At 50.2% G+C, this 139,430-nt stretch overlaps 1 protein-coding gene across 1 annotated transcript; it reads right to left on the reverse strand.

Moving 5' to 3' along the window:
* Positions 1-10,141: 10,141 nt before the first annotated feature.
* oprl1 (opiate receptor-like 1) lies at positions 10,142-106,877 on the reverse strand. Its single transcript, XM_070895073.1, has 4 exons — positions 106,860-106,877; positions 106,469-106,693; positions 18,883-19,238; positions 10,142-10,662 (listed from the first exon to the last, which is right to left on the reverse strand). Exons 2-4 carry the CDS (start codon positions 106,678-106,680, stop codon positions 10,142-10,144), a joined length of 1,089 nt encoding a protein of 362 aa, XP_070751174.1. The 5' UTR covers positions 106,681-106,693; positions 106,860-106,877.
* Between the last annotated feature and the right edge of the window lie 32,553 nt (positions 106,878-139,430).

The raw sequence follows: 139,430 nt of genomic DNA on the forward strand, positions 1-139,430 counted from the left end.
TCAACTGGTTCTCCCTTGTCCACTCTACTGGAAACATCCTCAAAAAATTCCAGAAGATTTGTCAAGCATGATTTCCCTTTCACAAATCCATGCTGACTTGGACCTATCATGTCACCTCTTTCCAAATGCGCTGCTATGACATCCTTAATAATTGATTCCATCATTTTACCCACTACTGAGGTCAGGCTGACCGGTCTATAATTCCCTGTTTTCTCTCTCCCTCCTTTTTTAAAAAGTGGGGTTACATTGGCTACCCTCCACTTGATAGGAACTGATCCAGAGTCAATGGAATGTTGGAAAATGACTGTCAATGCATCCGCCATTTCCAAGGCCACCTCCTTAAGAACTCTGGGATGCAGTCCATCAGGCCCTGGGGATTTATCGGCCTTCAATCCCATCAATTTCCCCAACACAATTTCCCGACTAATAAGGATTTCCCTCAGTTCCTCCTCCTTACTAGACCCTCTGACCCCTTTTATATCCGGAAGGTTGTTTGTGTCCTCCTTAGTGAATACCGAACCAAAGTACTTGTTCAATTGATCTGCCATTTCTTTGTTCCCCGTTATGACTTCCCCTGATTCTGACTGCAGGGGACCTACGTTTGTCTTTACTAACCTTTTTCTCTTTACATATCTATAGAAACTTTTGCAATCCATCTTAATGTTCCCTGCAAGCTTCTTCTCGTACTCCATTTTCCCTGCCCTAATCAAACCTTTGTCCTCCTCTGCTGAGTTCTAAATTTCTCCCAGTCCCCGGGTTCGCTGCTATTTCTGGCCAATTTATATGCCACTTCCTTGGCTTTAATACTATCCCTGATTTCCCTTGATAGCCACGGTTGAGCCACCTTCCCTTTTTTATTTTTACGCCAGACAGGGATGTACAATTGTTGTAGTTCATCCATGCGGTCTCTAAATGTCTGCCATTGCCCATCCACAGTCAACCCCTTAAGTATCATTCGCCAAAATATAGTAATGAATAGTCAGCATGGATTTCAAAATGGAAAGTCTTTCTTGATCAACCTCATTGAATTTTTTGAAGAGGTAACAGAGAGATTAGACAATGGTAATGCAGTAGATGTAATTTCTCTAGATTTTCAAAAGGCCTTCGATGAGGTACCCCATAATGGACTGATGAACAAGGTCAGATAATGTGAAGTCAGGGGATAAGTCGCAGAATGGATAGTTAGCTGGCTTCAAGACAGAAAGCAGAGAGTAAGGGTAAAAAGTAACTATTCACAATGGCAGAAGGTGGGCAGTGGTGTTCCACAAGGATCAGTGTTTGGACCACTGTTATTCACTATTTATATTAATGATTTAGACATTGGAATCAAAAACACAATTTCTAAATTTGCAGATGACACCAAATTGGCGGGGGGGGGGGGGGATAGTCAATACTGAGGAGGGCTGTAACAAATTACAGGAGGACATTAATAAACTTACAGAATGGGCATATAATTGTCAAATGAAGTTCAACACATATAAATGTGAGATATTATATTTTAGTAGGAAGAATGGGGAGTCACTTATTACTTGGAGGGTGTGAGCCTAGGTGGGGTAGAGAAACAAATGAATCTTGGAGTACAAATACACAAATCACTAAAAGTAGCCACGCAGGTTAGCAAGGCCATAAAAAAAGCAAATCAAGCACCAGAGTTTATTTCTAGAGGTATAGAATTGAAAAGTAGGACAGTTATGCTAAACCTGTATCGAACCTTGGTTCGACCACGCTTAGAGTACTGCATACAATTCTGGTCGCCATATTATAAAAAGGATATAGAGGCACTCGAGAGGGTACAGAGAAATTTACAAGGATGATATCAGAAATGCGAGGGCATACATATCAGGAAAGGGTGAACAGGCTGGGTCTCTTGAAAAAAGAAGGCTGAGGGGTGACCAAATAGAGATCTTTAAAATTATGAAAGCTTTTGATAGAATGGATACAGAGATAATGTTTCCATGTGTGCGAAAGAGCATAACTAGAGGACATCAATATAAGGTAGTCACCAAAAAATCCAATTGGGAATTCAGAAGAAACTTCTTTACCCAAAGAGTGATGAGAATGTGGAACTAGCTACCACAGGGAGTGGTTGAAGGGAATAGTATAGATACATTTAAGGGGAGGTTAGATAAGCACACGTGGGAGAAGGGAAAAGCGAGTTATGCTGATAGATTTAGATGAGGAAAGAAGGGCAGTGTCTCGAGTGAAGCATAAACATCAGCATAGACTGGTTATGCCGAATGGCCTGTTTCTGTGCCATATATCCTATGTAATCCTACGTAAAGATTTTGACCCAGTGACGATGCAGGAATGGCAATATATTTCCATATCAGGATGGTGTTCCTATGCACCTGCTGCCCTCGTCCTAGGTGGTAGAGATCGTGGGTTTGGCGGGTGCTGTTGAAGAAGCCATGGTGAGTTGCTGCAGTGCAACTTGTAGATGGTACACACTGCAGCCATGGTGTGCCAATGGTGGAGGAAGTGAATGTTTAAGGTGGTGGATGGGGTGCCAATCAAACGGGCTACTTTGTCCTGGATGGTGTCAATCTTCTTGAGTGTTGTTGGAGCTGCACTCAAATGGAGAGCATTCCATCATACTCCTGACTTGTGCTTTGTAGATGGTGGAAAGGCTTTGGAGAGTCTGGAGGTGAGACACTCACCACAGAATACCTGGCCTCTGACTTGCTCTTGTATTCACAGTATTTATGTGGCTTGTCCAGTTAACTTTCTGGATAATGGTAACCCCCAGGATGTGGCTGGTGGGGGATTCGGCGATGGTAGTGCTGTTGAATGCCAAAGGAATTCTTGTTGGAAATAGTCATTGCCTGGCACTTTTGTGGCGCAAATGTTACTTGCCACTTCTCAGCCCAAGCCTGAAGTTGTCCAGGTCTTCCTGCATGTGGGCACGGACTGTTTCATTATCTGAGCAGTTGCAAATGGAACTGAACACTGCGAATCAGCGAACATCCCCACTTCTGATTTTATGATGGATGAAAGGTCATTGATGAAGCAGCTGAAGACAGTTGTGCCTAAGACCTGCAGTGATGCCCTGGGGCTGAGATGATTGACCTCCAACAACCACAACCATCTTCCTTTGTGCTAGGTATGACTCTAGCCAGTGGAGAGTTTTCCCCGATTCCCATTGACTTCAATTTTACTAGGGCTGCTTGATGCCACACCCGGTCTAATTCTGCCTTGACATCAAGGGCACTCACTTTTACCTCACCTGTGGAATTCACTCTTTTGTCCATGTTTGGACCAAGGCTGTAATGAGGTCTGGAGCCGAGTGATCCTGGCGGTTCCCAAACTGAGCATCAGTGAGTATGTTGTTGGTGAGCGGTGTGCCTCGTGCTTGGTACAGATTGTTGGTAGCTGAGTGACTGGGGTGGGCGAGTTGTACATTGAAAACTGTGTGAGTCTATTGAAGCAGCTGGTAGGAGATGTCTTTGGAAGATGCATTTACTGACCTTGACCACTGGTCTGAGATCATGATGCTTTTTTGGGCACCGGAGCCAGGTCATTGGGGCAACACTGCTGGCAGTGACGATCTCAGTGATGTGGTCCCAAGTCGTTCATTCTGGAGGGCCTCCTGGCCCCTGTGGGTAGGGAACCTCTCTTGCAGTGTTAAACCCCTGCACAAAGCTGGAGCGCTGCATGCGAGACCCTGGGTGCCCTTTCCCTGGTTTGGTAAGCCATTTGAGTTAGTGCAGAAGTACTTTTCCCATTTTTTTAGGTGTGGAAGGGAATTCAGCTGTAAGAGCTGACTGCTCCTATTTGGGAATTCTTTTTAATGTTCATTTTTTTTCAGAAGGCAGTTGAGCTGTAAGGGCTGAAAACTGCATATTTTACATCATTTTTATTTTTATTATTTCAGAAGGCATTTCCCTTTTACGAAAATGATGATGCATTGCTCGTTTAAGATCCCACAATGCTTTCCAAAATCACAGCCTCACTTTCAGAGGCTGTTGGAAGCTGCAACGCTGTTTGTGGATGCCATATTGGGGCTTGATGCCAGAACGAACGTCACCAGGAGGGCGTTGCAAGTGAGTTGAGCGCCGGGCTAATAATCATTAGTCCCTAGCGCCAATTTTTCAGTCATACCAGCACCACCATTTTCGCCCACCGTTAACCTGTGGCCGTGGTGGCACCAGCAGCTTTCGTGTCGCACTCAAATCTTTAGCCCCTGGTTCTTTTTCATCTTCATCCTCAACTATTTCAACACCGTTGATGGAGGACAAGCATCATCCATGTTTTCTTCCCATGAGCAGTACTTTGCACTTACTCACAATAAATGTCAAATGCCAGCATTTTGCTCACCTAAATTCTGCCGAATTCATTTTGTAATTTCTGAGTTAGTGGCCTCTACTGGAAACTGCATCCGTTGGGTGCGTACAGTATTGATGTCGGTTGTTATACTCTCATTGACTAGCTTGCCAGAATGGTCACTTGGATGTGATAACAGAGGGCGATTGTTCCCTATGATACAATAACCCAGCATGATTCAATTCTTTCCGGGTAAAGCAGAGAAAAATAAAAAATGTTTTTCCTGATATCTGACTGTCAGAAGTTGTTTAATGTTAGTGATTCATTCATTATCATTAATTCATAGGCAGTCCCTCGGAATAGAGGAAGACTTGCTTCCACTCCTAAAGTGAGTCCTTTGATGGCTGAACAGTCCAATCCGAGAGCCACAGACTCTGTCACAGGTGGGACAGACATTCGTCGGGGGAAGGGGTGGGGGGGGTAGGACTGATTTACCACACGCTCCTTCTGCTGCCTGCACCTGACCTCTTCACGCTCGCGGCGTTGAGATTCGAAGAGCTCAACACCCTCCTGGATACACTTTCTCCACCTAGGGCGGTCTTCGGCCAGGGACTCCCAGGCGTCAGTGGTGATGTCGCACTTTATCAGGGAGGCTTTGAGGGTGTCCTTGTAACGTTTCCGCTGCCCACTTTTGGCTCATTTGCCATGAAGAAGCTCCGCATAGACCAATTGCTTAGGGAGTCTCGTGTCTGGCATGCAAACTATGTGGCCTGCCCAGCGAAGCTTCAATACTGGGGATGTTAGCCTGGGCAAGGACACTGATGTTGGTGCACCTGTCCTCCCAGGGGATTTGCAGGATCTTGCGGAGACATCATTGGTGATATATCTCCAGCGACTTGAGGTCCTTCTATACATCGTCTATGCCTCTGATCCATATAGGAGGGCAGGTATTACTACAGCCCTGTACACCATGAGCTTGGTGGTAGATTTGAGGGCCTGGTCTTCGAACACTCTTTTCCTCAGGCGGCCAAAGGCTGCACTGGCGCACTGAAGGTGATGTTGAATCTCCGCATCAATGTCTGCCTTTGTTGATAAAAGGCTCCTGAGGTATGGGTAGTGGTCCATGTTGTCGAGGGCCGCGCCGTGAATCTTGATGACTGGGGGGCAGTGCTGTGCGGCGAGGACAGGCTGGTGGAGAACCTTTGATTTACGGATGTTAAGCGTAAGGCCCATGTTTTCATATGCCTCGGTAAATGCATCGACTATATCCTGGAATTCAGCCTCAGAATATGCGCAGACACAGGCGTCGTCCGCGTACTGCAGCTCAACGACAGAGGTTGGGGTGATCTTGGACCTGGCCTGGAGGCGGCGTAGGTTAAACAGCTTCCCACTGGTTCTGTAATTTAGTTCCACTCCAGCGGGGAGCTTGTTGACTGTGAGGTGGAACATGGCAGCGAGGAAGATTGAGAAGAGGGTTGGAGCGATGACACAGCCCTGTTCGACCCCGGTCCGGACGCGGATTGGGTCTGTATGGTAAGGATCACGGCCTGCATGTCATCGTGGAACAGGCGAAGGAAGTTGACAAACTTTTGGGGGCATCCAAAACGGAGGAGGATGCTCCATAAGCCCTCACAGTTACAAAGATCGTTACAAAGACACCAGTAAGCATTATATTCTTGTCATTATGCTTAGATTTTTCTCATATTTAAGATAGGGGCTCTTAATGAAAGAGTAGAAATTATTGCCAGCTATGCTATTGTACAAACATTTAACACACTTGTACCAAATGAACCTCTCTGCTGTTTAGATGGAGCATTACGCTATTTATTTCACACAGCTATATATTGACATGTGTGCCAATTATCCTACATTAGTAAAAAAGCCTGTCCAAGGAGGTTGCTGGTATCAGCAGTGTTTGTCAGAATAGTTTCATACAAGAATATTGATAACCCAAATTTAACCCAATGTGGAAGTGAGGCACAAAACAAAGTTACTGAAATGCTTTGAGATGTTTCAGAACTATTACAAGCTAGAAAAGGCAGAACTGCTTACTAACAGTTTAAAAAAAATTAAGGATAGATAGATTAGATAACAATATTGACTCTGTTTTCCATCTTCGGCTAGCAAGGTTTCATTTGACTAGACCTGTCCATATATACATTGTTTGTCAGCGTTTGCTTCTCTGCAAAATGACCTCTCAAGCTTTTCTGTGCTGCCTTCAAAAGGTGCCACCTGCCATCATCAAAATCATAGGGTTTGAGGTGTACATGTCCTGTGGAGGCTGAAGTTGTGGAGATGATAGATAGTTTAAGCAGATATTTCGGTGCAATGATTTCCACTTTTGTCAAGTTCAAGTCAGTGCACATGCTCTATCATGAAACACAACAGGTTTTGTAATTGTAAGCAAAATGAACATTGGCTGCTCATCCTGTGTCTTTAAAGTTATAAAAGGTTTTGTGGGGAAGGGCATAGCTAAAGGCTATCAATATAAGATAGTCACCAAGAAATCCAATAGGGAATTCAGTAGAAACTTCTTTACCCAGAGAGGGGTGAGAATGTGGAACTCGCTACCACAGGGAGTAGTTGAGGCAAATAGTACAGATGCATTTAAGGGGAAGCTAGATAAGCATATGAGGGAGAAGGGAATAGAGGGTTATTCTGATAGAGTTAGATGAGGAAAGACAGGAGGAGGCTTGAGTGGAGCTGGTGTTGTAAACAACCCACCTCACTCTATATTGTAATGTTATTTATTGTAGTCAGAAGAGAGGCAGCTCTCAGCTCTTAACCCAGCTCCCCCTGTGGGAAACTGACATGTTCAGATCAGCTTTCCATTTTATACAACGTCCGATTTTACTTTCCGTGGAATTCAATTTGGTATGTAGGGCAGTATGCCTGCTTTGTCTAGGTGCATGAGAACTGAGGAAGGTTTCCTGCAGTGCATGGTACCCTAACAGGAGAAATTATGACTTTTTTGTCCATTCATGTCTCTACTGAAGACACATCACATGATTAGGGTCTCACAGGCCATCTGGAAAGGATGCCTGCAATTCTCTTGAATTGAAAGCAATTTTTTGCTGTGCACCAGTGGTTCTGAGAATATTGAATGAACAATATCACTCATGCTCACTGAATGAGTTTTGAGCGAGGGATCACAAGGACGTGCGCATCACCATGACAGAAACCGACAACTGCTGGATGGACCACCGCCTAATCCGTTCCGTCATCAACATTAATATAGCCCCAAAGCGACGACAGCAATAGAAGCAATGTCTCAGAAAAATCAACGGCGGGGCTCTCAAAGACCCAGCTAAGAAAGCCCTATACATCCAGCACCTCATTGCCAACCTGGCAACCCTCGATGACCCCGAGACGCAGAGTGCCCACAGCACTTGGTCTGCCCTCCAGGCCACCATAAGCAGTGCCTGCGAAGAGACGCTCAGTCACTCAACCTGGAAACACCAGGACTGGTTTGATGAGAATGACCAGGAGATCCAGGAGCTAATAAACCGCAAGTGCAGGGCATTTCTGAACCTAAAGCTTATTGTCTACAAGGCTGTAGGGATACCCGCCCTCCTGTATGACTCAGAGATGTGGGCCATATACAGTAGATACCTCAAATCGCTGGAGAAATACCACCAACGCTGCCTCCGCGAAATCCTGCAAATGCCCATGGAGGATAGACGCACCAACATCAGTGTTCTCGATCAGGCCAACATCCCCAGCATCGAAGCACTGACCACACTCGACCAGGTCCATTGGGCGGGCCTCATTGTCCGCATGCCCGACAAAAGACTCCCAAAGCAAGCGCTCTACTGAAACTCCTACACGGCAATCAATCCCCAGATGGGCAGAGGAAACGTTTTAAGGACACCCTCAAAGCCTCCTTGATAAAATGCAACATCCCCACAGAGACCTGGGAATCCCTGGCCAACGATCGCCCTTAGTGGAGGAAGAGCATCTGGGAGGGCACTGAGCACCTCAAGTCTCATCGCCGAGAACATGCAGAAAACAAGCGCAGGCAGCGGAAGGAATGTGCGGCAAACCAGGCTCCCCACCCACCCTGTCCCACCTGTGACAGAGACTGTAATTCCTGTATTGGACTGTACAGTCATCCGAGAACTCACTTTTAGAGTGGAAGCAAGTGTTCCTCGATTTTGAGGGATGGGCTATGATGATGATGATGATGGTGCCAAATAATACGAATTAATATAGCATGTTATTTATAACTTCTATTTATTGTTGCAGGAGACGAACATTACAATTGAATTTCCACATCAGCACAACAGAAAATATTTGGAACATCTAAGCAATACACATGACAAGTTGTAGCTTTAATTTGAAGATTTCCATAGAGTTAGTGAAAACATTTCTCTTTAACTGATTTTTTTCTTCAATTAACATGTAAATATACAGTTAAATTACAGATGAGTGGACCAATACTGATATAATTATTAACACAAAATGTTTTTACGTAACGGTTACTGCACTCCAAATAGAATCCACTGTGCGAAACACTTTGAAATGTTTTGGCATGATAAGATGCTATATAAATGCAAGAATTATTATAAATATTCATATAAGATATCATATTCTTCAAAAGAAACTGCAGCAAAGATCCTGTAAAACAAGATAAACACTTAATAAGATGACTGCAGAAACAATTGTCAACTGCTGCCCGTGAATGAATGACCATCTCGGGGACTATGATCTTAAAATGACCCTGTGCAATATCAGAGTACAAATGCTTAACGTGTTCTTCCATCTACTCTTTTAATGCTGGCAGTAACCTATGATAATGGGGAAGCACCTCTGGTGAAATAGCAGAGAAATGAATTTGATATGAATTTGTGCAGCGTTAATATGCTAATCTCATAGAGTGATTTCAAACCCTATGAGTGCACTTGCTGCACATTAGAAATTTTATTGGGATGTTCAGAACATATTTTGTTCTCAAAAAGCATCTGCTTCAGCTTAGAAATGTGTTAAATTGGAAACTGGTAAAATGAATAATGGATAAGTTAGCTCACAATATGGGAGATCATATGTAAGGATTAAAAATCCCATCCCATTGGAGATGTAAATAGCCACAAATAATGAATGTGAAAAAGCAAATATGTTTTCATGCTACTGCCACAGTATGAGCCAATAAGCAGCAATAGGTGTTATTACAATCAAAAGTATATTTTGTAATTTTTACATAACTTATTTTAACAAGCAAAAGTCTGCTTTCTCCTTACCATCTCGGTTATTTGCTCTCAGTAACATGCATCCAAAAATATTCACTATTTTGCAAGTCTGTGCTTACAGTCAAATAACCTCTAACTGGAATAATGAAACTTACAAAAAGTGCTTTACATTCAGTCACAAAAGGCAGACATTAATATTATTCTCAATTTTGTGGTGAAACAATCACATTTACTAGCATGATGAAAGTATTAATATATTTAATTAACTGGCAATAATATCTTTATCAAATGGTCATTAATATATCTGAAAATCAAATACTGCTTTTTGTGTAGACAAGCATTACGAGCTTAAAGAGTTGCTTAACCTGTCACACATTTCTAGTGGGAAGCTAGTCTTGTCTGAAAAACTGAGCTGTGTGAAATTGCCTGTGCTGTTTATTTTTTAAATGTCTTACATTAATTCATGTCATGTTTCAGATTCTGACTCATTATCCGCTGAGATAACTTTTCACTAACTTCATCTTCTCATTTTAAAATAAGCACTTAATTTATTGAAATCAGATAAGTGTCTGCCTCATTCATTTTGAAAATGCAGCAAGTGTTTATTTTCAAAGGCCTATAATTTGAGTCAGCTCTGCATTTGAGTTAATTTTGTTCTCCTGGTGGCCAGAAGCTGAAGGAGTCTCCACTTCTAGTCATGCAACATTTTCAGTCCCATCTGTATTCTTACATGAGTAAGCAACACCTTTTGTCATACTTTTCATCCCGTTTGACATCTTAAGTTCTGTTTTAAAAGTGGAGGGAATGCAAAATTCTTTAAAGCACCTTTTGAAGTTTTCATCCAGAAAGGCATAAAGAACAGGATTGAGGCTGCTATTGGCATATCCAAGAGCAACACAAAAATACCAGCTTGGCATAATTGCCATGATTTCATGATTACAGACAGCTTGCACTAACACGAGAATATGGATTGGAGTCCAACAGATGATGAAAACTGCAACAACCACTAAGACCATTCTTGTAATTCTACGCAAGTTCCTGTCCTTCTCCTTTGATCCAGAAAGCACGCGCACACTTCTTAACCGCCTAAGCATTAAAGTGTAACAAACTGTTATGATCGTGACTGGAATAACAAAGGAAAAAAGAAACACGGCAATTTCAATTGTGGGCTTCCAGTAACTGTGAGGCTGAGGATGAACCAAAAGGCATTCAATTTCTGTAATAAAAGAAACAAAACAAGTTAAAACATGTTAACATTTGAATATTCTTCAACAGGTTTGTTTAATGATGCTGCACATCGGTGTATTACTAGTTGCTTCCCTGTGGCATTGCACATGAGCAGTCAAGTTCAAATGTAGTCTTCAGATGGAGTATAAAGGATAAGAGATAACTGGACCAAGGAGCTCAGATTTTATTCAGTCCCCATTTTACATTCATACATTCTGTTTTTATTTTTATATTCACATTATAGTTCCTATGTCCACATTTGTTGTGGAACCTGCCTATGTAAACTTGTTAAAAGAACATAAGAAATAGCAGCAGGAGTAAGTCATTTGACCCCTTGAGTCTGCTCTGCCATTTAATAAGATCATGGCTGATCTGATCATGGACTCAGCTCCATTTCCCTGCCCGCTCCCCATAACCCTTTATTCTCTTATCGCTCAAAAATCTGTCTATCTCCGCCTTAAATATATTCAATGACCCAGCCTCCACAGTTTTCTGGGGCAGAGAATTCCACGGATTTACAACCCTCTGAGAGAAGAAATTCCTCCTCAACTCAGTTTTAAATGGGCGGCCCCTTATTCTGAGATTATGCCGCCTAGTTTTAGTTTCCCCTATGAGTGGAAATATCCTTGCTGCATCCACCTTGTCGAGCCCCCTCATTATCTTATATGTTTTGATAAGATCACCTCTCATTCTTCTGAACTCCAATGAGTATAGGCCCAACCTACTCAACCTATCTTCATAAGTCAACCCCCTCATCTCCGGAATCAACCTAGTGAACCTTCTCTGAACAGCCTCCGATGCAAGTATATCGTTCCTTAAATACGGAGACCAAAACTGTACGCAGTACTCCAGGTGTGGCCTCACCAATACCTTGTATAGTTGTAGCAGGACGTCTCTGCTTTTATACTATATACCCCTTGCAATAAAGGCCAACATTCCTTTTGCCTTCCTGATTACATGCTGTACCTGCGTACTAACTTTTTGTGTTTCATGCACTTGGACTCCCAGGTCCCTCTGTACTACAGCACTTTGCAATTTTTCTCTATTTAAATTATAATTTGCTTTTCTATTTTTTCTGCCAAAGTGGAAACCTCATTGTACTCTATCTGCCAAATTTTTGCCCACTCACTTAGCCTGTCTATAATGTACAAATTGTACAGATTTTCTGTGTCCTCCTCACAATTTGCTTTCCCACCTAACTTTGTATCATCAGCAAACTTGGCTACATTACACTCGGTCCCTTCATCCAAGTCATTAATATAGATTGTAAATAGTTGAGGCCCCGCCATCGATACCTATGGCACCCACTAGTTACTATTTGCCAACCGGAAAATGACCCGTTTATCCCGACTCTCTGTTTTCGGTTAGTTAGCCCATCCTCTATCCATGCTAATATATTACCCCCAACCCCATGAACTTTTATATTGTGCAGTAACCTTTTATGTGCCACCTTATCGAATGCCTTCTGTAAATCCAAATACACCAAATCCACTGGTTTCCCCTTATCCACCCTGCTCGTTACATCCTCAAAGAACTCCAGCAAATTTGTCAAACACAATTTCCCTTTCGTAAAACCATGCTGACTCTGCTCTCTGCTTGATTGAATTATGCTTTCTCAAATGTCCTGTTACTGTTTCCTTAAGAATGGACTCCAGCATTTTCTCAATGACAGATGTTAGGCTAACTGGTCTATAATTTCCTGCTTTCTGTCTGCCTCCTTTTTTAAACAGGGGCATTACATTTGCAGTTTTTCAATCCGCTGGGACCTCCCCAGAGTCCATGCAATTTTGGTAGATTACAACCAATGCATTCACTATCTCTGCAGCCACCTCTTTTAGGACTCTAGGATGCAAGCCATCAAGTCCAGGGGACTTGTCCACCTTCAGTCCCATTATTTTACTGAGTACTACTTCTTTAGTGATAGTGATTGTATTAAGTTCCTTCCTCCCTCTAGTCCCTTGATTATCCACTATTGGAATGTTTTTAGTGTCCTCTGCCATGAAGACCGATACAAAATATTTGTTCAAAGTCTCTGCATTTCCCTGTAACTATACTCTCCTGCCAGTGGCTCAGCAAGTATGTCCAGTGAGTTGCTCACCTATATCGACCAGGAGGTTCTTTTAGGTTCAATTTAAGAAAAGACTTAGATTTCTATAGCGCCTTTTACCACCGGACGTCTCAAAGTACTTTACAGCCAATGAAGTACTTTTGGAAAGTAATCACTGTTGTAATGCAGGAAACGCAGCAACCAATTCACGCACAAGTAAGCTCTCACAAACAGCAATGTGATAATGACCAAATAATCTTTTCTTTTGTTATGTTGATTGAGGGATAAATATTGGCCAGGACACTGGGGATAACACCCCTGCTCTTCTTCAAAATAGTGCCAAGCATCTTTTAAATCCACTTGAGAGAGCAGATGGGGCAGGGCCTCAGTTTAATGTTTCATCCAATAGTGTAGTGCTCCCTCAGCACTGCACTGGAGTGTCAGCTTAGATTTCAAGATTTAGACTTGAATGCACATCCTTCTGACTCAGAGGCAAAAGTGCTACCCACTAAGCCACAAGGAAGAGAGGAGGAGGAGAGAGAGAGAGACAGAGGGGAGGAGGAGAGAGAGACAGAGGGAAGAGAGCGAGACCGAGAAAGAGCGTGCTGCATTAGCTGACCTTGGACAGGGTGCCAGTAGGGATGCTACAATTGGTCTCCACCCCCACCCAAACTAGGAAGGGAAAAATTGGCTAGGGTTTGTGCTCCTGATCACTATCCAAATAACATTTGCTGGAAGTGCACATGTGTGGATGCAATGGGAAGACAGAATCATGCTTGGCTACGATACCTCTATGGTAAATAGCTTGCTGAAACTCAATGTCGAGACTTTCAAATGTAAAATGCCCACATGGGCCCAATACCAGAAGCATAAAAACACATCCCAGCAAGGTCTTCATACTTTTAAGGAGACAATGCAATGGAATGGAGAAAAAAAATGGTGAGAAAAGGAAAACCAAAAGAGACTGGAAGCAGTGATTAAATGAAAAAGAAAGTTCTTACTGGGCTTTATCTTTGGCTTCTCCAAGGATTATAACATAATCTCCACCAAGATCCTATTTCAGATCAGGTGAAATACTTGTACTGGAGCCTATATGTAGCGATGGTAAATACAGGATTACTGTGATCTCGTGATATGTTAAAAGCTTTCCAGATCAGTCCAAAAAAAGAAGACAAGATATTGGGCTCAATTTTCCCCAATGCCGTTTTTGGCGTATTTCAAGAGTTCCGCCCGTTTTTTTTGGCCCCAATTATCCAAATAAAAAAACTGAAAGTTTCCCCATTCTCATTTTTGAAATTGGCGCTGCGCAACCTGTCCTTTAGCTTTGGGGGTGGAGCCTAATGTCTGCACCGAAAAATGGATGCCCCCCCTTCTGCACATGCGTGAAAAAAAAGACGATTTTTAGGTGACTGCTATGGGTGCGTATGCCCAGTACACCTCCCAGTCTGCATTCAGCCAGTTTTAAAGAGCCATTTGTGTGTGAAAAGTTTGAGTGTTGTGTGAAAACTTTAATTCTCAGTGGAAAAATCAAAGCTACAAGATGCAACGGGGCTCAAGGACCAAGAATTTCTCACAGGATGAAGTGGAGGCACTGGTTACTGTAATTGAGGCCAGATGGCACGAGCTGGACACCAGCAGAGGTCAAATACAAGTTTCACCAAAAGAAATGAAGAAACGCTGGAACCAACTTGCAGAAGATTACTGTGCAATGGTGACCACCCCGAGATCTGGAGGCCAGTGCAAAAAGAAGTGGCAGGACCTTGGTCAAGTAGTTAGTGTAAGTAATATTTTCATTTATTCACTGGAATTGCAATTGTAAATGTGACCATCTGTATGTCCCACCCAGCAGAAAGACACCCTCTCTAAAAAGTTATATTTTCATCTTTGCAGAGGAAGGTAGCACACAACAAAGAGAGAGAGAACTCAACAGGAGGAGGCCTGGCAAATCTGCACCCACTGACACCCTTGGAAGAAAAGGTCGCTGCATAGTTGGGTCCTGCCTGGAGAAAAGCAACTACCACTGCACAAGTTGGGCCCACACTCAAGGGAGAGGGTAAGTCCTGAAAATTCCACAGTCTGCCTTTGCGAAATGTTAAGTACTGCGCAGACTAGCCATGCTTCGGTTCATGGGGAAGACTCCGTCAGCTACGCTTCAGTTGATGCAATGTGCTATCATTCATTGTGCTCCTTCAAATGAACCTGCTGCCTGCGCTTTGTGAGCCTACTCATGTCACCCTGCCCCCTCCTCTGCTGCTAACCATTTGTCTGTTCTGTTATATTTTGGAGAACTTGAGGCCAACCCTGACGAGGCTGAAGCCGATGCAGAAGAAGATTCCGACGTGGACGAGCCTGAAGAGATAATTTTCCAATCCCACCTTCCAGACCATGATCATGGAGGTGAGGGAAAGAGGCAGGGGAGGGGGAGGATGAAGCCCCCACAGTTGTACTCAATCTGGAGGAGGTGCTGGTGCCGCCCATTGAGATGCCAGCCCCTTTCCTGAGTGTTGGGACATTTCATGGTTTCACACAGTCCGAGGCTGCAGGTCCCAGTGGGATGCAGCGAGCCACACCCAGGGTAAGGAGGGGAAGGAGAGCTTGATAGCGCTTTCCTGAGATGCAGGATGTAATAGATGTGGATCAGATGATGGCAATGAGTGTGGAGAGCATTGACCTTATGCAATCACTCCTGGACACCATTAGTGGTGTGTGTGTGGGTGATGAGGTATCGGAAGAAGTAACAACATTCTCGCGAAAAATAGAAACACTGTCCGGGCACATTAGGGATGGAATGTTGCAGGTAGCTGATACACTGTCAGTGAACATGAGGGAGGGAATGCTGCAGGCTGCAATAAGGGAACACGCCCAGACCCTGCAGCCATTGATGGAATCAACTGCCACTCCCACTCCAATCTCCAGACTAATTTCTGAAGAGGCCCAAGCCGGGCCTTCCACATTACCGCCTGCCTATGATCCCCATCAAGAATTGTGCATTACCCGAGATGTTCGAAAGAATAAGCTTGGTACCAACCTGAGAAATGCTGTGCCACCACCTGCGGGCAGGGGTGGAGTCAACAAGACTAAATGCAGTGGGCGGTCTTAGCATAAAGTGGAGGAGAGATGGGTGCAGCCTTTCTTTGCTGCTGTTGTTGTTATTATTATTAGTGTTGTTACTGTTGTAACTGTTCTCAAATTAAAAGATTTTTGTAAGTGATGTAAATTTACAAGTTTCTTAACTGAAAACTTTAAAGTTTGATACAAGAATATTTTTATTATAGTTAATTTAAATACAAACAAGTGTTAAATTTTTGAATAAAATGTATTTTAAATTATAAAAGAATCATTTCCATTATTTGTTCCATTATTAACACAACTTTTTGAACGAAAGAAGAATAATTTCCATTATTTGTTCCATTAACACAATGCAACATTATGGAACAGGTCCAAACAGTAAACATAGTCCATTTGGAATAGTTGCCACTGAGCCTTCAGGCAGCAAAGGGTTCATGGATGAGCTGCTGGCACAAGGCTCGAGCAATCGTTAAAGGGGCACGATGGCCCGCCCTCCTCCGCCGTGCTCCGGGTTCAGGTAGTTGCATGGCTTCCTCGTCCTCCTCCTCCTCCTCGTCATCTGCATCTTCCTCCTCATCATCAGCCACTCTCACCTCAGGTGGGTCTTCTTCTACTTCATGATGGCTAGGTTATGCAGCATGTAGCACACAACAGTGAACTGACTGACAATCTCAGGGGAGTATTGCAAGTAGCCTCTGTAATGGTCCAGGCATCAGAAACGCTACTTCAAGATGCCAATGGTGCTCTCTATTGTGCTGCGTGTCGCAATGTGCGACATGTTGTATTCCCTGTCAGCGTCTGTCTGGGTCACGCATAGGGGCATCATGAGCCAGGTGGCAAGGCCGTACCCTTTATCTCCCAGCAGCCAGCTCTGACTTTCTAGCTGCTGCTGAAACATGGCAGATATAGTGCTCTCACGTAGGATGAACGCATCATGGGTGCTCCCAGGGTATCTCGCATCAACTGCCATGATGTGTCATCACAGACAAGCTGCATGGTCATGGAGTGGAAACCCTTTCTGTTCCTGTACATCTTTGAATCCTCCAAAGGTGCTCACAAGGCAATGTGGGTACAATCAAAGCAGCCCTGTACCTTTGGGAAGCCAGTAATCCTGGAGAAGCCCACAGCCCTTTCACGCATTGCCTGGGTGGTCATGGGGAACTTTGTGTAGTCATTCCTCTGGGCATATAGTGCAACAGTCACCTGCCGAATGCAGAAATGTGTTGCATGTTGAGAAATGGCGCACACATCCCCAGTTGTGGCCTGAAATGATCCAGATGCATAAAATAAAAGTACAGCTGGAACCTTCAACTGACAAAGAAGTCCTCCTGACGCTTCTAGGTTGCAGGTCTGTTTTTATTAACTCACAGATCTCGGTTACAACTTCTTTGCAGAAACGCAGCCTTCTGACACAGTCTGCATCACTCAGGTGCAGGTATGAATGCCTTTCTCGATATACCCGACGTGGGTAAGGCCTCCTGCTCATCATCCCACGGGCTCTGAGGGTGCTCATGCGATGACGTCGAATCAATCTTCTGCTCCACAGCACCATCATGCATACCTCATGCATGAGGTATGGCATTGTCAATATTGCTCCCATAATTTAATTATAGCTTTGCAAGAAGCTTAAGACAGCAGGACAAAGCACTTACATCTTCTTTCCTCTCTCTCTCCCCAAGCTGGACAAACTAGTATGGACCACACCCTGGTCTGAACATGCGCAATAGGCTTGCTTAGAACGGGAAGCTAGGCATTCAATGAAGAAACAAAGTCTAATTCAATTCTTTAATTTTTGATGTTTTTCAAAGTACCACCCCACCATCGAATTTCTCCTCACCGGACTTGAGGGATGAAGCGTCGGCCAGCAGAATCATTTCCTCGCCCGGACACAGGAGCTCGGCTTCCAACACCCATCCCCCACCCACTGGACTTCTTTTGAAGCTGCTCTATAGCTTAAGGGTTCTCATCCCTTATATAAGTGGCTGGTAGTTCAGTTCAGCTTCCACCCCAACCCCACACCCCTCCCGGGCTTTTTTTGAAGCTGATCCCCGAACCCCTGTATGTGGGCGAGGGAGCGATTCTGCCGGCCGACGCTCCGACCCTCGAGTCTGGTGAGGAGACGTTCGGTAGTGACGTGGTACTTTGAAAAAAATCAAAACTTAAAGAATTGCATTTGACTTCCATTTTCTCCTTTTTGACTTTGAAACAAGTAAGATTCACGATGCATATTTTTTGCATTCTTGACTCCCTCCAAAACTTCGCCTAAAAACAATGGCATCTTTCTGCGCAATTTTTTAATGTGCGCTGGTTTTTCTTAAGTGCCCAGAAGGTTTTTTGGGACTGGTCACATACGCCATCTTAGACAAATGTAAGTTGGCCAAACTTGTGTAAATGTGAAAAACTGCTGCAGACATCAGGTCACGCCCCCATGACGCAAAAAAATCGTAACCTAAGTGAATTACGCTGGTGAAGAAACTTTGAGGAAACTTGGAGATTTTAACTTACTCCAAAAATGGCGCATGCCAAAAAGATGGCGCAGATAATTGGGGAAAATTGAGCCCAATATTATGTCTCCTACTTGAACATTTGCCAATAATTTAAATATTTCTATATGGCAGCTTTTTGGGGTATTTTTGTACACTTCATGGTGATAGTGCTGGAATTATTTTTTTAATTTGAAGCACCCAGTGTCAGCATTAAGCATCCTCAGGCCAAACATAGCACAGGTTAGATGCATTATAAATCTCTGTCCACTGCACTCTACCAATGTGCCTCAATCTGAACCCCAAAAGAGCACCCATTCCTGAATCAGTCTGATTTTCCACTTTCCAAACTTTTGTGCTATGGGCCATGTCCCACTTGGTTGAGATGACCCAAAACCACTTCATGCAGACAGAGGAGACTTCCGTCCCAATAGTTGGGCTTCGATTTGTACCAAGGTCTAAGAAGTGAAAGGGTTGTGTATCAATGCACCAGCAATAAAGTGTTACTGATGGAACAATGATAGCATGTATACTGTCAATAATACCAATTAAGGAATACAGTTTATTTATATGACATATATTTGATAGTGTACATTTTGTTGTGACTTACCATTGTTTTCCATGTCAGCCGATCCCATAATCATAGCTGGTATTCCAATCACAGAAGCAAGTACCCAGATGCACACATTGACAACCTTTGCATTGAAAGGGGTTCGCATATCTAATGCTTTAACAGGGTGACAGACGGCAATGTAGCGATCAATGCTCATCACTGTCAGAGTAAAGATGCTGGTGAACATGTTGTAATAATCAATCGCTATTGCTATTTTACAGAGTATATTTCCAAAAGGCCAGAATCCCAAGAGGGTATCAGTTGCCTGGAAAGGTAACGTGATTAATTCTAATGCATCTGCAAGGGCTAGATTGAAGATATAGATGTTTGTTGCTGTCTTCATCTTGGTGTATCTGAAAGAAATGGACCTTATGAAAGTCAGAGTTTTATTCGGATTTAAACAGCGCAATTGAAAAAAAATGATCAGATTCATACATCACATTTATCAAGATATTGAAACTCTGCTTTTGTAAATATACAATACAGAAGGGGTATTTTTCACCTTAGCCCCTCTGCACTAATCTGGCAAAGTGAATTGACAACCCATTGCAAAACCCACCCAATTTTCATCCCATTGATTTGTGAAAATTACCCCCTAGTATTGTTCACCAGAGTAATCCTTTTGGTACTATATTTTGTTGACCCTTATTGAAAACATGGTCCCTCGCTTGATTTTCTGCATCTACTACAATGTATTCCAGTAAACTACAACATAACGATTGTACTGATAAATAATCGGATTGCACAAATGTGAATGATTATATATTTCTGTAAACATATTGATGACTCTTAAGAAATAAATGTTTTCAGCCTTATGATACTGATTCAAAATCGAAGATATTGCAGCACAGACAGAAGGAGGCTATTCCTTCCATTGGATCTGTGCCAATGCTAACTCTTCAAATGAAGCTATCTGTTCGAACCCCATTTCCCTGTCCTTTCTCACATCCTTTGAAGTTCTTTTTCAAATACTTATCCAATTCCCTTTTAAATTATGTTATAGTTTGTGCCTTAGTGGTACTTGTGGTAAAGTGTTCTATTATCCAATAATTTTCTGTGTTGCAGTAATTTCTTCCAACTTTCCCCTTCATTCTTCTAGTGATAATCCCGAATCTATGTAAAGATTCGTAGGGTTATACAGATAGATCATATGGAGCACCTAGCAGGCCAACACGTTCTGAACTGACAGGAATTTCTATCTAGAAATTAAATGTTTTTGGCCTGGATTGACAGCAAGTAAGTTATCAAATTGCACCAGTTTTTAGTGAAGCACAAAGTAGCATGATAGGTATCGTAAAATGTTGTACAAACTGAAAGTGTCAAAATATGCTCAACATCAATGTATAATAGTTTGTCTTGGTATAAAAGACATCGAACAGCTATCCACTGTATTGTGCTCAAACATACAAAATTATATACTGTTCAGTACTCTTATTCCACAAAAAAACTAATATACAGCAATAGGATTGCAAACCAGCTTTCATTACAGTCAAACTATGCCTATTAAAATTCAAATAGTAGTTAAGAAACAACATTTTTATTTGTTCATAAATACTGAAAGATGAGGCAAAGGGGCAAATTATATCTTGTTACATAACTGTGATACGTTGTTAAAGATGAAAGTAAATATATCTACATGCTGTTCTGAAACTGGAATAATGAAACCCACTAATTTGTTTGCTGTGATTGGTAATTATTTTCCCATCGCACTTTAGATAATTGCACCCAGCAATGGCAATGCTAAGCTGGAGAAAAAATTGCATAAAATAAGTCAAATGGAATAAATTAATTTAATTTTACATAATAAATAATGATGCAAAATACAAACAAGTATATGGATAAAATGGAGAAATGTATAATTAGTCCCACTATTAAATATGAATTCATATTTCATGATTAGGGCCAGTGGAAACCTGCCAAGAAATTTGTTAAACTCTGCAGAAATAATGAAATAATTTGCAGGATCACACTGTTATGCCAAAATGTGTGTTCGCATTGTGAAAATTGATATACCTTACATTCTTATTGATAAAAGCACTTGGAATAATTACAAGACATATTAATTTATTAAATAAACAACATCTTTACAAACAATTTACATATTCATTGATTGCATATAATGTATGGATCCGGATTTCCTGTATGCCACAATGGCAGTGGATTTTCAGTGGGGTGGAGTATAACTTGCCTACACCTCTAGCCTTGGTCATTTACCAGGGTTAAAGGATTTAAATATTTCAGACAGGTGGTGGGGCACCAGCCTTTGGTTGAGGGGGGGGTGGGGAGGGAGAGACATTGCTGCGACAATATTCTGCCGCACAAGTGGCCCGCATTCACTTTGTGATTGATTGCATCAAAGAAATGGCCTTGTAACATTGTACACCAGAAATGCACAATTGTGTCTAGGATTGCTCAGGTGAAAATGACAGGAAATGTGATGTATATGATTATACTATCAATTGCTTTTCATTATAATATTTCTGTCTGATATCACTTCTGGCGAGAAATGCCAGAAGTACCATTGCAAGGCCCCAAAATTCCTCCCTGCCAACCTAGAGTGAGAACCCACAAGAAATTAACTGATATAAGCTTTATTTAAATGTAGTTATATTTATGAAATTACATCCATTTACTTTGTGCAGTCAGTGTATAATTTTGTTGCAAGGTGCTTGCGGTATTCATTATTGCATTGGGATCGTAAGCATTGTTGTGAATGCATTGTTGACACTGCTTTTAGGATCAAGGACATTTGCTGTTGGCTCCTGGAATCCATTTGTGTTCTCCTGGTGTAGAACAAACCCTGCCCATGTGGACTAGAAATCAGAAAATTTGTGTTTAATTCATGTTATACTATGTCTGTAATGTGGTAGTGTTTCATTTGTCCTGGTGCTTCTGATTGCAATTTTCTGAACTGCAAGAGGATATTTTGTGCAGTGACAATTCTGGGAGGTCAGGAAAGTCTCTTCCAGTACATTCTTGGCTAACTCAGAGTTCAAATGTTAGCATTTTCATGGGGACTTTAATGTAATAGAAATCCCAAGATGCTCCAGAATAAAGGGTCAGACCCAAGGAGGAAAAGAGTGACCGGAGGTAGCCCAAGACACTGTTGAATAAATGGTTTAAAGGTGAATTTTCATGCTGGAGAGAGATGTAGCAAGACAAAGAAATTTATGGAGGGTTGCCTCCATAAAGTGGAGTGTAGGGACAAGATTGTCGAAGCCTCAGTCATCACAGATAGAGCAGAGGGAAATGGGTGAAACCTGTTGCAGACTTGCATGGAAGCGTGGAGGGTGCACCAAGGAGAGAGAGCAGAAAGAGGCTGCAAAGGTAGAGAGAGGCAAAACAGTGGATAAAGGCAGGGATTCTGATATTAATGAAGGTTGGCAAGAATCAGGGTAATCGGTGAAAGGGATTTTATGTGGAATAGGATGTAGGCAGCAGAGTTCTGAATGAACTAGAGTTTATGTAGAGTGCTGGAGGCCAATGAGGAGGGCATTGGAAAAGTCAAGTTGAGAGGTAACGAAGGCATTCTCAAAGAGATTCCGATAAATTTCATAGACTTGGACCACCCTGCTCTTCGTGACCCCTCTAGTTTAATGTGCCTGCACTCACCCTCTGCTCCTCTATTACCACACTACTTCATGCTCCTTGCTTCCTTTGCTCCCCATTGGTGGTCACTCTTTCAACTCCATGCCCATTTCACTCTGCCTTACTACCTTAAGAAAATAAAAATTAGGAGCAGGAGTAGGTCATATGGCCCCTCAAGCATGCTCCGCCATTCAATAAGACCATGGCTGATCTTCGACCTCAATTCCACTTTCCTGCCCAATCTCCATATCCCTTGATTCTCTATGAGCCCAAAAATCTATCTCTCTCAGCCAAAGATAGCCTTGTCTTCAAAAATCTCCTTGAAACTTTTCTTTCTGACTATGGGCACCCACCCTAACTCCTAAATGTTTGCCTTTTCTCTACTGCTGAGCACCCATTGCTTTTTCCTCCTTATTGTAAAACATTCAGTCATCTTCCTGTACATAAGCAGCACTGTTTGGCAAACAAATTTAAAAAATACTTTACTATTATCCACATTCTTTCACCCCATTTCTCACAAACTTCTACCATATACATTGACTTACTGTCAGTAATACCATGTGAGATCCATTATTATATAATTTTCTTGTACAGATACAAAAAAAGCTGTCTGCAACAGTCCTTTCTGAGATGGAGTTCAGTTATTTTTATAGACTATGTCGTCTCTTAAGGATTAAATTTAGAATCTGCGAACGTTAAGTGAGTGAACCACATAGAGAATAATAATGGCAGATCAAATACCATTTCTACTGGCACAATAGGTTTGGAAAGCTGCCAATTTTTTGTTCCTGCAGACAGTATGCTATACTTTCTATCACCAATTCAGAGCACAATATGTTGTTTTGTTTGATATTTGGGTGATGTATATGTATGAAACTGGAAACCAAGTGGTACACCAGAAATCTTTTGAACTGTAAAACCAATAATTATCATTATCTACAGATCTGTGACAATTGAAAATGTTGTTACATTAGACAGGAATTGCTAATATTGCAAGCCATAGTTTTAAAAAATTTGTTCATGGGATATAGGTGTCACTGGCTAGGCCGATATTTATTGCCCATCCCTAATTTCCCTCGAAGGTGGTGGTGAGCCGCCTTCTTGAATGGCTCGCTAGGCCATTTCAGAGGGCAGTTAGGCCAACATTGTCTGCATGCCCGACACAAGATTCCCAAAGCAAGTGCTCTACTTGGAACTCCTACACGGCAGGCGATCCTCAGGTGGGCAGTGGAAGCTATTTCAAGGACATCCTCAAAGCCTTCCTGATAAAGTGCAACATCCCCACCAATGCCTAGGAATCCCTGGCCAAAGACCACCCTAAGTGGAGAAAGAGCATCCGGGAGGGCGCTGAGCACCTCGAGTCTTGTCGCCGAGAGCATGCAGAAAACAAGCACAGGCAGTGGAAGGAGGGTGCGGCAAACCAGACTTCCCACACACCCTTTCCTTAAACAACTGTCTGTCCCACCTGTGATAGAGACTTTAATTCCCGTATCGGACTGTACAATCACCTGAGAACACACTTTTATTGTGGAAGCAAGTCTTCCTCGATTTTGAGAGACTGCCTATGATGGCGCTGATAGGTCACACCAAGTAAGGGTGGCAGATTTCCTTCCCTAAAAGACATTAGTGAACCAGATGGGATTTTATGACAATCCGGTAGTTTCATGGTCAACATTACTGACACCAGATTTTTACATTAAGATTTATTTAATTTACTTAATTTAAATTCCCCAACTGCCATGGTGGGGAATTTAATCATTAGTCCAGGCCTCTGGATTACTAGTCCAGTAACACAGCAACCATGCTACAATTCCTCTATGGGAGATTGGGATTTCCAAAGGCTGGCTTGGAGATCTTGCACGAACAACTAGGAAACACGTGATTGCCTTGGAGTAAATGACTCTCACCTCTGGTTGGTGCAAAGTTTGCAAAATCAAATCAAAAACGACTTGTATTTCTACAGTATGCTTCACACACAGGAAGACAACTCAAAGCTAAATATTAAGGGGGAAAACAGTGATCGGAGTTTGGGTAGGGGCATGGTGATGGATCGGTGCTAGATATACTAGGCACCATAGTACTGAACCATGCAGACCAGCAAAGTCCTAGATTTGATCCTTAGTTTATGCTGAATTAGATATCAGCCAAGGTGTCATCAGTGTACCTGGACTGGGGCGTGGGGGTGGTGGTGAGGGGTGTAGTGAATCTATGGCTTGTAATATCCAACCTATAACAACTCCTGCCTAATGTGATACCTTCTGTAAGTACATTGTAGTGCTTGGATGAAGCTGGACAGATCTTGGCCGTGGTGCCCTCACAGTGGATTGCTCATGCAAATTTTTATACAACCTTAGTCAAGGTTCACACCTCAAAAATTACCTCCTGGGGAGATATCAATGGGCTAGATTTTCCAAAAAATCTGCCAGCGCCGGATTGCTGCACAAAATACCGCTAAGATTTAAAAATTACCGCCAGCGAAGGATTCCATAAAAAAAGGAAAAAATTCCGCCCAGCAAAAGAAAATGGACCTTACACCCTGATTCTCAGCGGAAAATGTATTATTGGGCCGATTGGGCGGTTCTAAAACAAAATCGACAAAAACTTACACTGAGGCTGCGGATTGAGCCTCGGAGGAAGAAAACACAAAAAAATATTTTTTCCCAAAAACGTTAAATAAAAAATCAGTAAATATTCTCAGGATCTTTTACACCTTTATCACTGGAAGAGAATTTTAAAATAATAATTAAAACCCATGAACTTACCTTGTTTTGCAGGGATCCTTACCTACCACCCAGCTCCCGCTGCTTCTTGTGGGTGTTTTTTTCCTACTTACCTACGGGTCACCGCTGTTACAAAATCGGGCGATGGCGATTTATGGGCGGTGCATGCCAGCGGTCCGCTTCGAAACCGCCGACGGAACTCTTTGTGGAAATTTTCGCCCAAAATAATCAATACCGCCGAAAAACCGGGAGGAGATGCAAATTCTAGCCCATAGAATCTTACAGAACAGAAAGGGGCCACTGGGCCAATTGTGCCTGTGTTGGTTCTTTGAAAGAGCTATCCAATTAGTCCCACTCTCCTGTTCTTTCCCCATAGCCCTGCAATTAATTTCCTTTTCAATTATATATCTAATTCCCTTTTGAAAGTTAGTACTGAATCTGCTTTCGGCAGTGCATTCCTGTTCAAAACAACTTGCTACGTATAAACAATTCTCCTTATTTCCCTCTGGTAACAAAGAGACCTGTATCCTAAGATGAGTTAAATTACTTCTGCTACACTTGGGCCCACTCTCCCATATCATCTCGATCCTCTTGTAATTTATTTTTCTCAAATAAAGTCACAACTACTGCACAAATCATTGTATCATCCGCAAACTTGCAGACAGTTTATTCCCCCAATGCATTCATCCAAATCATTGATGAATATGGTGAAGGACAATGGCCTTAATACCGAGTCCTGAGGAACTCCACTAGCAACCGTTCCCTAGTGCCATTAATAGCCACCCTTTGTCTATGAGAAATTCCTTATTCAACCCAAAATCCATTCACTAATTCCACAGGACTCTATCTTATGGTATGGCACTTTGCCAAAGACTTTTTGAAAATCAAGCTATACAATGCCAACCAGGCTAGTTACCAGTGTATCTCTAATAATCCCTTCTCGCAACTTGCCCAGAACCAAACTCAAGCTAGTGGGCCTTTAATTTTTTAGTTCTTACTTACTACCCTTTTTAAACATCCATTGAAACAATTCCACACCGCAGCAAGCGGTTACATATATAGGCAAGGTGTTCATAGAGCAGAGCTTCCATCTCTTTGAGCACCTTCAGGTGAATGCTGTCACGGCTGGCAGCCTGATCTGACTTGAGATCCCTTATTCTAGCCAGAACCTTGCATATCCACTTTGAGACTTTCAACTTTAGCATCATCCCTATGATGTATTATGAATAACTCAGCATCTTCTGCCATGAAGTAGCCATTTAAAACCTCTGCCATAATCTGGGAGTCCATCTGAATCTGCCAGGTGGACTTGTTTGATCCTTAGTGGTCCTCTGACTCCCAGCTCAGCTGAAATGACCTTGCTATTGCTATCTTTTCTCCAATGTCCTTTTAACTGTTCTGACAGCTGCTTTCATTGCCTTTAGCTGAGATTGATACCTATCCCTGTTGTATTGAGAACTATTTTCTTTAAGCTTGAAGAAATATTTTTGTTTGAGTAAAAGTTGTCCTTGCAAATATGCCTTTTAGCCAATTTGGCTTTATGCCTTTCTTTTAACTGTAGGGACATGCATGGCTTCCTTTAATGTGAGGATGGTTTCGAAGGCATTCCATTTATCTTCTGTGTTGATAATGTTCCCACCTACTGTCCAATCAACCTATTTCAAGTCATCTGCTGTCTTTGCAGATCTAGCTTTCTTGCTAGATATAAAGTATGTGACTATCCATGGACTTACACATACCATGTAGCTCTCCTCCCTTCCACCATATACACAGATATTACAACATAGAGACAGCCTATTTGGCCCAACCAGCCCATGTCAGCATTTAGTCTTCATTCACACAAATAGTTCTGATCACATTTACCCATCCTGTTCCTTCAATTGCTTCATCCACCTATCCAATCTAATCTTGAATACTGACTATGGGCTCAATTTTCCCCAGTAATTTGCGCCATTTTTTTTGGAGCAGGCTGCTCTTTTTGGCCTAAATTGAAAAATCAGTTTCCCCAATCAATTTGCAATTAGTTACGATTTTTTTAGGTCAGTTTTTTTTCAACCAAAGGGGGCGTAACCAGCCACCTACGCCAATTCTGGCCATTTAGGGAAGTTTGGCCAGCTGAGAGTTACCCCAGTTCTGCTTAGGCCAGCGTATGTGGCCTCTGCAGAAAAACCTTCCAAAGAGTTAAGGAAATCGGCGCAGGTATGGAAATTGGCGCAACAGATGCCCGGACACACTAAAAAAATTGAAAAACACATAGCAGCAACTTACCTCCAACCCCGCCCAAAGGCAGTCCGGTCCCATTCTCGGTCCCCGGTTCACACACAGAGAGAGAAGAAAAAAAACGGGGACTGAGAATGGGACCAGACCGGGAAGCCCTTCGAGCGGGGTTGGAGGTAAGTTGCTGTTATGTGTTTTTCAATTCTTTTAATGTGTTGGGAGTTGGCTATATGCTTCACTTTGCAGCCTCAGCTCGCATTGTGTCCTTGGTTACCAAGACAGCCTGATCTTTTTAGCGCAGATCAAGGCTCCACCCCCAAAACTAAAGGTCGGGTTATGCCACGCCAAAGTGAAGAAATCCAACGGGGAAACTTAGAATTTTTTCCCCCGCGTATTTAGGCCCCAAGGGAAAATTGAGCCCACAGTTTCTGCCTCAATCACTAGCCCAGGAAGTGAATTCCACAGCCTCACAACTCTGTGAAGATGCTTCTCCTGCCCTATGTTCTGAATCTTATATTTAATTTTGTTCTCGAGCCCCTTATTTTTCACCCCATAACTACTGAAAAGAGGTTCAGCGCCAGCCATTAAGGCCGGTTTTGCAGAAAAAATGGCGTTCACCATTTTGGGCAGGTTGGCAGCGCTGCCGTTGCCTGTGCTCACCACCCACATTTAAATGATGCCGATCGTGGCGCCAATCGGCATGCAATGCCTAATTGATGCACGATCTGTGATTTTTGAAGTCGCTGCCCTCTCCAAACAACGCAAGGAAGATTGAGCGTGCAGTACAACAGAAATGCTTCCAGCACTTCTTAAAGGGACACACACAACTTTCAGGTAAGTTTAGATTTTTGCTTTTGAACTTTTTTTTACATTTTATTGGAGTAGTGGCTTGGTGCAATACATTTAAAATGTTGCTAAAGCATGCAGCCCCTTTCTGGAAGGGATATGCGGGATCATATGATCCGCCAGCAGTACCAGTGAACCCAATCCCAATTCCCTTTTCAACATTTGTCTCACACCTTACCTTCCCTCTGTTAATGACCATCACTGCGTCCTCTTGGCCACAATGCTGAGATAAAGGCCACCACAAAGCTATGTTTCCAATCCAACTTTATTCATATATGCATCCAATATTACATTAAAAAATCAACTAATCACCCTTGTGCATTCCCTTAGTGACTGTCTTGCATGTGCCTTTGCCTATCCTAGTGAAGTTACGTAGTGCTACCCCAGTGGCTGCAGCATGGCTGGTGACTTTCAGTGGGGGCACTGCAAATGGCCTTGTGGGACGACTTCGAGGAGCTGGTGGCTGGAAGTGTCAAATCGAGTGATGGTGTTTCTTCTTCACTTTACTCTCCCTCTTCTTGGTCAACCTTTGGCTGAGCAGGCTGGATTTCTTGGGTGTCTGAAATGAGGAAGGCACAAGGGCAGGGTTGTGGTGAGGGAGGGGTGGGGGGCAATGGGGGCTAAAGCAAGAGATGTATGCTTACACCTTGCGCAGCTTGTAAAGCAGAAGAGATTGTGGGATGAGGGGGATGTTGGATGTGAGAAGGAGGATAACATATGAGGTTACCAGCATCCTCTATTCTTTCAGCCCCGCCACTGACCAAGGGCGAGCATCGAAGGGGGTGAGGTGAAGCTAGGAATGTAAGGTGTGCCTCAGGTCTGGTAGAGTGGAGGGGTGGGGCGGTCGTTTATTGAGCAGTGTGTAAGGCTTGTGGTGCAGTTGGTAGGAGATGGCTTTTGAAGATGTATTCAGTAACCTTGACCATTCGTCTGAGGTCATGAAACTTCTTTGGGCACAGGAGCCAGGTTCCTGGGGGCAACACTGTTGGCAGTGACTGCCTCGGCGATCTGGTCCCACATCCTTCTGATGGAAGGCCTCCTGGCCCGGAGAGGACCTCTCTTACAATGCTAACCCCCTGCACAAAGCTGGAGTGCTGTGTTCGAGACCCTGTATGCCCTTTCCCTGGTCTGTTGGGCTGTTTGTGTTAGTGCTGAAGCATTTTTTGCACGCTTAAGGCAGTTCAGCTTTCAGGTGGGAGGTGCAGGCTGCCTCAGGTAAGCACTGAACATCAGCTCCTTTTAGAACTTCCTGTGGACCAAGAGGAGCAGGAGTGCTCTACGTCAAGCATCACAAGGAAGCCTTCGGCCTTCCCAGCCTCAATCTTTTGATTTCCTCCCCTCCCCGGCCCCGATCATGCTCCCGATCTTTTGACTCCCCTCCCCCACTCCTGATCATGGCTTGGAGTCTTCCCCCTCCACTGACTGTCGAGGAGCGTCCCCAGGAGACCCCAGCTCCGGCCTCCTGCTGCCAGTATATACTTCTGCCCACCAGCGAGGCAGTCAATCTGGCCGACTGTCAGATAGGAATTGTAGGTTTTGAGGCCCTACAATTAGATTCGGCAGAGCCTCCACGTCCCGACCCTGCTGGGTTTTTCACTCTCTACTGGATGCCCCCGTCCCCTCGCCCACCTCCCTGTTAATATCAGGGCCAGAAAGACGCAATAATCATAGAAAAGCAGAAATGTAATTAAAAATAATAAAATAACTAAAGGCCTAAGGTGACATCAAATTGACTAAAACCATAGAGCTGATTATATAAAATCAGAAATAAACAAGCTCAGAAAGATTTAAACATTAGTTAAAGAAAAGGAACTGGGCCAGCAAATATTTTATCTAGTAAAACTCAGCAAGTCTGAGATTTAAAAATTATGAACTTTATAGAATGTCATATTTTTTATGATATAGCATTTATTGCGGGAGTCGGAGAGGCGGGAGTCCAGGGAGCAGAGTCGGCGGAGGCCTATAAAAGACCCACACTCGAGGAGTTTGTGAGTCGGAGAGGCCGGCTTGTGCAGCTGCAGCAGGGTGAGAAGGCAAAAAGAAGTAGAAAGAAATCGAAAGGTGACGTCACAGCCAAGGAGGTAAGTGATTGGCTGGTGATTGGTAAGTAGTTTTTCTTTTTCTTTTCTATATATTTAAGAAACATTTGGCATTGTTGTTGCCAACTTAAGTTAATCGAAGGGTTAAGACATGGCAGGAGAGCTCGGACACGTGTTATGCTCCTCTTGTACGATGTGGGAAGTCAGGGACGTTTCCAGTGTCCCTGACGACTACGTGTGCGGCTGGATTCATTCTGGAGCATGCACGATGCTGAGAATGATGTGGATAGCACGTTTAGCGAGTTGGTCTCACCGCAGGTAAAGGGTACACAGCCAGATAGTAAATGGGTGACCAACAGGAAGAGCAGTGGAAGAAAGGTAGTGCAGGGGTCCCCTGCGGTCATCCCCCTGCAAAACAGATACACCGCTTTGGGTACTGTTGAGGGGGATGACTCATCAGGGGAGGGTAGCAGCCAAGTTCATGGCACCGTGGGTGGCTCTGCTGCACAGAAGGGCAGGAAAAATAGTGGGAGAGCTATAGTGATAGGGGATTCAATTGTAAGGGGAATAGATAGGCGTTTCTGCGGCCGCAACCGAGACTCCAGGATGGTATGTTGCCTCCCTGGTGCAAGGGTCAAGGATGTCTCGGAGTGGGTGCAGGACATTCTGAAAAGGGAGGGTGAACAGCCAGTTGTCGTGTGCACATAGGTACCAACGATATAGATAAAAAACAGGATGAGGTCCTACGAGACGAATTTAGGGAGCTAGGAGCTAAATTAAAAAGTAGGACCTCAAAAGTAGTAATCTCAGGATTGCTACCAGTGCCATGTGCTAGTCAGAGTAGGAATCGCAGGATAGCTCAGATGAATACGTGGCTTGAGGAGTGGTGCAAAAGGGAGGGATTCAAATTCCTGGGACAGTGGAACCGGTTCTGGGGGAGGTGGGACCAGTACAAACTGGACGGTCTGCACCTGGGCAGGACCAGAACCAATGTCCTGGGGGGAGTGTTTGCTAGTGCTGTTGGGAAGGAGTTAAACTAACATGGCAGGGGAATGGGAACCTATGCAGGGAGACATAGGGAAATAAAATGGAGACAGAAGCAAAAGATAGAAAGGAGAATAGTAAAAGTGGAGGGCAGAGAAAGCCAAGGCAAAAAACAAAAAGGGCCACATTACAGCAAAATTCTAAAGGGGCAAAGTGTGTTAAAAAGACAAGCCTGAAGGCTCTGTGCCTCAATGCAAGGAGTATTCGGAATAAGGTGGACGAATTAACTGCGCAGACAGCAGTTAATGGATATGATGTAATTGGCATCACGGAGACATGGCTCCAGGGTGACTAAGGCTGGGAACTCAACATCCAGGGGTATTCAACATTTAGGAAGGATAGGCAGAGAGGAAAAGGAGGCGGGGTGGCGTAGCTGGTTAAAGAGGAAATTAATGCAATAGTAAGGAGGGACATTAGCCTGGATGATGTGGAATCGGTATGGGTGGAGCTGCGGAATACCAAAGGGCAGAAAACGCTAGTGGGAGTTGTATACAGACCACCAAACAGTAGTAGCGAGGTTGGGGACAGCATCAAACAAGAAATAAGGGTTGTGTGCAATAAAGGTACAGCAGTTATCATGGGCGACTTTAATCTACATATTGATTGGGCTAACCAAACTGGTAGTAATGGTAGAGGAGGATTTCCTATATTAGGGATGGTTTTCTCGACCAATATGTCGAGGAACCAACTAGCGAGCTGGCCATCCTAGACTGGGTGATGTGTAATGAGAAAGGACTAATTAGCAATCTTGTCGTGCGAGAATCCTTGGGGAAGAGTGACCATAATATGGTAGAATTCTTTATTAAGATGGAGAATGACACAGTTAATTCGGAAACTAGGGTCCTGAACTTAAGGAAAGGTAACTTCGACAGTATGAGGCGTGAATTGGCTAGAATCGACTGGCAAAGGATACTTAAACGGTTGACGGTGGATAAGCAATGGCAAACATTTAAAGATCACATGGATGAACTTCAGCAATTGTACATCCTTGTCTGGAGTAAAAATAAAACGGGGAAGGTGGTTCAACCGTAACTAACAAAGGAAATTAAGGATAGTGTTAAAACCAAGGAAGAGGCATATAAATTGGCTAGAAAAAGTAACAAACCTGAGGACTGGGAGAAATTGAGAATGCAACAGAGGAGGACTAAGGGTTTAATTAAGAGGAGGAAAATAGAGTACGAGGGGAAGCTTGCAGGGAACATAAAAACTGACTGCAAAAGCTTCTATAAATATGTGAAGAGAAAAAGATTAGTGAAGACAAATGTAGGTCCCTTGCAGTCGGATTCAGGTGAATTTGTAATGGCTAACAAAGAAATGGCAGACCAATTGAACAAATACTTCGGTTCTGGCTTCACGAAGGAAGACACGAATAACCTTCCAAATGTACTAGAGAACAGTGGGTCTAGTGAGAAGGAGGAACTGAAGGATATCCTTATTAGGCGGGAAATTGCATTAGGGAAATTGATGGGATTGAAGGGTGATAAATCCCCGGGGCCTGATAGTCTTCATCCCAGAGTACTTAAGGAAGTGGTCCTAGAAATAGTGGATGCATTGGTGATCATTTTCCAACAGTCTATCATCTCTGGATCAGTTCCTATGGACTGGAGGGTAGTTAATTTAACACCACTTTTTAAAAAAGGAGGGAGAGAAAATGGGTAATTATAGACCAGTTAGCCTGACATCAGTAGTGGGGAAAATGTTGGAATCAATCATTAAGGATGAAGTAGCAGTGCATTTGGAAAGCAGTGCGAGGATCAGTCCAAGTCAGCATGGATTTATGAAAGGGAAATCATGCTTGACGAGTCTTCTGGAATTTTTTGAATATGTAACTAGCAGAGTGGACAAGGGAAAACCAGTGGATGTGGTGTACTTGGACTTTCAAAAGGCTTTTGCCAAGGTCCCGCACAAGAAATTGGTGTGCAAAGTCAAAGTGCATGGTATTGGGGGTAATGTACTGACGTGGATAGAGAACTGGTTGGCAGACAGGAAGCAGAGAGTTGGGATAAACGGGTCCTTTTCAAAATGGCAGGCAGTGACTCGTGGAGTGCCGCAGGGCTCAGTGCTGGGACCCCAGCTCTTTACAATATACATTAACGATTTGGATGAAGGAATTGAGTGCAATATCTCCAAGTTTGCAGATGACACTAAACTAGGTGGCGGTGTGAGCTGTGAGGGGGACGTGAAGAGGCTGCAGGGTGACTTGGACAGGTTAGGTGAGTGGGAAAATGCATGGCAGATGCAGTATAATGTGGATAAATGTGAGGTTATCCATTTTGGAGGCAAAAACACGAAGGCAGATTATTATCTGAATGGCGGCAGATTAGGAAAAGGGGAGGTGCAACGAGACCTAGGTGTCATGGTTCATCAGTTATTGAAGGTTGGCATGCAGATACAACAGGCGGTGAAGAAGGCAAATGGTTTGTTGGCCTTCATAGCTAGGGGATTTGAGTATAGGAGCAGGGAGGTCTTACTGCAGTTGTACAGGGTCTTAGTGAGGCCTCACCTGGAATATTGTGTTCAGTTTTGGTCTCCTAATCTGAGGAAGGATGTTCTTGCTATTGAGCGAGAGCAATGAAGGTTCACCAGACTAATTCCAGGGATGGCTGGACTGTCATATGAAGAGAGACTGGATCAACTGGGCCTTTATTCACTGGAGTTTAGAAGGATGAGAGGGGATCTCATAGAAACGTATAAGATTCTGACGGGACTGAACAGGTTAGATGCGGGAAGAATGTTCCCGATGTTGGGGAAGTCCAGAACCAGGGGGGCATAGTCTTAGGATAAGGGGTGGGCCATTTAGGACAGAGATGAGGAGAAACGTCTTCACTCAGGGAGTTGTTAACCTGTGGAATTCCTTGCTGCAGAGAGTTGTTGATGCCAGTTCATTGGATATATTCAAGAGGGAGTTAGATATGGCCCTTACGGCTAAAGGGATCAAGGGGTATGGAGAGAAAGCAGCAAAGGGGTACTGAGGGAATGATCAGCCATGATCTTATTGAATGGTGGTGCAGGCTCGAAGGGCCGAATGGCCTACTCCTGTACCTATTTTCTATGTTTCTATGTTTCTATGCTACTGAAAGCTTTACCTTCTACAAAGTTGAATGCAGTTCTAATTTTGATCATAAATGATGAATTTTTGTGTTTGCCTCATTTTTCTAGAGAAATCATAAGTAGGTGCATAAAGAATGGATTTACAATTTTCCTTATAAGTAGCAAACAACAGAATCTCTCACCGCCCCACCCCCCACCCACCGCCATTGCTACTGATGACAAGTAATGGCTTATCAGCCATAACAGTAGCTGTAATTAAGAAATACTTACATTTATATAGTGACTTTCACGACCGGACGTTTCAAAGCACTTTACAGCCAAGAAAGTACTTTTGAAGTGTAGTCACTGTTGTAACGTGTAATTATCAGGAAACCGATTCATAGCTTCACCAAAAATAAAGCTATAAAAGGGGATCCTTGTCTGTAGCAGCATATATCAGAAATTCAGGCATGCACTCCTCACAAATGTCTGTTAAATAGACAGAAAATCACGGGCAGTGCATTCCCAGATTACTGTGTGGTGCTGCCACCAGGCAAAGCTCGCTGCCCAGATCATGAAATCGAAAAATGACCTGTTATTATATAGAAGTTCCTGTTTATGATTATATAGACCTTTTGCTCCAGACTTTTCTTATAATAAAACTGCGATGCATTAGAATATCTGCATGGGTAAACAAATGATTTCTCTATAAATATGAGGCAAACACAAAAATTCATGATTAATGATCAAAATTAGAACTGCATCCAACTTTATAGAAAATATCTTTCTAAAGGGATACTTTGCTTCTTGTCAAAAACTGGTTGGACCCTCATTGTGGGTTTCCACTACAAATTTGTACTGGACTCAATGGTCGTGCAATTTCAGCCTATGAGTTGACTTTGTGTGAATAGCTTTTCTTAAAGGTCTATAAACATAGACAAAAACTTTGATATAACATAACAGATAATTGCCCAATTTCATGATCTGGGCAGGGAGCCTTGCTTGCTGGCAACATAACTCACTCCACCTTATTCCAAAGTCAGGCCAGGCCCAGATTTTGGATTTACACTAATATGTCTTTATGTCCATCCAAAGTGGTTCTGCTTCATACCAGTCATACCAGTCACTGTAGAGGATATGCATCCCTAATAACCAGCTCCACAGAATTAACTGAATTTAGAAGCAATCACATTCCCCCCATTCCCAAAATAAAATTACTAATATTCAATTTGCCTAATAAAAATAGAAAGAAAGATTTATATTTATATAATGCCTTTCACGACCACCGGACGTCTCAAAGCGCTTTACAGCCAATAAAGTACTTTTGGAGTGTAGTCACTGTTGTAATGTGGGAAATGCACAGCCAATTTGCGGACAGCAAGCTCCCAGAAACAGCAATGTGATAATAACTAGATAATCTGTTTTTGTTATATTGATTGAGGGATAACTCCCCTGCTCTTCTTCGAAATAGTGCCATGGGATCTTGTACGTCCACTTGTGAGAGCAAACGGGGCCTCGGTTTAACGTCTCCTCCGAAATACAGCACCTCCGATAGTGCAGCACTCCCTCAGCATTGCATTGGAATGTCAGCCGAAATTTACGTGCTCAAGTCCCTTTCATATTCTTTAACATTATTACAGTTCCTTCATAAATTAATTACATTTCTTTAAAATATATTACTGAGGTTCCAATTGTGACATGGCACAAATTGGCTTCTATGCTTATTAAGTCCACATAAAGCAAGTCTCCCACTCGGGTCTTGTTGATGAATCTGTGCAAGGCCAAATTTAATTTCCTCTTAGTCATATAAATACCCCACAAGGGAGGTTTCAGCCTCCCCTGCCCTGAACATCCCCATTCCCTACCATGAGAACCCACAAACTCCCTTCCCCACACTTAGCTGAGTGCCAGTGAATGGCCAAGGGCTGCCCGCTTTTCTCGGGACAGCGATGTAATCTCCTTTCGAATAATGAATTATGGGTACACAGATAAAATATAATAGAATAATTTCAGCTGGTGAATGTTGGATTAATTACAATAAAATAACTGAAGTATCCTTCTTGGCAATTATTTTGTAGAGGTTTATTTATTTAATTACCAAAATTAATGGATGAAATCAAAGATGACACCATTTTTGTATTGAGCTGCAACAGCCTCGTATTTTACTGCAAGAAAGTTGAGCCAAGTCAGCGATAACTGGAACTTAGCTGTTGTTTATATTTATTTGATTAGCACATTTGTCCATTATTTAATTTAGAAACATAGGGCCCAAGTTTCCACGTGATTTGCGCCTGATTTTTAGGAGCAACTGGTGGAGAACGGACTATCTTAGAAATCGCAATTTTCCACATTTTTTTTTCTGCAGTTCTAGTCAGGTAGAACAGTTCTACTTTGGAACAGAATTTTTTCTTCAAAAGGGGGCGTGTCCGGCCACTGACGCCTGATTTGAAAGTTTCCACAGTGAAAACGTACTCCAAACTAAAGTAGAATGGAGCAAGTGAAGATTTTTGTAGAACTGAAAAAACCTGTTCTACACATTAAAAAATCAGGCACAGGTTACAAATTAGGCGTCCAGAACGAGGTGGGGGGTGGGAAGGGAAGTCATTAAATTCTATAATAAATCCTTATTTATACTTATACAAATATTATACAAATAAATCCAACCTGAATAAACATTTATAAGCAAAGGAAAGATTAAATAAACCATCTTCCTACCTGTGTGAAAGTGCTTCAGGCAGGCCTTTCGGGACCGAAGGCTGAATGGGCCGGCCCGAGACTTCGGGCAGGGCCCGTCCCCAGCACCAGATTTACAGGTAGGTGGCGTTGGGTTGGGTCGGGTCGGGGAGGTTAGGTTCGGTTCGGGTCGGGGTGGGGGGGAGGGGAAGGGAGAGAGAGAGAGGGAGAGGGGGGGGAGAGAGAGGGGGGGAGAGAGGGGGGGGGGCAGATGGAGGGGAGGGAGAGGGGGAGAGAGAGGAGAGAGAAGGGGGGGGAAGAGAGAGAGGGGGGGAGAGAGAGAGAGGGGGAGAGATAGAGAGAGAGGGGGGGATAGAGAGAGAGGGAGAGGGAGGGGGAGAGAGAGAGAGAGGGGGGGGGGAGAGAGAGAGAGAGGGGTGGGGGGAGGTCAGGTCGAATCTAGTCCGGGAGCGGGAGTCGGGTCGGGTCGGGGGGGGGGGGGGGCGGAGCGGGAACAGGAGCGCGGGTCGGGTTGGGTCCAGTCGGGAGGGGCGGGGAGCGGGAACAGGAGCGCGGGTCGGGTCGGGGGGGGGGGGGGACGCGGGTGTCGGGTCTGGTCCGGAGGCAGGGGGGTGCGGGGAGCGAGTGTAGCGCGCATGTGCAGAGGTCCCGACACTGTTTTCAGCGCAGGAACCTGGCTCCGCCCTCTACAGCTCATGCTGGCTGCGCCAAGGGCCAGAAGACCTGCAGGTAGGTGGAGAATACCGAGGATTTTTTTAGGCGCACTTTGTGGCGCGAAAAACGGGTGTCCAGGTCGGGACTGCGCCGTTCTAGGCGCGTGTGGAAACTTGGGCCCATAGAAACATAGAAAATAGCAGGAGTAGGCCATTTGGCCCTTCGAGCCTGCACTGCCATTCAATGAGTTTATGGCTGAACATGCAACTTCAGTACCCCATTCCTGCTTTCTCGCCATAACCCTTGATCCCCCGAGTAGTAAGGACTACATCTAACTCCTTTTTGAATATATTTAGTGAATTGGCCTCAACAACATTCTGTGGTAGATAATTCCACAGGTTCACCACTCTCTGAGTGAAGAAGTTTCTCCTCATCTTGGTCCTAAATGGCTTACCCCTTATCCTTAGACTGTGACCCCTTGTTCTGGACTTCCCCAACATTGGGAACATTCTTCCTGCATCTAACCTGTCTAAACCATCAGAAGTTTAAACGTTTCCATGAGATCCCCTCTCATTCTTCTGAACTCCAGTGAATACAAGCCCAGTTGATCCAATCTTTCTTCATATGTCAGTCCCGCCATCCCGGGAATCAGTCTGGTGAACCTCCGCTGCACTCCCTCAATAGCAAGAATGTCCTTCCTCAAGTTAGGAGATCAAAACTGTACACAATACTCCAGGTGTGGCCTCACCAAGGCCCTGTACAACTGTAGCAACATCTCCCTGCCCCTGTACTCAAATCCCCTCGCTATGAAGGCCAACATGCCATTTGCTTCCTTAATCGCCTGCTGTACCTGCATGCCAACCTTCAATGACTGATGTACCATGACACCCAGGTCTCGTTGCACCTCCCCTTTTCCTAATTGGTCACCATTCAGATAATAGTCTGTCTCTCTGTTTTTACTACCAAAGTGGATAACCTCACATTTATCCACATTATACTTCATCTGTCATGCATTTGCCCACTCACCTAACCTATCCAAGTCACTCTGCAACCTCATAGCATCCTCCTCGCAGCTCACACTGCCACCCAACTTAGTGTCATCCGCAAATTTGGAGATACTACATTTAATCCCCTCGTCTAATCATTAATGTACAATGTAAACAGCTGGGGCCCCAGCACAGAACCTTGCGGTACCCCACTAGTCACTGCTTGCCATTCTGAAAAGTACCCATTTACTCCTACTCTTTGCTTCCTGTCTGCCAACCAGTTCTCAATCCACATTTAAACTGTTTTATTATGCTAGCATCTTCATGTTAATGCAATGTTCTAGCACTTCTCCAAAATGTTTTATGTATAAGCTCTTGTTATAATAGTTTCCAGCATAAATTGGTTTGAGCTTGTTAATACCTTGCTAAATGACAATTAAGGGGATGCTGCACAAAATTGTACCGCCTTTGACTTTCCATGCTAAAGGCATGTGTGTCTTGCCTGTTGGAGCTGGCATTAGAGCTGTGGAAGGAACAGAAAGCTATGGAAGGTGAACTGAACCTGACAAAAGGGACATTGGGGAAGCTAATAAAAAGGCACAAAATGGCACATGGAGTGGATACAACTTCAAGCTGTCCTGATGGGAAAGTATTCTGCATGCCATAAAGACCACATCACTGTCTGGGACATAGGCTACCATTAATGTCAATCCCATCAGTTATGTTTCTGTCATACAACATATCTTCACATCAAAAGGTAGAACTTAAATCAATAATCAAGGTAACATTGAATTGTGAATGGTTACATGCATCTTATTAACAAGATTAACCAAAACTTACTAAGTTGACTTCAGAGCATTTTCATCTTTACTGCCTGGGCATTGAGCATCACCTGGGCAGAGTGCAGAGAAGAACATATGGAAGGGAAATCTGGCGGTTTCTGTAAGGGGCATGCGTTCCTCCCCATCGGATTCTTCTCCTTTTCGTGTTCATCCCAGGTAATGTTTAAGTGGCCCAGGAGTAGAGAGCAAATTCTACTCTGCTGACTTCCAATCTCCTTTATCATTAAATTATTGTATTTTACTTAGTCATGGAAGGCAGGCATCCAAATTCAGGATTCAAAAATCATCCCTGAGTATCCGATCGATTTACAAGTTGTGATGCAACAAAATTATTCTTAAGCGAGCTCAGGAAATGTGTGCCTCTGCTGTAACTGTAAGTACATAACTGTAAAAGTTCAGTATTTGTAAGGAAATCTCTTAAACTCAATTAAATGATTTCTTGTGATTCAGGCTCGAGATTATTGTACAAATGCAAGTTTATTACTCAGACAACAATAGTATAATGACTATTACGGTTATATAATACTCAGACAACCTGGTTTCCTGCAGACCCAAGTGATCAAACTTGGCCTCCGTAGGTGTTGGACTTCCGACCATCCCGTGAGCTCTCTTCACAAGATCTTTGTGTATCTCTTTTGTCCTTTGTCACATGTTCAAAAGCTTCCAGCACCCTTAAAGTACCCTCCCCCTTAATGTGAGTCATATCACGTGATGCCCAGAATGTATATTGAAGCGAGGTGATCATAGAATCATAGAATTTTACAGCACAGAAGCAGGCCATTTTGGCCCATCGTGTCTGTGCCAGCTGACAAAGAGCTATCCAGCCTAATCCCACTTTCCAGCTCTTGGTCGGTAGCCTTGTAGGTTACGACACTTCAAGTGCATATCCAGATACTTTTTAAATGTGGTGAGGGTTTCTGTCTCTACCACCCTTTCAGGCAGTGAGTTCCATTCCCCCACCACCCTCTGGGTGAAGAACCTTCCCCTCAAAACCCCTCTAAATCTCCTACCAATTACTTTAAATCTATGTCCCCTGGGGACTACAGTGGGATGAGGGCAGAGTTAGCTAAAGTAGACTGGGAACACAGACTAAACGGTGGCACAACTGAGGAACAGTGGAGGACTTTTAAGGAGCTCTTTCATAATGCTCAACAATATTCCAGTGAAAAAGAAGGGCGGTAAGAGAAGGGGTAACCAGCCGTGGATAACCAAGGAAATAAAGGAGAGTATCAAATTAAAAACCAATGCATATAAGGTGGCCAAGGTTAGTGGGAAACTAGAAGATTGGGAAAATTTTAAACAACAGCAAAGAATGACTAAGAAAGCAATAAAGAAAGGAAAGATAGATTACGAAAGTAAATTTGCGCAAAACATAAAAACAGATAGTAAAAGCTTTTACCGATATATAAAACGGAAGAGAGTGACTAAAGTAAATGTTGGTCCCTTAGAAGATGAGAAGGGGGATTTAATAATGGGAAATGTGGAAATGGCTGAGACCTTAAACAATTATTTTGCTTCGGTCTTCACAGTGGAAGACACAAAAACCATGCCAAAAATTGCTGGTCACGGGAATGTGGGAAGAGAGGACCTTGAGACAATCACTATCACTAGAGGGGTAGTGCTGGACAGGCTCATGGGACTCAAGGTAGACAAGTCCCCTGGTCCTGATGAAATGCATCCCAGGGTATTAAAAGAGATGGCGGAAGTTATAGCAGATGCATTCGTTATAATCTACCAAAATTCTCTGGACTCTGGGGAGGTACCAGCGGATTGGAAAGCAGCTAATGTAACGCCTCTGTTTAAAAAAAGAGGGCAGACAAAAGGCAGGTAACTATAGGCCGGTTAGTTTACCGTCTGTAGTGGGGAAAATGCTTGAAGCTATCATTAAGGAAGAAATAGCGGGACATGTAGATAGGAATAGTGCAATCAAGCAGACACAGCATGGATTCATGAAGGGGAAATCATGTTTAACTAATTTATTGGAATTCTTTGAGGATATAACGAGCATGGTGGATAGAGGTGTACCGATGGATATGGTTTATTTAGATTTCCAAAAGGCATTCGATAAGGTGCCACACAAAAGGTTACTGCAGAAGATAAAGGTACGCGGAGTCAGGGGAAATGTATTGGCATGGATCGAGAATTGGCTAGCGAACAGAAAGCAGAGCGTCAGGATAAATGGGTCCTTTTCAGGTTGGCAATCGGTGGTTAGTGGTGTGCCACAGGATCGGTGCTGGGACCACAACTGTTTACAATATACGTAGATGACCTGGAAGAGGGGACAGAGGGTAGTGTAACAAAATTTGCAGATGACACAAAGATTAGTGGGAAAGCGGGTTATGTAGAGGACACAGAGAGGCTGCAAAGAGATTTAGATAGGTTAAGTGAATGGGCTAAGGTTTGGCAGATGGAATACAATGTTGGAAAATGTGAGGTCATCCACCTTGGAAAAAAAACAGTAAAAGGGAATATTATTTAAATGGGGAGAAATTACAACATGCTGTACTGCAGAGGGACCTGGGGGTCCTTGTGCATGAATCCCAAAAAGTTAGTTTGCAGATGCAGCAGGTAATCAGGAAGGTGAATGGAATGTTGGCCTTCATTGCGAGAGGGATGGAGTACAAAAGCAGGGAGGTCCTGCTGTAACTGTGTAGGGTATTGGTGAGGCCGCACCTGGAGTACTGCTTACAGTTTTGGTCACTTACTTAAGGAAGGATATACTGGCTTTGGAGGGGGTACAGAGACGATTCACTAGGCTGATTCCGGAGATGAGGGGGTTACCTTATGATGATAGATTGAGTAGACTGGGTCTTTACTCGTTGGAGTTCAGAAGGATGAGGGGTGATCTTATAGAAACATTTAAAATAATGAAAGGGATAGACAAGATAGAGGCAGAGAGGTTGTTTCTACTGGTCGGGGAGACTAGAACTAGGGGGCACAGCCTCAAAATACGGGGGAGCCAATTTAAAACCGAGTTGAGAAGGAATTTCTTCTCCCAGAGGGTTGTGAATCTGTGGAATTCTCTGCCCAAGGAAGCAGCTGAGGCTAGCTCATTGAATATATTCAAATCACAGATAGATAGATTTTTAACCAATAAGGGAATTAAGGGTTATGGGGAGCGGGCGGGTAATTGGAGCTGAGTCCACGGCCAGATCAGCCATGATCTTTTTGAATGGCGGAGCAGGCTCGAGGGGCTAGATGGCCTACTCCTGTTCCTAATTCTTATGTTCTTCTGTTCTTATGTTGATCTCCCTGCTAAAGGAAATGGGTCTTTCCTATCCACCCTAACTAAGCTCCTCATAATTTTATACACCTCAATAAGTTCTCCCCTCAGCCTCCTCTGTTCCAAAGAAAACAACTCCAGCTTATCCAATCTTTCCTCATAACTTAAATGGGTTCCTACTCCCAAACCTCCAGACTTGGCATAATAGCCAGCTTGATGGTTTAACTGTTAATTAGTTTAACCTGACATTCTGCCCTAACATTACAAAAGGAGCGGGATGACCTAGACAATCCCAGAGAGTTAATGTGATACTGGTTGGGTGCTTCCATTGTTCTGTCCAATTCTTGATACGAGCATCTCATATGAGATTTCTCCATCCTGTCTGCTACTCCCATTGTCCCGACTAATCTCCAATATTAACATATTCTAATCGGACAATGGCCTCTGACACAGAAGCAAGTTCTAAAAGTATAGTATAGTATTAGTCAGTCCCTCGTTTCGAGGATGACCCACTTCCACACCAAAAAGGAATGAGTTCACAGGTGTTTCAATGAGGGACCTGACATTCTAGGTCCCGAACTACATATTGAAGAGTGGAAGGTGCCTGTACGTGGATTCTTTTAACATGGGGTGGCCATTGCACACCGGCCACCACATGGGCTTGACAGAGCTAGGTCTTGATCCAGTGGCAAGGGTTAATATTACAGGCTAAGTGTGTACAGTCATTATCATCATCATAGGCGGTCCCTCGAAATGAGGATGACTTGCTTCCATGTCAAAAAGGGACGCGTTCACAGGTGTTTCAAAGAAGGACCCGAACGACATCCTAAAGGGTGGAAGATGCCTGTGCGTGAATTTTTTTAACATGGGGTGGCCGTTGCACACCAGCCACCACATGGGCTTGACAGAGCTAGGTCTTGGTCCTGTGGCAAGGATTACCCAAGATGACTGGAGACCAGCTCTGCTGCACAGACCTAGTGTGAGCCCACGTAACGCAGTGTGGGCTGGCCCTGCTGCCCTTGGCCCCGAACTCGCGCCTCCCCTGGTATCCGTTCACGTCCCTCCAGCCTCTCGCCGCTCCTTCACCACGACCTCGACGCTCCTGCTGTTCCTGCCCACGCTCCAATCACCGACCTGGATCTTGATGACGTCACTCTTCACAGCCGTCACCCTCCTGCACCAGCTCGCGCTGTACCTTGCAGTCGTAAACCTCCACCCTGCTCCCGGGCCTCCACACGCTGCTCCTTTTATAGTCCCGACCTACTGCTGATGTTCTTCGCAGGTCGGGGCCTCCATGCTCCACGTGTGTACAGTAGCATTCTGGGCATTCACAGCGACTTAGCTGAGCTATGAAATCCTATATGGATCATGAATTATATCATGCTAAGTTTATGAAATGCTTTTCAAGAATCTTGAACATAAAGGCATATTCTTTATCATGGTATTCTTCATATGTTAGTTATGCAGACTACTGATGCACAAATCAGTAAAAGGCCAAGCAAAATACTTATCTACAAGTTACAGGCAGATTGTAAGCAGAGATACATGCCAAATTATTAATCCTTTGCATGTCATATCATATATTTGTTTTGCAAGATTGCACAAGATATTGATAAAAAAAACAAAAGTGAATTTTTTTGTAGACCATATTTGATTCCAGTAAGATAATACTTACACATTTTTCACTTTGTTGCATCATTGATCTCAGAGGCTTAACCGAAATGCATTTTCTCTATCATCATCATTATAGGCAGTCCCTCGAATCAAGGATGACTTGCTTCCATGTCAAAAAGTTCACAGGTGTTTCAATGATGCACCTAAAATTTCAGGTCGAACTAAATCTTGAAGGGTGGAAGATGCCTGTGCTTGTTTTTTTTTAACGTGTGGTGACCGTTGCACACCAACCACCACACGGGCTTGACAGAGCTAGGCCTTGGTCCAGTATAACAGTGTCAAGTGTTAATGTTGAGGCTTGTGATCTGGTTTACTCTTCACAGTTTATAAACACGACTGATCTGATCCAAAGGGGAAAGCGTCTGTGTGAAGGGGAGAGTGTCTGTGTGAAGGCGAGAGGGTCTGTGTCAAGGGGAGAGGGTCTGTGTGAAGGGGGAGAGGGTCTGTGTTAAGGGGAGAGAGTCTGTGTGAAGGGGAGAGGGTCTGTGTGAAGGGGGAGAGGGTCTGTGTGAAGCGGAGAGGGTCTGTGTGAAGGGGAGAGTGTCTGTGTGAAGGGGAGAGGGTCTGTGTGAAGGGGAGAGTGTTTGTGTGAAGGGGAGAGGGTCTGTGTGAAGGGGGAGTGGGTCTGTGTAAAGGGGAGAGGGTCTGTGTGAAGGAGAGAGGGTCTGTGTGAAGAGTGAGTGGGTCTGTGTGAAGGGGGAGTGGGTCCGTGTGAAGGGGGAGAGGGTCTGTGTGAAGGGGGAGAGGGTCTGTGTGAAGTTAGAGAGGGTCTGTGTGAAGGGGGAGAGTGCCTGTGTGAAGGGGAGAGGGTCTGTGTGAAGAGGAGAGGGTCTGTGTGAAGGGGAGGGGGTTTGTGTGAAGGGGAGAGGGTCCGTGTGAAGGGGAGTGGGTCTGTGTGAAGGGGAGAGGGTCTGTGTGAAGGGGAGTGTCTGTGTGAAGGGGGAGAGTGTCTGTGTGAAGCGGAGAGGTTCTGTGTGAAGGGGAGAGGGTCTGTGTGAAGGGGGAGAGGGTCTGTGTGAAGGGGAGAGGGTTTGTGTGAAGGGGAGAGGGTCTGTCTGTGTGAAGGGGGAGAGGGTCTGTGTGAAGGGGAGAGGGTTTGTGTGAAGGGCAGAGGGTCTGTGTGAAGGGGGAGAGGGTCTGTGTGAAGGGAAGAGGGTCTGTGTGAAGCGGAGAGGTTCTGTGTGAAGGGGAGAGGGTCTGTGTGAAGGGGGAGAGGGTCTGTGTGAAGGGGAGAGGGTTTGTGTGAAGGGGAGAGGGTCTGTCTGTGTGAAGGGGGAGAGGGTCTGTGTGAAGGGAAGAGGGTCTGTGTGAAGGCGAGAGGGTCTGTGTGAAGGGGGAGAGAGTTTGTGTGAAAGGGGGAGAGTCTGTGTGAAGGGGAGAGGGTCTGTGTGAAGGGGAGAGGATCTGTGTGAAGGGGAGAGGGTCTGTGTGAAGGGGAGAGGGTCTGTGTGAAGGGGAGAGGGTCTGTGTGAAGGGGAGCATGTCTGTGTGAAGGGGAGAGGGTCGGTGTGAAGGGGGAGTGGATCTGTGTGAAGGGGGAGAGAGTTTGTGTGAAAGGGGGAGAGTCTGTGTGAAGGGGAGAGGGTCTGTGTGAAGGCGAGAGGGTCTGTGTGAAGGGGGAGAGAGTTTGTGTGAAAGGGGGAGAGTCTGTGTGAAGGGGAGAGGGTCTGTGTGACGGGGCGAGGGTCTGTGTGAAGGGGGAGTGGGTCCGTGTGAAGGGGGAGAGGGTCTGTGTGAAGGGGGAGAGGGTCTGTGTGAAGTTAGAGAGGGTCTGTGTGAAGGGGGAGAGTGCCTGTGTGAAGGGGAGAGGGTCTGTGTGAAGGGGGAGTGGGTCTGTGTGAAGAGGAGAGGGTCTGTGTGAAGGGGAGAGGGTCTGTGTGAAGTGGAGAGTGTCTGTGTGAAGGGGAGAGGGTCTGTGTGAAGGGGGAGTGGGTCTGTGTGAAGGGGGAGAGAGTCTGTGTGAAGGCGAGAGGGTCTGTGTGAAGGGGGAGAGAGTTTGTGTGAAAGGGGGAGAGTCTGTGTGAAGGGGGAGAGAGTTTGTGTGAAAGGGGGAGAGTCTGTGTGAAGGGGGAGAGTGTCTGTGTGAAGTGGAGAGGTTCTGTGTGAAGTGGAGAGGGTCTGTGTGAAGGGGGAGAGAGTCTGTGTGAAGGGGGAGAGAGTTTGTGTGAAAGGGGGAGAGTCTGTGTGAAGGGGGAGTGGGTCTGTGTGAAGGGGAGAGGGTCTGTGTGAAGGTGTAGTGGGTCTGTGTGAAGGGGAGAGGGTCTTTGTGAAGGGGAGAGGGTCTGTGTGAAGGGGAGAGGGTCTGTGTGAAGGTGGAGAGAGTCTGTGTGAAGGGGGAGAGAGTTTGTGTGAACGGGCGAGAGTCTGTCTGAAGGGGAGAGCGTCTTTGTGACGGGGAGAGGGTCTGTGTGAAGGGGAGAGGGTCTGTGTGAAGGGGAGGGAGTCTGTGTGAAGGGGAGAGGGTCTGTATGAAGCAGGAGAGGGTCTGTGTGAAGGGGGAGAGGGTCTGTGTGAAGGGGAGAGTGTCTGTGTGAAGGGGAGGGAGTCTGTGTGAAGGGGAGAGGGTCTGTATGAAGCAGGAGAGGGTCTGTGTGAAGGGGGAGAGGGTCTGTGTGAAGGGGAGAGGGTCTGTGTGAAGGGGAGAGGGTCTGTGTGAAGGGGAGAGTGTCTGTGTGAAGGGGACAGTGTCTGTGTGACGGGGAGAGGGTCTGTGTGAAGGGGGAGAGGGTCTGTGTGAGGGGGGAGTGGGTCTGTATGAAGGGGAGAGGGTTCGTGTGAAGGGGGAGAGAGTCTGTGTGAAGCGGGTGTGGGTCTGTTTGAAGGAGACAGTGTCTGTGTGAAGGGGACAGTATATGTGTGAAGGGGAGAGGATCTGTGTGAAGGGGAGAGGGTCTGTGTGAAGGGGGAGTGGGTCTGTGTGAAGGGGAGAGGGTCTGTGTGAATGGGAGAGGGTCTGTGTGAAGGGGACAGTGTCTGTGTGAAGGGGAGAGTGTCTGTGTGAAGGGGCTGTGGGTCTGTGTGAAGAAGAGAGGGTCTGTGTGAAGGGGGAGAGAGTCTGTGTGAAGGGGGAGAGGGTCTATGTGAAGGGGAGAGAGTCTGTGTGAAGGGGAGAGGGTCTGTGTGAAGGGGGAGAGGGTCTGTGTGAAGGGGACAGGGTCTGTGTGAAGGGGAGAGGGTCTGTGTGAAGGGGAGAGGGTTTGTGTGAAGGGGAGCGTGTCTGTGTGAAGGGGAGAGGGTCTGTGTGAAGGGGGAGTGGGTCTGTGTGAAGTGGGAGTGGGTCTGTATGAAGGGGGAGAGGGTCTGTGTGAAGGGGGAGAGGGTCTGTGTGAAGTTTGAGAGGGTCTGTGTGAAGGGGGAGAGTGTCTGTGTAAAGGGGGAGCGTGTCTGTGTGAAGGGGAGCGTGTCTGTGTGAAGGGGAGAGAGTCTGTGTGAAAGTGGAGTGGGTTTGTGTGAAGGGGAGAGGGTCTGTGTGAAGGGGAGTGGGTCTGTGTGAAGTGGAGAGGGTCTGTGTGAAGGGGGAAGAGAGTCTGTGTGAAGGCGAGAGGGTCTGTGTGAAGGGGAGTGGGTCTGTGTGAAGGGGAGAGGTTCTGTGTGAAGGGGACAGTGTCTGTGTGAAGGGGGAGTGGGTCTGTGTGAAGGGGAGAGGGTCTGTGTGAAGGGGAAGAGAGTCTGTGTGAAGGGGGAGTGTGAAGGGGAGAGGGTCTGTGTGAAAATGGAGTGGGTCTGTGTGAAGGGGAGAGGGTCCTTGTGAAGGGGAGAGGGTCTGTGTGAAGGGGAGAGGGTCTGTGTGAAGGGGAGAGGGTCTGTGGAAAGGGGGAGAGAGTCTGTGTGAAGGGGGAGAGAGTTTGTGTGAAGGGGCGAGAGTCTGTGTGAAGGGGAGAGAGTCTTTGTGACGGGGAGAGGGTCTGTGTGAAGGGGAGAGGGTCTGTGTGAAGTGGAGAGGGTTTGTGTGAAGGGGAGCGTGTCTGTGTGAAGGGGAGAGGGTCTGTGTGAAGGGGGAGTGGGTTTGTGTGAAGGGGAGATGGTCTGTGTGAAGGGGAGAGGGTCTGTATGAAGGGGGAGAGGGTCTGTGTGAAGGGGGAGAGGGTCTGTGTGAAGTTTGAGAGGGTCTGTGTGAAGGGGGAGTGTGTCTGTATGAAGGGGAGAGGGTCCGTGTGAAGGGTAGAGGGTCTCTGTGAAGGGGAGAGCGTCTGTGTGAAGGGGAGTGGGTCTGTGTGAAGGGGAGAGGGTCTGTGTGAAGGGGGAGTGGGTCTGTGTGAAGTGGAGAGGGTCTGTATGAAGAGAGTCTGTGTGAAGGCGAGAGGGTCTGTGTGAAGGGGAGTGGGTCTGTGTGAAGGGGAGATGGTCTTTGTGAAGGGGAGAGTGTCTGTGTGAAGAGGGAGTGGGTCTGTGTGAAGAGGAGAGGGTCTGTGTGAAGGGGACAGTGTCTGTGTGAAGGGGGAGTGGGTCTGTGTGAAGGGGAGAGGGTCTGTGTGAAGGGGGAGAGAGTCTGTGTGAAGAGGGAGTGTGTCTGTGTGAATAGGAGAGGGTCTGTGTGAAGGTGGAGTGCGTCTGTGTGAAGGGGAGAGGGTCTTTGTGAAGGGGAGAGTGTCTGTGTGAAGGGGAGAGTGTCTGTGTGAAGTGGAGAGGGTCTGTGTGAAGGGGGAGAGAGTCTGTGTGAAGGCGAGAGGGTCTGTGTGAAAGGGAGAGGGTCTGTGTGAAGGGGAGAGGGTCTGTGTGAAGGGGGAGAGAGTCTGTGTGCAGGCGAGAGGGTCTGTGTGAAGGGGAGTAGGTCTGTGTGAAGTGGAGAGGGTCTGTGTGAAGGGGGAGAGAGTCTGTGTGAAGGCAAGCGGGTCTGTGTGAAGGGGAGTGGGTTTGTGTGAAGGGGAGAGGGTCTGTGTGAAGGGGAGAGTGTGTGTGTGAAGGGGCTGTGGGTCTGTGTGAAGGGGAGAGGGTCTGTGTGAAGGGGGAGAGAGTCTGTGTGAAGGGGGAGAGGGTCTATGTGAAGGGGAGAGAGTCTGTGTGAAGGGGAGAGAGTCTGTGTGAAGCGGAGAGGGTCTGGGTGAAGGGGAGAGGATCTGTGTGAAGGGGAGTGGGTCTGTGTGAAGGGGAGAGGGTCTGTGTGAAGGGGAGAGCGTCTGTGTGAAGGGGAAGGGTCTGTGTGAAGGGGAGGGGGTTTGTGTGAAGGGGAGCGTGTCTGTGTGAAGGTGAGAGGGTCTGTGTGAAGGGGGAGCGGGTCTGTGTGAAGGGGAGAGGATCTGTGTGAAGGGGGAGTGGGTCTGTGTGAAGTGGGAGCGGGTCTGTGTGAAGGGGAGAGTGTCTGTGTGAAGGGGGAAGAGTGTCTGTGTGAAGGGGAGGGGGTCCGTGTGAAGGGTAGAGGATCTCTGTGAAGGGGAGAGGGTCTGTGTGAAGGGGGAGTGGGTCCGTGTGAAGTGGAGAGGGTCTGTGTGAAGGGGGAAGAGAGTCTGTGTGAAGGCGAGAGGGTCTATGTGAAGGGGAGTGGGTCTGTGTGAAGGGGAGAGGTTCTGTGTGAAGGGGACAGTGTCTTTGTGAAGGGGGAGTGGGTCTGTGTGAAGGGGAGAGGGTCTTTGTGAAGGGGAGAGTGTCTGTGTGAAGGGGAGAGGGTCTGTGTGAAGGGGGAGAGAGTCTGTGTGAAGGGGAGAGGGTCTTTGTGACGGGGAGAGGGTCTGTGTGAAGGGGAGAGGGTCTGTGTGAAGGGGGAGTGAGTTTGTGTGAAGGGGCGAGAGTCTGTGTGAAGGGGAGAGGGTCTTTGTGACGGGGAGAGGGTCTGTGTGAAGGGGAGAGGGTCTGTGTGAAGGGGGAGTGGGTTTGTGTGAAGGGGAGAGGGTCTGTGTGAATGGGAGAGGGTTTGTGTGAAGGGGAGAGGGTCTGTGTGAAGGGGAGAGTGTTTGTGTGAAGGGGAGCATGTCTGTGTGAAGGGGAGAGGGTCTGTGTGAATTGGGAGTGGGTTTGTGTGAAGGGGAGAGGGTCTGTGTGAAGGGGAGAGGGTCTGTGTGAAGGGGGAGTGGGTCTGTGTGAAGTGGGAGTGGGTCTGTATGAAGGGGGAGAGGGTCTGTGTGAAGGGGGAGAGTGTCTGTGTGAAGGGGAGAGGGTCTGTGTGAAGAGGAGAGGGTCTGTGTGAAGGGGAGAGGGTTTGTGTGAAGGGTTGAGGGTCCGTGTGAAGGGTAGAGGGTCTCTGTGAAGGCGAGAGTGTCTGTGTGAAGGGGAGAGGGTCTGTATGAAGGGGAGAGGGTCTGTGTGAAGGGGAGAGGGTCTGTGTGAAGGGGAGAGGGTTTGTGTGAAGGGGAGCGTGTCTGTGTGACGGGGAGAGGGTCTGTGTGAAGGGGAGAGGGTCTGTGTGAAGGGGGAGAGGGTCTGTGTGAAGGGGAGAGGGTCTGTGTGAAGGGGAGAGGGTCTGTGTGAAGGGGAGAGTGTCTGTGTGAAGGGGACAGTGTCTGTGTGACGGGGAGAGGGTCTGTGTGAAGGGGGAGAGGGTCTGTGTGAGGGGGGAGTGGGTCTGTATGAAGGGGAGAGGGTTCGTGTGAAGGGAGAGAGAGTCTGTGTGAAGGGGGTGTGGGTCTGTTTGAAGGAGACAGTGTCTGTGTGAAGGGGACAGTATATGTGTGAAGTGGAGAGGATCTGTGTGAAGGGGAGAGGGTCTGTGTGAAGGGGGAGTGGGTCTGTGTGAAGGGGACAGTGTCTGTGTGATGGGGAGAGGGTCTATGTGAAGGGGAGTGCGTTTGTGTGAAGGGGAAGGGTCTGTGTGAAGGGGAGAGTGTCTGTGTGAAGGGGCTGTGGGTCTGTGTGAAGGGGAGAGGGTCTGTGTGAAGGGGGAGAGAGTCTGTGTGAAGGGGGAGAGGGTCTATGTGAAGGGGAGAGAGTCTGTGTGAAGGGGAGAGGGTCTGTGTGAAGGGGGAGAGGGTCTGTGTGAAGGGGACAGGGTCTGTGTGAAGGGCGAGTGGGTCTGTGTGAAGGGGAGAGGGTCTGTGTGAAGGGGAGAGGGTCTGTGTGAAGGGGAGAGGGTCTGTGTGAAGGGGAGAGGGTCTGTGTGAAGGGGAGAGGGTTTGTGTGAAGGGGAGCATGTCTGTGTGAAGGGGAGAGGGTCTGTGTGAAGGGGGAGCGTGTCTGTGTGAAGGGGAGCGTGTCTGTGTGAAGGGGAGAGAGTCTGTGGAAAGGGGGAAGAGAGTCTGTGTGAAGGCGAGAGGGTCTGTGTGAAGGGGAGTGGGTCTGTGTGAAGGGGAGAGGTTCTGTGTGAAGGGGACAGTGTCTGTGTGAAGGGGGAGTGGGTCTGTGTGAAGGGGAGAGGGTCTGTGTGAAGGGGAAGAGAGTCTGTGTGAAGGGGGAGTGTGAAGGGGAGAGGGTCTGTGTGAAAATGGAGTGGGTCTGTGTGAAGGGGAGAGGGTCCTTGTGAAGGGGAGAGGGTCTGTGTGAAGGGGAGAGGGTCTGTGTGAAGGGGAGAGGGTCTGTGGAAAGGGGGAGAGAGTCTGTGTGAAGGGGGAGAGAGTTTGTGTGAAGGGGCGAGAGTCTGTGTGAAGGGGAGAGGGTCTTTGTGACGGGGAGAGGGTCTGTGTGAAGGGGAGAGGGTCTGTGTGAAGGGGAGAGGGTTTGTGTGAAGGGGAGAGGGTCTGTGTGAACGGGAGAGGTTCTGTGTGAAGGGGACAGTGTCTGTGTGAAGGGGGAGTGGGTCTGTGTGAAGGGGAGAGGGTCTGTGTGAAGGGGAAGAGAGTCTGTGTGAAGGGGGAGTGTGAAGGGGAGAGGGTCTGTGTGAAAATGGAGTGGGTCTGTGTGAAGGGCAGAGGGTCCTTGTGAAGGGGAGAGGGTCTGTGTGAAGGGGAGAGGGTCTGTGTGAAGGGGAGAGGGTCTGTGGAAAGGGGGAGAGAGTCTGTGTGAAGGGGGAGAGAGTTTGTGTGAAGGGGCGAGAGTCTGTGTGAAGGGGAGAGGGTCTTTGTGACGGGGAGAGGGTCTGTGTGAAGGGGACAGTGTCTGTGTGAAGGGGGAGTGGGTCTGTGTGAAGGGGAGAGGGTCTGTGTGAAGGGGAAGAGAGTCTGTGTGAAGGGGGAGTGTGAAGGGGAGAGGGTCTGTGTGAAAATGGAGTGGGTCTGTGTGAAGGGGAGAGGGTCCTTGTGAAGGGGAGAGGGTCTGTGTGAAGGGGAGAGGGTCTGTGTGAAGGGGAGAGGGTCTGTGGAAAGGGGGAGAGAGTCTGTGTGAAGGGGGAGAGAGTTTGTGTGAAGGGGCGAGAGTCTGTGTGAAGGGGAGAGAGTCTTTGTGACGGGGAGAGGGTCTGTGTGAAGGGGAGAGGGTCTGTGTGAAGTGGAGAGGGTTTGTGTGAAGGGGAGCGTGTCTGTGTGAAGGGGAGAGGGTCTGTGTGAAGGGGGAGTGGGTTTGTGTGAAGGGGAGATGGTCTGTGTGAAGGGGAGAGGGTCTGTATGAAGGGGGAGAGGGTCTGTGTGAAGGGGGAGAGGGTCTGTGTGAAGTTTGAGAGGGTCTGTGTGAAGGGGGAGTGTGTCTGTATGAAGGGGAGAGGGTCCGTGTGAAGGGTAGAGGGTCTCTGTGAAGGGGAGAGCGTCTGTGTGAAGGGGAGTGGGTCTGTGTGAAGGGGAGAGGGTCTGTGTGAAGGGGGAGTGGGTCTGTGTGAAGTGGAGAGGGTCTGTATGAAGAGAGTCTGTGTGAAGGCGAGAGGGTCTGTGTGAAGGGGAGTGGGTCTGTGTGAAGGGGAGATGGTCTTTGTGAAGGGGAGAGTGTCTGTGTGAAGAGGGAGTGGGTCTGTGTGAAGAGGAGAGGGTCTGTGTGAAGGGGACAGTGTCTGTGTGAAGGGGGAGTGGGTCTGTGTGAAGGGGAGAGGGTCTGTGTGAAGGGGGAGAGAGTCTGTGTGAAGAGGGAGTGTGTCTGTGTGAATAGGAGAGGGTCTGTGTGAAGGTGGAGTGCGTCTGTGTGAAGGGGAGAGGGTCTTTGTGAAGGGGAGAGTGTCTGTGTGAAGGGGAGAGTGTCTGTGTGAAGTGGAGAGGGTCTGTGTGAAGGGGGAGAGAGTCTGTGTGAAGGCGAGAGGGTCTGTGTGAAAGGGAGAGGGTCTGTGTGAAGGGGAGAGGGTCTGTGTGAAGGGGGAGAGAGTCTGTGTGCAGGCGAGAGGGTCTGTGTGAAGGGGAGTAGGTCTGTGTGAAGTGGAGAGGGTCTGTGTGAAGGGGGAGAGAGTCTGTGTGAAGGCAAGCGGGTCTGTGTGAAGGGGAGTGGGTTTGTGTGAAGGGGAGAGGGTCTGTGTGAAGGGGAGAGTGTGTGTGTGAAGGGGCTGTGGGTCTGTGTGAAGGGGAGAGGGTCTGTGTGAAGGGGGAGAGAGTCTGTGTGAAGGGGGAGAGGGTCTATGTGAAGGGGAGAGAGTCTGTGTGAAGGGGAGAGAGTCTGTGTGAAGCGGAGAGGGTCTGGGTGAAGGGGAGAGGATCTGTGTGAAGGGGAGTGGGTCTGTGTGAAGGGGAGAGGGTCTGTGTGAAGGGGAAAGCGTCTGTGTGAAGGGGAAGGGTCTGTGTGAAGGGGAGGGGGTTTGTGTGAAGGGGAGCGTGTCTGTGTGAAGGTGAGAGGGTCTGTGTGAAGGGGGAGCGGGTCTGTGTGAAGGGGAGAGGATCTGTGTGAAGGGGGAGTGGGTCTGTGTGAAGTGGGAGCGGGTCTGTGTGAAGGGGAGAGTGTCTGTGTGAAGGGGGAAGAGTGTCTGTGTGAAGGGGAGGGGGTCCGTGTGAAGGGTAGAGGATCTCTGTGAAGGGGAGAGGGTCTGTGTGAAGGGGGAGTGGGTCCGTGTGAAGTGGAGAGGGTCTGTGTGAAGGGGGAAGAGAGTCTGTGTGAAGGCGAGAGGGTCTATGTGAAGGGGAGTGGGTCTGTGTGAAGGGGAGAGGTTCTGTGTGAAGGGGACAGTGTCTTTGTGAAGGGGGAGTGGGTCTGTGTGAAGGGGAGAGGGTCTTTGTGAAGGGGAGAGTGTCTGTGTGAAGGGGAGAGGGTCTGTGTGAAGGGGGAGAGAGTCTGTGTGAAGGGGAGAGGGTCTTTGTGACGGGGAGAGGGTCTGTGTGAAGGGGAGAGGGTCTGTGTGAAGGGGGAGTGAGTTTGTGTGAAGGGGCGAGAGTCTGTGTGAAGGGGAGAGGGTCTTTGTGACGGGGAGAGGGTCTGTGTGAAGGGGAGAGGGTCTGTGTGAAGGGGGAGTGGGTTTGTGTGAAGGGGAGAGGGTCTGTGTGAATGGGAGAGGGTTTGTGTGAAGGGGAGAGGGTCTGTGTGAAGGGGAGAGTGTTTGTGTGAAGGGGAGCATGTCTGTGTGAAGGGGAGAGGGTCTGTGTGAATTGGGAGTGGGTTTGTGTGAAGGGGAGAGGGTCTGTGTGAAGGGGAGAGGGTCTGTGTGAAGGGGGAGTGGGTCTGTGTGAAGTGGGAGTGGGTCTGTATGAAGGGGGAGAGGGTCTGTGTGAAGGGGGAGAGTGTCTGTGTGAAGGGGAGAGGGTCTGTGTGAAGAGGAGAGGGTCTGTGTGAAGGGGAGAGGGTTTGTGTGAAGGGTTGAGGGTCCGTGTGAAGGGTAGAGGGTCTCTGTGAAGGCGAGAGTGTCTGTGTGAAGGGGAGAGGGTCTGTATGAAGGGGAGAGGGTCTGTGTGAAGGGGAGAGGGTCTGTGTGAAGGGGAGAGGGTTTGTGTGAAGGGGAGCGTGTCTGTGTGACGGGGAGAGGGTCTGTGTGAAGGGGAGAGGGTCTGTGTGAAGGGGGAGAGGGTCTGTGTGAAGGGGAGAGGGTCTGTGTGAAGGGGAGAGGGTCTGTGTGAAGGGGAGAGTGTCTGTGTGAAGGGGACAGTGTCTGTGTGACGGGGAGAGGGTCTGTGTGAAGGGGGAGAGGGTCTGTGTGAGGGGGGAGTGGGTCTGTATGAAGGGGAGAGGGTTCGTGTGAAGGGAGAGAGAGTCTGTGTGAAGGGGGTGTGGGTCTGTTTGAAGGAGACAGTGTCTGTGTGAAGGGGACAGTATATGTGTGAAGTGGAGAGGATCTGTGTGAAGGGGAGAGGGTCTGTGTGAAGGGGGAGTGGGTCTGTGTGAAGGGGACAGTGTCTGTGTGATGGGGAGAGGGTCTATGTGAAGGGGAGTGCGTTTGTGTGAAGGGGAAGGGTCTGTGTGAAGGGGAGAGTGTCTGTGTGAAGGGGCTGTGGGTCTGTGTGAAGGGGAGAGGGTCTGTGTGAAGGGGGAGAGAGTCTGTGTGAAGGGGGAGAGGGTCTATGTGAAGGGGAGAGAGTCTGTGTGAAGGGGAGAGGGTCTGTGTGAAGGGGGAGAGGGTCTGTGTGAAGGGGACAGGGTCTGTGTGAAGGGCGAGTGGGTCTGTGTGAAGGGGAGAGGGTCTGTGTGAAGGGGAGAGGGTCTGTGTGAAGGGGAGAGGGTCTGTGTGAAGGGGAGAGGGTCTGTGTGAAGGGGAGAGGGTTTGTGTGAAGGGGAGCATGTCTGTGTGAAGGGGAGAGGGTCTGTGTGAAGGGGGAGTGGGTCTGTGTGAAGTGGGAGTGGGTCTGTATGAAGGGGGAGAGGGTCTGTGTGAAGGGGGAGAGGGTCTGTGTGAAGTTTGAGAGGGTCTGTGTGAAGGGGGAGCGTGTCTGTGTGAAGGGGAGCGTGTCTGTGTGAAGGGGAGAGAGTCTGTGGAAAGGGGGAAGAGAGTCTGTGTGAAGGCGAGAGGGTCTGTGTGAAGGGGAGTGGGTCTGTGTGAAGGGGAGAGGTTCTGTGTGAAGGGGACAGTGTCTGTGTGAAGGGGGAGTGGGTCTGTGTGAAGGGGAGAGGGTCTGTGTGAAGGGGAAGAGAGTCTGTGTGAAGGGGGAGTGTGAAGGGGAGAGGGTCTGTGTGAAAATGGAGTGGGTCTGTGTGAAGGGGAGAGGGTCCTTGTGAAGGGGAGAGGGTCTGTGTGAAGGGGAGAGGGTCTGTGTGAAGGGGAGAGGGTCTGTGGAAAGGGGGAGAGAGTCTGTGTGAAGGGGGAGAGAGTTTGTGTGAAGGGGCGAGAGTCTGTGTGAAGGGGAGAGGGTCTTTGTGACGGGGAGAGGGTCTGTGTGAAGGGGAGAGGGTCTGTGTGAAGGGGAGAGGGTTTGTGTGAAGGGGAGAGGGTCTGTGTGAACGGGAGAGGTTCTGTGTGAAGGGGACAGTGTCTGTGTGAAGGGGGAGTGGGTCTGTGTGAAGGGGAGAGGGTCTGTGTGAAGGGGAAGAGAGTCTGTGTGAAGGGGGAGTGTGAAGGGGAGAGGGTCTGTGTGAAAATGGAGTGGGTCTGTGTGAAGGGCAGAGGGTCCTTGTGAAGGGGAGAGGGTCTGTGTGAAGGGGAGAGGGTCTGTGTGAAGGGGAGAGGGTCTGTGGAAAGGGGGAGAGAGTCTGTGTGAAGGGGGAGAGAGTTTGTGTGAAGGGGCGAGAGTCTGTGTGAAGGGGAGAGGGTCTTTGTGACGGGGAGAGGGTCTGTGTGAAGGGGAGAGGGTCTGTGTGAAGGGGAGAGGGTTTGTGTGAAGGGGAGATGGTCTGTGTGAACGGGAGAGGGTCTGTGTGAAGGGGGAGTGGGTTTGTGTGAAGGGGAGAGGGTCTGTGTGAAGGGGAGAGGGTCTGTATGAAGGGGGAGAGGGTCTGTGTGAAGGGGGAGAGGGTCTGTGTGAAGTTTGAGAGGGTCTGTGTGAAGGGGGAGTGTGTCTGTATGAAGGGGAGAGGGTCTGTGTGAAGGGGAGAGGGTCCGTGTGAAGGGTAGAGGGTCTCTGTGAAGGGGAGAGCGTCTGTGTGAAGGGGAGTGAGTCTGTGTGAAGGGGAGAGGGTCTGTGTGAAGGGGGAGTGGGTCTGTGTGAAGTGGAGAGGGTCTGTATGAAGGGGGAAGAGAGTCTGTGTGAAGGCGAGAGGGTCTGTGTGAAGGGGAGTGGGTCTGTGTGAAGGGGGGAGGGTCTTTGTGAAGGGGAGAGTGTCTGTGTGAAGAGGGAGTGGGTCTGTGTGAAGAGGAGAGGGTCTGTGTGAAGGGGACAGTGTCTGTGTGAAGGGGGAGTGGGTCTGTGTGAAGGGGAGAGGGTCTGTGTGAAGGTGGAGTGCGTCTGTGTGAAGGGGAGAGGGTCTTTGTGAAGGGGAGAGTGTCTGTGTGAAGGGGAGAGTGTCTGTGTGAAGTGGAGAGGGTCTGTGTGAAGGGGGAGAGAGTCTGTGTGAAGGCGAGAGGGTTTGTGTGAAGGGGAGAGGGTCTGTGTGAAGGGGAGAGGGTCTGTGTGAAGGGGGAGAGAGTCTGTGTGCAGGCGAGAGGGTCTGTGTGAAGGGGAGTAGGTCTGTGTGAAGTGGAGAGGGTCTGTGTGAAGGGGGAGAGAGTCTGTGTGAAGGCAAGAGGGTCTGTGTGAAGGGGAGTGGGTTTGTGTGAAGGGGAGAGGGTCTGTGTGAAGGGGAGAGTGTCTGTGTGAAGGGGCTGTGGGTCTGTGTGAAGGGGAGAGGGTCTGTGTGAAGGGGAGAGAGTCTGTGTGAAGGGGGAGAGGGTCTATGTGAAGGGGAGAGAGTCTGTGTGAAGGGGAGAGAGTCTGTGTGATGCGGAGAAGGTCTGGGTGAAGGGGAGAGGATCTGTGTGAAGGGGAGTGGGTCTGTGTGAAGGGGAGAGGGTCTGTGTGAAGGGGAGAGCGTCTGTGTGAAGGGGAAGGGTCTGTGTGAAGGGGGAGTGGGTCTGTGTGAAGTGGGAGTGGGTCTGTATGAAGGGGGAGAAGGTCTGTGTGAAGTGGGAGAGGGTCTGTGTGAAGGGGAGAGGGTCTGTGTGAAGAGGAGAGGGTCTGTGTGAAGGGGAGAGGGTTTGTGTGAAGGGTTGAGGGTCCGTGTGAAGGGTAGAGGGTCTCTGTGAAGGCGAGAGTGTCTGTGTGAAGGGGAGAGGGTCTGTATGAAGGGGAGAGGGTCTGTGTGAAGGGGAGAGGGTCTGTGTGACGGGGAGAGGGTCTGTGTGAAGGGGAGAGGGTCTGTGTGAAGGGGAGGGAGTCTGTGTGAAGGGGAGAGGGTCTGTATGAAGCAGGAGAGGGTCTGTGTGAAGGGGGAGAGGGTCTGTGTGAAGGGGAGAGGGTCTGTGTGAAGGGGAGAGGGTCTGTGTGAAGGGGAGAGTGTCTGTGTGAAGGGGACAGTGTCTGTGTGACGGGGAGAGGGTCTGTGTGAAGGGGGAGAGGGTCTGTGTGAGGGGGGAGTGGGTCTGTATGAAGGGGAGAGGGTTCGTGTGAAGGGGGAGAGAGTCTGTGTGAAGGGGGTGTGGGTCTGTTTGAAGGAGACAGTGTCTGTGTGAAGGGGACAGTATATGTGTGAAGTGGAGAGGATCTGTGTGAAGGGGAGAGGGTCTGTGTGAAGGGGGAGTGGGTCTGTGTGAAGGGGACAGTGTCTGTGTGATGGGGAGAGGGTCTATGTGAAGGGGAGTGCGTTTGTGTGAAGGGGAGAGGGTCTGTGTGAAGGGGAGAGTGTCTGTGTGAAGGGGCTGTGGGTCTGTGTGAAGGGGAGAGGGTCTGTGTGAAGGGGGAGAGAGTCTGTGTGAAGGGGGAGAGGGTCTATGTGAAGGGGAGAGAGTCTGTGTGAAGGGGACAGTGTCTGTGTGACGGGGAGAGGGTCTGTGTGAAGGGGGAGAGGGTCTGTGTGAGGGGGGAGTGGGTCTGTATGAAGGGGAGAGGGTTCGTGTGAAGGGGGAGAGAGTCTGTGTGAAGGGGGTGTGGGTCTGTTTGAAGGAGACAGTGTCTGTGTGAAGGGGACAGTATATGTGTGAAGTGGAGAGGATCTGTGTGAAGGGGAGAGGGTCTGTGTGAAGGGGGAGTGGGTCTGTGTGAAGGGGACAGTGTCTGTGTGATGGGGAGAGGGTCTATGTGAAGGGGAGTGCGTTTGTGTGAAGGGGAGAGGGTCTGTGTGAAGGGGAGAGTGTCTGTGTGAAGGGGCTGTGGGTCTGTGTGAAGGGGAGAGGGTCTGTGTGAAGGGGGAGAGAGTCTGTGTGAAGGGGGAGAGGGTCTATGTGAAGGGGAGAGAGTCTGTGTGAAGGGGAGAGGGTCTGTGTGAAGGGGGAGAGGGTCTGTGTGAAAGGGACAGGGTCTGTGTGAAGGGCGAGTGGGTCTGTGTGAAGGGGAGAGGGTCTGTGTGAAGGGGAGAGGGTCTGTGTGAAGGGGAGAGGGTCTGTGTGAAGGGGAGAGGGTCTGTGTGAAGGGGAGAGGGTTTGTGTGAAGGGGAGCATGTCTGTGTGAAGGGGAGAGGATCTGTGTGAAGGGGGAGTGGGTCTGTGTGAAGTGGGAGTGGGTCTGTATGAAGGAGGAGAGGGTCTGTGTGAAGGGGGAGAGGGTCTATGTGAAGTTTGAGAGGGTCTGTGTGAAGGGGGACGTGTCTGTGTGAAGGGGAGAGAGTCTGTGTGAAAGTGGAGTGGGTTTGTGTGAAGGGGAGAGGGTCTGTGTGAAGGGGAGTGGGTCTGTGTGAAGTGGAGAAGGTCTGTGTGAAGGGGGAAGAGAGTCTGTGTGAAGACGAGAGGGTCTGTGTGAAGGGGAGTGGGTCTGTGTGAAGGGGAGAGGTTCTGTGTGAAGGGGACAGTGTCTGTGTGAAGGGGGAGTGGGTCTGTGTGAAGGGGAGAGGGTCTGTGTGAAGGGGAGAGGGTCTGTGGAAAGGGGGAGAGAGTCTGTGTGAAGGGGGAGAGAGTTTGTGTGAAGGGGTGAGAGTCTGTGTGAAGGGGAGAGGGTCTTTGTGACGGGGAGAGGGTCTGTGTGAAGGGGAGAGGGTCTGTGTGAAGGGGAGAGGGTTTGTGTGAAGGGGAGCGTGTCTGTGTGAAGGGGAGAGGGTCTGTGTGAAGGGGGAGTGGGTTTGTGTGAAGGGGAGAGGGTCTGTGTGAAGGGGAGAGGGTCTGTATGAAGGGGGAGAGGGTCTGTGTGAAGGGGGAGAGGGTCTGTGTGAAGTTTGAGAGGGTCTGTGTGAAGGGGGAGTGTGTCTGTATGAAGGGGAGAGGGTCTGTGTGAAGGGGAGAGGGTCCGTGTGAAGGGTAGAGGGTCTCTGTGAAGGGGAGAGCGTCTGTGTGAAGGGGAGTGGGTCTTTGTGAAGGGGAGAGTGTCTGTGTGAAGAGGGAGTGGGTCTGTGTGAAGAGGAGAGGGTCTGTGTGAAGGGGACAGTGTCTGTGTGAAGGGGGAGTGGGTCTGTGTGAAGGGGAGAGGGTCTGTGTGAAGGTGGAGTGCGTCTGTGTGAAGGGGAGAGGGTCTTTGTGAAGGGGAGAGTGTCTGTGTGAAGGGGAGAGTGTCTGTGTGAAGTGGAGAGGGTCTGTGTGAAGGGGGAGAGAGTCTGTGTGAAGGCGAGAGGGTTTGTGTGAAGGGGAGAGGGTCTGTGTGAAGGGGAGAGGGTCTGTGTGAAGGGGGAGAGAGTCTGTGTGCAGGCGAGAGGGTCTGTGTGAAGGGGAGTAGGTCTGTGTGAAGTGGAGAGGGTCTGTGTGAAGGGGGAGAGAGTCTGTGTGAAGGCAAGAGGGGCTGTGTGAAGGGGAGTGGGTTTGTGTGAAGGGGAGAGTGTCTGTGTGAAGGGGCTGTGGGTCTGTGTGAAGGGGAGAGGGTCTGTGTGAAGGGGGAGAGAGTCTGTGTGAAGGGGGAGAGGGTCTATGTGAAGGGGAGAGAGTCTGTGTGAAGGGGAGAGAGTCTGTGTGAAGCGGAGAGGGTCTGGGTGAAGGGGAGAGGATCTGTGTGAAGGGGAGTGGGTCTGTGTGAAGGGGAGAGGGTCTGTGTGAAGGGGAGTGGGTCTGTGTGAAGGGGAGTGGGTCTGTGTGAAGGGGAGAGGGTCTGTGTGAAGGGGTGAGCGTCTGTGTGAAGGGGAGAGGGTCTGTGTGAAGGGGAGGGGGTTTGTGTGAAGGGGAGCGTGTCTGTGTGAAGGTGAGAGGGTCTGTGTGAAGGGGAGAGGGTCTGTGTGAAGGGGGAGTGGGTTTGTGTGAAGGGGAGAGGGTCTGTGTGAAGGGGGAGTGGGTTTGTGTGAAGGGGAGAGGGTCTGTGTGAAGGGGAGAGGGTCTGTGTGAAGGGGGAGTGGGTCTGTGTGAAGTGGGAGTGGGTCTGTATGAAGGGGGAGAGGGTCTGTGTGAAGGGGGAGAGGGTCTGTGTGAAGGGGAGAGGGTCTGTGTGAAGAGGAGAGGGTCTGTGTGAAGGGGAGAGGGTTTGTGTGAAGGGTTGAGGGTCCGTGTGAAGGGTAGAGGGTCTCTGTGAAGGCGAGAGTGTCTGTGTGAAGGGGAGAGGGTCTGTATGAAGGGGAGAGGGTCTGTGTGAAGGGGAGAGGGTCTGTGTGAAGGGGAGAGGGTTTGTGTGAAGTGGAGCGTGTCTGTGTGAAGGGGAGAGGGTCTGTGTGAAGGGGGAGTGGGTTTGTGTGAAGGGGAGAGGGTCTGTGTGAAGGGGAGTGGGTCTGTGTGAAGTGGGAGTGGGTCTATATGAAGGGGGAGAGGGTCTGTGTGAAGCGGGAGAGGGTCTGTGTGAAGGGGGAGAGTGTCTGTGTGAAGGGGAGAGGGTCTGTGTGAAGAGGAGAGGGTCTGTGTGAAGGGGAGAGGGTCTGTGTGAAGGGGGAAGAGAGTCTGTGTGAAGGCGAGAGGGTCTGTGTGAAGGGGAGTGGGTCTGTGTGAAGTGGAGAGGTTCTGTGTGAAGGGGACAGTGTCTGTCTGAAGGGGAGAGGGTCTGTGTGAAGGGGGAGAGAATCTGTGTGAAGGGGGAGTGGGTCTGTGTGAAGGGGAGAGGGTCTGTGTGAAGGTGGAGTGGGTCTGTGTGAAGGGGAGAGGGTCTTTGTGAAGGGGAGAGTGTCTGTGTGAAGGGGAGAGGGTCTTTGTGACGGAGAGAGGGTCTGTGTGACGGGGAGAGGGTCTGTGTGAAGGGGAGAGGGTCTGTGTGAAGGGGAGAGGGTCTGTGTGAAGGGGGAGAGGGTCTGTGTGAAGGGGGGAGAGTCTGTGTGAAGGGGAGAGAGTCTGTGAAGCAGGAGAGGGTCTGTGTGAAGGGGGAGAGGGTCTCTGTGAAGGGGAGAGGGTCTGTGTGAAGGGGAGAGGGTCTGTGTGAAGGGGAGAGTGTCTGTGTGAAGGGGAGAGGGTCTGTGTGAAGGGGGAGAGGGTCTGTGTGAAGGGGAGAGAGTCTGTGTGAAGGGGAGAGGGTCTGTGTGAAGCAGGAGAGGATCTGTGTGAAGGGGAGAGTGTCTGTGTGAAGGGGAGAGGGTCTGTGTGAAGGGGAGAGAGTCTGTGTGAAGGGGGAGTGGGTCTGTGTGAAGGGGAGAGGGTCCGTGTGAAGGGGGAGAGAGTCTGTGTGAAGGTGGAGTGGGTCTGTGTGAAGGGGAGAGGGTCTGTGTGAAGGGGAGAGGGTCTGTGTGAAGGGGGAGTAGGTCTGTGTGAAGGTGAGAGGGTCTGCGTGAAGGGGAGAGAGTCTGTGTGAAGGGGGAGTGGGTCTGTGTGAAGGGGAGAGGGTCTGTGTGAAGGGGAGAGGGTCTGTGTGAAGGGGAGAGGGTCTGTGTGAAGGGGAGTGTCTGTGTGAAGGGGGAGAGTGTCTGTGTGAAGTGGAGAGGTTCTGTGTGAAGTGGAGAGGGTCTGTGTGAAGGGGGAGAGAGTCTGTGTGAAGGGGGAGAGAGTTTGTGTGAAAGGGGGAGAGTCTGTGTGAAGGTGGAGAGAGTCTGTGTGAAGGGGGAGAGAGTTTGTGTGAAGGGGAGAGGGTCTGTATGAAGCAGGAGAGGGTCTGTGTGAAGGGGAGAGGGTCTTTGTGACGGGGAGAGGGTCTGTGTGAAGGGGAGAGGGTCTGTGTGAAGGGGAGAGGGTCTGTGTGAAGGGGAGGGAGTCTGTGTGAAGGGGAGAGGGTCTGTATGAAGCAGGAGAGGGTCTGTGTGAAGGGGGAGAGAGTCTTTGTGACGGGGAGAGGGTCTGTGTAAAGGGCAGAGGGTCTGTGTGAAGGGGAGAGGGTCTGTGTGAAGGGGAGGGAGTCTGTGTGAAGGCGAGAGGGTCTGTGAGAAGGGGAGAGGGTCTGTGTGAAGGGGAGAGGGTCTGTGTGAAGGGGAGTGGGTCTGTGTGAAGGGGAGTGGGTTTGTGTGAAGGGGAGAGTGTCTGTGTGAAGGGGCTGTGGTTCTGTGTGAAGGGGAGAGGGTCTGTGTGAAGGGGAGAGAGTCTGTGTGCAGGCGAGAGGGTCTGTGTGAAGGGGAGTGGGTCTGTGTGAAGTGGAGAGGGTCTGTGTGAAGGGGGAGAGAGTCTGTGTGAAGGCAAGAGGGTCTGTGTGAAGGGGAGTGGGTTTGTGTGAAGGGGAGAGGGTTTGTGTGAAGGGGAGAGTGTCTGTGTGAAGGGGCTGTGGTTCTGTGTGAAGGGGAGAGGGTCTGTGTGAAGGGGGAGAGAGTCTGTGTGAAGGGGGAGAGGGTCTATGTGAAGGGGAGAGAGTCTGTTTGAAGGGGAGAGAGTCTGTGTGAAGCGGAGAGGGTCTGGGTGAAGGGGAGAGGATCTGTGTGAAGGGGAGTGGGTCTGTGTGAAGGACGAGAGGGTCTGTGTGAAGGGGAGAGGGTCTGTGTGAAGGGGAGAGGGTCTGTGTGAAGGGGAGAGGGTCTGTGTGAAGGGGAGAGGGTCTGTGTGAAGGGGAGAGGGTCTGTGTGAAGGGGAGAGGGTCTGTGTGAAGGGGAGGGGGTTTGTGTGAAGGGGAGCGTGTCTGTGTGAAGGTGAGATTGTCTGTGTGAAGTAGGAGCGGGTCTGTGTGAAGGGGGAGAGGGTCTGTGTGAATGGGGAAGGGTGTCTGTGTGAAGGGGAGAGAGTCTGTGTGAAGGGGGAGAGAGTCTGTGTGAAGGGGGAGTGAGTTTGTGTGAAGGGGCGAGAGTCTGTGTGAAGGGGAGAGGGTCTTTGTGACGGGGAGAGGGTCTGTGTGAAGGGAGCGTGTCTGTGTGAAGGGGAGCGTGTCTGTGTGAAGGGGAGAGGGTCTGTGTGAAGGGGGAGTGGGTTTGTGTGAAGGGGAGAGGGTCTGTGTGAAGGGGAGAGGGTCTGTGTGAAGGGGGAGTGGGTCTGTGTGAAGTGGGAGTGGGTCTGTATGAAGGGGGAGAGGGTCTGTGTGAAGGGGAGAGGGTCTGTGTGAAGGGGAGAGGGTCTGTGTGAAGGGGAGAGGGTCTTTGTGACGGGGAGAGGGTCTGTGTGAAGGGGAGAGGGTTTGTGTGAAGGGGAGAGGGTCTGTGTGAAGGGGAGAGGGTTTGTGTGAAGGTGAGCATGTCTGTGTGAAGGGGAGAGGGTCTGTGTGAAGGGGGAGTGGGTTTGTGTGAAGGGGAGAGGCTCTGTGTGAAGGGGAGAGGGTCTGTGTGAAGGGGGAGTGGGTCTGTGTGAACTGGGAGTGGGTCTGTATGAAGGGGGAGAGGGTCTGTGTGAAGGGGGAGAGGGTCTGTGTGAAGGGGAGAGGGTCTGTGTGAAGAGGAGACGGTCTGTGTGAAGGGGAGAGGGTCTCTCTGAAGGCGAGAGTGTCTGTCTGAAGGGGAGAGGGTCTGTATGAAGGGGAGAGGGTCTGTGTGAAGGGGAGAGGGTCTGTGTGAAGGGGAGAGGGTTTGTGTGAAGGGGAGCGTGTCTGTGTGAATGGGAGAGGGTCTGTGTGAAGGGGGAGTGGGTTTGTGTGAAGGGGAGAGGGTCTGTGTGAAGGGGAGTGGGTCTGTGTGAAGTGGGAGTGGGTCTATATGAAGGGGGAGAGGGTCTGTGTGAAGCGGGAGAGGGTCTGTGTGAAGGGGAGAGTGTCTCTGTGAAGGGGAGAGGGTCTGTGTGAAGAGGAGAGGGTGTGTGTGAAGGGGAGAGGGTCTGTGTGAAGAGGAGAGGGTCTGTGTGAAGGGGAGAGGGTCTGTGTGAAGGGGGAAGAGAGTCTGTGTGAAGGCGAGAGGGTCTGTGTGAAGGGGAGTGGGTCTGTGTGAAGGGGAGAGGTTCTGTGTGAAGGTGGAGTGGGTCTGTGTGAAGGGGAGAGGGTCTGTGTGAAGGTGGAGTGGGTCTGTGTGAAGGGGAGAGGGTCTTTGTGAAGGGGAGAGTGTCTGTGTGAAGGGGAGAGGGTCTTTCTGACGGAGAGAGGGTCTGTGTGACGGGGAGAGGGTCTGTGTGAAGGGGGAGAGGGTCTGTGTGAAGGGGAGAGAGTCTGTGTGAAGGGGAGAGGGTCTGTGTGAAGCAGGAGAGGGTCTGTGTGAAGGGGGAGTGGGTCTGTGTGAAGGGGAGAGGGTCTGTGTGAAGGTGGAGTGGGTCTGTGTGAAGGGGAGAGGGTCTTTGTGAAGGGGAGAGGGTCTATGTGAAGGGGAGAGGATCTGTGTGAAGGTGGAGAGAGTCTGTGTGAAGGGGGAGACAGTTTGTGTGAACGGGCGAGAGTCTGTGTGAAGGGGAGAGGGTCTTTGTGACGGGGAGAGGGTCTGTGTGAAGGGGAGAGGGTCTGTGTGAGGGGGAGGGAGTCTGTGTGAAGGGGAGAGGGTCTGTATGAAGCAGGAGAGGGTCTGTGTGAAGGGGGAGAGGGTCTTTGTGACGGGGAGAGGGTCTGTGTGACGGGGAGAGGGTCTGTGTGAAGGGGAGAGGGTCTGTATGAAGCAGGAGAGGGTCTGTGTGAAGGGGGAGAGGGTCTGTGTGAAGGGGGAGTGAGTCTGTGTGAAGGGGAGAGGGTCTGTGTGAAGGGGGAGAGAGTCTGTGTGAAGGGGGTGTGGGTCTGTGTGAAGGGGAGAGGGTCTGTGTGAAGGTGGAGTGGGTCTGTGTGAAGGGGAGAGGGTCTTTGTGAAGGGGAGAGTGTCTGTGTGAAGGGGAGAGGGTCTTTCTGACGGAGAGAGGGTCTGTGTGACGGGGAGAGGGTCTGTGTGAAGGGGGAGAGGGTCTGTGTGAAGGGGAGAGAGTCTGTGTGAAGGGGAGAGGGTCTGTGTGAAGCAGGAGAGGGTCTGTGTGAAGGGGGAGTGGGTCTGTGTGAAGGGGAGAGGGTCTGTGTGAAGGTGGAGTGGGTCTGTGTGAAGGGGAGAGGGTCTTTGTGAAGGGGAGAGGGTCTATGTGAAGGGGAGAGGATCTGTGTGAAGGTGGAGAGAGTCTGTGTGAAGGGGGAGACAGTTTGTGTGAACGGGCGAGAGTCTGTGTGAAGGGGAGAGGGTCTTTGTGACGGGGAGAGGGTCTGTGTGAAGGGGAGAGGGTCTGTGTGAGGGGGAGGGAGTCTGTGTGAAGGGGAGAGGGTCTGTATGAAGCAGGAGAGGGTCTGTGTGAAGGGGGAGAGGGTCTTTGTGACGGGGAGAGGGTCTGTGTGACGGGGAGAGGGTCTGTGTGAAGGGGAGAGGGTCTGTATGAAGCAGGAGAGGGTCTGTGTGAAGGGGGAGAGGGTCTGTGTGAAGGGGGAGTGAGTCTGTGTGAAGGGGAGAGGGTCTGTGTGAAGGGGGAGAGAGTCTGTGTGAAGGGGGTGTGGGTCTGTTTGAAGGAGACAGTGTCTGTGTGAAGGGGACAGTATATGTGTGAAGGGGGAGAGGGTCTTTGTGACGGGGAGAGGCTCTGTGTGAATGGGAGAGGATCTGTGTGAAGGGGAGAGGGTCTGTGTGAAGGGGGAGTGGGTCTGTGTGAAGGGGAGAGGGTCTGTGTGAATGGGAGAGGGTCTGTGTGAAGGGGACAGTGTCTGTGTGACGGGGAGAGGGTCTGTGTGAAGGGGAGTGGGTTTGTGTGAAGGGGAGAGGGTCTGTGTGAAGGGGAGAGTGTCTGTGTGAAGGGGCTGTGGGTCTGTGTGAAGGGGAGAGGGTCTGTGTGAAGGGGGAGAGAGTCTGTGTGAAGGGGGAGAGGGTCTCTGTGAAGCGGAGAGAGTCTGTGTGAAGGGGAGAGGGTCTGTGTGAAGGGGGAGAGGGTCTGTGTGAAGGGGACAGGGTCTGTGTGAAGGGCGAGAGGGTCTGTGTGAAGGGGAGAGGGTCTGTGTGAAGGGGAGAGGGTCTATGTGTTGGGGAGAGGGTCTGTGTGAAGGGGAGAGGATCTGTGTGAAGGGGGAGAGAGTCTGCGTGAAGGGGGAGTGGGTCTGTGTGAAGGGGAGAGGGTCTGTGTGAAGGGAGAGAGAGTCTGTGTGAAGGGGGAGTGGGTCTGTGTGAAGGGGAGAGGGTCTGTGTGAAGGGGAGAGGGTCTGTGTGAAGGGGGAGTAGGTCTGTGTGAAGGTGAGAGGGTCTGCGTGAAGGGGGAGAGAGTCTGTGTGAAGGGGGAGTGGGTCTGTGTGAAGGGGACAGGGTCTGTGTGAAGGGGAGAGGGTCTGTGTGAAGAGGAGAGGGTCTGTGTGAAGGGGAGTGTCTGTGTGAAGGGGGAGAGTGTCTGTGTGAAGTGGAGAGGTTCTGTGTGAAGTGGAGAGGGTCTGTGTGAAGGGGGAGAGAGTCTGTGTGAAGGGGGAGAGAGTTTGTGTGAAAGGGGGAGAGTCTGTGTGAAGGTGGAGTGGGTCTGTGTGAAGGGGAGAGGGTCTTTGTGAAGGGGAGAGAGTCTGTGTGAAGGGGAGAGGGTCTGTGTGAAGGTGGAGAGAGTCTGTGTGAAGGGGGAGAGAGTTTGTGTGAACGGGCGAGAGTCTGTGTGAAGGGGAGAGGGTCTTTGTGACGGGGAGAGGGTCTGTGTGAAGGGGAGAGGGTCTGTGTGAAGGGGAGGGAGTCTGTGTGAAGGGGAGAGGGTCTGTATGAAGCAGGAGAGGGTCTGTGTGAAGGGGGAGAGGGTCTTTGTGACGGGGAGAGGGTCTGTGTGAAGGGGAGAGGGTCTGTGTGAAGGGGAGAGGGTCTGTGTGAAGGGAAGGGAGTCTGTGTGAAGGGGAGAGGGTCTGTATGAAGCAGGAGAGGATCTGTGTGAAGGGGGAGAGGGTCTGTGTGAAGGGGGAGTGGGTCTGTGTGAAGGGGAGAGGGTCTGTGTGAAGGTGGAGAGAGTCTGTGTGAAGGGGATGTGGGTCAGTTTGAAGGAGACAGTGTCTGTGTGAAGGGGACAGTATATGTGTGAAGGGGGAGAGGGTCTTTGTGACGGGGAGAGGGTCTGTGTGAATGGTAGATGATCTGTGTGAAGGGGAGAGGGTCTGTGTGAAGGGGGAGTGGGTCTGTGTGAAACGGAGAGGGTCTGTGTGAATGGGAGAGGGTCTGTGTGAAGGGGGGAGGGTCTGTGTGAAGGGGGAGAGAGTCTGTGTGAAGGGGGAGAGGGTCTATGTGAAGGGGAGAGAGTCTGTGTGAAGGGGAGAGGGTCTGTGTGAAGGGGGAGAGGGTCTGTGTGAAGGGGACAGGGTCTATGTGAAGGGGAGAGGGTCTGTGTGAAGGGGAGAGGGTCTGTGTGAAGGGGAGAGGGTCTGTGTGAAGGGGAGAGGGTCTGTGTGAAGGGGAGTGGGTCTGTGTGAAGGGGAGAGGGTCTGTGTGAAGGGGAGAGGTTCTGTGTGAAGGGGAGAGGGTTTGTGTGAAGGGGAGTGTCTGTGTGAAGGGGGAGAGTGTCTGTGTGAAGTGGAGAGGTTCTGTGTGAAGGGGGAGAGAGTCTGTGTGAAGGGGGAGAGAGTTTGTGTGAAAGGGGGAGAGTCTGTGTGAAAGGGGAGTGGGTCTGTGTGAAGGGGAGAGGGTCTGTGTGAAGGTGGAGTGGGTCTGTGTGAAGGGGAGAGGGTCTTTGTGAAGGGGAGAGGGTCTGTGTGAAGGGGTGAGGGTCTGTGTGAAGGTGGAGAGAGTCTGTGTGAAGGGGGAGAGGGTCTGTGTGAAGGGGAGAGGGTCTGCGTGAAGGGGAGGGAGTCTGTGTGAAGGGGAGAGGGTCTGTATGAAGCAGGAGAGGGTCTGTGTGAAGGGGGAGAGGGTCTGTGTGATGGGGAGAGGGCCTGTGTGAAGGGGGAGAGGGTCTGTGTGAAGGGGGAGTGGGTCTGTGTGAAGGGGGAGTGGGTCTGTGTGAAGGGGAGAGGGTCTGTGTGAAGGGGGAGAGAGTCTGTGTGAAGGGGGTGTGGGTCTGTTTGAAGGAGACAGTGTCTGTTTGAAGGGGACAGTATATGTGTGAAGGGGAGAGGGTCTGTGTGAAGGGGAGAGGGTCTGTGTGAAGTGGGAGTGGGTCTGTGTGAAGGGGAGAGGGTCTGTGTGAATGGGAGAGGGTCTGTGTGAAGGGGACAGTGTCTGTGTGACGGGGAGTGGGTCTGTGTGAAGGGGAGCGGGTCTGTGTGAAGGGGAGAGGTTCTGTGTGAAGGGGAGAGGGTCTGTGTGAAGGGGAGTGTCTGCGTGAAGGGGGAGAGTGTCTGTGTGAAGTGGAGAGGTTCTGTGTGAAGGGGGAGAGAGTCTGTGTGAAGGGGGAGAGAGTTTGTGTGAAAGGGGGAGAGTCTGTGTGAAGGGGGAGTGGGTCTGTGTGAAGGGGAGAGGGTCTGTGTGAAGGTGGAGTGGGTCTGTGTGAAGGGGAGAGGGTCTTTGTGAAGGGGAGAGGGTCTGTGTGAAGGGGTGAGGGTCTGTGTGAAGGGGTGAGGGTCTGTGTGAAGGTGGAGAGAGTCTGTGTGAAGGGGGAGAGGGTCTGTGTGAAGGGGAGAGGGTCTGTGTGAAGGGGAGGGAGTCTGTGTGAAGGGGAGAGGGTCTGTATGAAGCAGGAGAGGGTCTGTGTGAAGGGGGAGAGGGTCTTTGTGACGGGGAGAGGGTCTGTGTGAAGGGGAGAGGGTCTGCGTGAAGGGGAGGGAGTCTGTGTGAAGGTGAGAGGGTCTGTATGAAGCAGGAGAGGGTCTGTGTGAAGGGGGAGAGGGTCTGTGTGATGGGGAGAGGGCCTGTGTGAAGGGGGAGAGGGTCTGTGTGAAGGGGGAGTGGGTCTGTGTGAAGGGGAGAGGGTCTGTGTGAAGGGGAGAGGGTCTGTGTGAAGGGGGAGTGGGTCTGTGTGAAGTGGGAGTGGGTCTGTATGAAGGGGGAGAGGGTCTGTGTGAAGGGGGAGAGGGTCTGTGTGAAGTTTGAGAGGGTCTGTGTGAAGGGGGAGAGTGTCTGTGTGAAGGGGGAGAGAGTCTGCTTGAAGGTGAGAGGGTCTGCGTGAAGTGGGAGAGAGTCTGTGTGAAGGGGGAGTGGGTCTGTGTGAAGGGGAGAGGGTCTGTGTGAAGGGGAGAGGGTCTGTGTGAAGGGGAGAGGGTCTCTGTGAAGGGGAGTGTCTGTGTGAAGGGGGAGAGTGTCTGTGTGAAGTGGAGAGGTTCTGTGTGAAGTGGAGAGTGTCTGTGTGAAGGGGGAGAGAGTCTGTGTGAAGGGGCATAGAGTTTGTGTGAAAGGGGGAGAGTCTGTGTGAAGGGGGAGTGGGTCTGTGTGAAGGGGAGAGGGTCTGTGTGAAGGTGGAGTGGGTCTGTGTGAAGGGGAGAGGGTCTTTGTGAAGGGGAGAGGGTCTGTGTGAAGGGGAGAGGGTCTGTGTGAAGGTGGAGAGAGTCTGTGTGAAGGGGGAGAGGGTCTGTGTGAAGGGGAGAGGGTCTGCGTGAAGGGGAGGGAGTCTGTGTGAAGGGGAGAGGGTCTGTATGAAGCAGGAGAGGGTCTGTGTGAAGGGGGAGAGGGTCTTTGTGACGGGGAGAGGGTCTGTGTGAAGGGGAGAGGGTCTGCGTGAAGGGGAGGGAGTCTGTGTGAAGGTGAGAGGGTCTGTATGAAGCAGGAGAGGGTCTGTGTGAAGGGGGAGAGGGTCTGTGTGATGGGGAGAGGGCCTGTGTGAAGGGGGAGAGGGTCTGTGTGAAGGGGGAGTGGGTCTGTGTGAAGGGGAGAGGGTCTGTGTGAAGGGGAGAGGGTCTGTGTGAAGGGGGAGTGGGTCTGTGTGAAGTGGGAGTGGGTCTGTATGAAGGGGGAGAGGGTCTGTGTGAAGGGGGAGAGGGTCTGTGTGAAGTTTGAGAGGGTCTGTGTGAAGGGGGAGAGTGTCTGTGTGAAGGGGGAGAGAGTCTGCTTGAAGGTGAGAGGGTCTGCGTGAAGTGGGAGAGAGTCTGTGTGAAGGGGGAGTGGGTCTGTGTGAAGGGGAGAGGGTCTGTGTGAAGGGGAGAGGGTCTGTGTGAAGGGGAGAGGGTCTCTGTGAAGGGGAGTGTCTGTGTGAAGGGGGAGAGTGTCTGTGTGAAGTGGAGAGGTTCTGTGTGAAGTGGAGAGTGTCTGTGTGAAGGGGGAGAGAGTCTGTGTGAAGGGGCATAGAGTTTGTGTGAAAGGGGGAGAGTCTGTGTGAAGGGGGAGTGGGTCTGTGTGAAGGGGAGAGGGTCTGTGTGAAGGTGGAGTGGGTCTGTGTGAAGGGGAGAGGGTCTTTGTGAAGGGGAGAGGGTCTGTGTGAAGGGGAGAGGGTCTGTGTGAAGGTGGAGAGAGTCTGTGTGAAGGGGGAGAGAGTTTGTGTGAACGGGTGAGAGTCTGTGTGAAGGGGAGAGGGTCTTTGTGACGGGGAGAGGGTCTGTGTGAAGGGGAGAGGGTCTGTGTGAAGGGGAGGGAGTCTGTGTGAAGGGGAGAGGGTCTGTATGAAGCAGGAGAGGGTCTGTGTGAAGGGGGAGAGGGTCTTTGTGACGGGGAGAGGGTCTGTGTGAAGGGGAGAGGGTCTGTGTGAAGGGGAGAGGGTCTGTGTGAAGGGGGAGAGAGTCTGTGTGCAGGCGAGAGGGTCTGTGTGAAGGGGAGTGGGTCTGTGTGAAGTGGAGAGGGTCTGTGTGAAGGGGGAGAGAGTCTGTGTGAAGGCAAGAGACTCTGTGTGAAGGGGAGTGGGTTTGTGTGAAGGGGAGAGGGCCTGTGTGAAGGGGAGAGTGTCTGTGTGAAGGGGCTGTGGGTCTGTGTGAAGGGGAGAGGGTCTGTGTGAATAGGGAGAGAGTCTGTGTGAAGGGGGAGAGGGTCTATGTGAAGGGGAGAGAGTCTGTGTGAAGGGGAGAGAGTCTGTGTGAAGCGGAGAGGGTCTGGGTGAAGGGGAGAGGATCTGTGTGAAGGGGAGTGGGTCTGTGTGAAGGACGAGAGGGTCTGTGCGAAGGGTAGAGGGTCTGTGTGAAGGGGAGAGGGTCTGTGTGAAGGGGAGAGGGTCTGTGTGAAGGGGAGAGGGTCTGTGTGAAGGGGAGGGGGTTTGTGTGAAGGGGAGCGTGTCTGTGTGAAGGTGAGAGGGTCTGCGTGAAGGGGGAGCGGGTCTGTGTGAAGGGGAGAGGATCTGTGTGAAGGGGAGTGGGTCTGTGTGAAGTGGGAGTGGGTCTGTATGAAGGGGAGAGGGTCTGTGTGAAGGTGGAGACGGTCTGTGGGAAGTTTGAGAGGGTCTGTGTGAAGGGGGAGAGTGTCTGTGTGAAGTGGGAAGAGTGTCTGTGTGAAGGGGAGGGGGTCCGTGTGAAGGGTAGAGGATCTCTGTGAAGGGGAGAGGGTCTGTGTGAAGGGGGAGTGGGTCTGTGTGAAGTGGAGAGGGTCTGTGTGAAGGGGGAAGAGAGTCTGTGTGAAGGCGAGAGGGTCTGTGTGAAGGGGAGTGGGTCTGTGTGAAGGGGAGAGGGTCTTTGTGAAGGGGGAGTGGGTTTGTGTGAAGGGGAGAGGGTCTGTGTGAAGGGAGCGTGTCTGTGTGAAGGGGAGCGTGACTGTGTGAAGGGGAGAGGGTCTGTGTGAAGGGGGAGTGGGTTTGTGTGAAGGGGAGAGAGTCTGTGTGAAGGGGAGAGGGTCTTTGTGACGGGGAGAGGGTCTGTGTGAAGGGAGCGTGTCTGTGTGAAGGGCGAGAGAGTTTGTGTGAAGGGACGAGAGTCTGTGTGAAGGGGAGAGGGTCTTTGTGACGGGGAGAGGGTCTGTGTGAAGGGGAGAGGGTTTGTGTGAAGGGGAGAGGGTCTGTGTGAAGGGGAGAGGGTTTGTGTGAAGGGGAGCATGTCTGTGTGAAGGGGAGAGGGTCTGTGTGAAGGGGGAGTGGGTTTGTGTGAAGGGGAGAGGGTCTGTGTGAAGGGGAGAGGGTCTGTGTGAAGGGGGAGTGGGTCTGTGTGAAGTGGGAGTGGGTCTGTATGAAGGGGAGAAGGTCTGTGTGAAGGGGGAGAGGGTCTGTGTGAAGGGGAGAGGGTCTGTGTGAAGAGGAGAGGGTCTGTGTGAAGGGGAGAGGGTTTGTGTGAAGGGGAGAGGGTCCGTGTGAAGGGTAGAGGGTCTCTGTGAAGGCGAGAGTGTCTGTGTGAAGGGGAGAGGGTCTGTATGAAGGGGAGAGGGTCTGTGTGAAGGGGAGAGTGTCTGTGTGAAGGGGAGAGGGTTTGTGTGAAGGGGAGCGTGTCTGTGTGAAGGGGAGAGGGTCTGTGTGAAGGGGGAGTGGGTTTGTGTGAAGGGGAGAGGGTCTGTGTGAAGGGGAGTGGGTCTGTGTGAAGTGGGAGTGGGTCGATATGAAGGGGGAGAGGGTCTGTGTGAAGCGGGAGAGGGTCTGTGTGAAGGGGGAGAGTGTCTGTGTGAAGGGGAGAGGGTCTGTGTGAAGAGGAGAGGGTCTGTGTGAAGGGGAGAGGGTCTGTGTGAAGGGGGAAGAGAGTCTGTGTGAAGGCGAGAGGGTCTGTGTGAAGGGGAGTGGGTCTGTGTGAAGGGGAGAGGTTCTGTGTGAAGGGGACAGTGTCTGTCTGAAGGGGAGAGGGTCTGTGTGAAGGGGGAGAGAATCTGTGTGAAGGGGGAGTGGGTCTGTGTGAAGGGGAGAGGGTCTGTGTGAAGGTGGAGTGGGTCTGTGTGAAGGGGAGAGGGTCTTTGTGAAGGGGAGAGTGTCTGTGTGAAGGGGAGAGGGTCTTTGTGATGGAGAGAGGGTCTGTGTGACGGGGAGAGGGTCTGTGTGAAGGGGAGAGGGTCTGTGTGAAGGGGAGAGGGTCTGTGTGAAGGGGGAGAGGGTCTGTGTGAAGGGGAGAGAGTCTGTGTGAAGGCGAGAGGGTCTGTGTGAAGCAGGAGAGGGTCTGTGTGAAGGGGGAGAGGGTCTGTGTGAAGGGGAGAGGGTCTGTGTGAAGGGGAGAGGGTCTGTGTGAAGGGGAGAGTGTCTGTGTGAAGGGGAGAGGGTCTGTGTGAAGGGGGAGAGGGTCTGTGTGAAGGGGAGAGAGTCTGTGTGAAGGGGAGAGGGTCTGTGTGAAGCAGGAGAGGATCTGTGTGAAGGGGAGAGTGTCTGTGTGAAGGGGAGAGGGTCTGTGTGAAGGGGGAGAGAGTCTGTGTGAAGGGGGAGTGGGTCTGTGTGAAGGGGAGAGGGTCTGTGTGAAGGGGGAGAGGGTCTGTGTGAAGGGGGAGTGGGTATGTGTGAAGGGGAGAGGGTCTGTGTGAAGGGGAGAGGGTCTGTGTGAAGGGGGAGTAGGTCAGTGTGAAGGTGAGAGGGTCTGCGTGAAGGGGGAGAGAGTCTGTGTGAAGGGGGAGTGGGTCTGTGTGAAGGGGAGAGGGTCTGTGTGAAGGGGAGAGGGTCTGTGTGAAGGGGAGAGGGTCTGTGTGAAGGGGAGTGTCTGTGTGAAGGGGGAGAGTGTCTGTGTGAAGTGGAGAGGTTCTGTGTGAAGTGGAGAGGGTCTGTGTGAAGGGGGAGAGAGTCTGTGTGAAGGGGGAGAGAGTTTGTGTGAAAGGGGAGAGGGTCTTTGTGACGGGGAGAGGGTCTGTGTGAAGGGGGAATAGGTCAGTGTGAAGGTGAGAGGGTCTGCGTGAAGGGGGAGAGAGTCTGTGTGAAGGGGGAGTGGGTCTGTGTGAAGGGGAGAGGGTCTGTGAGAAGGGGAGAGGGTCTGTGTGAAGGTGGAGTGGGTCTGTGTGAAGGGGAGAGGGTCTTTGTGAAGGGGAGAGGATCTGTGTGAAGGGGAGGGGTCCTGTGTGAAGGTGGAGAGAGTCTGTGTGAAGGGGGAGAGAGTTTGTGTGAACGGGCGAGAGTGTGTGTGAAGGGGAGAGGGTCTTTGTGACGGGGAGAGGGTCTGTGTGAAGGGGAGAGGGTCTGTGTGAAGGGGAGGAAGTCTGTGTGAAGGGGAGAGGGTCTGTATTAAGCAGGAGAGGGTCTGTGTGAAGGGGAGAGGGTCTGTGTGAAGGGGAGAGGGTCTGTGTGAAGGGGAGGGAGTCTGTGTGAAGGGGAGAGGGTCTGTATGAAGCAGGAGAGGGTCTGTGTGAAGGGGGAGAGGGTCTGTGTGAAGGGGGTGTGGGTCTGTTTGAAGGAGACAGGGTCTGTGTGAAGGGGACAGTATATGTGTGAAGGGGGAGAGGGTCTTTGTGACGGGGAGAGGGTCTGTGTGAATGGGAGAGGATCTGTGTGAAGGGGAGAGGGTCTGTGTGAAGGGGGAGTGGGTCTGTGTGAAGGGGAGAGGGTCTGTGTGAATGGGAGAGGGTCTGTGTGAAGGGGACAGTGTCTGTGTGACGGGGAGAGGGTCTGTGTGAAGGGGAGTGGGTTTGTGTGAAGGGGAGAGGGTCTGTGTGAAGGGGAGAGTGTCTGTGTGAAGGGGCTGTGGGTCTGTGTGAATGGGAGAGGGTCTGTGTGAAGGGGGAGAGAGTCTGTGTGAAGGGGGAGCGGGTCTATGTGAAGGGGAGAGAGTCTGTGTGGAGGGGAGAGGGTCTGTGTGAAGGGGGAGAGGGTCTGTGTGAAGGGGACAGGGTCTGTGTGAAGGACGAGTGGGTCTGTGTGAAGGAGAGAGGGTCTGTGTGAAGGGGAGAGGGTCTATGTGTAGGGGAAAGGGTCTGTGTGAAGGGGAGAGGGTCTGTGTGAAGGGGGAGAGAGTCTGTGTGAAGGGGGAGTGGGTCTGTGTGAAGGGGAGAGGGTCTGTGTGAAGGGGGAGAGAGTCTGTGTGAAAGTGGAGTGGGTCTGTGTGAAGGGGAGAGGGTCTGTGTGAAGGGGAGAGGGTCTGTGTGAAGGGGGAGTAGGTCTGTGTGAAGGTGAGAGGGTCTGCCTGAAGGGGGACAGAGTCTGTGTGAAGGGGGAGAGAGTTTGTTTGAAAGGGGGAGAGTCTGTGTGAAGGGGGAGTGGGTCTGTGTGAAGGGGAGAGGGTCTGTGTGAAGGTGGAGTGGGTCTGTGTGAAGGGGAGAGGGTCTTTGTGAAGGGGAGAGGGTCTATGTGAAGGGGAGAAGGTCTGTGTGAAGGGGAGGGAGTCTGTGTGAAGGGGAGAGGGTCTGTATGAAGCAGGATAAGGTCTGTGTGAAGGGGGAGAGGGTCTTTGTGACGGGGAGAGGGTCCGTGTGAAGGGGAGAGGGTCTGTGTGAAGGGGAGAGGGTCTGTGTGAAGGGGAGGGAGTCTGTGTGAAGGGGAGAGGGTCTGTATGAAGCAGGAGAGGGTCTGTGTGAAGGGGGAGAGGGTCTGTGTGAAGGGGGAGTGGGTCTGTGTGAAGGGGAGAGGGTCTGTGTGAAGGGGGAGAGAGTCTGTGTGAAGGGGGTGTGGGTCTGTTTGAAGGAGACAGTGTCTGTGTGAAGGGGACAGTATATGTGTGAAGGGGGAGAGGGTCTTTGTGACGGGGAGAGGGTCTGTGTGAATGGGAGAGGATCTGTGTGAAGGGGGAGAGGGTCTGTGTGAAGGGGGAGTGGGTCTGTGTGAAGGGGAGAGGGTCTGTGTGAATGGGAGAGGGTCTGTGTGAAGGGGACAGTGTCTGTGTGACGGGGAGAGGGTTTGTGTGAAGGGGAGTGGGTTTGTGTGAAGGCGAGAGGGTCTGTGTGAAGGGGAGAGTGTCTGTGTGAAGGGGCTGTGGGTCTGTGTGAAGGGGAGAGGGTCTGTGTGAAGGGGGAGAGAGTCTGTGTGAAGGGGGAGAGGGTCTATGTGAAGGGGAGAGAGTCTGTGTGAAGGGGAGAGGGTCTGTGTGAAGGGGGAGAGGGTCTGTGTGAAGGGGACAGGGTCTGTGTGAAGGGGAGAGGGTCTGTGTGAAGGGTAGAGGGTCTGCGTGAAGGGGAGAGGGTCTGTGTGAAGGGGAGAGGGTCTGTGTGAAGGGGAGTGGGTCTGTGTGAAGGGGAGAGGGTCTGTGTGAAGGGGAGAGGGTCTGTGTGAAGGGGAGAGGGTCTGTGTGAAGGGGAGTGTCTGTGTGAAGGGGGAGAGTGTCTGTGTGAAGTGGAGAGGTTCTGTGTGAAGTGGAGAGGGTCTGTGTGAAGGGGGAGAGAGTCTGTGTGAAGGGGGAGTTTGTGTGAAAGGGGGAGAGTCTGTGTGAAGGGGGAGTGGGTCTGTGTGAAGGGGAGAGGGTCTGTGTGAAGGTGGAGTGGGTCTGTGTGAAGGGGAGAGGGTCTTTGTGAAGGGGAGAGGGTCTGTGTGAAGGGGAGAGGGTCTGTGTGAAGGGGAGAGGGTCTGTGTGAAGGGGAGGGAGTCTGTGTGAAGGGGAGAGGGTCTGTATGAAGCAGGAGAGGGTCTGTGTGAAGGGGGAGAGGGTCTTTGTGACGGGGAGAGTGTCTGTGTGAAGGGGGAGAGGGTCTGTGTGATGGGGAGAGGGTCTGTGTGAAGGGGGAGAGGGTCTGTGTGAAGGGGGAGTGGGTCTGTGTGAAGGGGAGAGGGTCTGTGTGAAGGGGGAGAGAGTCTGTGTGAAGGGGGTGTGGGTCTGTTTGAAGGAGACAGTGTCTGTGTGAATGGGAATGTATATGTATGAGGGGGAGAGGGTCTGTGTGAAGGGGAGAGGGTCTGTGTGAAGGGGCAGTGGGTCTGTGTGAAGGGGAGAGGGTCTGTGTGAATGGGAGAGGGTCTGTGTGAAGGGGACAGTGTCTGTGTGACGGGGAGAGGGTCTGTGTGAAGGGGCAGTGGGTCTGTGTGAAGGGGAGAGTGTCTGTGTGAAGGGGCTGTGGGTCTGTGTGAAGGGGAGAGGGTCTGTGTGAAGGGGGAGAGAGTCTGTGTGAAGGGGAGAGGGTCTGTGTGAAGGGGGAGAGGGTCTGTGTGAAGGGAACAGGGTCTGTGAGAAGGGGAGAGGGTCTGTGTGAAGGTGGAGTGGGTCTGTGTGAAGGGGAGAGGGTCTTTGTGAAGGGGAGAGGGTCTGTGTGAAGGGGAGGGGTTCTGTGTGAAGGTGGAGAGAGTCTGTGTGAAGGGGGAGAGAGTTTGTGTGAACGGGCGAGAGTGTGTGTGAAGGGGAGAGGGTCTTTGTGACGGGGAGAGGGTCTGTGTGAAGGGGAGAGGGTCTGTGTGAAGGGGAGGAAGTCTGTGTGAAGGGGAGAGGGTCTGTATTAAGCAGGAGAGGGTCTGTGTGAAGGGGGAGAGGGTCTTTGTGATGGGGAGAGGGTCTGTGTGAAGGGGAGAGGGTCTGTGTGAAGGGGAGAGGGTCTGTGTGAAGGGGAGGGAGTCTGTGTGAAGGGGAGAGGGTCTGTATGAAGCAGGAGAGGGTCTGTGTGAAGGGGGAGAGGGTCTGTGTGAAGGGGGAGTGGGTCTGTGTGAAGGGGAGAGGGTCTGTGTGAAGGGGGAGAGAGTCTGTGTGAAGTGGGTGTGGGTCTGTTTGAAGGAGACAGGGTCTGTGTGAAGGGGACAGTATATGTGTGAAGGGGGAGAGGGTCTTTGTGACGGGGAGAGGGTCTGTGTGAATGGGAGAGGATCTGTGTGAAGGGGAGAGGGTCTGTGTGAAGGGGGAGTGGGTCTGTGTGAAGGGGAGAGGGTCTGTGTGAATGGGAGAGGGTCTGTGTGAAGGGGACAGTGTCTGTGTGACGGGGAGAGGGTCTGTGTGAAGGGGAGTGGGTTTGTGTGAAGGGGAGAGGGTCTGTGTGAAGGGGAGAGTGTCTGTGTGAAGGGGCTGTGGGTCTGTGTGAATGGGAGAGGGTCTGTGTGAAGGGGGAGAGAGTCTGTGTGAAGGGGGAGCGGGTCTATGTGAAGGGGAGAGAGTCTGTGTGGAGGGGAGAGGGTCTGTGTGAAGGGGGAGAGGGTCTGTGTGAAGGGGACAGGGTCTGTGTGAAGGGCGAGTGGGTCTGTGTGAAGGAGAGAGGGTCTGTGTGAAGGGGAGAGGGTCTATGTGTAGGGGAAAGGGTCTGTGTGAAGGGGAGAGGGTCTGTGTGAAGGGGGAGAGAGTCTGTGTGAAGGGGGAGTGGGTCTGTGTGAAGGGGAGAGGGTCTGTGTGAAGGGGGAGAGAGTCTGTGTGAAAGGGGAGTGGGTCTGTGTGAAGGGAGAGGGTCTGTGTGAAGGGGAGAGGGTCTGTGTGAAGGGGGAGTAGGTCTGTGTGAAGGTGAGAGGGTCTGCCTGAAGGGGGACAGAGTCGGTGTGAAGGGGGAGAGAGTTTGTTTGAAAGGGGGAGAGTCTGTGTGAAGGGGGAGTGGGTCTGTGTGAAGGGGAGAGGGTCTGTGTGAAGGTGGAGTGGGTCTGTGTGAAGGGGAGAGGGTCTTTGTGAAGGGGAGAGGGTCTATGTGAAGGGGAGAAGGTCTGTGTGAAGGGGAGGGAGTCTGTGTGAAGGGGAGAGGGTCTGTATGAAGCAGGATAAGGTCTGTGTGAAGGGGGAGAGGGTCTTTGTGACGGGGAGAGGGTCCGTGTGAAGGGGAGAGGGTCTGTGTGAAGGGGAGAGGGTCTGTGTGAAGGGGAGGGAGTCTGTGTGAAGGGGAGAGGGTCTGTATGAAGCAGGAGAGGGTCTGTGTGAAGGGGGAGAGGGTCTGTGTGAAGGGGGAGTGGGTCTGTGTGAAGGGGAGAGGGTCTGTGTGAAGGGGGAGAGAGTCTGTGTGAAGGGGGTGTGGGTCTGTTTGAAGGAGACAGTGTCTGTGTGAAGGGGACAGTATATGTGTGAAGGGGGAGAGGGTCTTTGTGACGGGGAGAGGGTCTGTGTGAATGGGAGAGGATCTGTGTGAAGGGGGAGAGGGTCTGTGTGAAGGGGGAGTGGGTCTGCGTGAAGGGGAGAGGGTCTGTGTGAAGGGGAGAGGGTCTGTGTGAAGGGGAGTGGGTCTGTGTGAAGGGGAGAGGGTCTGTGTGAAGGGGAGAGGGTCTGTGTGAAGGGGAGAGGGTCTGTGTGAAGGGGGAGAGAGTCTGTGTGAAGGGGGAGAGGGTCTATGTGAAGGGGAGAGAGTCTGTGTGAAGGGGAGAGGGTCTGTGTGAAGGGGGAGAGGGTCTGTGTGAAGGGGACAGGGTCTGTGTGAAGGGGAGAGGGTCTGTGTGAAGGGTAGAGGGTCTGCGTGAAGGGGAGAGGGTCTGTGTGAAGGGGAGAGGGTCTGTGTGAAGGGGAGTGGGTCTGTGTGAAGGGGAGAGGGTCTGTGTGAAGGGGAGAGGGTCTGTGTGAAGGGGAGAGGGTCTGTGTGAAGGGGAGTGTCTGTGTGAAGGGGGAGAGTGTCTGTGTGAAGTGGAGAGGTTCTGTGTGAAGTGGAGAGGGTCTGTGTGAAGGGGGAGAGAGTCTGTGTGAAGGGGGAGTTTGTGTGAAAGGGGGAGAGTCTGTGTGAAGGGGGAGTGGGTCTGTGTGAAGGGGAGAGGGTCTGTGTGAAGGTGGAGTGGGTCTGTGTGAAGGGGAGAGGGTCTTTGTGAAGGGGAGAGGGTCTGTGTGAAGGGGAGAGGGTCTGTGTGAAGGGGAGAGGGTCTGTGTGAAGGGGAGGGAGTCTGTGTGAAGGGGAGAGGGTCTGTATGAAGCAGGAGAGGGTCTGTGTGAAGGGGGAGAGGGTCTTTGTGACGGGGAGAGTGTCTGTGTGAAGGGGGAGAGGGTCTGTGTGATGGGGAGAGGGTCTGTGTGAAGGGGGAGAGGGTCTGTGTGAAGGGGGAGTGGGTCTGTGTGAAGGGGAGAGGGTCTGTGTGAAGGGGGAGAGAGTCTGTGTGAAGGGGGTGTGGGTCTGTTTGAAGGAGACAGTGTCTGTGTGAATGGGAATGTATATGTATGAGGGGGAGAGGGTCTGTGTGAAGGGGAGAGGGTCTGTGTGAAGGGGCAGTGGGTCTGTGTGAAGGGGAGAGGGTCTGTGTGAATGGGAGAGGGTCTGTGTGAAGGGGACAGTGTCTGTGTGACGGGGAGAGGGTCTGTGTGAAGGGGCAGTGGGTCTGTGTGAAGGGGAGAGTGTCTGTGTGAAGGGGCTGTGGGTCTGTGTGAAGGGGAGAGGGTCTGTGTGAAGGGGGAGAGAGTCTGTGTGAAGGGGAGAGGGTTTGTGTGAAGGGGAGCGTGTCTATGTGAAGGGGAGAGGGTCTGCGTGAAGGGGAGAGGGTCTGTGTGAAGGGGAGAGGGTCTGTGTGAAGGGGAGTGGGTCTGTGTGAAGGGGAGAGGGTCTGTGTGAAGGGGAGAGGGTCTGTGTGAAGGGGGAGTGGGTCTGTGTGAAGTGGGAGTGGGTCTGTATGAAGGGGAGAGGGTCTGTGTGAAGGGGAGAGGGTCTGTGTGAAGGGGAGAGGGTTTGTGTGAAGGGGAGCGTGTCTATGTGAAGGGGAGAGGGTCTGCGTGAAGGGGAGAGGGTCTGTGTGAAGGGGAGAGGGTCTGTGTGAAGGGGAGTGGGTCTGTGTGAAGGGGAGAGGGTCTGTGTGAAGGAGAGAGGGTCTGTGTGAACGGGGAGTGGGTCTGTGTGAAGTGGGAGTGGGTCTGTATGAAGGGGGAGAGGGTCTGTGTGAAGGGGGAGAGGGTCTGTATGAGGTTTGAGAGGGTCTGTGTGAAGGGGGAGAGGGTCTGTGTGAAGGGGAGAGGGTCTGTGTGAAGCGGAGAGGGTCTGTGTGAAGGGGAGAGGGTCTGTGTGAAGGGGAGGGTTTGTGTGAAGGGGAGCGTGTCTGTGTGAAGGGGAGATGGTCTGTGTGATGGGGGAGTGGGTCTGTGTGAAGGGGAGAGGGTCTGTGTGAAGGGGAGAGGGTCTGTGTGAAGGGGGAGTGGACCTGTGTAAAGGGGGAGTGGGTCTGTGTGAAGGGGGAGAAGGTCTGTGTGAAGGGGAGAGGGTCTGTGTGAAGTTTGAGAGGGTCTGTGTGAAGGGGGAGAGTGTCTGTGTGAAGGGGAGAGGGTCTGTGTGAAGAGGAGAGGGTCTGTGTGAAGGGGAGAGGGTTTGTGTGAAGAGGAGAGGGTCCGTGTGAAGGGTAGAGGGTCTGTGTGAAGGGGAGAGGGTCTGTGTGAAGGGGAGAGTGTCTGTGTGAAGGGGCTGTGGGTCTGTGTGAATGGGAGAGGGTCTGTGTGAAGGGGGTGAGAGTCTGTGTGAAGGGGGAGCGGGTCTATGTGAAGGGGAGAGAGTCTGTGTGGAGGGGAGAGGGTCTGTGTGAAGGGGGAGAGGGTCTGTGTGAAGGGGACAGGGTCTGTGTGAAGGGCGAGTGGGTCTGTGTGAAGGAGAGAGGGTCTGTGTGAAGGGGAGAGGGTCTATGTGTAGGGGAAAGGGTCTGTGTGAAGGGGAGAGGGTCTGTGTGAAGGGGGAGAGAGTCTGTGTGAAGGGGGAGTGGGTCTGTGTGAAGGGGAGAGGGTCTGTGTGAAGGGGGAGAGAGTCTGTGTGAAAGGGGAGTGGGTCTGTGTGAAGGGGAGAGGGTCTGTGTGAAGGGGAGAGGGTCTGTGTGAAGGGGGAGTAGGTCTGTGTGAAGGTGAGAGGGTCTGCCTGAAGGGGGACAGAGTCTGTGTGAAGGGGGAGAGAGTTTGTTTGAAAGGGGGAGAGTCTGTGTGAAGGGGGAGTGGGTCTGTGTGAAGGGGAGTGGGTCTGTGTGAAGGTGGAGTGGGTCTGTGTGAAGGGGAGAGGGTCTTTGTGAAGGGGAGAGGGTCTATGTGAAGGGGAGAAGGTCTGTGTGAAGGGGAGGGAGTCTGTGTGAAGGGGAGAGGGTCTGTATGAAGCAGGATAAGGTCTGTGTGAAGGGGGAGAGGGTCTTTGTGACGGGGAGAGGGTCCGTGTGAAGGGGAGAGGGTCTGTGTGAAGGGGAGAGGGTCTGTGTGAAGGGGAGGGAGTCTGTGTGAAGGGGAGAGGGTCTGTATGAAGCAGGAGAGGGTCTGTGTGAAGGGGGAGAGGGTCTGTGTGAAGGGGGAGTGGGTCTGTGTGAAGGGGAGAGGGTCTGTGTGAAGGGGGAGAGAGTCTGTGTGAAGGGGGTGTGGGTCTGTTTGAAGGAGACAGTGTCTGTGTGAAGGGGACAGTATATGTGTGAAGGGGGAGAGGGTCTTTGTGACGGGGAGAGGGTCTGTGTGAATGGGAGAGGATCTGTGTGAAGGGGGAGAGGGTCTGTGTGAAGGGGGAGTGGGTCTGTGTGAAGGGGAGAGGGTCTGTGTGAATGGGAGAGGGTCTGTGTGAAGGGGACAGTGTCTGTGTGACGGGGAGAGGGTTTGTGTGAAGGGGAGTGGGTTTGTGTGAAGGCGAGAGGGTCTGTGTGAAGGGGAGAGTGTCTGTGTGAAGGGGCTGTGGGTCTGTGTGAAGGGGAGAGGGTCTGTGTGAAGGGGGAGAGAGTCTGTGTGAAGGGGGAGAGGGTCTATGTGAAGGGGAGAGAGTCTGTGTGAAGGGGAGAGGGTCTGTGTGAAGGGGGAGAGGGTCTGTGTGAAGGGGACAGGGTCTGTGTGAAGGGGAGAGGGTCTGTGTGAAGGGTAGAGGGTCTGCGTGAAGGGGAGAGGGTCTGTGTGAAGGGGAGAGGGTCTGTGTGAAGGGGAGTGGGTCTGTGTGAAGGGGAGAGGGTCTGTGTGAAGGGGAGAGGGTCTGTGTGAAGGGGAGAGGGTCTGTGTGAAGGGGAGTGTGTGTGAAGGGGGAGAGTGTCTGTGTGAAGTGGAGAGGTTCTGTGTGAAGTGGAGAGGGTCTGTGTGAAGGGGGAGAGAGTCTGTGTGAAGGGGGAGTTTGTGTGAAAGGGGGAGAGTCTGTGTGAAGGGGGAGTGGGTCTGTGTGAAGGGGAGAGGGTCTGTGTGAAGGTGGAGTGGGTCTGTGTGAAGGGGAGAGGGTCTTTGTGAAGGGGAGAGGGTCTGTGTGAAGGGGAGAGGGTCTGTGTGAAGGGGAGAGGGTCTGTGTGAAGGGGAGGGAGTCTGTGTGAAGGGGAGAGGGTCTGTATGAAGCAGGAGAGGGTCTGTGTGAAGGGGGAGAGGGTCTTTGTGACAGGGAGAGTGTCTGTGTGAAGGGGGAGAGGGTCTGTGTGATGGGGAGAGGGTCTATGTGAAGGGGGAGAGGGTCTGTGTGAAGGGGGAGTGGGTCTGTGTGAAGGGGAGAGGGTCTGTGTGAAGGGGGAGAGAGTCTGTGTGAAGGGGGTGTGGGTCTGTTTGAAGGAGACAGTGTCTGTGTGAATGGGAATGTATATGTATGAGGGGGAGAGGGTCTGTGTGAAGGGGAGAGGGTCTGTGTGAAGGGGCAGTGGGTCTGTGTGAAGGGGAGAGGGTCTGTGTGAATGGGAGAGGGTCTGTGTGAAGGGGACAGTGTCTGTGTGACGGGGAGAGGGTCTGTGTGAAGGGGCAGTGGGTCTGTGTGAAGGGGAGAGTGTCTGTGTGAAGGGGCTGTGGGTCTGTGTGAAGGGGAGAGGGTCTGTGTGAAGGGGGAGAGAGTCTGTGTGAAGGGGAGAGGGTCTGTGTGAAGGGGGAGAGGGTCTGTGTGAAGGGAACAGGGTCTGTGTGAAGGGGAGAGGGTCTGTGTGAAGGGGAGAGGGTCTGTGTGAAGGGGAGAGGGTTTGTGTGAAGGGGAGCGTGTCTATGTGAAGGGGAGAGGGTCTGCGTGAAGGGGAGAGGGTCTGTGTGAAGGGGAGAGGGTCTGTGTGAAGGGGAGTGGGTCTGTGTGAAGGGGAGAGGGTCTGTGTGAAGGGGAGAGGGTCTGTGTGAAGGGGGAGTGGGTCTGTGTGAAGTGGGAGTGGGTCTGTATGAAGGGGAGAGGGTCTGTGTGAAGGGGAGAGGGTCTGTGTGAAGGGGAGAGGGTTTGTGTGAAGGGGAGCGTGTCTATGTGAAGGGGAGAGGGTCTGCGTGAAGGGGAGAGGGTCTGTGTGAAGGGGAGAGGGTCTGTGTGAAGGGGAGTGGGTCTGTGTGAAGGGGAGAGGGTCTGTGTGAAGGAGAGAGGGTCTGTGTGAACGGGGAGTGGGTCTGTGTGAAGTGGGAGTGGGTCTGTATGAAGGGGGAGAGGGTCTGTGTGAAGGGGGAGAGGGTCTGTATGAGGTTTGAGAGGGTCTGTGTGAAGGGGGAGAGGGTCTGTGTGAAGGGGAGAGGGTCTGTGTGAAGCGGAGAGGGTCTGTGTGAAGGGGAGAGGGTCTGTGTGAAGGGGAGGGTTTGTGTGAAGGGGAGCGTGTCTGTGTGAAGGGGAGATGGTCTGTGTGATGGGGGAGTGGGTCTGTGTGAAGGGGAGAGGGTCTGTGTGAAGGGGAGAGGGTCTGTGTGAAGGGGGAGTGGACCTGTGTAAAGGGGGAGTGGGTCTGTGTGAAGGGGGAGAAGGTCTGTGTGAAGGGGAGAGGGTCTGTGTGAAGTTTGAGAGGGTCTGTGTGAAGGGGGAGAGTGTCTGTGTGAAGGGGAGAGGGTCTGTGTGAAGAGGAGAGGGTCTGTGTGAAGGGGAGAGGGTTTGTGTGAAGAGGAGAGGGTCCGTGTGAAGGGTAGAGGGTCTGTGTGAAGGGGAGAGGGTCAGTGTGAAGGGGAGAGGATCTGTGTGAAGGGGGAGTGGGTCTGTGTAAAGGGGGAGTGGGTCTGTGTGAAGGGGGAGAAGGTCTGTGTGAAGGGGAGAGGGTCTGTGTGAAGTTTGAGAGGGTCTGTGTGAAGGGGGAGAGTGTCTGTGTGAAGGGGAGAGTGTCTGTGTGAAGGGGAGAGGGTCTGTGTGAAGGGGAGAGGATCTTTGTGAAGGGGAGAGGGTCTGTGTGAAGGGGGAGTGGGTCTGTGTGAAGTGGAGGGTCTGTGTGAAGGGGGAGAGAGTCTGTGTGAAGGCGAGAGGGTCTTTATGAAGGGGAGTGGGTTTGTGTGAAGGGGAGAGGGTCTGTGTGAAGGGGAGAGTGTCTGTGTGAAGGGGGAGTGGGTCTGTGTGAAGGGGAGAGGGTCTGTGTGAAGGGAGAGTGGGTCTGTGTGAAGGGGAGAGGGTCTTTGTGACGGGGAGAGGGTCTGTGTGAAGGGGGAGTAGGTCAGTGTGAAGGTGAGAGGGTCTGCGTGAAGGGGGAGAGAGTCTGTGTGAAGGGGGAGTGGGTCTGTGTGAAGGGGAGAGGGTCTGTGAGAAGGGGAGAGGGTCTGTGTGAAGGTGGAGTGGGTCTGTGTGAAGGGGAGAGGGTCTTTGTGAAGGGGAGAGGGTCTGTGTGAAGGGGAGGGGTTCTGTGTGAAGGTGGAGAGAGTCTGTGTGAAGGGGGAGAGAGTTTGTGTGAACGGGCGAGAGTCTGTGTGAAGGGGAGAGGGTCTTTGTGACGGGGAGAGGGTCTGTGTGAAGGGGAGAGGGTCTGTGTGAAGGGGAGGAAGTCTGTGTGAAGGGGAGAGGGTCTGTATTAAGCAGGAGAGGGTCTGTGTGAAGGGGGAGAGGGTCTTTGTGATGGGGAGAGGGTCTGTGTGAAGGGGAGAGGGTCTGTGTGAAGGGGAGAGGGTCTGTGTGAAGGGGAGGGAGTCTGTGTGAAGGGGAGAGAGTCTGTGTGAAGGGGAGAGGGTCTGTATGAAGCAGGAGAGGGTCTGTGTGAAGGGGGAGAGGGTCTGTGTGAAGGGGGAGTGGGTCTGTGTGAAGGGGAGAGGGTCTGTGTGAAGGGGGAGAGAGTCTGTGTGAAGTGGGTGTGGGTCTGTTTGAAGGAGACAGTGTCTGTGTGAAGGGGACAGTATATGTGTGAAGGGGGAGAGGGTCTTTGTGACGGGGAGAGGCTCTGTGTGAATGGGAGAGGATCTGTGTGAAGGGGAGAGGGTCTGTGTGAAGGGGGAGTGGGTCTGTGTGAAGGGGAGAGGGTCTGTGTGAATGGGAGAGGGTCTGTGTGAAGGGGACAGTGTCTGTGTGACGGGGAGAGGGTCTGTGTGAAGGGGAGTGGGTTTGTGTGAAGGGGAGAGGGTCTGTGTGAAGGGGAGAGTGTCTGTGTGAAGGGGCTGTGGGTCTGTGTGAATGGGAGAGGGTCTGTGTGAAGGGGGAGAGAGTCTGTGTGAAGGGGGAGCGGGTCTATATGAAGGGGAGAGAGTCTGTGTGGAGGGGAGAGGGTCTGTGTGAAGGGGGAGAGGGTCTGTGTGAAGGGGACAGGGTCTGTGTGAAGGGCGAGTGGGTCTGTGTGAAGGAGAGAGGGTCTGTGTGAAGGGGAGACGGTCTATGTGTAGGGGAAAGGGTCTGTGTGAAGGGGAGAGGGTCTGTGTGAAGGGGGAGAGAGTCTGTGTGAAGGGGGAGTGGGTCTGTGTGAAGGGGAGAGGGTCTGTGTGAAGGGGGAGAGAGTCTGTGTGAAAGGGGAGTGGGTCTGTGTGAACGGGAGAGGGTCTGTGTGAAGGGGAGAGGGTCTGTGTGAAGGGGGAGTAGGTCTGTGTGAAGGTGAGAGGGTCTGCCTGAAGGGGGAGAGAGTCTGTGTGAAGGGGGAGAGAGTTTGTTTGAAAGGGGGAGAGTCTGTGTGAAGGGGGAGTGGGTCTGTGTGAAGGGGAGAGGGTCTGTGTGAAGGTGGAGTGGGTCTGTGTGAAGGGGAGAGGGTCTTTGTGAAGGGGAGAGGGTCTATGTGAAGGGGAGAAGGTCTGTGTGAAGGGGAGGGAGTCTGTGTGAAGGGGAGAGGGTCTGTATGAAGCAGGATAAGGTCTGTGTGAAGGGGGAGAGGGTCTTTGTGACGGGGAGAGGGTCCGTGTGAAGGGGAGAGGGTCTGTGTGAAGGGGAGAGGGTCTGTGTGAAGGGGAGGGAGTCTGTGTGAAGGGGAGAGGGTCTGTATGAAGCAGGAGAGGGTCTGTGTGAAGGGGGAGAGGGTCTGTGTGAAGGGGGAGTGGGTCTGTGTGAAGGGGAGAGGGTCTGTGTGAAGGGGGAGAGAGTCTGTGTGAAGGGGGTGTGGGTCTGTTTGAAGGAGACAGTGTCTGTGTGAAGGGGACAGTATATGTGTGAAGGGGGAGAGGGTCTTTGTGACGGGGAGAGGGTCTGTGTGAATGGGAGAGGATCTGTGTGAAGGGGGAGAGGGTCTGTGTGAAGGGGGAGTGGGTCTGTGTGAAGGGGAGAGGGTCTGTGTGAATGGGAGAGGGTCTGTGTGAAGGGGACAGTGTCTGTGTGACGGGGAGAGGGTCTGTGTGAAGGGGAGTGGGTTTGTGTGAAGGCGAGAGGGTCTGTGTGAAGGGGAGAGTGTCTGTGTGAAGGGGCTGTGGGTCTGTGTGAAGGGGAGAGGTTCTGTGTGAAGGGGGAGAGAGTCTGTGTGAAGGGGGAGAGGGTCTATGTGAAGGGGAGAGGGTCTGTGTGAAGGGGGAGAGGGTCTGTGTGAAGGGGACAGGGTCTGTGTGAAGGGGAGAGGGTCTGTGTGAAGGGGAGAGGGTCTGCGTGAAGGGGAGAGGGTCTGTGTGAAGGGGAGAGGGTCTGTGTGAAGGGGAGTGGGTCTGTGTGAAGGGGAGAGGGTCTGTGTGAAGGGGAGAGGGTCTGTGTGAAGGGGAGAGGGTCTGTGTGAAGGGGAGTGTCTGTGTGAAGGGGGAGAGTGTCTGTGTGAAGTGGAGAGGTTCTGTGTGAAGTGGAGAGGGTCTGTGTGAAGGGGGAGAGAGTCTGTGTGAAGGGGGAGTTTGTGTGAAAGGGGGAGAGTCTGTGTGAAGGGGGAGTGGGTCTGTGTGAAGGGGAGAGGGTCTGTGTGAAGGGGGAGAGGGTCTTTGTGACGGGGAGAGTGTCTGTGTGAAGGGGGAGAGGGTCTGTGTGATGGGGAGAGGGTCTGTGTGAAGGGGGAGAGGGTCTGTGTGAAGGGGTGTGGGTCTGTGTGAAGGGGAGAGGGTCTGTGTGAAGGGGGAGAGAGTCTGTGTGAAGGGGGTGTGGGTCTGTTTGAAGGAGACAGTGTCTGTGTGAATGGGAATGTATATGTGTGAGGGGGAGAGGGTCTGTGTGAAGGGGAGAGGGTCTGTGTGAAGGGGCAGTGGGTCTGTGTGAAGGGGAGAGGGTCTGTGTGAATGGGAGAGGGTCTGTGTGAAGGGGACAGTGTCTGTGTGACGGGGAGAGGGTCTGTGTGAAGGGGCAGTGGGTCTGTGTGAAGGGGAGAGTGTCTGTGTGAAGGGGCTGTGGGTCTGTGTGAAGGGGAGAGGGTCTGTGTGAAGGGGGAGAGAGTCTGTGTGAAGGGGAGAGGGTCTGTGTGAAGGGGGAGAGGGTCTGTGTGAAGGGAACAGGGTCTGTGTGAAGGGGAGAGGGTCTGTGTGAAGGGGAGAGGGTCTGTGTGAAGGGGAGAGGGTTTGTGTGAAGGGGAGCGTGTCTATGTGAAGGGGAGAGGGTCTGCGTGAAGGGGAGAGGGTCTGTGTGAAGGGGAGAGGGTCTGTGTGAAGGGGAGTGGGTCTGTGTGAAGGGGAGAGGGTCTGTGTGAAGGGGAGAGGGTCTGTGTGAAGGAGGAGTGGGTCTGTGTGAAGTGGGAGTGGGTCTGTATGAAGGGGAGAGGGTCTGTGTGAAGGGGAGAGGGTCTGTGTGAAGGGGAGAGGGTTTGTGTGAAGGGGAGCGTGTCTATGTGAAGGGGAGAGGGTCTGCGTGAAGGGGAGAGGGTCTGTGTGAAGGGGAGAGGGTCTGTGTGAAGGGGAGTGGGTCTGTGTGAAGGGGAGAGGGTCTGTGTGAAGGAGAGAGGGTCTGTGTGAAGGGGGAGTGGGTCTGTGTGAAGTGGGAGTGGGTCTGTGTGAAGGGGAGAGGGTCTGTGTGAAGGGGAGGGTTTGTGTGAAGGGGAGCGTGTCTGTGTGAAGGGGAGATGGTCTGTGTGAAGGGGGAGTGGGTCTGTGTGAAGGGGAGAGGGTCTGTGTGAAGGGGAGAGGGTCTGTGTGAAGGGGGAGTGGACCTGTGTAAAGGGGGAGTGGGTCTGTGTGAAGGGGGAGAAGGTCTGTGTGAAGGGGAGAGGGTCTGTGTGAAGTTTGAGAGGGTCTGTGTGAAGGGGGAGAGTGTCTGTGTGAAGGGGAGAGGGTCTGTGTGAAGATGAGAGGGTCTGTGTGAAGGGGAGAGGGTTTGTGTGAAGAGGAGAGGGTCCGTGTGAAGGGTAGAGGGTCTGTGTGAAGGGGAGAGGGTCAGTGTGAAGGGGAGAGGATCTGTGTGAAGGGGGAGTGGGTCTGTGTAAAGGGGGAGTGGGTCTGTGTGAAGGGGGAGAAGGTCTGTGTGAAGGGGAGAGGGTCTGTGTGAAGTTTGAGAGGGTCTGTGTGAAGGGGGAGAGTGTCTGTGTGAAGGGGAGAGTGTCTGTGTGAAGGGGAGAGGGTCTGTGTGAAGGGGAGAGGATCTTTGTGAAGGGGAGAGGGTCTGTGTGAAGGGGGAGTGGGTCTGTGTGAAGTGGAGGGTCTGTGTGAAGGGGGAGAGAGTCTGTGTGAAGGCGAGAGGGTCTTTATGAAGGGGAGTGGGTTTGTGTGAAGGGGAGAGGGTCTGTGTGAAGGGGAGAGTGTCTGTGTGAAGGGGGAGTGGGTCTGTGTGAAGGGGAGAGGGTCTGTGTGAAGGGAGAGTGGGTCTGTGTGAAGGGGAGAGGGTCTGTGTGAAGGGGGAGTGGGTCTGTGTGAAGGGGGAGTGGGTCTGTGTGAAGGGGGAGAGGGTCTGTGTGAAGGGGGAGAGGGTCTGTGTGAAGGGGAGAGTGTCTTTGTGAAGGGGAAGAGGGTCTGTGTGAAGGGGAGAGGATCTGTGTGAAGGGGGTGATGGGTCTGTGTGAAGAGGAGAGGGTCTGTGTGAAGGGGAGAGGGTCTGTGTGAAGGGGAGAGGGTCTGTGTGAAGGGGGAGAGTGTCTGTGTGAAGGGGAGAGGGTCTGTGTGAAGGGGAGAGGGTCTGTGTGAAGGGGGTGATGGGTCTGTGTGAAGAGGAGAGGGTCTGTGTGAAGGGGAGAGGGTCTGTATGAAGGGGAGAGGTTCTGTGTGAAGAGGATGAGGGTCTGTGTGAAGGGGGAGTGGGTCTGTGTAAAGGGGAGAGGGTCTGTGTGAAGGGGAGATTGTCTGTGTGAAGGGGAGAGTGTCTGTGTGAAGGGGGAGTGGGTCTGTGTAAAGGGGAGAGGGTCTGTGTGAAGGGGAGAGTGTCTGTGTGAAGGGGAGAGGGTCTGTGTGAAGGGGAGACTGTCTGTGTGAAGGGGAGAGGGTCTGTGTGAAGGGGAGAGGGTTTGTGTGAAGGGGAGAGTGTCTGTGTGAAGGGGAGAGGGTCTGTGTGAAGGGGGAGTGGGTCTGTGTAAAGGGGAGAGAGTCTGTGTGAAGGGGAGGGTCTGTGTGAAGGGTGAGTGGGTCTGTGTGAAGGGGGAGTGGGTCTGTGTGAAGGGGGAGAGGGTCTGTGTGAAGGGGGAGAGGATCTGTGTGAAGTTAGAGAGTGTCTGTGTGAAGGGGAGACGGTCTGTGTGAAGGGGAGAGGGTCTGTGTGAAGGGGAGAGGGTCTGTGTGAAGGGGGAGAGAGTCTGTGTGAAGGGGGAGAGAGTTTGTGTGAATTGGGGGAGAGTCTGTGTGAAGGGGAGAGGGTCTGTGTGACGGGGAGAGGGTCTGTGTAAAGGGGAGAGGGTCTGTGTGAAGGGGAGAGGGTCTGTGTGAAGGGGGAGTGGGTCTGTGTAAAGGGGGAGTGGGTCTGTGTGAAGGGCAGAGGGTCTGTGTGAAGGGGAGAGGGTCTGTGTGAAGGGGGTGATGGGTCTGTGTGAAGAGGAGAGGGTCTGTGTGAAGGGGAGAGGGTCTGTGTGAAGGGGAGAGGGTCTGTGTGAACGGGAGAGGGTCTGTGTGAAGGGGAGAGGGTCAGTGTGAAGGGGAGAGGGTCGGTGTGAAGGGGGAAGAGAGTCTGTGTGAAGGCGAGAGGGTCTGTGTGAAGGGGAGTGGGTCTGTGTGAAGGGGAGAGGGTCTGTGTGAAGGGGGAAGAGAGTCTGTGTGAAGGCGAGAGGGTCTGTGTGAAGGGGAGTGGGTCTGTGTGAAGGGGAGAGGTTCTGTGTGAAGGGGACAGTGTCTGTCTGAAGGGGAGAGGGTCTGTGTGAAGGGGGAGAGAATCTGTGTGAAGGGGGAGTGGGTCTGTGTGAAGGGGAGAGGGTCTGTGTGAAGGTGGAGTGGGTCTGTGTGAAGGGGAGAGGGTCTTTGTGAAGGGGAGAGTGTCTGTGTGAAGGGGAGAGGGTCTTTGTGACGGAGAGAGGGTCTGTATGACGGGGAGAGGGTCTGTGTGAAGGGGAGAGGGTCTGTGTGAAGGGGAGAGGGTCTGTGTGAAGGGGGAGAGGGTCTGTGTGAAGGGGAGAGAGTCTGTGTGAAGGCGAGAGGGTCTGTGTGAAGCAGGAGAGGGTCTGTGTGAAGGGGGAGAGGGTCTGTGTGAAGGGGAGAGGGTCTGTGTGAAGGGGAGAGGGTCTGTGTGAAGGGGAGAGAGTCTGTGTGAAGGGGAGAGGGTCTGTGTGAAGGGGGAGAGGGTCTGTGTGAAGGGGAGAGAGTCTGTGTGAAGGGGAGAGGGTCTGTGTGAAGCAGGAGAGGATCTGTGTGAAGGGGAGAGTGTCTGTGTGAAGGGGAGAGGGTCTGTGTGAAGGGGGAGAGAGTCTGTGTGAAGGGGGAGTGGGTCTGTGTGAAGGGGAGAGGGTCTGTGTGAAGGGGGAGAGGGTCTGTGTGAAGGGGGAGTGGGTGTGTGTGAAGGGGAGAGGGTCTGTGTGAAGGGGAGAGGGTCTGTGTGAAGGGGGAGTAGGTCAGTGTGAAGGTGAGAGGGTCTGCGTGAAGGGGGAGAGAGTCTGTGTGAAGGGGGAGTGGGTCTGTGTGAAGGGGAGAGGGTCTGTGTGAAGGGGAGAGGGTCTGTGTGAAGGGGAGAGGGTCTGTGTGAAGGGGAGTGTCTGTGTGAAGGGGGAGAGTGTCTGTGTGAAGTGGAGAGGTTCTGTGTGAAGTGGAGAGGGTCTGTGTGAAGGGGGAGAGAGTCTGTGTGAAGGGGGAGAGAGTTTGTGTGAAAGGGGGAGAGTCTGTGTGAAGGGGAGAGGGTCTGTGTGAAGGTGGAGTGGGTCTGTGTGAAGGGGAGAGGGTCTTTGTGAAGGGGAGAGGGTCTGTGTGAAGGGGAGAGGGTCTGTATGAAGCAGGATAAGGTCTGTGTGAAGGGGGAGAGGGTCTTTGTGACGGGGAGAGGGTCCGTGTGAAGGGGAGAGGGTCTGTGTGAAGGGGAGAGGGTCTGTGTGAAGGGGAGGGAGTCTGTGTGAAGGGGAGAGGGTCTGTATGAAGCAGGAGAGGGTCTGTGTGAAGGGGGAGAGGGTCTGTGTGAAGGGGGAGTGGGTCTGTGTGAAGGGGAGAGGGTCTGTGTGAAGGGGGAGAGAGTCTGTGTGAAGGGGGTGTGGGTCTGTTTGAAGGAGACAGTGTCTGTGTGAAGGGGACAGTATATGTGTATAGGGGGAGAGGGTCTTTGTGACGGGGAGAGGGTCTGTGTGAATGGGAGAGGATCTGTGTGAAGGGGGAGAGGGTCTGTGTGAAGGGGGAGTGGGTCTGTGTGAAGGGGAGAGGGTCTGTGTGAATGGGAGAGGGTCTGTGTGAAGGGGACAGTGTCTGTGTGACGGGGAGAGGGTCTGTGTGAAGGGGAGTGGGTTTGTGTGAAGGCGAGAGGGTCTGTGTGAAGGGGAGAGTGTCTGTGTGAAGGGGGAGAGGGTCTGTGTGAAGGGGACAGGGTCTGTGTGAAGGGGAGAGGGTCTGTGTGAAGGGGAGAGGGTCTGCGTGAAGGGGAGAGGGTCTGTGTGAAGGGGAGAGGGTCTGTGTGAAGGGGAGTAGGTCTGTGTGAAGGGGAGAGGGTCTGTGTGAAGGGGAGAGGGTCTGTGTGAAGGGGAGAGGGTCTGTGTGAAGGGGAGTGTCTGTGTGAAGGGGGAGAGTGTCTGTGTGAAGTGGAGAGGTTCTGTGTGAAGTGGAGAGGGTCTGTGTGAAGGGGGAGAGAGTCTGTGTGAAGGGGGAGTTTGTGTGAAAGGGGGAGAGTCTGTGTGAAGGGGGAGTGGGTCTGTGTGAAGGGGAGAGGGTCTGTGTGAAGGGGGAGAGGGTCTTTGTGACGGAGAGAGTGTCTGTGTGAAGGGGGAGAGGGTCTGTGTGATGGGGAGAGGGTCTGTGTGAAGGGGGAGAGGGTCTGTGTGAAGGGGGAGTGGGTCTGTGTGAAGGGGGAGTGGGTCTGTGTGAAGGGGAGAGGGTCTGTGTGAAGGGGGAGAGAGTCTGTGTGAAGGGGGTGTGGGTCTGTTTGAAGGAGACAGTGTCTGTGTGAATGGGAATGTATATGTGTGAGGGGGAGAGGGTCTGTGTGAAGGGGAGAGGGTCTGTGTGAAGGGGCAGTGGGTCTGTGTGAAGGGGAGAGGGTCTGTGTGAATGGGAGAGGGTCTGTGTGAAGGGGACAGTGTCTGTGTGACGGGGAGAGGGTCTGTGTGAAGGGGCAGTGGGTCTATGTGAAGGGGAGAGTGTCTGTGTGAAGGGGCTGTGGGTCTGTGTGAAGGGGAGAGGGTCTGTTGAAGGGGGAGAGAGTCTGTGTGAAGGGGAGAGGGTCTGTGTGAAGGGGGAGAGGGTCTGTGTGAAGGGAACAGGGTCTGTGTGAAGGGGAGAGGGTCTGTGTGAAGGGGAGAGGGTCTGTGTGAAGGGGAGAGGGTTTGTGTGAAGGGGAGCGTGTCTATGTGAAGGGGAGAGGGTCTGCGTGAAGGGGAGAGGGTCTGTGTGAAGGGGAGAGGGTCTGTGTGAAGGGGAGTGGGTCTGTGTGAAGGGGAGAGGGTCTGTGTGAAGGGGAGAGGGTCTGTGTGAAGGGGGAGTGGGTCTGTGTGAAGTGGGAGTGGGTCTGTATGAAGGGGAGAGGGTCTGTGTGAAGGGGAGAGGGTCTGTGTGAAGGGGAGAGGGTTTGTGTGAAGGGGAGCGTGTCTATGTGAAGGGGAGAGGGTCTGCGTGAAGGGGAGAGGGTCTGTGTGAAGGGGAGAGGGTCTGTGTGAAGGGGAGTGGGTCTGTGTGAAGGGGAGAGGGTCTGTGTGAAGGAGAGAGGGTTTGTGTGAAGGGGGAGTGGGTCTGTGTGAAGTGGGAGTGGGTCTGTGTGAAGGGGAGAGGGTCTGTGTGAAGGGGAGGGTTTGTGTGAAGGGGAGCGTGTCTGTGTGAAGGGGAGATGGTCTGTGTGAAGGGGGAGTGGGTCTGTGTGAAGGGGAGAGGGTCTGTGTGAAGGGGAGAGGGTCTGTGTGAAGGGGGAGTGGACCTGTGTGAAGGGGAGAGGGTCTGTGTGAAGAGGAGAGGGTCTGTGTGAAGGGGAGAGGGTTTGTGTGAAAGGAGAGGGTCCGTGTGAAGGGTAGAGGGTCTGTGTGAAGGGGAGAGGGTCAGTGTGAAGGGGAGAGGATCTGTGTGAAGGGGGAGTGGGTCTGTGTGAAGGGGGAGAAGGTCTGTGTGAAGGGGAGAGGGTCTGTGTGAAGTTTGAGAGGGTCTGTGTGAAGGGGGAGAGTGTCTGTGTGAAGGGGAGAGTGTCTGTGTGAAGGGGAGAGGGTCTGTGTGAAGGGGAGAGGATCTTTGTGAAGGGGAGAGGGTCTGTGTGAAGGGGGAGTGGGTCTGTGTGAAGTGGAGGGTCTGTGTGAAGGGGGAGAGAGTCTGTGTGAAGGCGAGAGGGTCTTTATGAAGGGGAGTGGGTTTGTGTGAAGGGGAGAGGGTCTGTGTGAAGGGGAGAGTGTCTGTGTGAAGGGGGAGTGGGTCTGTGTGAAGGGGAGAGGGTCTGTGTGAAGGGAGAGTGGGTCTGTGTGAAGGGGAGAGGGTCTGTGTGAAGGGGGAGTGGGTCTGTGTGAAGGGGGAGTGGGTCTGTGTGAAGGGGGAGAGGGTCTGTGTGAAGGGGGAGAGGGTCTGTGTGAAGGGGAGAGTGTCTTTGTGAAGGGGAAGAGGGTCTGTGTGAAGGGGAGAGGATCTGTGTGAAGGGGGTGATGGGTCTGTGTGAAGAGGAGAGGGTCTGTGTGAAGGGGAGAGGGTCTGTGTGAAGGGGAGAGGGTCTGTGTGAAGGGGGAGAGTGTCTGTGTGAAGGGGAGAGGGTCTGTGTGAAGGGGAGAGGGTCTGTGTGAAGGGGGTGATGGGTCTGTGTGAAGAGGAGAGGGTCTGTGTGAAGGGGAGAGGGTCTGTATGAAGGGGAGAGGTTCTGTGTGAAGAGGGTGAGGGTCTGTGTGAAGGGGGAGTGGGTCTGTGTAAAGGGGAGAGGGTCTGTGTGAAGGGGAGATTGTCTGTGTGAAGGGGAGAGTGTCTGTGTGAAGGGGGAGTGGGTCTGTGTAAAGGGGAGAGGGTCTGTGTGAAGGGGAGAGTGTCTGTGTGAAGGGGAGAGGGTCTGTGTGAAGGGGAGACTGTCTGTGTGAAGGGGAGAGGGTCTGTGTGAAGGGGAGAGGGTTTGTGTGAAGGGGAGAGTGTCTGTGTGAAGGGGAGAGGGTCTGTGTGAAGGGGGAGTGGGTCTGTGTAAAGGGGAGAGAGTCTGTGTGAAGGGGAGAGGGTCTGTGTGAAGGGTGAGTGGGTCTGTGTGAAGGGGGAGTGGGTCTGTGTGAAGGGGGAGAGGGTCTGTGTGAAGGGGGAGAGGATCTGTTTGAAGTTAGAGAGGGTCTGTGTGAAGGGGGAGAGTGTCTGTGTGAAGGGGAGACGGTCTGTGTGAAGGGGAGAGGGTCTGTGTGAAGGGGAGAGGGTCTGTGTGAAGGGGGAGAGAGTCTGTGTGAAGGGGGAGAGAGTTTGTGTGAATTGGGGGAGAGTCTGTGTGAAGGGGAGAGGGTCTGTGTGACGGGGAGAGGGTCTGTGTAAAGGGGAGAGTGTCTGTGTGAAGGGGAGAGGGTCTGTGTGAAGGGGGAGTGGGTCTGTGTAAAGGGGGAGTGGGTCTGTGTGAAGGGGAGAGGGTCTGTGTGAAGGGGAGAGGGTCTGTGTGAAGGGGGTGATGGGTCTGTGTGAAGAGGAGAGGGTCTGTGTGAAGGGGAGAGGTTCTGTGTGAAGGGGAGAGGGTCTGTGTGAAGGGGAGTGTCTGCGTGAAGGGGGAGAGTGTCTGTGTGAAGTGGAGAGGGTCTGTGTGAAGGGGAGAGGGTCTGTGTGACGGGGAGAGAGTCTGTGTGAAGGGGGAGTGGGTCTGTGTGAAGGGGAGAGGGTCTGTGTGAAGGGGGAGAGAGTCTGTGTGAAAGGGGAGTGGGTCTGTGTGAAGGGGAGAGGGTCTGTGTGAAGGGGAGAGGGTCTGTGTGAAGGGGGAGTAGGTCTGTGTGAAGGTGAGAGGGTCTGCCTGAAGGGGGAGAGAGTCTGTGTGAAGGGGGAGAGAGTTTGTTTGAAAGGGGGAGAGTCTGTGTGAAGGGGGAGTGGGTCTGTGTGAAGGGGAGAGGGTCTGTGTGAAGGTGGAGTGGGTCTGTGTGAAGGGGAGAGGGTCTTTGTGAAGGGGAGAGGGTCTATGTGAAGGGGAGAAGGTCTGTGTGAAGGGGAGGGAGTCTGTGTGAAGGGGAGAGGGTCTGTATGAAGCAGGATAAGGTCTGTGTGAAGGGGGAGAGGGTCTTTGTGACGGGGAGAGGGTCCGTGTGAAGGGGAGAGGGTCTGTGTGAAGGGGAGAGGGTCTGTGTGAAGGGGAGGGAGTCTGTGTGAAGGGGAGAGGGTCTGTATGAAGCAGGAGAGGGTCTGTGTGAAGGGGGAGAGGGTCTGTGTGAAGGGGGAGTGGGTCTGTGTGAAGGGGAGAGGGTCTGTGTGAAGTTTGAGAGGGTCTGTGTGAAGGGGGAGAGTGTCTGTGTGAAGGGGAGAGGGTCTGTGTGAAGAGGAGAGGGTCTGTGTGAAGGGGAGAGGGTTTGTGTGAAAGGAGAGGGTCCGTGTGAAGGGTAGAGGGTCTGTGTGAAGGGGAGAGGGTCAGTGTGAAGGGGAGAGGATCTGTGTGAAGGGGGAGTGGGTCTGTGTAAAGGGGGAGTGGGTCTGTGTGAAGGGGGAGAAGGTCTGTGTGAAGGGGAGAGGGTCTGTGTGAAGTTTGAGAGGGTCTGTGTGAAGGGGGAGAGTGTCTGTGTGAAGGGGAGAGTGTCTGTGTGAAGGGGAGAGGGTCTGTGTGAAGGGGAGAGGATCTTTGTGAAGGGGAGAGGGTCTGTGTGAAGGGGGAGTGGGTCTGTGTGAAGTGGAGGGTCTGTGTGAAGGGGGAGAGAGTCTGTGTGAAGGCGAGAGGGTCTTTATGAAGGGGAGTGGGTTTGTGTGAAGGGGAGAGGGTCTGTGTGAAGGGGAGAGTGTCTGTGTGAAGGGGGAGTGGGTCTGTGTGAAGGGGAGAGGGTCTGTGTGAAGGGAGAGTGGGTCTGTGTGAAGGGGAGAGGGTCTGTGTGAAGGGGGAGTGGGTCTGTGTGAAGGGGGAGTGGGTCTGTGTGAAGGGGGAGAGGGTCTGTGTGAAGGGGGAGAGGGTCTGTGTGAAGGGGAGAGTGTCTTTGTGAAGGGGAAGAGGGTCTGTGTGAAGGGGAGAGGATCTGTGTGAAGGGGGTGATGGGTCTGTGTGAAGAGGAGAGGGTCTGTGTGAAGGGGAGAGGGTCTGTGTGAAGGGGAGAGGGTCTGTGTGAAGGGGGAGAGTGTCTGTGTGAAGGGGAGAGGGTCTGTGTGAAGGGGAGAGGGTCTGTGTGAAGGGGGTGATGGGTCTGTGTGAAGAGGAGAGGGTCTGTGTGAAGGGGAGAGGGTCTGTATGAAGGGGAGAGGTTCTGTGTGAAGAGGGTGAGGGTCTGTGTGAAGGGGGAGTGGGTCTGTGTAAAGGGGAGAGGGTCTGTGTGAAGGGGAGATTGTCTGTGTGAAGGGGAGAGTGTCTGTGTGAAGGGGGAGTGGGTCTGTGTAAAGGGGAGAGGGTCTGTGTGAAGGGGAGAGTGTCTGTGTGAAGGGGAGAGGGTCTGTGTGAAGGGGAGACTGTCTGTGTGAAGGGGAGAGGGTCTGTGTGAAGGGGAGAGGGTTTGTGTGAAGGGGAGAGTGTCTGTGTGAAGGGGAGAGGGTCTGTGTGAAGGGGGAGTGGGTCTGTGTAAAGGGGAGAGAGTCTGTGTGAAGGGGAGAGGGTCTGTGTGAAGGGTGAGTGGGTCTGTGTGAAGGGGGAGTGGGTCTGTGTGAAGGGGGAGAGGGTCTGTGTGAAGGGGGAGAGGATCTGTTTGAAGTTAGAGAGGGTCTGTGTGAAGGGGGAGAGTGTCTGTGTGAAGGGGAGACGGTCTGTGTGAAGGGGAGAGGGTCTGTGTGAAGGGGAGAGGGTCTGTGTGAAGGGGGAGAGAGTCTGTGTGAAGGGGGAGAGAGTTTGTGTGAATTGGGGGAGAGTCTGTGTGAAGGGGAGAGGGTCTGTGTGACGGGGAGAGGGTCTGTGTAAAGGGGAGAGTGTCTGTGTGAAGGGGAGAGGGTCTGTGTGAAGGGGGAGTGGGTCTGTGTAAAGGGGGAGTGGGTCTGTGTGAAGGGGAGAGGGTCTGTGTGAAGGGGAGAGGGTCTGTGTGAAGGGGGTGATGGGTCTGTGTGAAGAGGAGAGGGTCTGTGTGAAGGGGAGAGGTTCTGTGTGAAGGGGAGAGGGTCTGTGTGAAGGGGAGTGTCTGCGTGAAGGGGGAGAGTGTCTGTGTGAAGTGGAGAGGGTCTGTGTGAAGGGGAGAGGGTCTGTGTGACGGGGAGAGAGTCTGTGTGAAGGGGGAGTGGGTCTGTGTGAAGGGGAGAGGGTCTGTGTGAAGGGGGAGAGAGTCTGTGTGAAAGGGGAGTGGGTCTGTGTGAAGGGGAGAGGGTCTGTGTGAAGGGGAGAGGGTCTGTGTGAAGGGGGAGTAGGTCTGTGTGAAGGTGAGAGGGTCTGCCTGAAGGGGGAGAGAGTCTGTGTGAAGGGGGAGAGAGTTTGTTTGAAAGGGGGAGAGTCTGTGTGAAGGGGGAGTGGGTCTGTGTGAAGGGGAGAGGGTCTGTGTGAAGGTGGAGTGGGTCTGTGTGAAGGGGAGAGGGTCTTTGTGAAGGGGAGAGGGTCTATGTGAAGGGGAGAAGGTCTGTGTGAAGGGGAGGGAGTCTGTGTGAAGGGGAGAGGGTCTGTATGAAGCAGGATAAGGTCTGTGTGAAGGGGGAGAGGGTCTTTGTGACGGGGAGAGGGTCCGTGTGAAGGGGAGAGGGTCTGTGTGAAGGGGAGAGGGTCTGTGTGAAGGGGAGGGAGTCTGTGTGAAGGGGAGAGGGTCTGTATGAAGCAGGAGAGGGTCTGTGTGAAGGGGGAGAGGGTCTGTGTGAAGGGGGAGTGGGTCTGTGTGAAGGGGAGAGGGTCTGTGTGAAGGGGGAGAGAGTCTGTGTGAAGGGGGTGTGGGTCTGTTTGAAGGAGACAGTGTCTGTGTGAAGGGGACAGTATATGTGTGAAGGGGGAGAGGGTCTTTGTGACGGGGAGAGGGTCTGTGTGAATGGGAGAGGATCTGTGTGAAGGGGGAGAGGGTCTGTGTGAAGGGGGAGTGGGTCTGTGTGAAGGGGAGAGGGTCTGTGTGAATGGGAGAGGGTCTGTGTGAAGGGGACAGTGTCTGTGTGACGGGGAGAGGGTTTGTGTGAAGGGGAGTGGGTTTGTGTGAAGGCGAGAGGGTCTGTGTGAAGGGGAGAGTGTCTGTGTGAAGGGGCTGTGGGTCTGTGTGAAGGGGAGAGGATCTGTGTGAAGGGGGAGAGAGTCTGTGTGAAGGGGGAGAGGGTCTATGTGAAGGGGAGAGAGTCTGTGTGAAGGGGAGAGGGTCTGTGTGAAGGGGGAGAGGGTCTGTGTGAAGGGGACAGGGTCTGTGTGAAGGGGAGAGGGTCTGTGTGAAGGGGAGAGGGTCTGCGTGAAGGGGAGAGGGTCTGTGTGAAGGGGAGAGGGTCTGTGTGAAGGGGAGTGGGTCTGTGTGAAGGGGAGAGGGTCTGTGTGAAGGGGAGAGGGTCTGTGTGAAGGGGAGAGGGTCTGTGTGAAGGGGAGTGTCTGTGTGAAGGGGGAGAGTGTCTGTGTGAAGTGGAGAGGTTCTGTGTGAAGTGGAGAGGGTCTGTGTGAAGGGGGAGAGAGTCTGTGTGAAGGGGGAGTTTGTGTGAAAGGGGGAGAGTCTGTGTGAAGGGGGAGTGGGTCTGTGTGAAGGGGAGAGGGTCTGTGTGAAGGTGGAGTGGGTCTGTGTGAAGGGGAGAGGGTCTTTGTGAAGGGGAGAGGGTCTGTGTGAAGGGGAGAGGGTCTGTGTGAAGGTGGAGAGAGTCTGTGTGAAGGGGTAGAGGGTCTGTGTGAAGGGGAGAGGGTCTGTGTGAAGGGGAGGGAGTCTGTGTGAAGGGGAGAGGGTCTGTATGAAGCAGGAGAGGGTCTGTGTGAAGGGGGAGAGGGTCTTTGTGAAGGGAGAGTGTCTGTGTGAAGGGGGAGAGGGTCTGTGTGATGGGGAGAGGGTCTGTGTGAAGGGGGAGAGGGTCTGTGTGAAGGGGGAGTGGGTCTGTGTGAAGGGGAGAGGGTCTGTGTGAAGGGGGAGAGAGTCTGTGTGAAGGGGGTGTGGGTCTGTTTGAAGGAGACAGTGTCTGTGTGAATGGGAATGTATATGTGTGAGGGGGAGAGGGTCTGTGTGAAGGGGAGAGGGTCTGTGTGAAGGGGCAGTGGGTCTGTGTGAAGGGGAGAGGGTCTGTGTGAATGGGAGAGGGTCTGTGTGAAGGGGACAGTGTCTGTGTGACGGGGAGAGGGTCTGTGTGAAGGGGAGTGGGTTTGTGTGAAGGGGAGAGGGTCTGTGTGAAGGGGAGAGTGTCTGTGTGAAGGGGCTGTGGGTCTGTGTGAAGGGGAGAGGGTCTGTGTGAAGGGGGAGAGAGTCTGTGTGAAGGGGAGAGGGTCTGTGTGAAGGGGGAGAGGGTCTGTGTGAAGGGAACAGGGTCTGTGTGAAGGGGAGAGGGTCTGTGTGAAGGGGAGAGGGTCTGTGTGAAGGGGAGAGGGTTTGTGTGAAGGGGAGAGGGTCTGTATGAAGGGGAGAGGGTCTGTGTGAAGGGGAGAGGGTCTGTGTGAAGGGAAGAGGGTCTGCGTGAAGGGGAGAGGGTCTGTGTGAAGGGGAGAGGGTCTGTGTGAAGGGGAGTGGGTCTGTGTGAAGGGGAGAGGGTCTGTGTGAAGGAGAGAGGGTCTGTGTGAAGGGGGAGTGGGTCTGTGTGAAGTGGGAGTGGGTCTGTATGAAGGGGGAGAGGGTCTGTGTGAAGGGGGAGAGGGTCTGTATGAGGTTTGAGAGGGTCTGTGTGAAGGGGGAGAGGGTCTGTGTGAAGGGGAGAGGGTCTGTGTGAAGCGGAGAGGGTCTGTGTGAAGGGGAGAGGGTCTGTGTGAAGGGGAGGGTTTGTGTGAAGGGGAGCGTGTCTGTGTGAAGGGGAGATGGTCTGTGTGAAGGGGGAGTGGGTCTGTGTGAAGGGGAGAGGGTCTGTGTGAAGGGGAGAGGGTCTGTGTGAAGGGGAAGTGGACCTGTGTAAAGGGGGAGTGGGTCTGTGTGAAGGGGGAGAAGGTCTGTGTGAAGGGGAGAGGGTCTGTGTGAAGTTTGAGAGGGTCTGTGTGAAGGGGGAGAGTGTCTGTGTGAAGGGGAGAGGGTCTGTGTGAAGAGGAGAGGGTCTGTGTGAAGGGGAGAGGGTTTGTGTGAAGTGGAGAGGGTCCGTGTGAAGGGTAGAGGGTCTGTGTGAAGGGGAGAGGGTCAGTGTGAAGGGGAGAGGATCTGTGTGAAGGGGGAGTGGGTCTGTGTAAAGGGGGAGTGGGTCTGTGTGAAGGGGGAGAAGGTCTGTGTGAAGGGGAGAGGGTCTGTGTGAAGTTTGAGAGGGTCTGTGTGAAGGGGGAGAGTGTCTGTGTGAAGGGGAGAGTGTCTGTGTGAAGGGGAGAGGGTCTGTGTGAAGGGGAGAGGATCTTTGTGAAGGGGAGAGGGTCTGTGTGAAGGGGGAGTGGGTCTGTGTGAAGTGGAGGGTCTGTGTGAAGGGGGAGAGAGTCTGTGTGAAGGCGAGAGGGTCTTTATGAAGGGGAGTGGGTTTGTGTGAAGGGGAGAGGGTCTGTGTGAAGGGGAGAGTGTCTGTGTGAAGGGGGAGTGGGTCTGTGTGAAGGGGAGAGGGTCTGTGTGAAGGGAGAGTGGGTCTGTGTGAAGGGGAGAGGGTCTGTGTGAAGGGGGAGTGGGTCTGTGTGAAGGGGGAGTGGGTCTGTGTGAAGGGGGAGAGGGTCTGTGTGAAGGGGGAGAGGGTCTGTGTGAAGGGGAGAGTGTCTTTGTGAAGGGGAAGAGGGTCTGTGTGAAGGGGAGAGGATCTGTGTGAAGGGGAGAGTGTCTGTGTGAAGGGGAGAGGGTCTGTGTGAAGGGGAGAGGGTCTGTGTGAAGGGGGTGATGGGTCTGTGTGAAGAGGAGAGGGTCTGTGTGAAGGGGAGAGGGTCTGTATGAAGGGGAGAGGTTCTGTGTGAAGAGGGTGAGGGTCTGTGTGAAGGGGGAGTGGGTCTGTGTAAAGGGGAGAGGGTCTGTGTGAAGGGGAGATTGTCTGTGTGAAGGGGAGAGTGTCTGTGTGAAGGGGGAGTGGGTCTGTGTAAAGGGGAGAGGGTCTGTGTGAAGGGGAGATTGTCTGTGTGAAGGGGAGATTGTCTGTGTGAAGGGGAGAGGGTCTGTGTGAAGGGGAGACTGTCTGTGTGAAGGGGAGAGGGTCTGTGTGAAGGGGAGAGGGTTTGTGTGAAGGGGAGAGTGTCTGTGTGAAGGGGAGAGGGTCTGTGTGAAGGTGAGAGGGTCTGTGTGAAGGGGAGAGAGTCTGTGTGAAGGGGAGAGGGTCTGTGTGAAAGGTGAGTGGGTCTGTGTGAAGGGGGAGTGGGTCTGTGTGAAGGGGGAGAGGGTCTGTGTGAAGGGGGAGAGGATCTGTGTGAAGTTAGAGAGGGTCTGTGTGAAGGGGGAGAGTGTCTGTGTGAAGGGGAGACGGTCTGTGTGAAGGGGAGAGGGTCTGTGTGAAGGGGAGAGGGTCTGTGTGAAGGGGGAGAGAGTCTGTGTGAAGGGGGAGAGAGTTTGTGTGAATTGGGGGAGAGTCTGTGTGAAGGGGAGAGGGTCTGTGTGACGGGGAGAGGGTCTGTGTAAAGGGGAGAGGGTCTGTGTGAAGGGGAGAGGGTCTGTGTGAAGGGGGAGTGGGTCTGTGTAAAGGGGGAGTGGGTCTGTGTGAAGGGGAGAGGGTCTGTGTGAAGGGGAGAGGGTCTGTGTGAAGGGGGTGATGGGTCTTTGTGAAGAGGAGAGGGTCTGTGTGAAGGGGAGAGGGTCTGTGTGAAGGGGAGAGGGTCTGTGTGAACGGGAGAGGGTCTGTGTGAAGGGGAGAGGGTCAGTGTGAAGGGGAGAGGGTCTGTGTGAAGGGGAGAGGGTCTGTGTGAAGGGGAGAGGGTCTGTGTGAAGGGGAGAGTGTCTGTGTGAAGGGGAGAGGAAGTGTGTGAAGGGGGAGAGTGTCTGTGTGAAGGGGAGAGTGTCTGTGTGAAGGGGGAGAGGGTCTGTGTGAAGGGGGAGTGTCTGTGTAGAAGTAGTATAAGGAGATCACTGCTGTGAATGGGCTGGATATTCTATGTGAATGGGAGACAGTCTCTGTGAAAGAGAGGGGAGGGGAGACAGCCGTTGTGGAGGGGAGAGGAGATAGCTTCAGTGAAGTGGAGTGGAAGTATCAATAAAGGATGCTGAGCACTTTAGGAAGGAGAAAGATTGCATCTATGAAGGAGGAAGTGTCTATGTAATGCGGAAAATTGCCTCTGTAAATGCAGGTTATTGCTGGGTGTCTCTGTGTAGGGAGGAGAGAGTCTGTCTGTGAAAGGGAGAGCAGAAAATGCTTCAGTGAAGGAGGATGAGAGTTCGTGTTTGAAAAGGGGAAAAAATGTCTCTGGAAAAGTCAGAGGATAGAATATATTCACAAATGGATAGGAGAATGCATCAGTGAAGGGACAGAGTTACAACTCAAGTACATCTTAGGGCAGTGATGGTCTGTTGAATGTAGATTAAACCCAAGTGTAATTCATTTTTCTGTGTTTTTAGATTAAAAATCTATCAATCGGAAAGGGGAAAAATTATTTCAAATGTAGCTTGAATTTGCCATTTAAACATAAACATCAGGGGAGGGTTTACCTACTCCCACCCCCCAGGATGCACAACTGAGTCGGCAGGGTCGGGCAACATATGGAAGGACTGTGTACAATGTAAATGTGCTGCCTACGTCCATGGCTCCAACAATTCTGAATTTGCATTGATCATTCTGTGCCAATTAAAGTGCTCCTGAGCGTATGTTACAAAGTCTGGGGAAAAAGAAATGATACTTGTTTAACCCATTTTGTGTCAAAACAAGAACTTACTCCTATTTGTTTCAAGAAAATACTGACATTTGCTCCTGCTTAAGACATTTACTGAAAGAGTGGGGGAGGGGAGGGGATAGAAGAACATTGATTACCACAGTGTGGATCTACTTAGGAGCATGTTTTTTGGCTGTTGGCAAGTGAGGAAAAAGAAGATTCTGCCCCCGGCCCCTCCATTACTTCACATTTGTTACATTAGAGTGGATGTAAAAATATTGGACTCATCCTTCACAATGGAGGGGGAGATAATGTCAGTTTTGTAGTATAAAAAAATAAAAAATACACAAGACATTGTATTATTATAACTAAATTGTATAGGAACTGTAGGACAAATATATTATAATGCTTTGACTGAAGACAAATGTAATCAGTTATTTGCAGGCAGAAGAATTGTCCAGGAGAAAATATCAACACTGGGGAGTTTATACTTGGATTCTAATCTTCACACGAAAAAAAGGAGCTAATATTCTACAACAGTCAGGCACATTGCCGTGTGTAGGGTGGTGCATGGGAAAGAACTGGTGTAAAATACAATGTATTAATGTGTATGTATCTATTGCTCAGAAAATTGACGAGTCCATTACCTACAATGCATAAGCAAACTTAAAAATATTTGACAGCATAACGTAATTTATTTGGAGACTGGTTATATTTGATGTCTATTAGGCTCAAAGCAATTGTCAAACAATGTGAAACTAATTAGAATTTGAAATTAAACGCTTGCACCCTCTATCTCCCTGCAAAACTGCCATATTCCCCTGTAACACCGACGTGTACCGATACCCATAGACAGGCAAATGCAGTAAACGCCAGCATTATTTTGGGAAACAATGCAATGGGATGCATCTTAGTTCTGACCGTGTGGTACTACGTAAAAACAGAATTTTACACAATTAAACCATTCACAAACCCCAAACGTTCGAGTGGGAATATCGCATTTCCCCTACTCTGTAACAATCGATTAGCTTCAGTAAATGTATTGAAACTCCTAAAAGAGCATAACATGAATACAGTAAAATCTTGCATTCCAAAATGCATACAAGATAAAAATCGGATCGGTGGCGGTCAATTCGGGTAATAATCCTGATGGAGCTAAATCTCTCGTAAAATGGAAGTCCTTCCCCAACTTATTGTTAAGTAAAATTTATCACACATGGATCTGACTGCAAAATCAAACTGTCTGGGCGACAGTTTGTGAAATAGTTGAATTACGTATTATACAGTATTTCACATTACAAATTGAGGGATTTATGGATTTGGAGGCTGAGTTCAGTCCGGTTCCCGTAGGAGGGCGCTCCAAGGCAGTAACCACAACAGCTAAGTTGTCTTTTGCCTTTACAAGCTTTCTTTGTGTTGAAATGCACATACAGCAGTATAACATGAAAAATCCAAGCCTTACCTGACGATAACGTACATTACCAGACAGTTGCCCACCAGTCCCACTATGCAGACAAACAGATAGACCACGATGATGGTGATTTTGATCGTTGTTGACCGTTCCAATGTGAGATCGGTGACATTGTCAGACCAGTAATCAAGAAGAATCGTGTAATTTTCATCAAGAGAGTCATTAAAATATCTGTAGTGTCCGCAGACTGTGTCAATATCCATGGTGCAGCCTGACCTGGGGGTAACACAGTATTAATAAACGTAACGACAATGCAGCTCTTTTTGGCTGAAAACACACATATATAGTACACTTGTAAATAAATAAGTTATTATAAATTATGAACAGATGATTACAGTTACACCTTAATCTTAAATGCAGTAATGTGCTTCAAACACTGTACCCTTGGCAAGCAACTGGACTTCATTAGCCGAGTGCAATTTCAAAGAACAGCTTGGTGGCAGATTCTCTTCTGTGTTCCGCTCAGAACAGAATGATGAAGCTGAAATTCTGTGCAAGTTATATCATTTGAAAGCGTCAGACACGTTTTTTCCCCCGGGTGGGGCCCGGGGAGGTTACCACAGTGTCAGCGCTGCCGAGCTTTTGAAGTATTACAAAGGTAAAACTTGCAGCCTGCCTGTCAACTGCCGAGCAACGTTCAGCTTGAGGTTGTCTGACCCCCTCACTTTTCTTTTAGTCCAGGGTGCCGCCTCCCCTTTCAAGCTGTTTGATCTCGCCCGGCACGCGGATAGCAAGTTTTGCTCTGCATCTGTAAAAAAATGCAAGTACTTAATACCTTTACAAAAGGCGTTTTCCGAGTGCAACGCCTGCAACGTCCTCTGAATGCAGTATTTCAGCTGCACACTAGGGGACGATCGGACGCACGAAACCAATCTTATCAAATCGTGATTTCCTTGAGATCTTCACGCTCCGCACTTAAAGCAGCCTCTGAAGTAAGACATCGGGAGTAGAATCTGTATCTGAAGTGCGAGTGGCCTGGTTTTAAATTATTCATACGGTTATCGACTTCGATTTAGCCAAAACGAAGAGGTTTTACTGTTAGTGATTTTAAAGAACAGCCCGATTCAAGGATGTAACATGAAGAATTACTTGGGAAATAATAAATGTGCTGTTCAAGATGATTCCCTAACCTCTATTAACATCGCTAAAAAAAAAATCAATAAACAGATCACCTTTTAATTTATGATGTCAACATCATCTTAGGCAGTCCCTCTGGATCGAGGAAGACTTGCTTCCACTCCTGAAGGGAGTTCTTTGGTGGCTGAACAGTCCAATACGAGAGCCACAGACCCTGTCACAGGTGGGACAGATAGTCGTTGAGGGAAGGGGTGGGTGGGACTGGTTTGCCGCAAGCCCTTTCTGTTGCCTGCGCTTGATTTCTGCACGCTCCCGGCGTTGAGACTCGAGGTGCTCAGCGCCCTCCCGGAGGCACTTTCTCCACTAGGGGCGCTCTTTGGCCAGGGACTCCCAGGTGTCAGTGGGGATGTCGCACTTTATCAGGGAGGCTTTGAGGATGTCCCTGTAACATTTCCACTGCCCACCTTTGGCTCGTTTGCCGTGAAGGAGCTCTGCATAGAGCACTTGCTTTGGGAGTCTCATGTTTGGCATGCGAACTCTGTGGCCTGCCCAGCGGAGCTGGTCGAGTGTGGTCAGTGCTTCAATGCTGGGGATGTTAGCCTGGATGAGGATGGTGATGTTGGTGTGCCTGTCCTCCCATTTATGATGTACAAGCCATTTGATGAGGCCACATACACATGATCACGTTTGCCAAACATTCATGTACAGGTTGAACCTCCCTTATACAGAACCCTCGGGACCTGGCCTGTTCTGGATGAGGGATTTTTTCAGACGAGGGGTGGTCACGTTAAATTGGATGGTACATGTACTGAGCACAGGGATATTGGGGCTGGTTGGCTTGGAGTGTGGCAGAGAGATCATGGGGGAGGGCGGGGTAGTGGCGGGGGTGGACCGCGGGGTCAGGCCAGTGATTGCGGGAGTCGGCAGCGAGGAAGGGCATCAATTTGTTCATGTTGGAGTTCTGCACATGTGCCACCTGGTGGCAGGGAATGGTTCCGGATAAGGGAGTTCTGGATGAGGGAGGTTCAACCTGTATAGTCATACTTTAAGTGTGATTTGTTGTCATAATCACAGATTTTAAATTGATCAATTTGCTGTTTTTCTTTTATAAACTGTCCTTATTTTAAGTGTTCCATTAGTTAGTTATCCGCTTGCTGTAAAAGTAACTACATTGATTGCACATGCCCTTTGGGCACAGCTACGGTGAACAACCAGCTGCCATAATTGACCCTTTCTCAATTACATCTGATAACATGATCACATGCTGAATCATGCAAAAACCTAATGCAGATTCGATTTCTGTTTTTAAATCACGCATTAGGATCTCGGCAAAAAGAGTAAAAATATCGATATTTTGCTCCGAAAAGTTTTTGACCTGTACATGACTATTTGACAAATGCGACAGATAGTGTGTGGCCTCATCAAGTGTCATTACTGTGTAAAACTGACAGCAACACCTGGCGTCTGCACAGGCGTAGTTATATGTGGAAATCCAGAAGTCACTGCCAGTTATACCCTGATCCTCCACACGGTGCTTTGTTGCAGTCTTTACAGCTGCAATCAACACATTATCAGTGAGTTGATCTGAACTTCAAATTTTTATGCACTATTTTCACTGTAAAAACCATTGAAAAAGTCAAGCCTTGTTGAATGAGTTGTAAGAGTTTTTAACTGCGTACTAAGGCAGAATTACTACTGAACAACCTCTCTGGCCCTGAAAAACTAATTTTATAAGAGTGGAATCTCATTCCTTCTATTCCATGATAGAAAATCCTTAGATTTTTAAAATAATACAATTTAAAAAAAAAACGATGATACAGGTGCAGTGCCTAAAATCCGGAACCCTCAGGACTGAGGCCGTTCCAGATTCCAGGCTTTTACGAACATTCGATTTGCTTTCTGACATCACGAATTCTGAAATACCCGAGCTCAGGTTTGGGTATTTCCAGATTTCAGAACGTCAGAAAGGGGGAGGTGGAGTGTGGGGGGTGATGGCGGGGGCAGGCACTGCACCTGTATGAGGAGCTCGGTTTAGATCTTGTTCTCTTTGTTTCCCATGACGCTGCTTCTTTACTATATTTCTGTACAGCTGCATTCAAGCCTTGCAGATGGAGCTGACAGCCATTCAGTTTCTATGTCAACAGCTTGAGGAAAGCATTCAAACCAATTGAGATCTGCAGAAGAAATTGGAACAACTTCATAATGCGCTACAGTCTACCATTTGTATCCCACCTTCTTTCCTTTTTGCCTCCTGGATTTGCCCCACTCGCCTCACCACCACTGCCCTTACCTCAGGGCCCCCTTGCCAGCCCACCAATCAACTACTTGGCAAGGCCCCGCTCGATGCGAACAGCTCCTCGGCAGGACCCCGCCAAGTAGGTCATCGGGCGGGCTGGGGCCCTGTCGAGAAGGTCATCGGGTGAGCCAGGGCTCCACCGAGTAGGTCATCGGGCGGGCTGGGGCCCCGCCAAGGAGCTGTTCATGTCAGGCGGGCTGGGGCCCTGCCAAGGAGCTGTTCATGTCAGGTGGCCCCTGTTATATATGTTGACTTGTATTTACTCTGTACAACCACCAGAGGGCTCATCCCCTGGAGTCCCAAGGGATCCCTAATCCCTTGGGAGCACAGGTATTTAAGGAGGCTTCACAGGTTGGAGAGGCACTCTGGAGACATGCAATAAAAGACTAAGGTCACACTTTACTTTGAGCTCACAGTGTTCAGTCTGACTCTTTCTCCATACACAACAACTGGCGACGAGATACAGATAGCGAACCCAAAGATGCAGAGAACAGTGGGCATCCTGGAGAAATTCTTGGAGGGAGATGATTGGGAAACTTGTGGAGCGACTCGACCAATACTTCGTGGCCAACGAGCGAGATGAGGAAGAGAGCACTGCCAAACGAAGGGCGATCCGCCTCATCGTCTGTGGGGCACCAACGTATGGTCTCATGAAGAATCTGCTCACTCCAGCGAAACCCACAGAGAAGTCGTACGATGATTTGTGCACACTGGTCCGAGAGCATTTGAACCCAAAGAAAAGGGTTCTGATGGCCAGGTACTGGTTCTACACCTACAAAAGGTCTGAAGGTCAGGAAGTGGTGAGTTATGTCGCCGAGCTAAGACGCCTTGCAGGACATTGTGAATTTGAAGGACACTTGGAGTACATATTCAGAGACTTTTTTGTACTTGGCATTGGCCACAAAACCATACTTCGGAAACTTTTGACTGTAGAGACCCCAACCTTGAGTAAGACTATAGCGATAGCCCAGGCATTCATTGCCACCAGTGACAATACGAAGCAAATCTCTCAAAACACAAGTGCTGCTAAAAGTACTGTGAACAAAGTGATGTTGTTTTCGAATCGTAACATACAGGGCAGGTCACACATACCTACAGCTGCACATCCGCAGATGACTCAGAGTCCACCATCAAGGGTGATGAATGCAAGGCCATTAACACCTTGTTGCCGCTGCGGGAGGTGATCATCGTTTCCATTCATGCCGATTCAAAGAGTACGTTTGCAAGGACTGTGGAACAATGGGACACCTCCAACGAGTGTGCAGGCGAGCTGCAAAGCCTGTTAAACCTGCAAACCACCATGTTGCAGAGGAGGACAGATCCATGGAAGATCATGATGAACCAGAGCCTCAGATGGAGGAGGCAGAGGTACATGGGGTCACCACGAATTGTCCCCTAATAATACTGAATGTTGAACTAAATAGACTCCCAGTGTCAATGGAGCTGGACACAGGCGCAAACCAGTCCATCATGGGCAAAAAGACTTTGAAAGGTTGTGGTGCAACAAGCCCTCGAGTCTTAACTCTAGTTCGCACGAAACTAAGAACTTACAGTAAAGAAATGATTCCTGTAATCAGCAGTGCTACCGTAAAGGTCTCCTACGATGGAGCAGTGCACAAGCTACCACTCTGGGTGGTACCGGGCGATGGTCCCACGCTGCTGGTTGGGAACGATACGCTGGAATTGGGATGACGTCCGAGCGCTATCACCCGCTGACGACATTTCGTGTGCCCAGATCTTAAACAAATTTCATTCGCTGTTTGAACCAGGCATCGGGAAATTCCAAGGAGCAAAAGTGCAGATCCACCTAATTCTGGGGGCGCGAGCCATCCATCACAAGACGAGAGCAGTAATGTACGTGATGAGAGAAAGGGTAGAGATCGAGCTAGGCCGGCTGCAAAGAGAGGGCACCATTTCACTAATCGAGTTCAGTGAGTGAGCCAGTCCTATTGTCTCAGTCCTCAAGGGAGACAGCACTGTCAGAATCTGGTGATTACAAAGTAACTGTCAATCGTTTCTCCCTGCAGGACCAATACCCACTACCAAAGGCTGACGACCTCTTTGCAACGCTGGCGGGAGGAAAGACATTCACGAAGCTGGATCTGACTTCAGCCTACATGACGCAGGAACTGGTGGAATCATCGAAGGCCCTCACCTGCATCAACACGCACAAAGGTCTTTTTGTTTATAACAGATGCCTGTTGGGAATTCGATCAGCGGCGGCGATATTCCAGAGAAACATGCAAAGTTTACTGAAGTCAGTCCTACACACCGTGGTCTTGCAGGACGACATCTTGGTCACAGGTCGGAACACAGTTGAGTACCTGCAGAACCTGGAGGAGGTTCTTAGTCGACTCAACCGTGTGGGGCTCAGGTTAAAACGTTCGAAGTGCGTTTTCCTGGTACCTGAAGTGGAATTCTTGGAAAGGAGAATTGCAGCGGAAGGCATCAGGCCAACTAACATGAAGACAGGGGCAATCGAGAAAGCACCGAGGCCACAGAACGTGACGGAGCTGCAGTCGTTTCTGGGACTCTTGAACTACTTTCGTAACTTCTTACCGGGTCTCAGCACACTGCTAGAACCACTACATATCTTACTACGAAAAGGGGGCGAATGGGTTTGGGGCAAAAGCCAAGAAAATGCCTTTGTAAAAGCGAGAAAATTGTTGTGCCCAAACAAATTGCTTGTGTTGTATAATCCACGTAAGCATTTGGTACTAGCATATGATGCGTCGTCATATGGCGTCGGGTGTGTATTGCAACAAGCCATTGATTTCGGGAAAATGCAACCGGTTGCTTATGCATCCAGGAGTCTGTCTAAGGCTGAGAGAGCCTACAGCATGATTGAAAAAGAAGCGTTAGCGTGTGTTTATGGGATAAAGAAAATGCATCAATACCTGTTTGGGCTAAAATTTGAATTGGAAACTGACCATAAGCCACTTATATCCCTGTTTTCCGAGAGTAAAGGGATAAATACCAACGCATCGGCCTGCATCCAGAGATGGGCGTTCACGTTGTCCGCATACAACTACACCATCCACCACAGGGCCAGGCACAGAAAAACTGTGCCGATGCTCTCAGTAGGCTGTCATTGCCCACCATGGGGGTGGATATGGCGCAGCTCGCAGATCTAGCCATGGTTATGGAAGCATTTGAGACTGCCCGGCAGATCAAAACCAGGATCCCTTATTATCCCTTGTCAAAAGCTGTGTGCTTCACAGGAGCTGGTCCAGTGTCCCAGTGGAAATGCAAGAAGCGATAAAGCCGTTCCAGCGGCACAAAGATGAAATGTCTATACAGGCAGACTACCTTCTGTGGGACAATTGAGTAGTGGTCCCCAAGAAGGGCAGAGACACCTTCATCAATGACCTCCACAGTACCCACCCAGGCATCGTAATGATGAAAGCCATAGCCAGATCCCATGAGTGGTGGCCCGGTATCGATGCAGACTTAGAGTCCTGCGTTCACAGATATAATACATGCTCGCAGCTAAGCAATGCACCCAGGGAGGCGCCGCTAAGTTTATGTTCTAGGCCCTCCAAACCGTGGTCTAGGGTACACGTCGACTATGCAGGCCCATTCTTGGGTAAAATGTTCCTTGTGGTTGTAGACGCGTACTCCAAGTGGATTGAATGTGAGATAATGTCGGCTAGCACGTCCGCTGCCACTACTGAAAGCCTGCGGGCCATGCTTGCCACTCACGGCTTACCCGATGTCCTGGTGAGCGACAAGGGGCCATGTTTTACTAGTGCTGAGTTCAAAGAATTCATGACCCGTAACGGGATCAAACATGTCACATCTGCCCCGTTTAAACCAGCGTCCAATGGTTAGACAGAGAGATCAGTGCAAACCACCAAGCAAGGCTTGAAGAGGGTAACTGAAGACTCACTGCAGACTCGCCTATCCCGAGTCCTGCTTAGCTACCGCACGAGATCCCACTCACTCACTGGGATCCTACCTGCTGAACTGCTCTTGAAAACAGCACTTAAGACAAGGCTCTCGTTAGTTCACCCTGATCTATATGAACAGGTAGAGAGCAGGCGGCTTCAACATAGTGCATACCATGATAGCGTAAATGTGTCACGTGAGATTGAAATCAATGATCCTGTATTTATATTAAATTATGGACAAGGTCCCAAGTGGCTTCCCGGCACTGTCATGGCCAAAGAGGGGAGCAGAGTGTTTCGGGTCAAACTTTCAAATGGACTCATTCACCGGAAACAATTGGACCAAATTAAACTCAGATTCACGGACTATCCTGAGCAACCCATCTTGGACTCTACCTTTTTTGATCCCCCAACATACACACCAGTGGCAACCGGCACCACGGTTGACCACGAAGCTGAACCCATCATCCACAGCAGCTCTGCAGGGCCCAACACATCAGGCAGCCCAGCAAGGCCAGCTGCACAGAGTCCAGCGAGGGCCCAACAAATGATTCAACAACACCAGCTTTCATACCGAGACGATCAACCAGGGCAAGAAGTGCCCCAGATCGACTCACATTGCAAATAGTTACACTATTGACGTTGGGGGAGAGTGTTGTTCTATATGTTGACTTGTATTTACTCTGTACAGCCACCAGACGGCTCATTCCCTGGAGTCCCAAGGGATCCCATAATCTCTTGAGAGCACAGGTATTTAAGGAGGCTTCACAGGTTGAAGAGGCGCTCTGGAGACTTGCAATAAAAGGCTAAGGTCACACTTTACTTTGAGCCCACAGTGTTCAGTCTGACTCTTTCTCCATACACAACAGCCCCGATGAGTAGGTCGGCGGACAATCCCACCAAGTAGGTCATCGAGCGGGCCGGCGAAGAGGCCCCGAGGTAAGGGCAATGGCGGCGAGGCGAGCAGCAGTGAGGCCCGAGATCATGTCAGCGGTCGGGCCCCGAGGTCGGCAGGGTCGGCGGATCAGGATTCCAGAAGATTTTACAGATTCCAGACGACCCTGCCACCGATCGTCCCAGACTCTGGAACATTCCAGATTCCGGAACTCCAGATTCTCGACACTGCACCTATATTTCAGCTTCCATCTAATCCCATGTGTATGTCCCAATCTTTATTTTACTCTCTGTAAAATGATTAAAAAGTGAATGATAATCAGTGCTTTTTACTTCCTGGTTTGCTATCTGTGAGAATTCTTCAAGCTGATTGGCTGCTCAGCCTGCTTGACAACTTCACTGTTTCTGGATGCCACAGATCCCCAAGAAAATTCACCAGATTGAAACTGATGATGGAATAGGGGAAATTTATGTGACAGAGTCCACTACATCTTTTTGGGCAGCTTTCTTCGAGGTCAGTGGCCACATAATCTGAGTCATTAAATCAAAGTAGTGGTTACATGTGGGGAGTTTTCTGCCTTTACAAAACAGTTCAGATCCCTCATCTTTGTGAATATTTTAAGTTCTTCATCTTTATCATTTGTTTGCACATGGAAGGGGACTCCAAGATTAAACTTTATGTAAAATCTTTTTGGTTAAAGCAATCTGTCCCGTAAAGTAATCATTATTGTTTCTGTAGCTTGCCTTACACATTGGTAGAAAACGATGTGTATCAACTAAAAGTAGACAAGTTGCCAGCTTTGATGATCATCTGTATATATGTATGGCTACTCAGGGACTGCTCAGTGTGATGGATGTAGAGGATTATAATGTGTACAGGTGTGTTATGTCTCAGTGAAACAGAAGATGGCTGGGGATTGGATTGGACTTGGTTGTAATGATTTTCCTTGTCCAACGACCTATGGACATTCATAGTCCAGGCTCACGCATCACCAAGAATCCAAATTAATTTTAGAATATGAAGCAATGAAGTATTACTGAAATTGAACAGAATGCTGATCAGACCTCATTTGGCATATTGCTTGGTATTTGGGTGACCTACCTTAGGAAAAAGTTAAGAAATGATTGATCAGATGATATTTAGAATGCACAACTGGGTAGACTTGGGCCATATTCCTGGAAATGGACAGATTTAGGGGCGATCTGACTGAAATGTTTAAAATAATTGAGGTGTTTAAAAGTCACACAAGGGTTATAAGCATATGGAACACACTGCCAAAGAAGGCTATAGATGTAAAGTTCATTGGGATATTCAAAAGAGAGAGAGATAATTGTTTGATAAGTTATGGTATATGGAGAAAATGCAGGAAATTGAGATTAAGTTATTGTAATAGAGTTGCTATGGCTAAAATATATTGTGGAGCAGGGTTGATAGGTTAAATAGCCTATACTGTTCCTATGTTCTTAAGAATGACCACTCTAGCAAGGTACAGGAGGATCATTGTCCTTCAAATATACCTAACTTGAATCATGATCTCAGAATAGGAAAGGGGTTAAAAACAAGCAGAAAAAAAAATCTAATCCACGTTTTGGTAACAGTCTCTCTTCCTGTGAGCAGAGTATTATAAACTTTATTTAGCATTATGATCTTGTATAAATGATTAAATCCTCTCTTCCTGGAGTGATCCGCAGCTAAAGGCAAATCTGTCTTTCGGATGAGACATTACACCAAAGCCTTGTCTGCAATCCCAGGTAGACGTAAAAGATCCCATGGCACTAGTTGAAGAAAAGCAGGGGAGTTATCCCTGTTTTACTGGCCAATGTTTATCCCTCAACTAAAAAACAGATTATCTGGTCATTATCACATTGCTGTATATGGAACCTTGTTGTGCACAAAATTGGATGGTGCATTTTCAATATTACAACGGTGACTACATTTCAAAAGTAGTTAATTGGCTGCAAAGTGCTTTGGGACGTTCTCAGGTCATGAAAGCTCCATATAAATGCAAGACTTTCTTCTTTCTTTCATTGCAGGGATAAAACTGAAGATAGCAATTTTCACCATAGGAAAGAGTTGCAAGGCTACAACACCTAACTGGAGTATGGATGATTTAATGAAGTAATTAAGCTTTATTACAGCATTTTATAATACATCAAAACCCTCAATATGCGTTAGAGCCTCATAATATGTTGTTAATCATCTGCTATTTTCTGTGTAATATCAAATGGTTGACTGCAGGTAGAATTTGTAATTTTGGATATAAACTTTTGCTTCTGTGACTATAGGATGGAAATTACAGTTACATTTAATGAGGATGACATGAACACACTCCTCAATGAGGTTGAGGTGAAATCCCATTGGGACTGCGTAGGCTAGAGCCCCGTGCAAAATGACAATTGCTAGATTGGACAGAAATTGCGCAGGCTGTTAGCCCGAACTCCATCGTTCGAAGGACAGCAGAACAATTTCGTAACAAATGTAATGATTTAATGCCAAGGTTTGTATAGTGATTAGAAATGTAATATTTTACTCTACTATTGCAAAACATGTTTTGTTGTATAGCTGTTGTGAAGTGACGTGATTATGCAGGCATCTGAGCTAGTTATAAAATTCAATTACTTTGGAGATGGTCAGAGACACCTATTGTGCTTGTAAACATCTTGTGGGGGGGGGGGGAATTGTTCCCCTTAGCGCCATCGTTAGCGCAGTAGATGGCACTAATGACACGCTAGACCAGTATCGCTGGGGCGAGGTGAATCCGGCGCCATACACCAGATCCGGCCCCCCCGTAGCACCGCCGGTAAGAGGTATTACAGGGAAGGTCAATGTCAGGTAGATCGTGATGTCACTGTGTGTGCAATGCCCACTGGCTGCCTGATTTGTAAAATTGATTCTCGCCACTTACCTCACCGCCTGGAGTAAACACCATCAGGGAGAACTGGCATGCAGCACCAGGAAGCCAGCTCCAGGGATGTTATTTAAAGGGATCATCAGTAATCACTCACAGCTGTCAACTTGGTGCAGTTTCAGGGCTTTTTTTGTTAGTTTCACCCACTGCAACAGTTTCATTCAATAATTTCAAGGTTCTTTTGTATCAGGAGTCTCTGGCAATGAAAAGGTAGCTAGATTTATTCTTCAAAGATTCAAACTGTTACACTTGGTAACATTAATGAGGGCTGTACTGGCAAGCCCCCTCACCTCCACGATCTCCAGCGGAGGGAGCATAGGCAGCGAGAAATACAGGAAGATGTGCACAGAGAGATGAGGAGAGACATCAGGGCTCTCACCAGGAGGCCTTACCCTCCGAGGGTATTCCAAGAACACTTCTCATACCTTCAATGAAGTGAGAAGCTGTGTATTAGAAGGCTTCACTTCACCAAGGAGGTGGTCACAGAACTCTGCCACCTTCTACAACCAAAACACCAGCCTCAGACCAGGGCGACCACAGCTCTTCCTGTGATAGTCAAGGTTACCGTGGCCCTCAATTTCTTTGCCAGCAGATCCTTCCAGTCGGCAACAGGAGACATAGCTAACCTCTCACAGTTCATCTTCCATCTGCATCCAAGAGGTCACTGAGACTCTCTACAGCAGGAGAAGGGACTACATTGGTTTCTCGATCACCAGAGAGAAGCAGGACGAGTGTGCATGTGGCTTTGCCAGGATAGTGGGCTTCCCCATGGTGCAGGGTGCCATCAACTGCACCCACATGGGTTTTCAGGCACTGCATAACAAGCCTGAAACCTTCCATAACCTCAAATGCTACCACTCACTTAATGTGCAGTTGGCGTGCGATCACAGACAGTGAATCCTCAATGTCAATGCCCGCTATCCTGGCAGCAGCCACGATGCCTTCATCTTGTGCCAGACCGGTGTGCCAGCACTCTTCCAGCCACCATGTCAAGCTCGAGGCTGGCTGATATGAGACGAGGGCTATTCACTCTCCACCTGGCTCATGACTCCCTTTCCGCAACCCCAACACGTGTGTGCAGCATTGATATAATGAGAGCCATACCGCCAGCAGGAACATCATCGAGCAGACCATCAGTTTATTGAGCAATGGTTCCGCTGCCTTGACTGTTCGGGAGAAGCCCTCCAGTACTCGCCAGAGCAGGTGTCCCATTTAGTGGTGGTCTGCTGCATGCTCCACAACTTGACCATCATGAGGGCTCAGCCCTTGCCAGCAGGGACCACCTCAGGAGGAGGAGGAGGCAATGGAGTACGAGGATGAGAGGAGGGTGAGGATGAGGATGAGGAACAGGAAGGAGGAAGGAGGCAGCAAGACAATCGGTTTATTGACTATCTGTCTGTGACTGCTTATCAGATTCTAATTCAGATGAATGAAACCCCAGATCCCTGTAGCTCACCACATCCCTATCATACAATCCCTGTCTCATGGCGTATCATAGCATCCTCCTGGGTGCAAAGGTGAAAGAGAGAGACCACAAAATATTCCAAACACTACTAATAAATTTATCTATAAATATATCACACATATCACAGGAATTCTAATAGTTATCCTTGTGCCTGCCATTGTTGAATAGCTGTCATTGTGTGCAAGGTGTGAATGTGGATGTGAGTGCTGGTCGGTAGCGATTGTTGGTAGGTGAGTGGTGGGTGTGTGGTGCTTTGCGCAGTGTGTGAATATTATGGTACAGATGGTGGAGCGCATGGCAACCCAGGCACCCCATCCACCTGTTTCTTCAACCAACATCTGCTCCACCTGTGACAGAGACTGTAGGTCCCGCATTGGACTCTTCAGTCACCTGAGAACTCCTTTTTAATGTGGAACCAAGTCATCCTCGACCCCGAGGGACTGCCTAAGAAGAAGACAGATGATGGTATGTAGCATTTGTTGAAGCATTTACTCACCCTGACCACCCGAGTGAGATTGTTAAATTTCTTCCTGCACTGTGTGTGGATCCTGGTGACCACAATGCTGCCCAAGATGTGCTGCACTACCTCCCTCCGTATGGTGTGGAAGACTTGTGGCGAGGGCCTCCTGCCACTTCCTGAGTAGAGCACTGCCCTCCGTCTCTCCACAGTGAAAACTAATGCCTCCAAAGCTTCATCAGAGAATCGGCGGGCTCTCTGCCTGGGGCGTGGAACTGCCATGAGCATACCTGGTTCAGTCCGACAAGCTCCTTCTCCTTGTTCTGATCCTGCTTGTGTGGAAATGTACTCTTAAAGTTGCATACACTGTTGTTTGTACCCTTTTGCAATAAAACAAAATGGAGTCTCGGTTCTGCCAGAAGCTTCTGCAGCAAATAGTCTGTTTGCATGAACATGCTAACCTTGACTGAAACTGCTGATAGCTGATTAATAGCCACCAGACAACATTAAGACTGTCCTGCTGAGATAAGTACCACTCATTGTGCTCCCCTGTATTATCAATAGTCTGTCGCTATGCCAGACCTTAGAAGGGCTAGATAAAGGTTGTAAAGATGCAGCACCAATTCATCCCCGAAGAGATCATCAAATTACCAGCCATTATCTCTTGTACAGAACTCATCCATAATATGCAAGAAGCCAATTACCCAATCAACCACTATGGAAACCATGGGCCCAAATAGATGGCCAGGAAACTGGACAATCTTAAAACAATGTAAAACCAGTGATAGCACATTATCACACCCTAATCGAGTTACTGCTGACTAGCCCACCAAAAACACTGACAAAGAAGACATTTGATAAAAATGTAAAGACAAGGATCTGGTAATCATTAACTGATTGGAGAACTCTTTATCTGTTTTCGCTGACTGCAAAGGCAGAACCAATACACAGGATGGAACCATAACTTGTTTGTTCTACTATAAATACATTGTGAATCTGTACTATATTGAGAGTCTCCGCTTAGTCTTTGACTGAGTGAGACTCTTCCTTGCTGCAAGTAAAACTCATTAAAGGAACATCTACCGGAGCTGATTGTGTTAAGAGTCTTATATTGAGAGTCGAGATTTCGACACTTGCTGAGGTAGCTGCGCAGCCAGCAATGCTGAGAATGAAGGGCTGCCCTTTAATGAGCCTCCCCTTCAAGTAGTGAAAAAAGCCTGTGGCAATGATGAGTTGAGATTTGAATAACGCCAATGATCTTGGGTTTTAAGACTTGATTTAGGACTCCAATCATTTTATTGAGCAGCGAGCACGAATTTTTTAATGCAATCTAAATCATTTGCGCCTGGCACTAATTCTCCAACCTTTCAACTGACACCGCCCATTCCTTGGCTATAATGAATTTCTAGTCCCTTATCTGTACTCCACAAATTTGAGGTGTGAAATTTCAATACCCTGTCTCCAAAGTAGGCAGCTAGTTTTTGAAGCAAAAATTAAGTTTAATTTTTATTTTTGTATAGACTAAAATGACACATAATGCCAGAGAGTATGCCATGACAGGCAGTAGTGTTGCCATTCTGAGGGAGTTGTCGGAGCAAGAGGAAAGGGTCATATACTTGCTGGGAATCAGTGGTGGCAGTTCAGTGTCTGGTGCCCAATCAAACATTGGATTCAGAAAAGGTGAGTTGCTCTGTCCAGTTGTATGTTTAAAACTGTAAGCTGTGCACAGAAAATCAGCTTCAGTGATGTGCCAGATCATACTTCACCATTGCAAATGTCTACTGTTTCCCTCCCACAGGTGGACAGCTGTCTTTGCACACATGGCGAGTCTGCAGCGGCAGAGGATGTCCACAAGGGGCCTGGAGAGGTCACTGGGGAAGGGGTTACAGATCATGTGCGAACGGTAAGTGAGGCGGAGTAGGAGGAAATTGTGGAGTGTCAGCTAGTGGAAGGGGAGGGTGTGGATCCTGGGTGGGGAGCCGAGCGAAGTGTGGACCTTGACCATAATAAAATGCTGCATACTGCTTCTCCATCTCCTGCTGCCTCTGGCTCTGTGTGAGGCCAGATGACTGTCTTTCCACAGCCAGCCGCCAAGCTGATACTGCAGAGCAGTGGGAAAGACAGCAACACGTTTAACGCAGCAGGCTGATTTTGACATTCAGGTACAACATATTGAAGGCTGGAGGCAAGAAATGCTCGCTCAGCAGGAGAAGAAACTTAATTCTTGCCTCTATCAGACAGAAGATAGAGGCTCATGGGAGCAATCTGTGCAATCAGTTGGACATAGCTGCACAGACCAACACTAATCGGTCAGCCATAACCACACAGCACATTGCTGCTCAGCTTGTTAAAGTGTTTAACTGTTTTTATTAACAATTTAACATTACAACTGTTTACAAAATACAAAATAGCCAGTTAACAATTTGTATTTAAAGAATAAAGGGGAGAAATTGCCCTGTGCCCCGATTAGGGGCGGTAACCTGCTCGGGGCACTACTTCCTGCATGGTCTACAGAGCAATAGTGATACCCGCCCTCCTACATGGCTCAGGGACATGGGGACCAAATTTAGTTACCGCCCATTTCTCAGCGACACCTACCTTTTTGCCGCCCGCTGCCAACGGGTCCTGTCGGGAGCCACTTTTGGCTCCGTTGTGTGGGCGGCAGTGGCAGCAGCAGTCACCGGGCGGGAGCGGGAGTGAGCGGCCGGCATCATCAGTGTGTGGTAGTTGGAGGCCTCTCCACTCGGGGATCTTCGGAGGGCCTCCATTGCGCATGTGCGAGACGTCGCGATGTTTTTTTGTAGGTTTTGTCTTCCGACGTGTCGTCAGTTTGAGGCCGTTTGAGGCAGATTGCTGTATTGCGCATGCGCACAAAGGCACAGCACTTTATTCCACCTGTGAGTGTGAGAAGGAGAGTGTTGGCATTTGAGAGGAGGGAGTTGGAGGTTGGAGAGGAGTCAGTTGGAGGCTGGAGAGAACAGAGTTGGAGGCTGGAGAGGACAGAGTTGGAGGTTGGAGAGGAGAGAGTTGGAGGTTGGAGAAGACAGAGTTGGAGGTTGGAGAGGGGGCAGTCGGAGAAATTGAGACACACAAACTGTTGAGCAGCCATTCGTTTCATCATTGATGGTGAGTGGTCAGAAACCAGCAATGAAGACTGGCAGAACCAGGCCCAGAGCTCCCTGGTTTAATGAGGAGGAATTGGAGGAGCTCGTGATGGAGGTGGAGTGCAGGGACAAAGACCTCACCTGGGATGGTCGTGGCAAGCCTCCACCACCCCAATACCGACGCATTTGGAGGGAGATCGATGAGATTGTGAGCGCAATGGGCAATGTTGAGTGGGATGGGGACCAATGCTGGAAACGTTAGAATGATTTGGTGGTGGTAGCAAGAGTGAGTACAAATTTATTCGCCCCCTCCTGACCAAAGGCAAACAGGTTATGCACCAGATGTGTGTGTGTGGGGGATGTGTGTGGGGAGCATCAGCAAACGGACTAAAGGCTGCAACATTTCTTTGTGCAGAAGAAAAAAGCATCTAAGGCAGCAAGCCTGAGAGCGATGGGAGGGGGAGCAGCAGAGATGGTCGAATTGAGCAGGCTGGAGCAGCGTGCATTGGCATTGGTGGGTGCCCGCCACCGTGCAACCACAACGGCTGATGCAGATCCAGTGCATGGTACGGTTATACTAATCTGTGGTCTGAGCCATGCTCATGGCATGAAAGGACATGCAATGTTAATACACTCGCGGTTTACCGCATGCTTTGTTGGAACTCCTTGGTGGTAGAATGTGAGATGGCATGACTGACATCTCAGCTAGCACCACCCCCACCCCACCCCACAGACTGAAATGTCGTCCACTACTTGCAGATGATGACTCGAACAGCACGGATCAAGGCTCACCATCGACCTCTGGCTTTCAGAGAAGCTGTCAGACCCCAATATTTCCCACACCGACGTCACCCCAAGCCCAAGACATCGGATCCCTCCTCGACCGCCCCCCCCCCCCACCCCACGCCCCAGATCACCCATTTCCACCACTCCCACCTCCACCACCCTGAGCCACGAAGAAGAGAACATAAGAATTAGGAACAGGAGTAGGCCATCTAGCCCCTCGAGCCTGCTCCGCCACTCAACAAGATGATGGTTGATCTGGCCATGAACTCAGTTCCAATTACCCGCCCGCTCCCCATAACCCTTAATTCCCTTGTTGGTTAAAAATCTATCTATCTGTGATTTGAATACATTCAATGAGCTAGCCTCAACTGCTTCGCTGGGCAGAGAATTCCACAGATTCACAACCCTCTGGGAGAAGAAATTCCTTCTCAACTCGGTTTTAAATTGGCTCCCCCGTATTTTGAGGCTGTGCCCCCTAGTTCTAGTCTCCCCGACCAGTGGAAACAACCTCTCTATCTTGTCTATCCCTTTCATTATTTTAAATGTTTCTATAAGATCACCCCCTCATCCTTCTGAACTCCAATGAGTAAAGACCCAGTCTACTCAATCTATCATCATAAGGTAACCCCCTCATCTCCGGAATCAACCTAGTGAATCGTCTCTGTACCCCCTCCAAAGCTAGTATATCCTTCCTTAAGTAAGGTGACCAAAACTGCATGCAGTACTCCAGGAGCGGCCTCACCAGTACCTTGTACAGTTGCAGTAGGACCTCCCTGCTTTTGTACTCCATTCCTGTCGCAATGAAGGCCAACATTCCATTCGCCTTCCTGATTACCTGCTGCACCTGCAAACTAACTTTTTGGGATTCATGGAGGAGAAAGGAGGAGGGACAAGGGCCCGTCTTTGAGCCTCTTGAGCTCCAGGAGCAGGAGCAAGATGACAGCAGCCTCCTGCCATGTGAATCAGGTGTCAGCAAAACCTTGGCATCGGGCTCTGAGTTCCTGGGGTTTGGAACAGACTCCACACTGGCAAGCTCAACCAAGCGCAGAGGCTGTGGTGGGAAGGCAAGCAAAGCGCCAGAACCCACCAGGAGCGAGCATCCACCTGAGGATTGACTACAGCTCTCTGCAATTCTAGAGATGGTCCAGTTTTCATGGGCAAGTGTGCAGATAGGTCGAGATATGCTCCAGACCATGACTGGGATAGCTGCCAGCATGGCCACCTTCACCCAGCAGCACGATGACAAGATGGACCGGCTCATCACTATGTTGGAGCGCACAACCGAGACTGTTGAGGCGATGAGGCAAGAGATGGCTTCTGGACGTGCGGTTCAAGCCCCTGACCCCACACCCTCAAGGCTGCTGACAGATCCGGAGGAGCAGGAGATTCCAGCGCCTTCGGTCATGCCCCCTGCCTTCTCACCAAGACGCACACGTCTGCAGACATCCCGCTGCCCTCCTGCACAACCGCATCAACCAGAGGCAGAGAGGAGCAGGGGAGTGGGACGCTGTGGTGTAGGCAGGGCGAGGAAGAGGAGCTTGGGCATCGCTTCAAGGCGGGGGGGGTGGGGGGAGAAGAGAGGTGGTGGTGCCGGGTAGAGGGGTGGGTGTTGGTGGTGTAAATGTTTGTTAATGTAATATTGTTATGTAACCTTTGTTATTGTGCACTTGTAAATACACTCACATTGTTGACCCTCTCTTGGTGAGTGTCTGATCTTAACATCATGTGTCGTGCCTTGTGAGAAACACACATCTGTTCCTCAGGTCATCTGCTTTATCAGGAATATCTTTCCATCCACATATGACTACTGAATAATTGGTACGGTCATCAGGCCATCGCAACACGCTGTGTGTGCTGTGAGAGTTGTTTGATGTGTCAAATTAATTACATCTCTCAGAATAGATTTATGTCCGTCACCACAACAAGGCACACTGGGTACAGGTCTTTTGTGATGAATCAGAACAGATTTTATGAAATAGTTTCCTTGCAATACAAAGAAAAACACATTAACAAGGTGATAGTGACAGTCTAGTCATTGAAACCTTAACAATAGGTCACTGAGTCACTACGGCGCTTGTCTCTTGCTGTTCCTATTGACTGTAGTCCTTCCTCAATTTGGTCTGTAATCGTGCTGCCCCTAAAGTCAAATAGCTGTAACTTTATATCCTTTTCCTCCCATACAAATGTAGTCAGAGTCTGCAGCTGTCTCAGACTTACAATAGATCATTCTAACCCTAACCCTCTCAACCTCTATGTGATATGTAGTGCTTCCCTGAGAACTTCTTGAAGGACTGTGTCACAGAATTAATTAATCAGCTTGGATGGACAAAATGTGACTTTTCACTTATTCATAATTATTTTGCCTTCGCCATGGGGCTTCTCAATGAAGGTCTTTCAGCAAGGTCAAAGAAAAAAGTTTCCATCAGCCCAGACACATTTCAGTCGCTTTTATCACATCCAAATTAAACATGACCAACAGCGATAAAGTAAAGCAACCTCCACCTAACGTTTTTCCAGCAGTGCCAGTGATGCTGGTCCAGCACCTGCACCATAGCCGCGATGTGCAGCGCTGCAGCTCTCGGAGCCCTTCTCCCTGCCACCCGACTCATGGCCAGCTCACACCTGCTTTTGGCCAGCGGTCCTTCTGGCGGGCGGCAGGTCGATCTGAGGTCAGCATCCCTGACCAAAATGGCCGATTTGCAACATCCTGCATGGGCGGGCAGCATGACGTCATGCTGGAAGATCCCTCCACGACGAATCTCGCGCCGGGCGGAACCTGGATGGCAGATGGGCGGTTCCGGAAGAATCGCCCAGAAAACTTACATTTCCAGCGGATCCTCAGCGGCTGCAGGCGCAACCTGCGCCAAATTCGGCCCCATGGTCTCTGTGCTGCAGGCACCTCAAAACACTGGAGAAGTACCACCAACGTTGCCTTCGCAGGATAGGTGCACCAACGTCAATGTTCTCGCTCAGGCCAACATTCCCAGCATCAAAGCACTGACCACGCTCGATCAGCTCCGCTGGATGGGCCACATCGTCCGCATGCCTGACATGAGACTCCCAAAACAGGCGCTCTATTCGGAGCTCCGACATGGCAAGTGAGCCCAAGTTGGGCAGAGGAAACGCATCAAGCACACCCTCAAAGGCTCCTTGAAAAAGTGCAACATCTCCAGCGACACCTGGGAATCCCTGGCCCAAGACCACCCAAAGTGCAGGAAAAGCATCCGGGAAGGCGCTGAACACCTCGAGTCTCTTCGCCGAGAGCAAGCTGAAGCCAAATGTCGACAGCGGAATCAACCCAGGCACCCCACCCACCCTTTCCTCCAATCACCATCTGCCCCACATGTGACAGAGACTGTAGGTCCCGCATTGGACTCTTCAGTCACCCAAGCACCCAAGGACTCATCTTTAGTGTGTAAGCAAGTCATCTTCAACTCCGAGGGACTGCCTAAGAAGAAGAGAAGACACTAGCTTTTTGTGTTTTAAGCACTTCGGACCCCCAGGTCCCTCTGTAGTGCAGCATATTGTAGTTTCCATTTAAATAATAATTTGCTTTTTTATTTTTTCTGCCAAAATGGATAACCTCACTCTTTCCCACATTATACTCCATCTGCCAAATGTTTGCCCACTCACTTAACCTATCTATATCCCTTTGCAGATTTTTTGTGTCCTCCTCACAACTTGCTTTCCCACCCAGCTTTGTATCATCAGCAAACTTGGCTACATTACACTCAGTCCTTTCATCCAAGTCATTAATATAGGTTATAAATAGTTGAGGCCCCAGCACCGATCCCTGTGGCACCCAACTAGTTACTGTTTGCCAACTAGAAAATGACCCATTTATCCCAACTCTTTGTTTTCTGTTAGTTAGCCAATCCGCTATCCATGCTAATATATTACCCACAACCCCGTGAGCTCTTATCTTGTGCAGTAACCTTTTATGTGACAACTTATCGAATGCTTTCTGGAAATCCAAATAAACCACTTCCAACCTACTCATTACATCCTCAAAGAACTCCAGCAAATTTGTTAAACATGATTTCCCTTTCATAAAACCATGTTGACTCGGCTTGACTGCAATATGCTTTTCCAAATGTCCTGCTACTGCTTCTTTAATAAAAGATTCCAGCATTTTCCCAATGACAGATGAAAAGCTAACTGGTCTATAATTTCCTGCTTTCTGTCTGCCTTCTTTTTTAAATAGGGGTGTTACATTTGTGCTTTTCCAATCCGCTGGTACATCTCCAAAATCCAGGGAAGTTTGGTAGATTATAACCAATGCATTCATTATCTCTGCATCCACTTCTCTTAAGTCCCTAGGATGCAGGCCATCAGGTCCGGGGGACTTGTCCACCTTTAGTCCCATTATTTTACTGAGTACTTGTTCTTCAGTGATAATGATTGTTTTAAGGTTCTCCCTCCCTATAGCCCCTTGATTATCTATTATTGGGATGTTTTTAGTGCCTTCTACCATGAAGACCGATACAAAATATTGGTTCAAATTCTCTGCCATTTCCCTGCTCCCCATTATTAATTCCCCGCTCCCCATTATTAATTCCCCAGTCTCATTCTCTAAGGGACCAACATTTACTTCAGCTATTCTCTTCCCTTTTAAATACCTGTAGAAGCTCTTCCTATCTGTTTGTATATTTCGCGCTAGTTTACTCTCATATTCTATCTTCCCTCTCTTTATAATTTTTTTCGTCATCCTTTGCTGATTTAAAAAAAAAATCCCAATCCTCTGACCTCCCACTAATCTTGGCAACTTTGTATGCCATTGTTTTCAATTTGATACTATCCATTACTTCCTTAGTTAACCACAGATGGTCCTCCCTTCTCATAAAGTCTTTCCTTCTCTCTGGAATATATTTTTCTTGAGAGTTATGAAATATCTTCTTAAATGTCTGCCACAGTTTATCAACCATCTTACATATTTTCCCAGTCCACTTCAGCCAACTCTGCCTTAGTTTAAAGCCCTCTCAGTGCTGGGACCCCAACTATTCACAATATACATTAATGATTTAGACGAAGGAATTGAATGTAAATCTCCAAGTTTGCAGATGACACTAAGCTGGGTGGCAGCGTGAGCTGTGAGGAGGATGCTAAGAGGCTGCAGGGTGACTTGGACAGGTTAGGTGAGTGGACAAATGCATGGCAGATGCAGTATAATGTAGATAAATGTGATGTTATCCACTTTGCTGACAAAAACAGGAAGGCAGAATATCATCTGAATGGTGACCGATTAGGAAAAGGGGAGGTGCAACGAGACCTGGGTGTCATGGCACATCAGTCATTGAAAGTAGGTATGCAGATACAGTAGGCGGTGAAGAAGGCAAATGGCATGTTGGCCTTCATAGTGAGAGGATTTGTGTATAGGAGCAGGTAGGTCTTATTGCAGTTGTACAGGGCCTTGGTGAGGCCACACCTTGAATATTGTGTACAGTTTTGTTCTCCTAATCTAAGGAAGGACATTCTTGCGATTGAGGGAGTGCAGCGAAGGTTCACCGGACTGATTCCCAGGATGGCAGGGCTGACATATGAAGAAAGACTGGATCGACTAGGTTTATATTCACTGGAATTTAGAAGAATGAGAGGGGATCTCATAGAAACATATAAAATTCTGACGGGATTAGACAGGTTAGATGCAGGAAGAATGTTCCCGATGTTGGGGAAGTCCAGAACCAGGGGTCACAGTCTAAGGATAAGGGTAAGCCATTTAGGACCGAGATGCGGAGAAACTTTTTCACTCAGAGAATTGTGAACCTGTGGAATTCTCTACCACAAAAAGTTGTTGAGGCCAGTTCATTAGATATATTCAAAAAGGAGTTAGATGTGGCCCTTGTCGTTAAAGGGATCAAAGGATATGGAGAGAAAGCAGGAATGGGATACTAAAGTTGCAAAAATGATCAGTCATAATCATATTGAATGGTGGGGCAAGCTTGAAGTGCTGAATGGCCTACTCCTACATCTATTTTCTATGTATCTATGTTTCGATGTTTCTACAGCCCTAGTTATTCGATTCGCCAGGACACCAGTCCTAGCATGGTTCAAGTGGAGCCCGCCCCAACGGAACAGCTCCCTCTAATCCCAGTACTGGTGCCAGTGCCCTATGAACCAAAACCCATTTCTCCCACACCAGTCTTTGAGCCATGTGTTCATCTCTCTCTTATTTACCTTATGCAAATTTGTTCATGGCTCAGGTAGTAATCCAGAGATTATTACCTTTGTGGCTCTGCTTTTCAATTTAACCTCTAGCTGCTCATTCTCCCTCTGTAGAATGTCTTTCTTTGTCCTATCTAAGTCATTGGTACCCACGTGGACCACGACAACTGGATCTTCCCCCTCCCACTCCAAGTTCCTCTCCAGCCCAGAGGAGATGTTCTTAATCCTGGCACTGGGCAGGCAACACAGCCTTCAGGACTCATGCTTTCAGCTGCAGAGAATAGTATCTATCCCCCGAATGATACTGTCCCCTAGCACTACAACATTTTTTTTTACTCCCCCCACTTGAATGGCCCCCTGTAGCATACTGCTGTGGTCAGTTTGCTCATCCTCCCTGCAGTCCCTGCTCTCGTCCACACAGGGAGTAAGAGCCTCGAACTTGTTGGACAAGAGCAAGAGCTGAGGCTCCTCCATCACTCCATCCTGAGTCCCCATACCTCCCTCATTTGCAGTCACATCCTCCTGTCCCTGACCACAGACCAGATTTTATTTAATTAATTTAAGGGGTGTGAATGCCTCCTGGAACACAGCATCCAGGTAACTCTCCTCCTCCCTGATGTGTCGCAGTGTCCGCAGCTCGGACTCCAGCTTATCAACACGGAGCTGAAGTTCATGTAATGCCTCTCTTTTGAGATTGAAAAGCACTAAAGTATTTAACAAATATTAATAAAAAGATGTTCCAAACTTAAATGAGTCTTTGTCCTAAGATCTTGCTTCATTTCACAGCTTTTACGATCGTTTTCAAGTTCACCCGCTGAGACTATGAAGTCTTCCTCTTTCTACAAAATGCAGGCTGTATGGCTGCTTTTATCAACTATAAGAGTTGCGTGTGGAACTGCTGGACAGTTGTTGGGCAAAAAGTACAACTCTGCGCAGCAGTGCTAGGTTTTCAGGCGAACCTTGACAGATCGCAAGTTCCGGGTTTCCGCGCATGTGCAACGCAAATCCGCAACGTGTAGGGTCTTTTAGAAGGCTCACAATGAAGTCTACACCACCGCAAAATGGAGGCCATTATGTTCTTTGGTTTGCTATTTTAATGGAGGATTAAACCCATTTAAAATAAACAGGTTAATATTTGTGTTAAAATAGCAAATAAAAAAAGATCAAGCAATACATTAAGCATTTCTGCATTAATATCACCAACAATAATTTCTACGCTAATATTAAAGTTGTAATACTTCAGTGAGAAATAAAAAGACTATTCAGGAACATATCTATGTTGGTTCTTTTGTTTTTTAATCCTTATGCCGTTGCTAATATATCAGTATATGTTGTTATTCATTTGCATAAACATCTCTTTTGCAATTTGCCCCAAGATCTTTGTGTAGTTTGAAAAATTGTCAACCACTTGCATAACCTTTATTGACCTTTTCTGTTGGATAGATTTATGCTAAAGTCACACTCCTGTATCAGGAGTTGGAAATAGATATAATTTTTCCTCTGTCATTTACATCCCAAGGAACCAAGTTATTGTGGCAGGTGCTTATTTCAAAGGTTGAATGCATTTGCTTTTCTTCATGTATTCAAGTGTTACATATTTTGAGAATGTCAGTTCTGTATCTGTTGCCTTTCATCTGAACTATCAGATCAGGAATTCTATCTGAACTTGTCACTGCCATCTCGCAGTCTGCAGGTGAAAGGTGATCCATCAGATTCAGGTGAATTTATAATGGGGAACAAAGAAATGGTGGAACAGTTGAGCAAATACTTTGGTTCTGTCTTCACGAAGGAAGACACAAATAACCTTCCAGAAATACTAGGGGAACGAGGGTCTAGTGAGAAGGAGGAACTGAAGGAAATCCTTATTAGTCAGGAAATTGTGTTAAGGAAATTGATGGGATTGAAGGCCGATAAATCCCTGGGGCCGGATAGTCTGCATCCCAGAGTACTTAAGGAAGTGGCCCTAGAAATAGTGGATGCATTGGTGATCACTTTCCAACAATCTATCGACTCTCGATCAGTTCCAATGGACTGGAGAGTAGCTAATGTAACACACTTTTTAAGAAAGGAGGGAGAGAGAAAATGGGTAAATATAGACCGGTTAACCTGACATCTGTAGTGGGGAAAATGTTGGAATCAATTATTAAAGATGAATTATCAGTGCATTTGGAAAGCTGTGACAGGATCATTCCAAGTCAGCATGGATTTATGAAAGGGAAACCATGCTTGACAAATCTTCTAGAATTTTTTGAGGATGTAACTAATAGAGTGGACAAGGGAGAACCAGTGGATGTGGTTTATTTGGATATTCAAAAGGCTTTTGACAAGGTCCCACACAAGAGATTGGTGTGCAAAATTAAAGCACATGGTATTGGGGATAATGTACTGACATGGATAGAGAACTGGTTGGCAGACAGGAAGCAGAGAGTCGGAATAAACGGGTCCTTTTCAGAATGGCAGGCAGTGACTAGTGGGGTGCCACAGGGCTCAGTGCTGAGACCTCAGCTATTTACAATATACATTAATGATTTAGATGAAGGAATTGAGTGTAATATCTCCAAGTTTGCAGATGACACTAAACTGGGTGGTGGTGTGAGCTGTGAGGAGGATTCTAAGAGGCTGCATTGTGACTTGGACAGGTTAGGTGAGTGGACAAATGCATGGCAGATGCAGTATAATGTAGATAAATGAGAGGTTATCCACTTTGCTGACAAAAACAGGAAGGCAGAATATCATCTGAATGGTGACCGATTAGGAAAAGGGGAGGTGCAACGAGACCTGGGTGTCATGGCACATCAGTCATTGAAAGTAGGTATGCAGATACAGCAGGCGGTGAAGAAGGCAAATGGCATGTTGGCCTTCATAGCTAGGGGATTTGAGTATAGGAACGGGGAGGTCTTATTGCAGTTGTACAGGGCCTTGGTGAGGCCACACCTTGAATATTGTGTACAGTTTTGTTCTCCTAATCTAAGGAAGGACATTCTTGCTATTGAGGGAGTGCAGCGAAGGTTCACCGGACTGATTCCCAGGATGGCAGGGCTGACATATGAAGAAAGACTGGATCGACTAGGTTTATATTCACTGGCATTTAGAAGAATGAGGGGGGATCTCATAGAAATATATAAAATTCTGACGGGATTAGACAGGTTAGATGCAGGAAGAATGTTCCCGATGTTGGGGAAGTCCAGAACCAGGGGTCACAGTCTAAGGATAAGGGTAAACCATTTAGGACCGAGATGCGGAGAAACTTTTTCACTCAGAGAATTGTGAACCTGTGGAATTCTCTACCACAAAAAGTTGTTGAAGCCAGTTCATTAGATATATTCAAAAAGGAGTTAGATGTGGCCCTTGTCGTTAAAGGGATCAAAGGATATGGAGAGAAAGCAGGAATGGGATACTAAAGTTGCAAAAATGATCAGTCATAATCATATTGAATGGTGGTGCAAGCTCGAAGTGCCGAATGGCCTACTCCTACATCTATTTTCTATGTATCTATGTTTCGATGTTTCTACAGCCCTAGTTATTCGATTCGCCAGGACACCAGTCCTTGCATGGTTCAAGTGGAGCCCGCCCCAACGGAACAGCTCCCTCTAATCCCAGTACTGGTGCCAGTGCCCTATGAACCAAAACCCATTTCTCCCACACCAGTCTTTGAGCCATGTGTTCATCTCTCTGATCTTATTTACCTTATGCAAATTTGTTCATGGCTCAGGTAGTAATCCAGAGATTATTACCTTTGTGGTTCTGCTTTTCAAGTTAACCTCTCGCTGCTCATTCTCCCTCTGCAGAATGTCTTTCTTTGTCCTATCTAAGTCATTGGTACCCACGTGGACCACGACAACTGGATCTTCCCCCTCCCACTCCAAGTTCCTCTCCAGCCCAGAGGAGATGTTCTTAACCTTGGCACTGGGCAGGCAACACAGCCTACAGGACTCATGCTTTCAGCTGCAGAGAATAGTATCTGATGATACTGTCCCCTAGCACTACAACATTTCTTTTTACTCCCCCCATTTGAATGGCCCCCTGTAGCATACTGCTGTGGTCAGTTTGCTCATCCTCCCTGCAGTCCCTGCTCTCGTCCACACAGGGAGTAAGAGCCTCGAACTTGTTGGACAAGAGCAAGAGCTGAGGCTCCTCCATCACTCCATCCTGAGTCCCCATACCTCCCTCATTTGCAGTCACATCCTCCTGTCCCTGACCACAGACCAGATTTTATTTAATTAATTTAAGGGGTGTGAATGCCTCCTGGAACACAGCATCCAGGTAACTCTCCTCCTCCCTGATGTGTCGCAGTGTCCGCAGCTCGGACTCCAGCTTATCAACACGGAGCTGAAGTTCATGTAATGCCTCTCTTTTGAGATTGAAAAGCACTAAAGTATTTAACAAATATTAATAAAAAGATGTTCCAAACTTAAATGAGTCTTTGTCCTAAGATCTTGCTTCATTTCACAGCTTTTACGATCGTTTTCAAGTTCACCCGCTGAGACTATGAAGTCTTCCTCTTTCTACAAAATGCAGGCTGTATGGCTGCTTTTATCAACTATAAGAGTTGCGTGTGGAACTGCTGGACAGTTGTTGGGCAAAAAGTACAACTCTGCGCAGCAGTGCTAGGTTTTCAGGCGAACCTTGACAGATCGCAAGTTCCGGGTTTCCGCGCATGTGCAACGCAAATCCGCAACGTGTAGGGTCTTTTAGAAGGCTCACAATGAAGTCTACACCACCGCAAAATGGAGGCCATTATGTTCTTTGGTTTGCTATTTTAATGGAGGATTAAACCCATTTAAAATAAACAGGTTAATATTTGTGTTAAAATAGCAAATAAAAAAAGATCAAGCAATACATTAAGCATTTCTGCATTAATATCACCAACAATAATTTCTACGCTAATATTAAAGTTGTAATACTTCAGTGAGAAATAAAAAGACTATTCAGGAACATATCTATGTTGGTTCTTTTGTTTTTTAATCCTTATGCCGTTGCTAATATATCAGTATATGTTGTTATTCATTTGCATAAACATCTCTTTTGCAATTTGCCCCAAGATCTTTGTGTAGTTTGAAAAATTGTCAACCACTTGCATAACCTTTATTGACCTTTTCTGTTGGATAGATTTATGCTAAAGTCACACTCCTGTATCAGGAGTTGGAAACAGATATAATTTTTCCTCTGTCATTTACATCCCAAGGAACCAAGTTGTTGTGGCAGGTGCTTATTTCAAAGGTTGAATGCATTTGCTTTTCTTCATGTATTCAAGTGTTACATATTTTGAGAATGTCAGTTCTGTATCTGTTGCCTTTCATCTGAACTATCAGATCAGGAATTCCATCTGAACTTGTCACTGCCATCTCGCAGTCTGCAGGTGAAAGGTGATCCATCAGATTCAGGTGAATTTATAATGGGGAACAAAGAAATGGTGGAACAGTTGAGCAAATACTTTGGTTCTGTCTTCACGAAGGAAGACACAAATAACCTTCCAGAAATACTAGGGGAACGAGGGTCTAGTGAGAAGGAGGAACTGAAGGAAATCCTTATTAGTCAGGAAATTGTGTTAAGGAAATTGATGGGATTGAAGGCCGATAAATCCCCGGGGCCTGATAGTCTGCATCCCAGAGTACTTAAGGAAGTGGCCCTAGAAATAGTGGATGCATTGGTGATCATTTTCCAACAGTCTATCGACTCAGCGGCAGTCGGGAGCAGCGTCGGAGGTGCGTGGAGAGGCCTATAAAAGGCACAGCAGGGAGTCCAGGGCCCAGCGTTGGCGGCAGTCGGGAGCAGCGTCGAGGAGGTGCGTGGAGAGGCCTATAAAAGGCACAGCAGGGTGTCCGGGGCCCAGCGTCGGCGGCAGTCGGGAGCAGCGTCGGAGGTGCGTGGAGAGGCCTATAAAAGGCACAGCAGGGTGTCCGGGGCCCAGCGTCGGCGGCAGTCGGGAGCAGCGTCGGAGGTGCGTGGAGAGGCCTATAAAAGGCACAGCAGGAAGTCCGGGGCCCAGAGTCGGCGGCAGTCGGGAGCAGCGTCGGAGGTGCGTGGAGAGTCCTATAAAAGGCACAGCAGGGAGTCCGGGGCCTAGCGTCGAGGAGGTGCGTGGAGAGGCCTATAAAAGGCACAGCAGAGAGTCCGGGGCCCAGCGTCGAGGAGGTGCGTGGAGAGGCCTATAAAAGGCGTGACTTGTGCAGCTACAGGGAGAAGGCAAAAAAGAAGTAGAAAGAAATCAAAAGGTGACGTCACAGCCAAGAGGGTAAGTGATTGGCTGGTGATAGGTGAGTAGTTTTTCTTTTTCCTCTTCTATATCAGTGAGTAAAGTTTAACATTGTTGTTGCCAATTTAAGTGTATATAAGGGTTAAGTCATGGTAGGAGAGCTCGGTCGGGTGTTATGCTCCTCCTGTACCATGTGGGAACTCAGGGACACTTCCGGTGTCCCTGACGATTACGTGTGCGGGAAGTGTATCCGCCTCCAGCTCCTGACAGACCGCGTTGCGGAGTTGGAGCTGAGGGTGGATTCACTCTGGAGCATCCACGATGCTGAGAATGACGTGAGTATCACGTGTAGCGAGTTGGTCGTACCGCAGGGAAAGGGTCCACAGCCAGATAGGGAATGGAAGACCAACAGGAAGAGCAATGCAAGGAAGGTAGTGCAGGAGTCCCCTGTGGTCAACCCCCTGCAAAACAGATACACTGCTTTGGGTACTGTTGAGGGGGATGACTCATCAGGGGAGGGCAGCAGCAGCCAAGTTCATGGCACCATGGCTTGCTCTGCTGCACAGGAGGGCAGGAAAAAGAGTGGGAGAGCAATAGTGATTGGGGATTCAATGGTGAGGGGAATAGATAGGCGTTTCTGCGGCCGCAACCGAGACTCCAGGATGGTATGTTGCCTCCCTGGTGCAAGGGTCAAGGATGTCTCGGAGCGGGTGCAGGACATTCTAAAAAGGGAGGGAGAACAGCCAGTTGTCGTGGTGCACATTGGTACCAACGACATAGGTAAAAAAAGGGATGAGGTCCTACGAAACGAATTTAAGGAGCTAGGAGCTAAATTAAAAAGTAGGACCTCAAAAGTAGTAATCTCGGGATTGCTACCAGTGCCACGTGATAGTCAGAGTAGGAATCGCAGGATAGTGCAGATGAATACGTGGCTTGAGCAGTGGTGCAACAGGGAGGGATTCAAATTCCTGGGGCATTGGAACCGGTTCTGGGGGAGGTGGGACCAGTACAAACCGGACGGTCTGCACCTGGGCAGGACCGGAACCAATGTCCTAGGGGGAGTGTTTGCTAGTGCTGTTGGGGAGGATTTAAACTGATATGGCAGGGGGATGGGAACCAATGCAGGGAGACAGAGGGAAACAAAAAGGAGGCAAAAGCAAAAGACAGAAAGGAGATGAGGAAAAGTGGAGGGCAGAGAAACCCAAGGCAAAGAACAAAAAGGGCCACTGTACAGCAAAATTCTAAAAGGACAAAGGGTGTTAAAAGAACAAGCCTGAAGGCTTTGTGTCTTAATGCAAGGAGTATCTGCAATAAAGTGGATGAATTAACTGTGCAAATAGATGTTAACAAATATGATGTGATTGGGATTACGGAGACGTGGCTCCAGGATGATCAGGGCTGGGAACTCAACATCCAGGGGTATTCAACATTCAGGAAAGATAGAATAAAAGGAAAAGGAGGTGGGGTAGCACTGCTGGTTCAGGAGCAAATTAAGGCAATAGTTCGGAAGGACATTAGCTTGGATGATGTGGAATCTATATGGGTAGAGCTGCAAAATACCAAAGGACAAAAAACGTTAGTGGGAGTTGTGTACAGACCTCCAAACAGTAGTAGTGATATTGGGGAGGGCATCAAACATGAAATTAGGGGTGCGTGTAATAAAGGTGCAGCAGTTATAATGGGTGACTTTAATATGCACATAGATTGGGTTAACCAAACTGGAAGCAATACGGTGGAGGAGGATTTCCTGGAGTGCATAAGGGATGGTTTTTTAGACCAATATGTCGAGGAACCAACTAGGGGGGAGGCCATCTTAGACTGGGTGTTGTGTAATGAGAGAGGATTAATTAGCAATCTCGTTGTGCGAGGCCCCTTGGGGAAGAGTGACCATAATATGGTGGAATTCTGCATTAGGATGAAGAATGAAACAGTTAATTCAGAGACCATGGTCCAGAATTTAAAGAAGGGTAACTTTGAAGGTATGAGGCGTGAATTGGCTAGGATAGATTGGCGAATGATACTGAAGGGGTTGACTGTGGATGGGCAATGGCAGACATTTAGAGACTGCATGGATGAACTACAACAATTGTACATTCCTGTCTGTCGTAAAAATAAAAAAGGGAAGGTGGCTCAACTGTGGCTATCAAGGGAAATCAGGGATAGCATTAAAGCCAAGGAAGTGGCATACAAATTGGCCAGAAATAGCAGAGAACCCGGGGACTGGGAGAAATTTAGAACTCAGCAGAGGAGGACAAAGGGTTTGATTAGGGCAGGGAAAATGGAGTACGAGAAGAAGCTTGCAGGGAACATTAAGACGGATTGCAAAAGTTTCTATAGATATGTAAAGAGAAAAAGGTTAGTAAAGGCAAACGTAGGTCCCCTGCAGTCAGAATCAGGGGAAGTCATAACGGGGAACAAAGAAATGGCAGACCAATTGAACAAGTACTTTGGTTCGGTATTCACTGAGGAGGACACAAACAACCTTCCGGATATAAAAGGGGTCGGAGGGTCTAGTAAGGAGGAGGAACTGAGGGAAATCCTTATTAGTCGGGAAATTGTGTTGGGGAAATTGATGGGATTGAAGGCCGATAAATCCCCAGGGCCTGATGGACTGCATCCCAGAGTACTTAAGGAGGTGGCCTTGGAAATAGTGGATGCATTGACAGTCATTTTCCAACATTCCATTGACTCTGGATCAGTTCCTATGGAGTGGAGGGTAGCCAATGTAACCCCACTTTTTAAAAAAGGAGGGAGAGAGAAAACAGGGAATTACAGACCGGTCAGCCTGACATCGGTAGTGGGTAAAATGATGGAATCAATTATTAAGGATATCATAGCAGTGCATTTGGAAAGAGGTAATATGATAGGTCCAAGTCAGCATGGATTTGTGAAAGGGAAATCATGCTTGACAAATCTTCTGGAATTTTTTGAGGATGTTTCCAGTAGAGTGGACAAGGGAGAACCAGTTGATGTGGTATATTTGGACTTTGAGAAGGCTTTCGACAAGGTCCCACACAAGAGATTAATGTGCAAAGTTAAAGCACATGGGATTGGGGGTAGTGTGCTGACATGGATTGAGAACTGGTTGTCAGACTGGAAGCAAAGAGTAGGAGTAAATGGGGACTTTTCAGAATGGCAGGCAGTGACTAGTGGGGTACCGCAAGGTTCTGTGCTGGGGCCCCAGCTGTTTACACTGTACATTAATGATTTAGACGAGGGGATTAAATGTAGTATCTCCAAATTTGCGGATGACACTAAGTTGGGTGGCAGTGTGAGCTGCAAGGAGGATTCTATGAGGCTGCAGAGCGACTTGGATAGGTTAGGTGAGTGGGCAAATGCATGGCAGATGAAGTATAATGTGGATAAATGTGAGGTTATCCACTTTGGTGGCAAAGACAGGAAGGTAGAATACTATCTGAATGGTGACAGATTAGGAAAATGGCAGGTGCAACGAGACCTGGGTGTCATGGTACATCAGTCATTAAAGGTTGGCATGCAGGTACAGCAGGCGGTTAAGAAAGCAAATGGCATGTTGGCCTTCATAGCGAGGGGATTTGAGTACAAGGGCAGGGAGGTGTTGCTACAATTGTACAGGGCCTTGGTGAGGCCACACCTGGAGTATTGTGTACAGTTTTGGTCTCCTAACCTGAGGAAGGACATTCTTGCTATTGAGGGAGTGCAGCGAAGGTTCACCAGACTGATTCCCGGGATGGCGGGACT

This window comes from Pristiophorus japonicus, chromosome 12 (genome assembly GCF_044704955.1).
Source record: "Pristiophorus japonicus isolate sPriJap1 chromosome 12, sPriJap1.hap1, whole genome shotgun sequence".
Classification (NCBI taxonomy): Eukaryota; Metazoa; Chordata; class Chondrichthyes; family Pristiophoridae; genus Pristiophorus; species Pristiophorus japonicus.

What these genes read in the sequence shown, in the direction of transcription:
- oprl1 (XM_070895073.1), bottom strand. Translation starts at nt 106,680, where the DNA reads ATGGATATTGACACAGTCTGCGGACACTACAGATATTTTAATGACTCT. An exon ending in GTAATGTACGTTATCGTCAG is followed by an intron (nt 19,239 to 106,468) that starts GTAAGGCTTGGA and finishes CATTTCTTTCAG; the next exon opens with ATACACCAAGATGAAGACAG. An exon ending in GGCTGACATGGAAAACAATG is followed by an intron (nt 10,663 to 18,882) that starts GTAAGTCACAAC and finishes CTTTTATTACAG; the next exon opens with AAATTGAATGCCTTTTGGTT.